Source organism: Pinus tabuliformis, chromosome 6 (assembly GCF_031772625.1).
Source record: "Pinus tabuliformis cultivar Carrire ecotype Pingquan chromosome 6, CPIR1, whole genome shotgun sequence".
Classification (NCBI taxonomy): Eukaryota; Viridiplantae; Streptophyta; class Pinopsida; order Pinales; family Pinaceae; genus Pinus; species Pinus tabuliformis.
This window is the reverse complement of record NC_142292.1, coordinates 1,187,855,781-1,187,999,959: the sequence shown is the minus strand read 5'-3', so window position 1 is coordinate 1,187,999,959 and position 144,179 is coordinate 1,187,855,781. Positions and strand designations below refer to the sequence as shown.

Sequence of the window (144,179 nt, the reverse complement as noted above, 5' to 3'; positions counted from 1 at the left end):
ATTTAATGACTTGAATTACTCACTTGACATGGTTAAAATGACAATGATTGAATCACTTTGACTTAATTAACCTTTATCAATTTGAGTTTTGATTCCAAACCATAAAATTTAAACCTTAAATGTCAATTCAACCAAGAATGCACCCAATCTTCATACAACCAATTATTCTACCCTCAATAGATTCTTGACTTGACTTTGGATCAAAATATTACCAAAAACTTTTATATTCTTAACCATTTCATAACTTTTGACTTTTCCCACAATATTGACATTACATAATTTCACCCCTTTCAATACTATCGACCTCTCAAAATTTTGGAAATTCTTAGATAGAATACACATCACTTACTAAGATATCCAATATCTTTTATCACTCCTCTCTCGATGACCATACAAAATCTCATTACATGACTATAAACCTTTTTTTCATTAATTCGAATTAATAAAGATCCTTTCCATTGTAAAACTTGACTTTTCATATATATATATCAGCCTTCTTCTTGCAATTTGTCAAATTTCAGAGGTGCTGAGTGAGCTTCACGGTGAAAGGGTTTCAACGTACCTCATTCCACACAGTCTACGCTAGTTTCTCTTCATGCTCCATGTTGGTTGCTTCTCAACGCAGCTTGTTCAACATATGAAAGTAGGAGGTATTGCAATAATATTGGTTGTGCTCTTTGCAAATGAGTGTAGCCAAAAATTATCAAGCCTTCATCTGAATTGCCAAATTCACCAGAGCAACCTGAAGACGTCGTATGCATCTCATAATTTGATCAATGGCATCTCGACACCATGCAAAGTCAATCAACGAAAGTTGCTACCATGTCTGCGCGCTATAGGCAAATCGGCCCCAATTCTATCCAAACTCAATGCATGGTCAGGTGCAATCTCCTAATCTGCAAAATATTGTTCTGGAACTTCCACATCAACCACATGAAACTCACGCAGGGCCCTGCTTTCTTCTTCTCGTAGAAAAATAAGCAATACAATAAACGAAGAATAGAGGAAGCATAAACGAAGTTTCCCTGCAAATAATTTGTCAACTCCTAGTACTATCTGAGGAGATGAGGATATGGCCTCTGTAGATTCAAACACACACCACGCAGCAGCTCTTCGGAAGGAAGCGACAGAGGATGATTTTAGGCAAATTTTCGAGAAAATGGGAGAGACCCTCAAACTGGGAAGAATAAGGGCTATGCTTTCGTTGCACAATAGTTTCGACACACTACGCACTTTTTTTTCACGCAAAACAACTACGGAGAAGCCTACGTAATGGCCTTATCATATATTTCATCGTTATTTAATCTCTAGCAAGAATGATCTTTCATTAATCCACCATTTAGTCAATTAAACGTCAAGATCGCATGGTACAAAAGCTGATCGCAGACATTAGAAAATAGTTGTAAAACACTCGCAAATTGCCATTTATATGTGTTTCCATTCAAAAAGAAAAAAGACAACAGGCAAGCAGTCTCACTACAAGTCAGAAGCGAACATACTCTTCATGTGCTCAACAACGCAGGAAGTAACCACGCACTTTGTTCAATTTCAGATCCGCTTGGGAACATTAATAAACAGCTAGTTCATCATTCCGTTCAAGAAGAGCTTGAACCAAGGATCGCTTCCTATAATCGATGACCACATCTGCCTTGAGGCTTTTCACTAACTCGAGCTTCCCAATGTTAGCAGTGGAAACGATTCTGGAAGCTCCATAGACATACCTCGCCAGTTGAATGGCCAGGGTGTCCACATCACCCACAATGAACACGCTCTGCCCCTTTTTAAAATTGTTTGTATCCAAGCCCTGCTACGCTGTCTGAAGCCAACATATATTAGGGCCATCAATAATGAGGTTCATTAAACAACTATTATGATGTATTGAGATATTAGGTTTACACGAGAACTTTCCACTTGTGGTTCATTTATGCAACTCTATTAGATGTATAAAGTGGCCACTCCTCTTATTAAACTAAAAATTGTATTGGAGGAACCCATGCCTGAAGGAGAAAAGGATCATGGTGATATGGTTTGATGATTACACATTCACTAAACATCAACCAAAGTATACATTTTCCCTTTACCATATAAGATGGAACAATTGATAGAACATACAAATGTATACTACATAAATCTACTCCAAATTCCGGAGACTTGACGGTTTTTTTTTATGCTGCTAGCATACAATGGATTTATAATCTTCCCACTCCCACTTAGAAATTAATATGAGAGTGGTTGGAAGCACATAGAGAAACCAATGACCCCTAAAACACTAGTGAAGTGATGGGATAACACAAAATCATTTGAGGAATTTAGCAAAAGGTGGTACTCCGCTTAGAGTTTCAAGTTCTTAGTTAGTTAGATTCCATGGTCCTAATGAGTATATCATATAGAGAGGAAGACATAACCCATTTCTAATTGTTCTCTAGGGCTTTATTAAAACAAAACCATCTTCAATGAGGTGGAGATCATCTCCAACAAATTGGTCCATGCAATAGATGCAATAGATAAGTTCAAGAATCCTTTCCTTGGTTAATGTTTAAAATTATTTATGGCCTCATAACCATTGGATTGTTAAGTATGTTCTTTTAACCCAATCCCTAATATGTCCTTTGGGTTGTATCTAGAACATATCTTGCAAGCATTGTATTTTACCAAAAATATTTAGAATATGAAGCATATTCGCTACTATCCTAGGATTTGTAATGAATTTATTGTCCCACTCTATAACCTATGTTTGAGAAGGAGTGCCAAATAGCCACATACATCCATAGGGAAGAGTTGATTTAACACCATCGTACCACCCCATGTGGTTCCAATGCATGAGCATAATGAAGAGGTAATGGAGGTCGTAGGTGGAGGTAGAGTGACATACGAGCCATTATTCCTCCCTTTGTTCATGAGATGACATCATACTCCTAATGAAATTTATGATTGATACAATCACACTTTTACTCCAATTTTCACATTTTGAGGAGGGGGAGTTATGAAGTGTCTTTTTTCCTAGTCTTCATTTGACTATTGCAATCTCTTAATTGATACAAGTGTATAAAGTGTTTTGTCTAGTCTTAGAGTTTATAGGCAATCATTTTAAGGGAGGTAAAATAGGACGAAAAGGAGAATCATTAACTTGGAAAGTGGAAGCAAGAAGGAAATTCCAAGCAAGAAAATCATAGTAGGGTAATACACAAAGCTATGGAAGCTGCTACTCCATACAAAAGGAATATCTCACCATTAATCAAGTGGGACATTAAAGAAATTGAAAACAAAATTCAATAACATAAATAAGGGATGCATGACTTCTATATTGATGATGAGACTTTAGCATGAGTTATAGATGGAGGAAGTATCCAAATACATGACACAATTTGAAGTTATTTTATAACATAAATAACTATTTACAAATTTATTTCACTCGTTTAAATTAAAAAATGGCCGAGGGGTGTGGTCCCTTCACCTACCATGATTTTCCATGGACAAAAAATAATTAATTGCAAAATATATATGTAAAAATTCATTATTATTTATTTTTTTAGATAAACATCACAACATAATTTGAATGTTATTTTATAATTTCAAGTTAAATATAGACTATGACCAATAATTATATTCATTTTTTAATCACTAAATATTTCAATAAATTTATTATTGTATTAATATAATAATAAAAAATATTATTTTCTACTTTGGAAAAACATAATACTTGAAATTAAGCAAAATTTGTAAGATCAATTTAAACCATAAATCATACAAAACTAATATACATTTTTCTTTTAAATTTTAATATGCTTATATTGCTATTAATATTATAATAATATTATTCATAAATTTGATTTATCTTAAAATTACAAGGTTACATTTTTATTTATTTTTATTTCATATGTATAATATATATGTATAGATATTAACTTATGATTAATTTGAAATTGTAATATTAAATAAAATTAGATGAAAATATAATTTAAAAATAAATATATGATCTAAAGTTGAGTGGATGACGAGGGTTTGGGCGCAGGGGCGTAAGCCTGAACCATGGCCGGCTAGGCCGAGGGCCTAGAACCCTGCAGGTTTAGGATCAGAGTATGCTGACGGTGGCAGCCCAGTACGAAGAAGGACAGCGCGGGGTGAAGTGAGGCAAGTGGCAGACAAAGGCCTTGACAGAGACAGCTGGGGGAAAAAAGAAAGGTAGTTTTGGAATGAGGGTTTTACTGCGCAAGAGAATGTTTGGGTAGAAAAGGGTTAATGCACTGGCACCTTCTCCTGAATACCCGAGTCTCTACATCGATTTCGTTGGAGGTTTCAAGGTTTGAGCGGTTTCCTTGCGAGTTGCCTTCAGAAAGCTTTAACCATGGTTAACCCAAGAGAAGTTGTCGACCTGGATCCAGCTCCGAAGGATATCTTATCGGTCTGGGGGAAGGATTTAACTGCCCAGAACTTAGAATGGTATTTTGGGTCAACTGGCAGTCAAGGAAACAATTCTCTTTCACCGGGAGGGTTAGGGAACAACAGGTCTTCAAAAGTTTTACTGGAAGGAAACCTGGATCTGGGCGGTTTAAACAGTCAAGGCATTAAGGGCTTTCAGGAGGTGCGCTTTCAGGAGGAGAGCGATCATCAAGCAAGGATATCCCTCCCTCTCCAAGTAGGTAAAGGGAAGCCTTTCTCGCCGGGTTCATTTCTATCAGGAGGTCTAGAAGACATAGTAAATTATGGGTCGTCTCTAGGGTTTAGGAACGAAGGTGAAATTGAAAGGGCGCTGGCAGTCACCAGGGCTATTCTTGCCAAAGGCCTGGTAAGCCCTAGCAGGAATGCAGGGTGGAATGATGCCGAATCAGGTGGGCCTTTGGATACTAGAAAGAGTCACCATGGATCTGGAAATGGAAAGCAGGTAGTGGATTTTAATTTTACAGGAGGGCTAGACAAAGATCCAGGCAGAAAAATAACATCAGACTCCACCGTCTTGAGGAACCCCATATCGGATAAGAATGAGCAGGAACAACAAGAGGAAGTGAACAAAAATGAGGCGAGCGTTCAAATAAGGGAGGAGGGTTTTGAGAAAAGGAAGACAGGGGAGAAAAGAAAAAAACATAAGCCTATAAAGAAGAAAGATCTCGAAGCAAATTTAGTGTTGGGAATGGATGTGCAGATAGAAGAGGTTTTGGAAGTGGCCGAATGTACCCTGGTAGGAAGAGCGAGGGGCAAGAAATACTCAACCCATTACATCAAATCCTGGGGAGAGCAGCAATGGTAGTCGGACCTAATCAATAGCTTCAAGGTCTTGATCTTAGCTAAAGGTTGGTTCATGGTGAGGTTCGAGAATAAGGAAGCGGCGGACTGGGTTGTAGGGAGGAATTGGGCCTTTGGAAACATCCCTGTGTTATTTAAAAGATGGAGTCCGATGTTTGATGCGATGCACGAAAAGACCGATGTGTTTCCGGTTTGGGTTCAGGCACTGGGACTGCCCTCCTTCCTCTGGGTGGAATCGGTGTTTAAGTCCATAGGAAATATGCTGGGCACTTACTTGGAAACGGATATGTCTTATATCCAAACCTAGAACAAAGCTATGGCGCAGATTTTGGTTAGTTTAAACCCTCGAGGAGGCCTAGCTGAGAAAATAAATATTCAGTATAAAGAATACGTCTTCGAGCAGCCACTGGACTATGAACATCTTCCCTTCAGATGTCATAGATGCCACGTCTATGGACATTTGGCTAGGGATTGCCGGTTGGGGAGGCGCCGAAGAAGGTATCAGAAGACGACTGAGTAGGTGGAGAAGGTAGCAGAACAGAATCAGTCTATTCAGAATTTAGAGACAGAAGGGATTCAGGACGAGGAGGCTATGGAGGTGGATAAAGCTCAGGAGGGGAAGTCAATGGAACAGGGCATTCAAGTCACTCCAGGCAGAGAGGAAGCGGCTGATGTCATGCGTGGAATTGGACGTTTGATCCAGGAGTCCATCAAAGAACCTACAACCATCACTAATACAAACTCCAGTAAGGACTTAAAGGGTATGCGACTAGACTCAAGTAATCCATATTTGTCTATTTCCGAAATAAAAGATGCTTGCTTGTTTTCTGGTACACATAGCAAAAATTGCATCCCCGATGAACAAACTCTTGTTGATAATTATGTTGAAAACATTACGGCAGCCATCCCTTCGTTAGACCTGAACCGTGAAGACGCTCCAAATGAGGAGGTAAAAATTGATCCCTCTCCTCCTGTTTGTCACTATAACCTCTGATCTCTTGATAAAAAACCTGAGACATTAGAAATGGTTGGCAGAATAGGTCTGACTCCTCCTCAGAGCCTGAAGAGGAAAGTGAGGGGAAGAAAGTCCAATTTATCAAAAGCACAGGTAAAAGCGAAGTATGATGTAGCTGATGGCAAACAAATGTCAATCCCTGGGGCGCTTAGAGCAGTGCATCCCCATGAGAATGTTATAAAATGATTATTACTTCTTGGAATTGCAGGGGTTTAGCCAGTAAGCCAAAAAAACTGGCTATTAAGGAGATGATTATGAATTCTAATACTGATATCCTTCTGCTACAAGAGACTCTAGGGAAGAGTGTAGAAGTAGAAACAGCTTTAAATTCTCTCCTCTCGGGCTGGCACTTTACAGCAGTGGACTCTGTTGGACATTCGGGAGGATTGGCTATTGGCTACAGGGATGGGAGAATGAAGATCGTAAACCAATGGGGTATGAATCATGCGATGGGAATGGAGATTCAATCACCAGAATTTGGCTTCCACTTAGTGATTTTAAACATCTATGGGCCATGCCAGGGGAGGGTGAATTTATGGAATGACCTCCTGTCGAAATCGATTGTGAAATGCCAAAATTTGGTTATGGGTGGAGATTTAAACTTTTCCATTGGAAGCGCTGAGGCTTGGGGACCTTCGGCCAGGGAGGACCCTCTATCAGATTTTTTCCTGAATTCAATCAACTCCCATAATCTGATAGATGTAAACTTAATAAAATTAAAACCGACCTGGAGGAATCGAAGAGTTGGAGAAGCAAGAATCGCTAAAAGATTGGATCGATTTCTTCTAAGCGAAGATCTGACCTCCAGAATCCCAATGTTTAGGCAGTGGGTAGGCGAGGGAGGAATTTCGGATCATTTTCCAATCTATCTAGAGCTTTCCAAACCTCCTCGAAAGCCGGCAGCTCCCTTCAAGTTTAACGCTCCTTGGCTGCAAGAGGATTCCTTCAATAATTTGTTTAGAGAGACTTGGAGACACCCAGGCAGAAGCTCATCAGAGGAAAGAGGGTTCTTGTTTATGGAAAACTTAAAAAGATTAAAGAAAGCAACTATTGAATGGGCAAAGTCCAGAAAGAAAAAACAGAACGAGGAATTACTCCAAATGAATGAAGAGCTCCAAAGGTTGGAAAGTACTGAGTCGGATGGCTATGCATCCCAGGAATCTAAGGAGAAAATTCTCTTGCTTGAAAAACACAAAAATCAAATTCTTTTGGCTAGAGAGGAGGAATGGAGGTTAAAGAGCAGAGCGATATGGTTAAAAGCCGGGGATGAAAACACGAGATTTTTCCATAATTATGCAAAAGGGAGGAAAAAATCGAACACCATATGGAAGTTAAAGAATGAGGAGGGCAGGGAGGAAAATACCTTTGAGTCTCTCTCGAACCTGGGGAGAAGTCATTTTCAGAACCTATACGCTGAACAAGGTGAGATTACTATAGCAGAAGTAATCAGGACTGCTCAAAGCTTCCCTCGGTATGTGGAGGAGGAAGAAGCAGAGAATTTAATGTGTGAAGTCACAAAGGAGGAAGTTGAAAGTGTTATTAAATCAATGGCAAGAGACAAGAGCCCAGGTCCGGACGGGTGGACCATAGAACTATTTCAACACTTCTTCGACCAGATAGGAGCAGAATTAACAGAAGTGGTTGAAGAGTCTAGGAGGAAAGGAGAGGTCTACCACCCGTTCAATGCAACCTTCATAGCGCTCATTCCTAAGACGGAAGTCCCTGAATCCTTTGAAGATTTCAGACCTATTTCCCTGTGTAACAGTATTTACAAAATCATTGCAAAAGTGATAGCTGTCCGAATAAAACCGATACTGTCAAGATGCATCTCCAACGAACAGTTTGGGTTCTTGGACGGCCGTCAGATTCACGAAGCTATAGGAGTGGCACAGGAAACATTGCATAGTGTCAAGCAGATGAACAGGAAAGGAGCTGTGATTAAAATTGACTTGTCAAAAGCCTATGATAGAATCAATTGGATTTATCTCAGGATGCTCCTAACCCACTTAGGCTTCAAACCGGACTTCATCAGCTGGATTATGGGATGCATTACTAGTGTCAGCTTTGCAGTTCTCATAAACGGTGCAGCCTCTCCTTTTTTCAAAGGGCAAAGGGGATTAAGACAAGGATGTCCTTTGTCACCCTTGCTTTTTCTCCTGGTTGCAGAGGGTCTGAGCCAACTGATCCAAAAGGCCAAAAGGGAAGGTAAGGTAAAAGGCCTAGAAGTGGCGGTCAACATGTTCATTTCTCATCTCCTTTTTGTAGACGATATTTTAGTGTTCTCAAATGGAAATATGAACGAAATCAAGGAATTAAAAAATATTCTTGACCTTTTTATGAAAGCGACAGGGATGCAAATAAACTACAGGAAATCTCAGCTAATTCTGGAAGGATTAAATAGGCAAGAGAAAGCCCAGATCTATTCAATTCTTCCCTTTGATGTGCTCAGCATGGGAAACCCTTTCAAGTATCTAGGCTTTTGGTTGAAGCCTAATGCCTATAAGAAACAAGACTGGAATTCGCTGATTGCAAAAATTGAAGCCAAAATTTCACATTGGAGTTATAAATGGCTGTCTAGAGTGGGGAGATTGACATTAATCAAATCAGTGCTTCTAGCCATGCCGGTATATTGGGCAGCGTTAACATGGGTTCCAAAAGGGATTCTGGATAAGATAAGAAGGATTTGTAGTAGATTTCTCTGGGCAGGTTCAAAGGAGGATTTTGTTCTTCCATGGGTCGCTTGGGAGAAAGTGGCAAGGCCTAAAGAGTGGGGAGGATGGGGGATAAAAAATCTCTCTGACTTCAGCCTCTCTTTGGCAGCCAAATCAGGTTGGAGAATTATTAATATGGAAAGCCTCTGGACGAGAGTGGTAAAGAGGAAATACATAGATCCGGTACCCTTAGAAGAATGGATCAGGAACCCAAGCAAGAAAGAGAAAAATGTTTCGGTGGTTTGGAAAGCCACTGTGGAGGCTTTCAAGGTGATTGAACAAGATCTGGCTTGGTAGATTGGTAATGGGGAAAACTTGAGGGTAGGAAAGGACCCTTGGATTGGATGTAATGAAAAATATGCCCTTTCCCCTGGACTAATCAGACACCTCGAATCCAAAGGCATTCTATTCTTAAGTCAGGTAGAGAAAGTTGACTTTTCTACAATATGGGGACAAGCATGGAAAACTGGAGAAGAATTAGATCTAAGGCCTATCTGGTGGAACGAGTGGAAGGATTATACTCAAGAACTATCCAGATCAAATGTAAGGTTGAAAGGCAGGCATGACCAACTGGTATGGGCTCATGCGGAATCTGGATCTTATTCCCCAAAATTTGGGTATAAATTCTTAATGTCCAAAAAAGGATGGGGAGAACCGGAATGGTGGGCCAAGAATTTGTGGAAACTTAAATGCCCGGCAAAATCCAGATTATTCCTTTGGTGCATTCTCAAAAGGAAAATTCCTACCTGGGACATCCTCCAATCGAGATATATGCAAGGACCGGGGAGATGTCCCTTATGCAAATCTGAAGCAGAAACCATCAATCATCTATTTTTAGCTTGTCCAACTGTTAAAAAGGTGTGGGCGGAGGTTGGAAAACTCATGAATAAACAGATAGACTGGGTAGGAGAAAATCTCCCTGATGTCTGGGACAAATGGTGGCGACAATATCCTGAGGGGAACATGCGGAATCTACCTCCCATCATCTGTTGGGGGGTCTGGATCGCAAGGAACAGGTGCACTTTTAAGGACAAGGAAACCACAGCAGAATCAATAGCAATTCAATGTACTTCTATCTACTCAAACATTCCGGAATCAGAGGAGGAAAGAACCCCCAGACAGATAAGGGATGAACAGATTAAAGAAGGCATCCCATGGGCATATTTTGATGGGGCTTTGCAGAACAATAAAGCTGGATTAGGGATGATTATTCTTTTAAATTCAAATTAGTCTTTAAAAGCTTCAGTGGGGCTAGGCACTGGAACAAATAACTTTGCAGAGATGTCTGCCTTGAAACTACTTCTTTGCTGGCTCATTCAAAGGAACATCTACACGGTTCAGATCTTCGGAGACTCTCTAAATGTCATAAACTGGGTTAATGGTCAAAGAAACTGCAAAAATTATATGTTGAGACCTTTATTAGAAGAAATACAGGCTTTAAAAATCTCTTTTAATGTGTTCTCACTGTGCCATATATACAGGGAGCGCAATGGTTCAGTAGACAAACTTTCTAAGGAAGGTTTGCAACAGGATCTGGGCAGCTGGAAAGTAGCAGAGGAGTTTCATGGATAGATCCGTGTGTCGGATCAGCCCCCACATATCTAGTTTTTCCAGGTTGCTGTTTTAGTTTTAACTTTCCATCAGTTTTGTTCACTATGCATGTCATCTTTTTTGGGACTGCTGTTATATACTGAAAAACTAGCATAAAATATTTTGCTTAGTACCTTTCTCTGCTGGGTTGTTTTCCTCCTTCGAGGAGACCCGGAATTTAGACATGGGAACGAGTCCTCTTGACGGATAATGGCTCTTTTGGAATGTATTTAATGCCTTGTTGCTGGAAACGTAAAATGATTATGATTTTTACGTCTTCAGAAGATACATTGACAGGTTTTTGTACAGAAAAGACAGTTTTTTTTTTTTTTGTAGCAGCTTTATGATATAAATCATAACAGCAAAAGGAATGCCCGGGCATATGCAATGTAACTTTTTATCTTGTTAATAAAAAGTTCACTTTTTTCTTTGGGATATATATATATATATATATATATATATATATATATATATATATATATATATATATATATATATATATATATATATATATATATATATATATATATGAAAATATTCGAATAAAAAATATATTGAAAAGTGTGTGAACACATGAAAATTGTATAGGGATATGCATTTCTTTCAAAAAATATGAAATGACAATAATAATATTTTATTCAAAAAATTGTGAAATGACCTTTATTATGAGTACTTTATTTTATGACTTTAAAAGTTCTTAAAGCACTGCCATGGTTAACCATAAGTTTTTAATCCACCATTGAAAATGTGGCAAGTAAGTACATTTAACTCAAGCAATGCCACCTCAACCATGAGGGATGATGCCATCCCCTAAAATGTGATTGGTTCTCATAAAGTGAATTTTGATTGTACATTTTCCTTAGAAGGCCCATTTTTCACCTCAAAATTCCTCTTGGAAATATAAACATATAATTTTCCCAATAGTAAGTAGGATCATTTACATCTGATTCTCACATATTTTGGTGCAAATACTTACTTAAATTATGATGGGTAGTAACCCTTAGTAATTATATGTTTAAAGTTGTCTTCTTTCTTGGAAATAAATCTGAATCTTCAACTATACAAGTTCTTATGTAATTAGTTATGTACATGAGAACATTTGTATGCATACATACTCAATTATATTAATTAATTTCTCATATACGAAGGAGAAGGGAATTTATAGATAATAATTTTACCCATTCTACCCATTCTTCGACTATTGGGGCCAGATGTAGAGAATGCTGTTAGTAAATTGGAAAAAAAATCTTCAATTGAGAAATAATCTTCAATGTCTAACACAATTTTTCTAAGGTTGATTTCAAATCTTGCAAAAATCTACTCCATTGGTGGTTTAGAGAATTCATGAGGCTTTTACAAATTAAAATTTGTATATTTTTCCAATGGCTAATGAGGCTTCAATGACATATTTAATAATGTTTACAAAAGGTGACACATTAAATTTAGCCAAGTTAATTGTGGTTTTGGTGGATTTAAAAAGGTGCTCAAGATGGCACTTTAAATTGAGTGGAGGGGCGAAAAGTCAATTGGGGTTTCAACAAAGTGGAAAAGGTGACACATTAATTTTAGCAGATAATTGAAAATTCATCTTGGTTGATGGATTTGGCAAGATTACTAAAAGTTAAATCTGAATATTACGAATAGACGATGACCTCATTCATGGTCAACGAATAGTTGGGATACTTGAACTTGTGCATGTGGGTGATTTTTCAATTTAATTATGGAAGTTAATTAAATATATCATAAATATTATTATTATTATTAATCAATATGATTATGTTAATGTAAATATATTAAGTTGTTTATTAAAGATAACTTATTCAAAATATTACTAACAAAGAAAATATGATATTTGTCAAAGATATGATCGGCCACCTACAACTCAAAAGTGTTTAAAGTGGAGTACTCATGTGGGAAGTGTTATATTGGAAAAACTGGTAGATCATTTAAACTCAGGCTAAAATAATACAAAGCTAAGATAAAGAATGGTTGAACTAGATCCTCTTCCCTAACACAACACTCATCTAAAACATGGCACCATATTTTCCTTGAGAGAACTAATATCCTTGCTAAAGAAGGCCATAAATACAAAATAAAACACAAAAAGGCACTAGAAATAACGCAACATCCCTTTAATATCAACAATGATGATGGACTTGAAGTCAGTAAGAATTGTCTCTCTTTTCTCTCACTACTGTCCTCATAACTTAACTTGATTTGTCCTTTTCTCCTCCTCTATTGTTTTCTTCTTTTCCTTTCATTCTCTATTTTGTCATCTCCTTACCCTTCTCCCTTCTCCCCCTTTAGATTTCTCTTCATTGCTCTTGTTTCACCCCACTTTTGGTTTTCTTACTTCCCTCTCCATATCTTCCTCCTTTCATCTTTCTTGGGATGTTCTATTACCCTCCTTTCCTTTTGGTTTGGTTTTTATGCTTGTTACTCCTTATGTCCTCCCTTCCCTGCCAAATCCCCCCCCTTCCCTTCACTCTATCTTCCTTCTCCTCTTCTCCTCTTCTCCTCTTTCTCTTCTTCTCTTATATGTTTCTAATGTTCTCTTTGGTCCCCTTACCCTTTGTCTTGACTGTATATATTTTCCTTTTCGCCATTACCATATTTTCTTCTATTTTCTTTATTCATGCTTCTCCATTCCCCTTCCCTTTTCTCTTTCCCTTTTTTCTCCGATTTCCTACATTTGTGAACTCAGGTAGGGTTATGTCTTTGGTAGGCTCGTGTCTTTTTTAAAACCTTAGATTTACATTATTAACCTACCTTGTTATTAACACCGCCCCTCGAACACCTTTTAGTAGTCATTATTATTATATTAATTCCCTTTCCCTAAAGACATATTTCATTACATTTGGAAAAAAATCTATCACAAAGCCTTCAACAACAATCATTCTTTTGTAAATCATCATATTAACTTAAGATAAAATGGTCTTAATAATGTCAAACCAACTAGAGACCATGAATAGATAAAAAATGTGAATGATACATGTACAATGACATCAATATAAAGTAGGAGTGTGAAAGAAAAACTTAGAAGGATTTGATTTAAAGGCTAAATCATATTAGTATGTCTAACATCTAAGTAAGATATTAAAATTATGGTAAATAGACTAGAGTCCTTGATTTTACGAGGAAAATTCTGGATGAGTATTCCAAATTTCTACTTTTAACAGTTCGTGATAAATCCATCCTAAAAGAAAAAAAGGAAAAAAAAGAAAGTTGTAACACTCTACAATCTTTAATAATAACATTAAGATCTGCAAAAAATATTAGAGAAAACCTATAAAATAGTTCACGAAACCTGAAAATATATGCCACAAATTATAGGAGAGAACCCAATGGAAATAACTTTATTTTTTATTAATATCAAAATTGTTAGTTGTGGAGCCTGATTACCTTCCTGATGGTTCATAATTTTTTTTGTTTCATCCACGTTGGATCCTTGTTCCTAATGGGGCACCAATGCCGCTCATATGATCGCTGTAAGGGGGGGGGGTGTGGTGGAGGGAGAGGTGACAATGATTTTATGAGCCCCCCTTGTGGTGGGGGTTTGGGAGTAGTCCCTCCGAAGCTAAAAATAGATAAAAATATTCCTTTTAAAATATTGTAATTTCATAGTCAATCTGGGTCGTTCATTAGGCAGATGATTTGATGGTAGAAGTTATGTTAATTTAGGGTTTTTTTCCGTAGAAGGAAACCCTCAGCTTATATGAGGGAATTATTGTAACAACCACAAGTTAAAAGTTCATGTAATAAAATTAATAAAGGAAAAATAAGGCCAAACTCATGGGACACACATTCCAAGATGAATGTTGGGAAAAGTATGCAAGAGGGCATCACTTGTTGTTTATTATGCTAAGGGGAAATTGGAAAAGGCATTGATGAAGGATTTGAAAAGGTATTATTGGCATTTTATTTATGAAAACAAAGGAAAATAGGAGAAAAGGGAGATGAAAGGTCACATGTTTGCATGAGGAGGAAATTGAAGGAAAATACAGGAAAAATGAAGAAATTAGAGGCCACAATGATAAAAAGGCTTATGAGGATCAGTTCACAACTTTTTGTCATTCCTTTTTTTTTTTTTTTTTTTTTTTTTTTTTTTTTTTTTTTTTTCAGTTTAGTTTTGGAATTGGTTTCAGATAGGAGAAGAGAACCGAGGAGAAATCAAGCAAGCAAGAAAATGAAGGACAATGAAAGAAAAGGAAGGACATGAAAGCAAAGGAAAGCAAGGCTCAAGCAAGGATCAAGCAAGGATCAAGCAAGGAAGAGTTGGATCAAGTGGCTTCGACGAGAATACTTGTAGGTAACAAGTTGCATGTATGATTTCCTAGCTAGTTTTGGAATGCATCATACATGCATGTGTGTAATTGGTTCATTTGTTGTCATTGGCATGGGTTTTAATGGGTTTAATAGTGGTTTTAGCCTTGCCTTGCCATTTATGGATAGCCATGGTGTGATGGGATTCATTCTTGGTTGAGTTTTAAATTACCAGAAGGTTTTGGATTTGGGTGAAGTGGTCTCAGGAAAATCCGAAGGGTTAGGGGTGGAGATGGTTTTATCTAGGAAGCCCTCAAAAGGTAGGTGGAGACAAGAAAATTCCTCAAGGGATGGTGAAGGAGTACTGAGGCATCCAATCTTGGTTTGGTTTTGTGATCTCAAGACTGGTTTAGGTGAGATCACGGTAGGGTGCGGGTGGATGTGGTTTAACCTCTAGATTCCCTTGGCTATTTATGGATTGGTTTATCCCATTAGATCCTACATTCATGCTTGGAATATGGCACGAGGGTGATTGGATGAAAGAAAGATTTGGTTCAACCCAATCTATGGTCGGGTGGTATGTGGAAGTCCCTAACTTGGTTGGCTTTTGCATATGTTAATAAGAGCTAAGTTCCTCTTGTATTTTATGAGTAAATTTACTTGTTATGATGTGGCTTTGATGGTTGTTCTATCATTGTTATTAATATGGTTATATGTTGGTTATAAGCATGGTTTTATGAAAAATTCTAGTCATGGCTCTTATCATGTTTGATTGGAAAATGAATGGTTATTGAATGCATAACCTAATAGATGTTATTGCAGCTATTGTGAGAGGGAATTATACCTTCTTGATGATTCTCAGATAAGTTTCAGATCTCTTTGTTCGGATATGCAGCCATGACTTGTAGATTTCATGTTCACTATGTGTTTGATGGAATGACTATCATTTTAGACCTGGTTAGGTCAAGTCCTTGTCTAAGTTTTGTGTTAAAGTATTTTTCCTTTCATAATTTATTATTTTTGAAAGTTCCATCAGGTTCTCAGCATAGGTCTAGATCCTAGCCTTGAAAAAGTGGCTCAGATCTCAGGGTCACATGCACAAAATTAGGTAATTTAGATTGCAGTCACTGGGAGGAAGGGTCGTCCATATGAATGGATAGTTACATTTACTAGCTTGCCTTATTATGCAAGCAATTGGGAGTCCAGATCACTCAAAATGAAAGTTGGCTAAGGGTTTGGGCACCTGAAGTGGTTGTTTAGCTCCTGTAGCTCCCAAGGAAGGTAAGTAAAGTTTTGGTTGGTTGATTCCACTTCCTTAACTATACTTAGGGATTTGAGTCATGTCATAGTAGCCCTCCACTCATGTTTAACCCAACAGGATGGTGAAAGTGGGTAAATGTGGGAGGTGGCATTATAGATTAATATCAAAGCATGGTTCAAACACATGGACTAGATGGGATAGATGCATGTGGTTATGCAAGCATTGTCATGGTTATGGTTGACATGAAAGAGGTCATGGTATGCAGTTGGTATTGTCACGCAAGATGTTGGCATATTGATATGACTATGATTATACATGTATCGTATTAATGTGGACTGATTTTTCAAATGAGATAAGCCTCCCCTAAATGTCATTGAGGTATGATTTTGGTTATGGTATCTATTTGGTTTATTTGATATGGTATACTTGCAAGAAGAAGAAAATCAAAGATGACGGGGAAAATGGTGGACTATAGATCACGTGACTCTCCCTACAGATCAGTTGGGTAGCAAGGAGATGATTACTCTCCTAATATAATAGACACATTGAGGAGTTTGAGGGCAGAGATCATAAATTGCAAGGAAAACAATGGTAGGTTGGTTGAGGCTCAAGAAAGACTTGCAAGGGCTTAGGAAAATTAAGTAGAGGTCAATGTAGTCATCCTTCAGATTTTTTCATACTTATAGAGATAGGGACAGTTGAGGATCATGTAATAGCAGGAAGAGAATACTAATGAGGCATATGGTAGCATATCTCGGTTAGGATACAGGTAGGATAGAGGGGAAACAGTCAGAGGTGGCAGATCATTGGGTACACCAGACATGAGGACCAAAATATATGGTTTTCATTCTAGTTCCTCGTCAAGGACACATCATCATCATCACTGCCATCAACATTATAGGAGGAGTGAGTACTTGTCAAAGGAGTTCAAGAAAGTTAAGCCTCCTACATTTGATGGAGAGATGAAGAAGTAAGAAGATGCAGAGGCATGGTTGCTTGGGATGAAGAAATTATTCAGATTGATTTCATAACTATCCAAAGAAAATGAAAGCCAAAATAGATACCTTCAATCTTAAAGGGAAAGCATATATCTTGTGGGAAGATGTGAAGAATTTTAAAGGAATTTGAGAAGAAGAGTTGATTTGGGATTTGTTCGAGAGACACTTCAAGAAGAAGTATCTATCTGAAAGATATTATGATGACAAATTTAAGGAGTTTTATGAGCTACAAATGGGTTCCATGATAGATGATGAGTATACTAGCAGGATTCTGGAGTTGTTTAGGTATATGCCTTACCTTAAGGATGAGAAAGAAAATATTCAAAGGTTCATTCGTGGGTTTCCAAAAACATATAGATACCAAATTGAGCTTGATGACCATTGGTCGCTAGGGGAAGCCATTAAGAAACTGAAGCATTGTTATGAGCAATCAAAGTGTAAAGCTGAGCCTCAATGTGAATTGAAGGGGAATAAGAAACCTAAAGGGAGGTGGCCTCTGAAGTGGGGAAGACCTCAAGATGCAAGTGAGAAAGAAAATGTTTCTCCTTATAAGAAGTTCAATCTAGCTGAGAAGGGACATGGGTCTCAGGCTAGAGAGTAGTAGAACATAGGTGAGGGTAGGGGACCGTTGCAGTGTTGGATTTGTGGCAAAGATCATCACAATAAGGATTGTCCATTGTAGTAGGGTGGAAAAACAAAGATCTACAGTGCTCAGGAGGCGTAGATAGTTGGGGATGTTGGCCATAACATTCTTGACATTTATGGAGCTGTGGAAAACAAGCAGGAAGATCACCATGCATCCATTATTGAGATGGAAGTTAAGCTCTTTGATTGAGTTTTGTCTATTTTGATTGACACTGGATCGAATTATAGTTATGTTAATCCTAACTTGGTGGATAAGTGTGATTTGAGAAAAGAAGTGCATGCATAGTCTTAGTTGGTGAAATTGGCTACATGTACTAAGAAGAGAGTTCATCTTTGGGTAAGAGCTTGTGCATTTCAGCTAAATGGTAGGCCTACAACATCACATATAAATGTGTTTCCATTGAGATCATATAGCATGCTTTTGGGTATGGATTGGTTGTACCTCCACAAGACCAAAGTAAATTGTTATGACAAGGCTATTGAGTGCCTGTATGATAATGGGGAAAGTAGAATATTGTAAGGAAAGAAGAAGCTTACATCAGTGATGATGGTTAACTCTATGTAGGCTAAGTGTAGTCACTAGATGGGCTGTGTACTATTTTTAGTTCACATTTCTAGTGACAAGGGTAAGGATGTTGAGGATGTGGAAGTCCTCAAGAGGTACCCTATCTTGCAACAATTGCAGGATGTATTTTTAGCAGAGATTTTAGAGTTTCCTCCCCATAGGGAAGTGCAATTTTCTATTGAGTTGGTACTAGGAGTAGCACCAACATCAAAGACACCTTACAGGATGAATATTCCAGAGTTAGTGGAATTGAAGTTGTAGTTGAAGAAAATGCTTGACAAGGGATACATTAGGCCAATTACATCGCCTTCGGGTGCATCAATATTGTTAGTGAAGAAGAAGGATGGTACTCTCAGGTTATGTATTCATTACAAGAAATTGGACAAGGTGACCATGAAGAACACTTATCCATTACCAAGGGTCAATGAATTATTTGACCAGTTGAAGGGAGCAGCAGTGTTCTCAAAGATTGATTTGAGATCATGATATCATCAGGTATGCATCAAAGAAGGGGACATCTACAAGACTGATTTTTGGAACAGGTGTGGGAATTATGAGTTTATTATGGTTCCTTTTGGTTTGACTAATTCTCTAGCCACTTTCATGTTCTTGATGAATAGTGTGTTGCCTCCTTATCTGGACAAGTTTGTGATTGTATTCATTGATGATATATTGATATACTCTAAGAATGAGGAAGATCATGCAAAACACTTAGCAACATTATTGAGATTTCTCATAGAGAATCAATTTCCTGCCAAGCTTAGTAAGTGCAAATTCTTTTAGACAAAGGTACATTACTTGGGAAATGTTGTCTCCAAGGAAGGCATAACAATGGATCTAGAAAAGATAAGAGATATTACGGAATGAGAAGCTCTTAGGAATGTGAATGAGGCCAAATCATTCATGGGGCTAACAGGTTACTACAGGCGCTTCATCAGGAATTTCTCATGGATTGCCTATCCTATTACATCATTATAGAGGAAGGGAAATAAATTTGAATGGAAAAAGGAATGTGCAACAAGTTTTGAGAAATTGAAGCAATTGCTGAAAAATTATCCAGTTCTAAAGATTGAAAAACTAGATAAAGAATTTGTGGTGTGTGTTATAGTCCATTTTTTCACATCTGGTCAATAGGCCTTCAAAATGGATCAATCGACATCCATGAACATGTTGTCATCATCCCCTCACAAATCCCTAAGCATGAAATTTCCAAAAAGCATGAGTTTCTAGGATTAATAGCTCAAAATCAATGTTTTTAGCCCCAACGCACCGTGTCCCTTTAGCCACCTATGCTCAGCGTTGGTTGTTCCCTTCTGCACCAACACTGATCAACACTTGTTGCTCCCTTCTGTAGGTGTGTTGATTCTAGAAATTAGGGTAAATTAAAAAAATATTTTGAAGCTTCCTCTTCCATAAGCTTCCAAGGGTTGTTTTATGTTATGCAACCAGCTCACAAAATAAAAGAAGAGATAGATCAAGGAATTCAAAATTATCCTCTTCGAGGGGGAAACCTCCTTTACATTACACAAATGAACAGTTCTCTATTACAACCTTTATCCATTCCAAGTCTACATTGGGAGGAGGTTTCAATGGATTTTATCACATGTTTACCCAAGTCCGAAGGAAAGAGTGTCATCATGGTGGTAGTTGATAGACTTACCAAGTATGCACACTTTTGTGCATTATCTCATCCATTTAAAGCTAGTACAGTTTCTACTGCATTTATGGAAACAATTCAAAAGCTACATGGAAACCCAAAGATTATTGTAAGCGACAGAGATCCCATTTTCAATGGAAATTTTTGGCCAAAATTATTTTCCTATCTGGGTACCCAAATAGCTCATAGCTCATCTTATCATCCTCAATATGATGAGAAAATTGAGATAGTGAACAAATGTTTGGAAGGATATCTTCGTTTCTTTGTATTTGACAAAAATACACAATGGGTCAAGTGGTTACCTCTAGTTGAATGGTGGTATAACACTTCCTTCCATACTCCAACAAAACTGACGCCATTTATGGCACTTTATGGATATCATCCACCATCCATCACATCATCTTGAACACAAAATTCTAAGGTTCAAGCAGTGGAAGATCACATCGAGCATAAAAAATGAGTTCTCCAACTCTTAAAGGATAACCTCACTTTTGCGCAAAATAGAATGAAACAACAAGAATATCAACATCACATCGAAACCATACAAACAAATGTTCCTCAAGCAAGATAAGAAGGATAATAAAGTATCACCAAAGTATTATGGTCCTTACAAGGTGTTGCAAAAGATTGGTACTATGGCATACAAATTGGAGCTTCCTGCATATTCCCAAGTGCACCCAGATTTCCATGTTTCATGCTTAAGGAAGGTTATAAGTGACACGCTCCCAGTTCAAACAGTATTGCTAGAACTTGATGAGGAAGGAAAAATCGTATTGGAACCTGAAGTAGTCATGGAAACAAGAACTCGATAGCTACGAAATCGATCAATTTCAGAACTCATCAAGTGGTAGAACTTACCCGCTGAAGATTCCACATGGGAGGATGAGAATTTTATATAGAAGCATCCAGAACTAATCAAGTGTTGAGGAAAACACTTTTTCGAAGAACACGAGCATGTTAAGTTTCTATAATACTAGTGTATTCCCTCATTTTTATTGTCAGTGTATCCCTCTTATTGTTATTGTTGTGCCCATGTAGTTCCCATATTGTTATTATTGTGCCCCATAGAAGCCCACTATTGCTATTATTGTGCCCTTACATTATTATTGTTATATCGACTCTGATTATGTTGTGACCCCTTAGACTTATATATATATCTATATATATATATATATATATATATATATATATATATATATATATATAGAAAGAAGGTTTTGTCATTTGTATCATCAAAGAATTGTTCAGTTGTGTAATGTAAAGGAGGTTTCCCCATTGAAGAGGCTAATTTTGAGGTCGTTGATCTATCTCTTCTTTTATTTTGTGCGCTAGTTGCATAACATTTTAACTATTTACCATGGATAACAGATGCAATCCTATCTGATCCTACCTTGGAGACTTCACCTCTTATACCTTGAGCTCATCCTTCCATCATAAGTGGATCTCAATCTCATTATGGTGAATGATAAACTACCACCCCTCTCCTATAAATATACTACCATCCATAGCATCAGGGTTGGTTTTTGGATATTGATTGTGCCCTTATGATGCCACCTTGAACCTAAAGGAGTTATCATCTTCATGCACTTGGGTTGATATTGAGGTGTGCTTTATGGCAAGGAAGGACAAGTCAACCTGGGGAGACTTCTACAAGATCAACTACTGTTTATTGTTGTAAAATATCTCTTATTTCTATTAAACAAAGAGTATCTTGTTTTCCTATATGTGTTGTATTATATTTACACTCATGTATTTCAATGCCTTTCTTATTCATTGAATATATATGTTAGATTACATTACTTGGTTTTCATAGATCCTTTGCTTGTTTTAGTCGTGTATGCAAGTTCTAATTATAACACTTGGAGCTTACAAACGAGGAGGAATGAGAAGCTTGCTACAGATTCGAGGTAGGGTTATTTCCCATTCTCTAACTTCTCTAAGGAAAATTATATATTCTTTGTATTCTGTTGTTTTATACCAGTCCACTAGGTCTAGGGAATTCACCTTTGTATGCAATCATAATTTTTTCATAACATAATTGGCGACTCCGCTAGGGACCAATTTCTTCCCTTAATGGTTTCCTTGACCTTAGCACCTTTTTTGCCTCTTAAACTGCTCTTGATTGATTCACTCAAACCTTGATTGACCCTAGGAAAACCCTTCTCTGAGCTTGATTTGATTTTTTTGTGTGTCATATTTTAGTCGGATCCACCTCGGTGCACCCCTGGTTTGGAGACAAAGTGCTTTAGTGCTCCATATCATTCTTTGTAACTATGTTGCAGAGCACTGGTGACTGTTATGCACTCACGCTTATCCCTGTAAAATGCAAAAAAAAAACTATTCTTACCTTTCTCTCTAATTTGTTTTGGTCCAACTTGTTTTCCTACTTTCACTTAATGCGTCCTTTTCTCTGAAAATCCTTTACTTAGTTTTCTTTCGGTTTTAGTAGCCTTTGATAAGAATTTGTTTGGATTTTTGCTTTGTTCTCGTAATTTAGGTCATTGGTGAACTTTTGGTTAATCATTGATTTTTTGAAGAAATTGATACTACAATCATCATTATGTGTGGATTCTATCATCAATGATTTAGCAAGCATCTTAATTTTCATTTTATTTGGAAATTAAGAGGATTGAAAAGAAAAATCTCGTCATTTTGTATTTTGCATTACATTTAGGGTTTTGTGCATGAAATTGGAAATTGGAACAATTGCATTAGGGAAGTTCATTTAACAAATTTTGTTTGCTGCACTTTGTATGTTGTATTACTCTTTGTTTCTTCCCTCCCATACATAGATTTTCATTGAAAAGAAAATATTTATTTTTATCATGCTAGATTGCATCTTTAAGATATTTATAGGAAACTCATTGATGAGCCTCATATTGGGTAGTTATATGGGCCTTAATTCACCTCCTAGATTAGTCAAACCAACTATTCTCACAACTTATTGCATACTTTTGATTATATTTTGTTTAGGAGATGAGTTAGAGTTAGATATTTTGCTTTATGGTCTTATGTGCAGTTAACACAGGATTAAAGGATAAAAGCAAGGAATTTTGGCAAACACTTTGGTCAAAACTCGAATGGGACAAGGGAGAGGAATTATAGGAGGTAAATCCTCCTCATTTACTACCCCTCCATTCGAATATTCCTCCATCAGCTCGGAGTGAAAACAACGAAATCATGAGGACTAGAAGGTAGCCAAGCAAGTGAAAGTCAAAGCACCAATTTATCTCGAGTTTGGGAGCCGAGCCTCCCTAATTTTAAGGAAGTCGTTGGAGACTTCAGTCGTATAAGTAGAGAGGCCTAGGACCTCAGTAGGATTTAGACTTTTGATTGTAAAACTTTACTCTATTTTCGAGCTACAATACTTGTGACAGTTTTTGATGTAATCCATTATTTTGATAATAAGAATGAGTTTTGTTTTGAGCCAGCACTGAGTTAACTCAGAGGGCTAAAGCTCTTGGGTTAGGGCCCAACCCTAGAAACTAAGGCTCCTCTTTATTGTACATGTATGCTAGCGTAGATTCATGGTTTAATCGTTCATTTGCTTAAGTAGCTGCATTTCCATTACAACAGTGTAGCGCATAGATTCATGGTTTAATCGTTCATTTGCTTAAGTAGTCACATTTCCATTACAACAGTGTAGAGTAGATTGGTTGTGTTTTAGTTTGCTTCCATTTGCGCCTTCTTTCAATTAGTAGGTTAGCAAGGAGAAAAAGATCCCCATAAGGTTGTCAGCAGGTGTCTCGGCCTCACCTCCTCCCTCTGGGACCATGAATTGAGGAAGAGACCCTTCAGCAACCCCAAAAACATAGATTTCTAGTTCTCGCATGAGCTTTGGAGTTTGTCATCTTGATTCAGTACTTGGTTCATTTCATCATTATCTTTCTGTAATAAGATCTCACTCATATTCTCATTTCCTTCAACACTTTCTTCATGCATAATATATGCAGAAGCCAATAAATCACGTCTTAATCAGATTATACCCATAGATCTCCTTACCGTTCGATCCATAACAAACCTGCCCAATCGCCGTTAACCACGTGTCGCATATTCATTTCAATGTTTGACTTTAGGCACTCCAAATCTCCATTGTCGATCTGTTTTTCTTGATCCAACAACTATTGCGTCACCTGCTCGCCAACTAGCTTGGCCGATCTCCATCGTTGATCAATCGCGCATGATCCAATGGCTATCGCACAATCTCGCGTGAATTATTGCATGACCGATACCTGACCAAGTGCATGTGAGAAAAGTGGTTTTCCCGTGCTATGTGTCACTCACTTAGGCTAATTGCGTGAAATTTAAAAATACAACTTACAGCTCTTAGGGCGCCCGAGATACTACTTACCACTTATATTCATTTCAATGTTTGACTTTAGGCACTCCACATCTCCACCGTCGATCTGTTTCGTTTGATCCAACGACCATCGCGTCACCCGATCACCAACTAGCTTGGCCGATCTCCACCGTTGATCAATCTCGCATGATCCAATGGATATTGCGCAATCTCGTGCGAATTATTGCATGGCCGATATCCAATCGAGAGCATACGAGGAAAGTGGTTTTCTCGTGCTACATGTCACTCACTTAGGCTAATTGCAAAAAATTTAGGAATTCCACTTACAACTTTGATGGCGCGCGAGAATCTACTTACCACCTACGAAGACCGCTCCATCATTCCGCACGTTTTCCCCCTTCTGCCGACACGTGACTTGATGTGGTCCATCCATTTATTCACTTAATCCCCTGCGATAAGATCTCTTCCATTCATCTCTCGTTAATACTGTTCCCAACTGATCCAACGGTTCCTGTGCACTGCTGCTTCATTACATCTTCCTTTCACTGATTTTGATCTTCGATTGCTCTTCTGCTTGACTCCTTCCTGAACTTTGTTCTGTGTATCATTTAAATGTTGCCACTCCATAAACCTTCTAGCCATCCTCAACCACCTTCCATCCGCTTGTCACGTCTAGAATAACACTTAAATTGCATGCTTGATTTTACCAAAAAAACCAAAAAAGAGTGAAAATAGATTTAGTTTAGTTTCCTTGCTTACACATTACTTTGGTTTGATGCTCTTTACTTTTGTAAGTTAGATAGCAGCCTTAGGATAGTGTTGATTTAGCAATTGTGCTTAACATAGTTATTTAAATGGTTAATTAGGATATGGTGTGATTTAGCATTACATGTTTTTTCTTCATTACTGCAGTAGAGTAGCTCTCCTAGAACATATTTTCTCTTCTTCCATGAAAGAATCAAGCTTCTTCTGACCCTATAGAAGTCTGGCTTGGAACCCCAGGGGTCTCTCGCTAGATGAACAGTGACAACAGGCAGGACCTTCACTTCTACTTGTGCATATAGCACTGTCGCCTCCAAGTTTGTAAGAACCCCAGGTTGATAAGTAAAGTTGGTAGCCTAGGAGTTGCAGCATCCTTGTTGTAATACTGGTGCTCATCACTTTTTGGCACCATTGCCTGGGAGGTGTCTGAGTAGAATGTGATTACTACTTTCTTTTCTTCTATTTCTAGTCTTCAATGTTTTTCCATTAGTTTATTTATGCAAAAGTAATCTAGAAGCTTCCTTTCTTTCAGTTGCCATTATCTGTTTTCCTTTCCATTCTACAAGTAGAATTTCAATTCAACAAGTAACTTTTCTTTCTGTCAGTAGTTTTCATTCAATCAACAATTTCATCTACATAACAACATTCATGTATGTAATTTTATGTTGGTCTTAGGGCTTTAGATCGGGCTGCTATCTTTGTTTACACAGGAAATTATACAACTAGCTGTTTGTGGTACATGCACTTGAAAAGGTGTCATTTATTTGTTGAAACCAAGGCATATTTTAATGTAATTGACTCACAACAACAAGGAAATTAATGACACAATTTAGACATGCATTATTTGTATATTTACTTGTCTATATTTTGAAAATTTAGTAGTGGGGTATACCGTATTCATGCTGCCTGGAAATATTACACCCAATTCGAATCCAAAATAACTATGTTTGGAATTCATACAAGTGGTCTGAGTTTTCCTTCATGACAGCCACAAGGACCAATGTTTTTCCATATTAAATCTTAAAGTGATTTTTCATTAAAAACTAATTATTTTGTGTATGTTTTCCAAATCCAATTCATTGATTTGGGTTTGATTTTGATTCCAGTTTGAAACCCAGTTAGATAGTTGGCCAGCTCAAAGCCCAATTCCAGTTTTTAAGACTATATTTCAATCCCATGCATTTTTAAGGTATTTTTCCATTAATATTTAATTGTTTTAACTGCATAGCTGGTTTTCAAATGGTGTTTTGGACAAGAGACTATTAATGGAAATATAGGAAACTCTGATAGAAGGTAATGACTAAACAATGTGCTAGGTGCATAAGTTCAGTGAAATACTGATATTAATGGGTTTGAAAATACAATAGGAATATAGAAATACATGGAGGACGATGAATTGAGTTAGGAGTGGTGTGTTAAATGTTGTTAACTAGTACTTTTGTTATTGACATGGATATTGCCATAATTTGGATGCTGTAATATTGAATGGAGAAGTCTACATTATTTCAGTGTTCCACGGGGTCGCGTCCCCCCACCTGGGTGTTGCGTTTCCTAGCTCTCTCACGCTCCAGGGACTTGGGGACTAGAGGGGGACATTTCCCCACGCTCCTAAAAAACAGGGTACACGAGGAAACTTGAAGGGGGTCGTTTCCTCCAATTGGGGTCGTTTCCTAAGTGAAAGGGGTCTTAAGGGGTCATTTCCCTAGAAAAAATCACAATTTTTTTATTTTTTATTTTTTTATGAAACAATAAAAAACCATAATTTTAAATATTTGTTGACCGACTGGGAAGGGTTTACATTATGTTCATTTCACATTTCATTTTTTATTTGCTCCTTCATTGAATTGAACACTGCCGTCATGGCCAAGTAGCCTTTTGTTACTCCTTCGTTGAACGGAACGCTGCCACTGATGTATCAGACTTGACTTTTATATTATTCAATATTCAATGTTCATAGTTGGAAGTGGAACATCAATATGGTTTAAAGTTTAAAGTTTGAAACCTTAAACATTTATAATTTTATAATTTATTTCCATTGTGCATTGTTAGTAAGTTAGTAGACTAGTAGTTACACTGTATAGTTACAAAATTACATGTATGATGTATGATTATAATTTATATGATAATTATATCAATGATCATGCTTTTCATTTTAAATTTGTTTCAGTTATATGATTCCTTGATTTATATTTTATATTTATAAGTTTTCAAGACCCTGATGTCCCCCCACATTTCCTCAAAATTGGTGGGGAGCTTTTGCATAGACCACTCTTGTGTATCCTCACTCCCTCGCCTCCTTGTCCATGAAACTTGGTGGAACATTGCATTATTTTACAAATTTCTGAGTTGGTTGGTAGAGAGATGATGATTAGATTAATGGAAAACCAAAACAATGTGTGAGGAAAAGTTAAGTGAAGCACTGACATTAATGGGTTTGAGAATACATTAGGAAAATTCAAATGCATGGAGGATGATGAACAAACTTGAACCGATGTTTAATATGTTGTTAACTGTAATTTTTGTCGTTGACCTTTGTATGCTATCTTTTTATATTTAAAATGTTGAATATTCCCTAGCAATAGAAGAGAATATGAAATTTCAATTCCTCCAAAGTGAGATTTTCCACATAAAATGGGAAATTTCAGTGCTTCAATTAATATGCCCTAGGTCACCATTCTAGAAAAGAGATGATTAATGTCAAAAGGTTATTAAGGAACAATGTAGGAAGATAAGTTTAATGAAGCACTGGTATTAATTTTTTTGAAAAAACAACAGTAAAATGAAAAGGCATGTAGGATGATGACCTAAGTTAGGAGCGACATGTAATATGTTATTCAACTGCTACTTTTGTTATTAATATTCCATGATTATGAAAGCTCTGTGTCAGGTAAGTAATAATTCCATGGAGTGCTCCACATACATGCTTAAAGTCCAATGCCCATTACAATTCTTGCCATCAAAATCACCCCATCTCAGAATAACAATTTCCCATGCCAATCTGATACACTTCCAAGTATTTCAAGTACCTAAGGGAGTCCATTTTCTGCCCATCAAATTCCCCCATGGTAGAAAACAAATCACAATGTGTAGGGAAGTTGAAAATGGCACAATTGATGCAAATGATAATAGTTAAGAGAGAAAGGAAGAGATTGACAATGTGGAGGATATCGTCGATTTGAAGATTAACAAATCTGGGAAAAATTCGAGGAGAAAAACTACAACAATCGACATGGAATCTCTCCTTGATGCAATTTGGAATGTGTTGACAGACTATGAGAGATTGGATGACTTCATACCAAGGCTTGCTGTCAGCGAGTTGCTGAAACAAAGAAAGAATGGTGCTAAGCTTCTGCAGATTGGTGAGAAAAACATCGAATTTGGTTTAAAATTCAAAGCCAAAGGCATAGTGGATGCCTATGAGAATGAGCTTTGAGATTCTTCCAATTGGGATTCGACGTGATATTGATTTCAAGATGGTCGAAGGTGATTTTCATGTCTTTGAAGGGAAATGGGGCATAGAGCAATTTGAGGGGAGTACAGGAAACCAAAAATTTTCAATCCAAAAGGACTTTCGAACCTAGCTTTCATACAGTGTGGATGTACAACCTAAGAAATGGTTACTTGTAGCACTTGTTGAAGGAAGACTTAATAGGGAAATAAAAATTAAAAAAGGTTTAATTTTAATCTTGTGAGACACCTTGCTTTAATTTCAACCTCCCTTCAGTAAAACCCTATAGCTCCTTTCTACAATTAGAGCCTCTGCTCAACAAAAGTTTTACCTCATTTTGGAGACCCTTTGTAGTTCTAAGTTTAGAATATGTTCATCAAGAAGACATTCATTTTGGGTTTTATTAGCTCAATACAACATTTAAGCTATCTTCACAAAATCCCTCGATTTAATTCTAATTTCGGCCTCAAATACATACAACCAACCCAGAAACGAAAATTAAACCAAAAACACCTTGGATTTTAAAGCAGTTAACTCGAACTATACAATTTAATTATATTTCTCAGCAAATTGTTTGAATTTTAATCCAGTTCCATCCTCACAACATGTTAAGCCTCTATTTACCTTGGTAGCTAACAAAAACCAATAGAAACTGCAAAATAAGGTCTTTACTTAGCTTTGAAGGAAGGAAATCAATTTGAGTTGAGTTGTGAATAAAGATTCTTTCAAAAATTAACAATAAAATGGAAAAGAACAACAAAAGCCACCGTTTTGAATAAAGTGCATAACATTATGCAAACTAAACCCCTGCAAACCTTGCATGTCATATTTCGAATGAAACCAATGACTTACATGTCAAAGTTACTGCAACTATAAAGATATTTCAATGAAACTAGAGAGCAAAACGCATAGACTTGTATATGCCAAATATTTAACGAGTTGAAAAATAAATCTTTTAAAGATTGGGAAATTATCGGTTCAACTCAAGATTAAATGATTCAAGAGTCTCTGGAGAGCATGAAAAAGTCTTTGTGTTGATAAAAAATGGATCACAATGCGTTCTGCAGCGAAAAATATCCATCCAGCTAGAGCTCCACTGGGTTTGAAATGGAGGATATGATTATTCTCTTCAATTTTTCATTTCAATGATTCCCGCCAAGTAGCGCCGTTAGAGTTTACAACCTATTTGATGGATAAATTTGTGGCCTGACGAACACAATTAATTACAATGCCATGCAATGTGTGACACAATTTTATCTCGAGTGGGAAAATCTATTGAAAAGCATTGCACGGATACTTCTATGGTCCAATCAATGAGGGATGTTGAGTGCTTCCTTGGGTGGGTTGGAATTTCAAAAGGAGGAAGTGGGTTAAATTTGAGGGTTTTGATATGTGTAGTATTCATTTTGAGATTTTTAACAAAGATTGATAATGGTTACGACAAAGTTGATTCTCCCTTAGCTTAAGAAATAATATTTCTTAAGGAAAAAAAATTAAATAATGATGGAAAGGGCAATTTTATAAGTAAGATGTAACGCGTTTTTCTAAGTCACAATACCTTATCGGATAATGAAATTTAAATAATGTTTTAATAATGATGTGTATTGTTAATAAGGGAATAAAATTTAATGCGGGTAACAACTCTGTGTAGGAAGAACTCTATCATTCTAACTAAATTAAAATAGTGTCTTGATAATTCCATCTTCCAAGGTGGAAATGTAAGAGGATTCATCATAGATTTTAAGAGAAATAAAAAATCAAAATATAGTTCAGATGTTGGGATCACTACACACAATGAAACTAAAATGCGAGTGTTTTTATTTTTATTTTTTATTTTTATTTATTTTTTATTTATTTTTATTTTTTATCCTCAAGTAATCATGTGGAACAAAGATGGGGGATTATGTGATCATTCTAAACATAATGATAAATGAATGCATCTATATAGGGCCTATTTTCGTTGGTCTAGTATGTCAAATCCTTCACGAAATGCATGACTTTGATAAGTTATAATTTTACCATGTCTTGAAGCATCAAAATGCCCCTACAAAAAAGCAAGCTAACTTGGTTTCAAAACTTCATTTGGGATATTGTAAAACAAGCTTTACAATCTCCCCCATGATATTATTTTAGATTTAATAAATCATTTAATATTTGACTACTTCAAGCAATTCAAGGATGAAGCAAATCATAGTTATGAAGTGATATGTAAAGTGCCATGGATATTACACTCAAACAATTCAACATGATAAGCCTTGAAAATATTATGAAATCTTTTAATGTAGTTTATTACATTGATCATATTATTACTATCTTGGTGCTCGAATTTATGAAAAAAACTACAATAGGAAAATGAAAGAGCAAACAAATGAACATAATATGTATCATAAGAAACCTAATAAGAGAGAAAACCCAATTGGAAGGTGAGGGCTATGCTGTGCTCTCTTTTCTCAGTTATAAAATGAAAATATAAAGAAAGGGACACTCACTATGGAGTTCACTTTGATATTGTGGCCTAAATGGCTACTACAAAATCTTATTCCTCGTCTATTCTATTTTAAAATTTCACTTCTATATGCATTGCTCAACAATGGAACAATTACATTGATAAAAGAATGGAGATCCTTCTCTTCCAAATAATTGAGTATTTAACATAGATTGATAGTTGTCTAGAGTTGGGTTTTCTGTATGCATCAAACCTCAATTGGTATTAAAGTTTTGAACCTTCTATAATCATATTGTTGTTTCCATCAAAAAATGGCCTCAATTTCCTCAAGTCATGAATGCCACCATGTCTAGGCACAACTTGAAAACATTGCACAAGTTTCCAGTCCTCTCGTGAAAGAGGTGGTGGCAGCATCCTCAAATTGAGATTAACATGGGAGTGATAGTAATCCAAATATGTTGGATTATATTTGAGCTTGTCCTCTAATAGAAAACCACTATTGACCCTCGTATCAACACTCGGTCGTAAAACATTACCGAAAAAACCACCAACAATAGTCAGAGAGCCTTGAACACTCGGAGGTTCACTTCCACTATAATAGAGATTCAATTCCCTCTCCCTCTCACTTGCCTTGATAAGATTCTTCTCTTGTAGCAACAATCCCAGCTCTTTTGGAAATCCCTCCCCATAAGTCTCTTACATTGAGATACTTGGGCCCTTAATTCCCCCCCCTAAGGTTCCTCCCATCCCTAAACAAGGCAACATCTTCAATGGACTTTCAGTCACCATTTATCATAGAACAAAATAGAAACCTTGACCCTCTGGTGCAACCTTTTAAAATAATTGCATACAAACAACCTCTCTTCCCACTTAAAATCTCCAACTTTTGTAAAGTATACTTTAAAGAGTTGAATTTGAAAGCCACATAATCATTGAATCAAAACTCCAACATCAAGGGTAAAATGCACAAAATATATTTCTCAAAGATTTTTCTTGAATAGTTAGTCCAGAGAGGTCTCATATACCATAGAAAATATTTCTTATTTCTCTCTTTCTTATATCTCCAAATTCATTTTCCTTCAGAAGTGAAAGGGAGAGAGAATCAAAGATTCAACATGAGAAATGGATTCAAAAGGTTCAAGTGAATGAACCTTATGCATTGAAGGAATTTCTCAAGCTTTGATATGCTTCCTTGTCCAAATGGATTTTCTAATTCATAACATTGCTACTTATCTCAAGTTTTTTCTTTATCCTTAGGTTAAATTTGAGTTGAGTCCACTTTTGGTGAATTTGGATTTGCATTCTTTTCAATAATCTCTTCCTTTTTTATGCCCTCGTTCATAGGGATATCTAAGAATATCATTCTACGAAACACTTTATCTTATCAGGGGATAATTGAAGCCTCTACTTGATTCTTGATAGTTACATCTTCACCTATACCCCATAAGATTTCATATTGATTAGAAGAAAACATATATTTTATGAGGAAAGAAATGTGGAGGATGGTACAATGGCCAAATGTTAGATATTCAATGACAATTCAATCCAACAAACATTCAATTATCGTCAGATATCCAACTAAAGTATCATTGAATATATGCCGATAATTGCGTTCTTCACATATCCAACAAAAGTTTGGATTTTTTTTTAAAAGTACAAAAAATGAAAGTAAAATATGGAAGTACGGTCAGATTGTCAGAGTACGACATTGGATTTTCTACCCATATGTACTAGTGTAGGCTTGATTGAGCCTCACACAACCCTGGTGAATAACATTCCATCATGGGTAAATTGATCTTCTTATATCCAATAAAAGGGTTAGCCCTAGCCTAGGATCAACCTACTCACGAAAAAATATATATATCATTATGATTTCCTTGAATTAAGGATGGTATTGTGTTATGTTATAAATGAAGAGTCACTAGCGAGAAACACCACATAACAAATTAAATTAGAACTTTTAGCCAAAGCATCAAGAGTTATAATATAGTTTTCAAGTAATCAAAATAAAAATAATACGCATTGGAGATATCATATACACATGGATCATACATATCAATCTAAATGTGTAACTAAAGCAACCCCTTCCTACACCTAGTGTCCTATATGGCCAAGGCAAGGTGTCATCAAACCAATGGTACATCCTCGAATTACATATAGATCCATATATCTCATTTTCAAAATGATCAATGTAACAAGAATCACAGGCATTGAGATGACAATCAAAATTTAAAAATATCCTCTAAAAACCCATATAGAAAGTCGGGTAACAAGTCCTATGAGATCAACCTGCGAACTATGATGGGAAATCCTCTAAAGTCTCTCTGAAGAAATATGCCCCAGTGAAGGCGTCAAGAAGAGGTATGAGGCCTCATCAATTTGATGTTTGAAGAAGTTTGAATCTTGGTTTTTCGATGTGGGTCCTAAGTAGGCAAGGAAACATACATGGAGGTGACCCCCTTGGAAGAATTCAAAAGGGGAAGGCCACATAAGGGCTTATATAAAGATCTAATTTTACTGGAACACTCCCTTATCCTTGTTGGAGACCTAAAGTGTTCCTTCTTTGTCCGAGAAATCTGGGGTGAGAATGATCTACCTGATCCTTTTGCGCAAGTGATCTATAGGATTATCTATGAGTCTCACCTTATCGACATATGTTTGTCTCCTCTTGGACTGACCTGGAAAAATGGAAGATCAAGGACTAAGGGGGTGGCAAAGTGTCTTGATAGATTCCTAGTAGTTGATCCTTTGATCACAAAAGTGGGAAAATATTGATCCTGGATCTTTCAGGAAGTCATTTCTTATCATTATCGTATTTTATTGCAGCTGGATTTTAATAAATCCTCTTCAAAGTATCCCTTCAAATTTAATAAACCTTGGCTCAATGAGAAGTCCTTTGTGTCCCTTGTGTATGAATGTTGGAATAATTATATGGTGGATGCTTCCTTATCTGTTATGGATTCATGGACCAATAAAATGAAAAATTTAAAATTCCATGTGAAAGACTGGTCTTGAAATCTTATCCATGAGCAACACCAAGATCTGGAATATATTGAATCTAAACTATACTTATGTCAAAATGATTTTATTCATACAGGGTTCCTAGATGATATGAAAAAAAGGGATGTACTTCTTAGTAAAAGGAAAGCAATTCTACTCAGATCGGAAGAGGAACTTTGGAGACTCAAAAGTAGGGAAATCTGGATAAAGGAGGGTGACCATAATACACTATTCTTCCATAAGTTTGCCTCCTACAAGAAGAATAAGAACGCCATAGGGGGCATCTTGGATGCTAAGGGTAATTCCTATGCCTCTCAATACGATCTGGAAAAATTATCAAGGAATCACTTTTATGATATTTTTAGGGATCTTGGTGATTTTTTAATCCATAATCAACTTCAATTCATTCAACATCTTCTTAGGTTATTTTGTTTTACGATGATATCCTTATTCTGGGTGATGGATCTGAAGATGGGTGGAAAATATTTAGAAGAATTTTCTTCGTCTATTGTAACCTTGGGAATGTTGATCAGTCAACATAAGCTTGCTTTATTTTATAATAATGTCCCTACGTAAACTATCCAGAATATTGAATCAATGCTACCATATAAGATGACTCCATGGGATCATCGTATTCTATACTTGGAATTCTTTCTTAAGGAAAACTACTCATATTTTGTTTTTCAATGATATCCTTATCTAGGGTGATGGCTCCAAAGACGAGTGGAAAATATTTAGAAGCATTTTCTTAGTCTATTATTCATCCTCAGGCATGTTGATCAGTCAACATAATCCCACCTTATTTTATAAGAATTTCCCTAAGTAGACTATCTAGAATATTGAATTAATGCTACCATATAAGATGACTCCTTGGGATCATGGTCTTCTATACTTGGACTTTTTTCTCAAGCTAAAATACTATCATGTGGAGGATTGGAACTGGTTAATAAAGAAGATTGAAGGAAAAGTTAACAACTGGTGCTGTAGATGGCTTTCAATTGGTGGCATAATGACTTGATTAAATCATCTTTGGAAAATCATCCCCCATGTATTGGTTTTCTATTGCAAATATTGCAAAGTCTACCGTTCACAAGATTCAACAATGTATGAGTAATTTCTTATGGAATGACCAAAGTAGTTGAACATATCATCATTTGGTTAAGTGGGAAATTCTTTCCCAACCAAAGCACCTGGGTCACTGGGGATTCAAGAATCTCCACTGGTTCAGTCTTGCATTGGCCATGAAAAGTGCATGTCGAGAAATCACAAGGGATGGTATTTGGAGCAACATAATTTTGGACAAATACTTGCACAACCAACCTGTTTAGGATTGGATTTGGTCCTTTAGACCACCAAAACACATTGCGGGATTGAACATTTGGAGGGGAATGATGACCACTATGCCTTGGATCAATAAATGGATGATGTCGAAAGTAGTTAATGGGAATCAGGTCAAACTAGGGTAATTTCATATTACAGGGGGGTCCTATTTCTTCCATTTATCTTATAAGCTCATCAATCATCTCAACTCTCAAAGTTTTTTTAGATTATGCCATGCTCTTATGTCTTCCTCATAGCAACCTCTTGCTAGAAGGTGGAAAAGTGCTCCAGATTTGGGTCTTCAGGGTCCTCTTGTTGAGGAATGGGATTTATTCACAAAAAATATTCTTCTTAGTGGTCTTACTCTAAATGAAGAGGATGATTCTATTTTTTGTGCTTGGAATTCCTCATTTGGAAAACTTAATGCTCGTCCTTACTATAATTCCAAATCTCATCGCTCTCCTTTGTAAATGGTAAAATGGTGGCACCAAAAATACGGGATTGACATATATCATCAAAATTGAAGTGTTTTATTTGGTTGGCATTAGAAAATCAAATTCAAACTTGGGACCTTCTACTGCAAAAAGGATTTTCGGGCCAAATGTTTGTGTCCTTTGCTCAAAGGGCTTTGAAATAGTTAATAATTTATTTTTTATGTGTGAATTTCCCAGGAATCTTTGGTTAGAAGCCCTTGGGTTATTAAACATCCCGGATAATGGCCCATTGGCATCTCTTGATCAATGCCTTATTTTGTGGGAGAAAAGCATGGACATTTATAAAGCTTTACGCATCTTCATTGCATGGGGTATCTGGAAAGTCATAAATAAATTCATGTTTGAGGGAAAACCTATAGAAATAAATGGAATCTTGGCCTAGATCATGGGTTTATTCTCATATTATGTCAAGCCTTGGAAGGAGCGATGAAATTGATCCTTTCACTTCCCTCCCAATCCACTACCTGCAAATGTTGGCTTCTTTGATGGAGCATATCAATTCGGGATTTGTGGAGGCGGTGCCATTTTTTTCCTTCCTAGAAATGTGTCTTACTATATTTGTTTGAATTCTAGTGTTGGGTCAAACATCAAAGTAGAGGTGTTTGTTGCATGGGTCCTTTTATATTTTGTAGCTTCATTGAATATTACCTCTCTTCATGTCTATTGGGACTCCAAGTGTGTGCTGGAATGGTTGTTGGGGAAGGATCATCTGAGGGTCCTTTCCCTAAAGTACTAGATGGATCATATTTTGTTCCTAAAAATGTATCTTTAAAAATATTCTCTTCCAACATATTTTGAGGGAGTGGAACCAATAGGGGGGCTATCTGTCCAAAAAAATCCTACAGTTGGAATCTTCTACAATGGTGCATTAAGTTCATATAGATTAATCCCTAAGGAGAAACTAGGGCCTTAGATGAATTAAAGGTGTGATTTATAGCTAAGTTCTAGACTCGATAAACATTGAACAATAAATTTTGACTAAGCTAAAGGAGACTAAGAAAATGGTTGGAGAAAGCTCTTGGGAGTATGATGAAAAATTACAAAACTTGATCAACAAACTTTCCTATGCTATGCATGAAACTCAACACAAAGAATGATTCATTCAAATAATGTTGTTCTTAATGTATTATTAATGCAATATTTTTTTTGTATCTTTTAGGTTTTTTCTCTAAGACGACCATTCTCTTCCTTCTTTTCTCACTTCCCCTCTCCATCTTGGATTAATATATTTTCTTTCCTTCCTTCTTCTCCTTGACTTTTTTGTCCAAATGATAAATCTATTTAATAGATAAATGATTTAATAAACTAATAAAACACTGAAAACATGAGAGGCTAGAGCGAGAGACGTGGCGGAAAAGGCCTGAAGCCTGGATGTATTATCACACACACTCACTCTCTATACAAAATAATGAGAATGATACAATATTAATACATCAAGAGTATGTCTCAAGATAGTGCATCTATCTTGGACACTCAATCACTTTGGTTGAGTAAATATCTCTACCACACACTAATCTAGGAGCCTAACTAGTTGGAGAGAATATCTCAACCAACTAGACCTAAACAAACTCCCAAGTTTGAGGAACAATCACATTCTAGAGTAGATAGGCAGGAATAAATCCAACTTTCATAATTTTAATATATATATTGTTAAGTTATGGTATGTTCTATGCTTATAACAGTTTACTTCTTTTTCTTATTATATTCCACAGATTAGCAATCACATATAAATAAAGTAAAGTGCAGATAGAACATTAAACGATCGACAGAAAACAAGCCAAGACAAGAGACACAAGATGTGGCGGCTAGCCAGGGACAAACCCCACAATGTGTGGGGAAACCCTTTGATCAAATCTTCTTTTATCTTCAATATTCAGCAGAGAGAAATAGTACAATAAATCTGATTCATATCAGCAGTAGCAAACCCTAGATCAGCAGCATCAACATTAGCGGCTTCATTTTCAAACTAGGGCAGACGATATCTCACAAACTGATCGTCGGATTGACTTCATTCCACCACCAAAAGTTTCGGCTTCCAGAGGAGGTTCAGATGAACCTACAACATAGTTTATATGAGGATATCTTCTAGGCCACACAAGTCAATCTTTACTTCTGCAGTTTCAGCTTTAGTTTTAGCAGTTTTCGGCTTCAAACTAGGGCAGTCGATATCTTGCAAACCGTTCGCCGGATTGACTTCATTCCACCACCAAAAGTTGCGGCTTTCAGAGGAGGTTCAGATGAACCTACAACATAGTTCCAAAGAGGATATCTTCTAGGCCACGCAAGTCAATCTTATCTTCTACAATTGTAGCTTCAAATTCAACAGCTTCCGGCTTCACATGTGTGAGAGAGAGACCCATTTCTGCGCAGTAGAGAGAGAGAGATGTGATGAGAAGAGTGAGTCCAAATGAGGAAAAGTCCTCTTATATTTATACACAACGTTGGTGGGTGAATAGATGCGATTGTTGGGCTTCTGAGCCTACATGAGTTGTAGGTCGGCTTGATAATAATTCCATAATCAAAATAAATTCATATCTCCATGAATACTTATCAGAATCGGATGATCTTTATATCAATCCTACACCTCTCAATGAGAGGAATCTAATAAAAATATTATCAGCCATGAATAAGATGACCCACATGAAGTTTTTCCCTGGTTTCCAATTTTAACACTCCCTCTCAACCAAGGAGAACTTCATCTGCAATCTGTCTATTGGTCGTTACTATTCATCAATCAAATGCACTGCCCTGTACAACCTGACCCTTGCCCTGCTCTGCTCTATTCTACCTATTCTTCTTTTTCTTGTTTTTCCATGTACTGATCGGTACTGTTTTTCTCTGTTCTGCTCTACTCTTGCATTGTTTTGTTCTGCTTTGCTTTTGTCCGAATTATGAAGAAGAAGAAATGATCGAGGATGTATCATACTGAATCAAAGTCAGTCTCAGAGTATGTACCACTGGTCCCAGACCAGTCTCAACCAACCCGAAGTCAGCGTCATAGTGAGTACAACTCCACTGGTCCTAAAACAATATCATCCTCCACTGACTCAAAGTCAGTCTCAGAGTGCGTACCACTGGTCCCAGACCAGTCTTAGCCGACCCGAAGTCAGCTTCATAGTAGGTACCACTCCTACCATTGGTCTCAGACCAGTATCACAGTCTCAGAGAGTGTACCACTGGTCCCAGACCAGTCTCAACCGACCCGAAGTCAGTGTCATAGTATGTACCACTCTCACTGGTCCCAGACCAGTACTGCACTAACACGAAGTCAGTCTCGGAGTATGTACCACTAGTCCCAGACTAGTCTCAACCGACCCGAAGTCAGTGTCATAGTATGATACAACTCCTACCACTGGTCCCAGACCAGTATCGCAGTCTCAGAGAGTGTACCACTGGTCCCAGACCAGTCTCAACTGACCCGAAGTCAGTGTCATAGTATGTACCACTCTCACTGGTCCCAGACCAGTACTGCATTGACACGAAGTCAGTCTCGGAGTATGTATCACTGGTCCTAGACCAGTCTCAACCGACCCGAAGTTAGCGTCATAGTATGGTACAACTCCTACCACTAGTCCCAGACCAGTATCACAGTCTCAAAGAGTGTACCACTGGTCCCAGGCCAGTCTCAACCGACCCGAAGTCAGCGTCATAGTATGTACCACTCTCACTAGTCGCAGACCAGTACTGCATTGACACGAAGTCAGTCTCGGAGTATGTACCACTGGTCCCAGACCAGTCTCAACCGACCCGAAGTTAGCATCATAGTATGGTACAACTCCTACCACTGGTCCTAGACCAGTATCATTGATCCCAGATCAATGGAGGTCATCCTAGCGTAGGGAGTATGGTAGATACAACGATGCATCCATCGGTACTACTATGGTCCCTAACTTCATTTCCCTGCTCATTGATCAGATGAGAGGTACTTCCCATGAGTCCCAGATTGCATGGGTAGGATGCCTCGACAGGAGAACTAATCAATCCTATCCTCACAGGAGAACACATCAATCCTGCTACAATCGCCATGGAGAACACATCAATCCAGGCCTCACAGGAGAACTAATCATCCTGCTACACAGGAGAGTGAATCATCCTGTTCCACAAGAGAGCAAATCATCTTGTCCCACAAGAGAGCGAATCATCTTGTTCCAGAGCGCACCACCAGGGGAGGGTGAGTCACCCTGTGGTTGTATGTTGCTCCAGTAATAACCGCAAGCCCTTAGAGCACCTAGAGCTCAATGTATGCAACATGCAGGACCCTTGTACAAGGGTTTCTTGCCGACTCCAAGTCGTTTGGGAAAATCACAGATTAGATCTTTCCTCGGGGCTTTGACAAGGTGTATCAACCTGTACATCATCTTAATGCGATGGAGCCTCCTTGCTCATCAACTTACCATATCCCAAATGATGTCTATTTGCTGGAGCAATCGACGAATACGGGATTCCTCAATAATCGAATCCCACCTCTGGTTGTTATAGAGAATCATAGTGGTATCCAATGTAAATCCAAACAACTCACTGAAGAGCTTTCGCAACCAGACTACCTCACATGAGGTCATGCTAGCAACAATATATCCTGCTTCGGCGGTGCTCAAAGCCACCGACTTCTGCTTCCTGCTCATCCAGGATATCGAAGCAGATCCCAAGGTGAAACAACACCTAGAAGTGCTCTTACAGTCCACCACACTGCCTGCCCAATCAACATCAGTATATCCAAGTAGTCTCACATCTCCGACAATGTATCTTAATCCATGAGAGATTGTGTCCTGAAGACATCTCAAAAGATTCCTGGCACTAATGCAGTGAGGCTCAACCAAATATGAGCTCACAATGCTAAATACAAAGCATATGTTTGGACAGAGGTTCACCAAGAACATCAATGCGAATGAGTTTTTGAAACTCAGAGTCATTTCCCAAGTCTAGTCCGACATCACTACCATATAACTTCTAAAAGTTAATATCCTCGAGGTAGTCATAGGCTTGCAGTCCATCATACCAAATCTTTCCAATATCTTTACCACATATTTTCCTTGAGATAGGAAAATTTCCCTTGGCTTCTGCCATACTTCAAGTCCTTGGTCCTTTATTTCAAATTCAGAAGCCAGCTCCCTCTTACATTTGTGAATGAGAGGGTCTGCACCTGTTAGAAAGAGGTCATCCACATACAACACCAGTATGAGAGGCTTGTCATCTTTAACCTTAAAGTAAAGGTTAGTGTTGTTGGGAAAAGTATCTACTCAGAACGCCCCTATCCCACTAAGGTGTGACAGTTTCTTAGCAACAAACAAGGAAAACTACTTTCGTATTCTTCTTTATGAAATGTAAACGAAGATGAATAGGATGAACTAACCTGTATCTTGCGCTAGTCCGTTGATCCAATCGCTCTCCTCTTTGATAGCTTCCAGCTATCTGCTCCCTTACTTGCCCAGCTTCACCAAGTTCCTGCAAGATCACAGAAGAGGAAAACTACACAAAGACATAGATTTACATTCATAACTAGCTTAGGATCAGATTTAAGCTAAACATGCAAATATAACAAAACATCATTGATACACAAGCATGTAGGAGAAACTCAAATAGTTTTATTGATATAACAAGAAGATCCAGGAGGAGATACAACCAAGTGAGTCCCGATCCAGCATCAACCTCCCAGCAAAGGAATCCCTTCTTCACCTCCAACAAAGCATAAATCACCCAATGCACTGATCTCTATCTCAAAACCAACAACAATTCTCTGCAAAGTACAAAATTCCAGCCTCTGGATCTCTGGGATGAGGGATCCATATATAGATGTATGCAGAGAGGATGAGTCAGCTTATGATTTGACTTGTGGCTTCTCTCTGTCAGTTCTTGCTTCCACTTGGAGACTGAGAGCCTCTTACTCATCCTTGGTCGAACTCAGTGAGGCAAGTGTCATTGGGGAAGATTCTGGAAGCTTCCATTGTCTGTCCACCTCGCGGAATGACACTGCCATTTGTCATTTCCCGCTTAGCGCACCCTGGTAGTGCATTTAGGTGCGTTGCAACGCACCTAGCTAGTGTACTGGGGTGCTATGCAACGCAGGTAGCTAGTGGAGCAGCTGAAATGATCCTGATTTGACTGGTTCTGAGTAGTTTCGGGTGGAGAACTTCTGGGAGAAGCTGTAATTGGTTGACCTTGTTCCTATAGGGGCAGGAACAACACTTTTAGGGACTTAGGATCCCTTGGTTTATGGACATTTCATGCTTAGAGCTGTAAGGCACAAAAATGTCTATAACAGTTGCCCCCTAAAGTATGAGGCCGTTTATCGGGTGAAATGCTTTATTAGGAGGATCCGAAGTTCTTTCAATGCTGGGAGGAGACCTGTAATAAGATACAATACAATACATTATCTTCATACTGTTTTCATGATCTAGCTGAGGCGGGCATTCCCATGCTCAGCTTTATAAATTCATTTTTATGTACACAGGACAGACAATCGTCTGATGGTAGACTGATGATTTTGATGAAGTCATCATCCTTTTGGTAGGATGATTATCTGTGCTGCAATGCTGTACATGTCAATGTTTTTATTTTTCCTGAATATATATCGCAGCCCGGATGGATGAAACTAGATCCGGGGTCTTCAATCTCGTCCGATCTTCACTTGAAGTACAAGTCGATCCATGTGAGAAATGTTTTGAAGTCGAACATGGAAAGACATCGCTTGATTACCAGTCGATGATGTAAACTGTTAACAAGCGCGAGAGGAATCACCGATAAGGATGATGACCCTCAAGGTACTGCAGTACAATTCACGTGGTGTGAATAAAGGACTTGGCGTCGAACACCACGCAAAATCTTTCGGTCGAAGGTCATTGATGTATACCTGTCGCCGGAAGTGAGAAACTTGCCATTGAGGCATGCAAGCTTCAAAGTACTGAATGGGGTGTTCCTAGATCAACTTCTTGGATAATGAGCTGATGTCGAAAAGAAGCGATCCGTCAAAGGAGGGCCTTGATGAATCCCACATCAATGACACGGAATGGAGCAAATGATTTTGATGGAGGTGAAAACGATCTGGTGATATATGGTTCAGGATGGCGGTCATGAAGGAATGAAGTATAATGTATGGTAGCGGATGGAACACGGGTGACTTCTCTGGATGACTTCTCTTGAACATGTCGGCGACACTTATGTGATGGATTGGTAGCATTTACCCCAAATGTGGATGGTATGGCGTGACCATGGTGATGTGACCGGTGAATGAAACAACCCAACCCGACTCAGGCACGGAGTGGAAGTGTCATGTTCAAGAGCGACTTGCTACCAATAAAGATTCTTTGAGTTTCTTCCCAATTTTTCTCCAGTCATTGCTGACCAGTACCTCTTTATTTTTGTCAAGCTTGAGGAGGATAACATATGCTTGTTCTATAATTTGCCCTTCGGGCAAACCCATCGCTATGTTTTAACGAGCCTAGCGATAGTGAAACTCGTTCTCGTCTAAAGACAAGTTTGTCGCTATTAATGTTTTTAACGAGTTTAACGACAAGGATAACTCGGCCCTTTTCATTTTTAGAGAGTCTGAAAAGGTACGTAAAGTTAACTCCGGAATTCCTTTTTCGTCATCTAATCCCTTAAGTCCTAAAAAGTATAAAACAATACAGAAGGGATGAATTTTCGATAGTGTTAACGAGCTGAACAACACAAGCACTCGATCTTTTTGTGCAATAATCCCTCAAGTCCAAAAAGATTAAAATCTAGAGGAGGGATAGCACTTCCGGTCGCTTTAACGAGCTGGAAGGCCAAAACTCGGCAATCTTTTCATGTTTTACGAGTCAGATGAAAAGAGATTAAAGAAGACTCGTCTTTTGAGGAACGAGTGATAAAATGGGTAGCAGCTGATTCCAGGTAAGGGTTGGAATTTTCCAAGCACGGCAGTGTCACAAGGATGGCTAGTGAAATCACTCTTCGCAGCTGTTCCTCAAAATGGGTAAACAATCAAATGGAGGTGAATGATCGGCCAATGGAAAAGTGGAGGTGACGGTGCAAACACGACCAAGGCTTTAATGGCTGATAATGCTACATTCACGGTGGTTATTTACCGGAGGATAGTTCATTTTTTGACGAGCTTAAACGCGGATTGAAACACTTGCTCGGTCTTATGTTTATTTTTTAACGAGCTTGAACTATGTGCTAAAACTGCTCGATAAGATGGTCTTGTTTTGATTTTTTACCATAAATAGCTTCATCTTTTCAAAGATAGTACTGCATTTTCAATTGCTTCATCAAACTAGTTAGAAATGAAGAACATTTGCTTGAAAATGAGATTAAAACGCTAATATTTTACTTTGAACTACGTAAAAAGCAATTAAAAAGTGTTTTTACCTCTCATTTTACCATTTCATTTGAACTTGGTTTGTTGGAGCTTTGGAGGTGCCTCTTCCCCCTTGATTTTCATCAGCTGATTTCGGGAGATTCTGTGGATGATTCTCGGCGCCGTCTGGACCAGGTAGGAGCTAAACCTGAGCTCTTTCATTTCATGGTTTCCTTTTTGCATTCTGTGCTTCATTCTTTGCTTTTCTGAGCCCCTGGGGTTTGATGGGTTCGTTCTGCCATCAACGCACCCTGGGTACATCGAAACCTGCGCTGAATGTTGGCCAGTATGAAGGCAGTTTGACATTCAACGCAGGTGGAACACTACTGCAGGTGCGTTGGGCGCAGAAAAGGAATTTGTTGCACAGTTTTTGATGAAAATTTTTGCCTGTTTCTCATCAAAATCAGGATCTAACTCCTCTCTTGTTTGTTTTTCAGAGATCTTGGAGCAAGATGACCCTTACATGGTGAGAACGAGAACATGAAGAAGAGGACGTGATTGCCCTACATGATCCGGTTACAGTGAACGCGCTGCGGAACTGTGGCTTGCTGAAGTTCTTCTGCATCTCTAGCATGAGACAACAGATCAACTTACTGCAGTATTTGCTCGATGCTTGGGATCCTATCAATCAAGTTTTCCAGATTAGGGGCAAATCTATCCCCTTGACTACAGTAGACATTTACTTCTTGACTGGCTTGTCGAGGCGGGGTGCCCCAATCTCTTTGTCAGGTTCGGCCCGAGGGAGCGAATCTGTGAGAGATTGTGTCCGCCAGTATTGCAGGGAAGGGTCTCAGCCGAGTAAAGACGACAAGATCATCATCCGTGATGTCACTGACAGGTCCCTTAGGTCTATCCTGTTTACTTTTGGTAGGATGGCCAGTAGTGCGTCTCTTCATGTAGCCAACAGATCCTATATGCAGCATGCCTTGGAATGCCTCCAACCGAAAATATTCAACTGGTGCGACGCAGTACTTCTTGTGATGAAAAATCAGTTGACCAAGATAAAGGACGGGAGGTTGAAGAACTTTGGGTTCGGTTCTATTTTGACCGCCTTTGCCTTGGAGAAGATACCACTAATGCAGCCACAGTACATTGCACTCGACTTACCTTCTCCTACTGAACCATGTATGCAGAGATGGGTTGACCATATGTCTAGGCATGCTGGCCAGTCTCAGATTTCATTTTTTGATACCTTCTTCAGGTGGTTTGATCGTCAGGAGATGGCTTATGCCGAGTATCCATACGCTGGCATGGACTTCCGGGGTGATCCAGATTTAGTATTGCCGGATGGCGAGCAGTGGGGCGCTATTGGTAAAATCTTTGACCATATCACTATTTACTGTTTTTTATTTATAATGTCCTTGTGCTTTATTCTATCAAGACTTTAATCAAACTCATGTGTACATGCAGATGTTGGTCCTGTTCGTCCAGTAGTTCGCCCGAGAGTGCCAGCCGTTGCCCCAGCAGGAGAGGCTGCCGGGAGGGTCATTCTTCATGACCTTGATGTGGCCAAGACTCTCATAGCTGTGCAGGAGCAGGTTGAGAGCCTTACTCTCGGTATTCCAGATGTGAGAATTGATGAGCTGCCTTTGCAGTTACAGCGGCATACTACTGGTGTGCCCAGACGATGGACTCGTCTCTTACGCATGATTGCACAGGCTGTGACTTGCTATCACGAGCATCATTAGACTAGGGTGCCCCCTATCATTTTGAGTTTTTGGGTCATGTGACCGATTTTGTCTTGGTTACAGAACATTATATGTAAACCATAAACAGCTATATATATATTTTGATTTTCGGGGTTTTATTTTGGTTGAGCTATATGATCCACATGCAAAACATTGATGATGTGTTTCTTTTTATAAATGTTGCAAATGACTATCTAACACATAGTTTGCTAATGAGTCGGTTAATGTGTTTAAGTTTCTGGAAATATGTTGGTATTGAATAAGATCAAATTGTCTTTCCAAAATCTTAACCCTTAGGAACATGCGATAAATAGCTGGGTTTCGGACGAAATATATACCATTGAGTTGTAGTATTACGAGTTGTGAGTCTAGCCTGACGATTAGTCGGCGTATACCATGGGTGATGGCATCAGAGAGAAGTTCTATCAACGCGCTATACTCAGCGATGTTATTCTTTGATTGACCAATACATACACCTCTGAAACTTACTAACTCACCGCTTGGATAAAAAATGGCCCAGGCTGCGGAGGACAGGTTCCGCGAACTACGACTCGCTCCGTCGGCATATCCAACACATGTCTCCAAAAGGTTTGACATCTGCAATAAATGAAAAAAGGTGGATTACTCGACCAAAACGAAAACTTTAGCGAAAACAAAATACAACAAAAGCATATTGGTTACTATTTAAGCATAGTAACGCTTGAGGTACAACCCATTACGAGGTTGCGCCAGTGGAATTCCGTCATAATCCATTAACTCGTAGGCTCCTTTTGCTAACACTCGTTTAACAATATAGGGGCCCATCCATAAAGACTTAAATTTACCTGCTCCTAATTTATCGGATTCTTGGTCGTAAAGCAAGACCAAGTCACCTTCTGAGAAGACACGGGGTTTGACATTTTTGTCGAACTGCGCCTTGACTCGTTTCTTATGGGCTTCGTTAGCCAAAGCGGCATCACGACGGGTTTCATCCAATTGGATTAATTCCAAGAAACGGGCCTCTTCTTTTGAAGTTCCAGGGAGGAGATCGATTGCGAGTTTAAGAGACGAGATTTCGCACTGGACTGGTAAGATTGCTTCCAGGCCATATACCAGTTGGAAGGGTGTGAACCCGGTTGCATTCCTTACCGATGTTCGGTAAGCCAACAAGGCTGAGTACAGGATTAGGTGCCACCTTCTTTTGTGAACTCCGATCATCCTTTGCAACATGCGCTTCAGGACCTTGTTGATTGCTTCAACTTGTCCGTTGGCTTGCAGATAATACGGAGTAGAGCTGTCGTGAGACAATTCTAGTTTGGCAGCTAATTCGAGCATCATGTGATTGCGAAAATGCGATCCATGATCTGTGACTATAGCCTGTGGTACGCCGAATCTGGCGACTACATGATTGAAAAAGAAAAGGGCAGTTGTTTCACCAGTATTATCTAATGTAGGCATCGCCTCGGCCCATTTGGTAAAATAGTCAACTGCGACTATGATATACCCATGCCCCCTGGTCGATGTGGGGTTACATGTCATGAAATCGATGCCCCATTTGGCGAACGGCCCAACAACAACTATCGGCTGTAGAGGTGCGGGTGGTCTTCTGGTTTTGCTACCAAAAATTTGACAAGCATGGCAACTTCTGACTGCGGTTTTGCAATCTTTGAACATTGTTGGCCAGAAGTATCCTGCTCGTAAGATTTTTTGTGCTGTAGCATATCCAGATTGATTCCCCCCACAAGCTCCTGAATGACACTCATTCAGGGCTTTCTCAGCCTCCTCATGGGTGAGGCACCTTCTCAGAACTGTATCGATACCACGACGGTAAAGTGTATCACCGACGATCATGTAGTCTTTTGCTTGGTATCGAATACATTTTTGTTCAGAGTGTGAGGTGTTAGGCCTAAAATTTTGGGTTTGGAGATAAATTATTATATCTCCATACCATTCATTGCTTGTAGATATCAGAAACAAATTCTCATCCACGATTGATTTTTCAGATGTTTCATCGTTGGACGACGATGGGAGATCGCATAATAATTCTACAAAAACTAGAGCTTTCTTTGATTTGGATTTTACGAATTCCAGATCAAACTCTTGAAGGATTGCTATCCATTTTGAATATTTGCCCCCCAGCAACTGTTGCGACAATATATAAGTCATGGGGTTGCAATCAGACAGAATGGTAGTTTTCCGAAAGAGGACATAGTGTCGAAATCTTTGTATCGCTTGAACAGCTGCAAGCGCTAGTTTTTCAACATAAGAATATTTGCTTTCTGTATCATTTAAGTTTTTACTTAAATAATATATAGGGTGTTCAATTCCATCGACTTCTTGAACTAAAACCATTGCAATGGTTGTATTTGTTGCAGCCAGATACAGGTTAAAATCCCTCTGATAATCGGGGGCGTACATTAATGATGCTTTCATTAAGGAATATTTTAAAGCATCAAAGGAAGCTTGCGCAACCTGATCCCAGACAAAGGGTACCTCCTTTTTCAAAAGACGTGTATAACCTTTAGCAAGTTCGGCGTAATTTGGAATGAACCTCCTCAGAAAGTTTGCTTTCCCTTGGAGTTTCTGAATCTGAAGCAAATTTGAAGGTGGAGGCAAATTTACGATTGCCTGAACCTTGCATGGGTCGAGACGAATCCAATCCTTGGAGACTACAAAGCCAAGTAAACGACTAGAACTGACGCAAAATACACATTTGTGTGGATTGAGTCGTATCTTGTAGTGTCGACAACGTAGAAATATCGCTCTTAAATGTTGCGGATGATCAGTCCGCTTTCGCGAATGAGCTGGAAGGTTGTCGAGGTATGGTTGAACGATGTTTTTGATGTCGTGGAAGGCATAATTCATTGCCCTCTGAAACGTCGCCCCTGCGTTCTTTAAACCAAAGGGTAATTTTCGATATGCGAATGTGCCCCACGGACAAATGAATGCAGTCTTTGACTGGTCCTGTGGGCGGATATTTATTTGATTATACCCGGAAAATCCATCCATGAATGAAAAGATTTCGCATCTGGCGCATTCATCAATTATCTGGTCGATGAAGGGTGTAGGGTAGTTGTCTTTTGGACAAGCTTGATTTACATCCCTATAATCGACACACACTCTAATTGTCCCTTGTTTTTTCATAACAGGGACAATATTCGATACCCAATCGGTTAGAGGAACTGGGTAGATGAAATCGGCATGGAGAAGTTTTTCAACTTCTGCCTTAATGGCAGCGGCTTTCTTGGGGTGCACCTGCCTGAGCCGTTGTCGTACCGGTTTGACATCTGGATACATCTTAATTTCATGTTCAACGATACTCGAGTCGATGCCTGGCATTTCACTGTATGACCAAGCAAAGACATCTCTGAATTCGCGAAAAAGAGCGTTATATATTTCCAGTTCTAAAGGAGAACAACATTTGTCGACATAAATATTCTCTACAACATCCGTTTTAGTCGAGATATTTATGGCTATAGTCTCTTCAATGTTGGATAAGTTTCACTCGGAATCCACCGTATTTACAGTATTTGATAGAAATTCAAAAACTGAAGGATGATAAAGGTCATCTTGAGTATCTTCTTCATAATCCGGAAGAAGGGAACGATGGTGGCAATCACTCCATGGTGCCCCTTCAATCACCATTGATTGTACAATTCCTTCGTCAGTTCCATGCACTCGCGACCAAGGATCTGAAGGGGTACCATATTCTCTAGACCTATCTACCCAAACGCTTGATGAGCGTTGATTCGGGTTTGCCTCCCATGCTAGAAACATTGATTTCTATAATATTTCTATTCGGCTTGGGGGCAAAACCATTGTATGATCCGTGTTGATATCGTTTTCTGAGATCTTTGTGGAAGATATCATATTGCAGGTTCCTATCGACGCTACTTCCGCTAGATTGATTGGAGGTGGAAGAGCGAAAGTTCCCATTAGTATAGGATCTTTTAGTAGGCCTACTCCGATATTCTGAAGCGAATGGGGGCTTCCATGGATCATGGGAATGCTTCCTGTAACTTGAGAACCATTGGGGAGGAAGTTTTGTTGATCGACGATTGTAATCCCTCCTTGAAAGGGAAATGCAATCTTTCTAAAATAGGTCGATACAAAAGCTACCATGGCATATATCCATGGTCTTCCTAGTAGGATGTTGTAATCAAGATTCCCATCGATGACTTCAACATCTATTTCTACTGTTTTTCCCCCTAGTTCAACTTTCAAGTTATTTAGGATACCATATGGGGTATATGTCCTTCCGTCGAATGCTTTTAATGTTGTCGAGGACCGCGACAAGGTTGGAGATCCTAAAGTTTTCCAGCAACTCATTGACATAATACATGTAGATGCCCCCTAATCAATAATTGTTCGATGAACAGTTTTGTTGAGGGCTTTCACTTGAACAAGGAAAGCTAGTTGAGCTGGTAACTGAGGATCGTATCCTTTGTGGTCGAAGGATACAAGATTGGAATCCTTAGGATCTATCCCACCAATGGATGATAACAAAGCCTGCCTTTGGGATGGGCAATTTTGTAGTACTTCAAGAGTCGACATAGCGGATGGCGATTGGGCCAAATCTTCCACTATGTTATAATGCTGCGCCGCTTTAGCGCGGGGATTAAATGTCGACTTGTGTACTACTCCCTTCGGTGGTTTTATTGTTAATTCAGGAATGATGGGTGGTACAACTTCTGTCGAAGTTGTTGTCAAACTACTTGGTTGATCTTTATCCTTGCCGTTCGACAGCTGCGGATTCCTGTAATCTTTGTTCCTTGTCGAAATCAAAGCATCATTTTGCTGTTTAGAAACCGACAACATTAGTACTTGAGATGGGGAAGCATTTCCACTATCAACCAGATTTGTTCCTGGATTTGGAAACGGATTAGTTAACACTGCTGAGGTTTTCGAACTTTTAAAGAATTTCTTAAGCTCAGCTTTGTATGGACATTCTTTCGTCCAATGGTCCTCATCACATATGTGACATCCTGTAGAGGGTTTCCTATTTCCAGGAGGGTTTGAAGAAGATTTTTCAGGCGATGACTCCTCCTGTTTCTTCTTCTTCCCTTTGCCTTGTTTCTTCTTGCTTCCTGGTTGCTTGGTTTCTTTGCCCTTTTCTGTCGATACGGCATTTACTTCCGAAGCAAGAAGTTCGTCTTTTGCATTTTGATCTGAAATCTTACGGGCCTTCTTAGATGTAGCCTTCGTCGATTTCGTGTTTATTTTGCCAATCACGCCATCGCCGGTGTGAGAGTCATTGTTCGATTTAGGAGGAGGAGGAATTGAGAATTCCGGTCTAGGGGCGTCAGGTATTTTGTCGTAGAGCGTGCCAGACTGAGTATAGATCAAGTCCAGATATTGCGCACGAGCTATAACTTGCTCTTCTGTTAAGACTCCCCCCTTTGCCACATCTTCTGTGATTGAAGGTAATAATGACTTGATAAACCATTCAGCTAATAGCTGATCGGGAACGTACGTTTTTACCATCCTACGACGACGTCGCCACTCATGTATATGATCAGATATGTGAGTGGCCGTTGTCTGTTTGAAGTTGGTAAGGAGTTCTGTTCCCGTTTCATACCTTATTGGTAATTGAAAATGGGTTAAAAAGGTTGTGGCTAAGGTACTGAAGTTGTCGAACGAAGCTCTAGGCAATTCAATATACCATTTTGCCGCTGGACCCGTTAACGTCCTCTGAAAGAGGCGAAGTCTTATCGAATCATCATTTAGGGTGTTTGATGAACACCATAGATGAAATGTCATCACGTGATTCGATGGATCTTCACCCAGATTTCCGTTAAATTTAGGAATATCTGATGGAAGTTTATGCGGAATCGCTGGCCACCATGGGGCGTAAGCAATTGGATCGTTTGTTAACCGGTGTAAATCAGGTAACTCTAAAGTTGCCACGAATGGTAACTGTTGATTCAGGTTTGGTGAAGCATACCCAAGATACGATGGAATCGCCTGAGCAGTTGGCCTTTGCATACTAGCATAATGCAGTTGATGCTGGTATGACTGATAAGGTTGGTGGACATGACCATTGTAAAATGGTTGATTTTGACCGTTTTGAATGTACAGCTGTCCACTGTTCGCAAAGATCTGCTGCTCAGAACCTTGGTATACTTGTTGGAATTGTGGTTGTTGGTATTGCACCAGCCACGGTTGTGAAGCCATGTGTTGTTGCGCTATACTAACCGTTGGACCAAGGTGTGGGGTAATTGTACCCGTCTGGACCTGTGTCGCCCCACTAGTTGGCGATTGTGGTTGAGTCACAGGGTCAAGGGGCTGTTGCATTACAACCTGAGAAATCTGAGGTTGGCATACAACAGGCAGCGTTTGAACTTGTGACACCGTCACAATAGCTGGTGTAGTCGGGATGTTCGACATAGGTACACATTGTTGCATTGAATACACAACTCTTGGTTGTTGAGGTAGCATAGGTACCCAACCACTTGAGGTGATTCCAGTGTAACCTGAATATTGTTGTGAATTCCCGTATGGATATCCTCCCGGAGGGGGTAATGAAAGGGCATACTGCCCCCTATACGGTGGTAATCCGGAACTCAAGAGGATTGTCTGCCCTTGGGGACTGGATTGCCCAAATTGACCTCCAAATGGATCAATTTGTTGAGACTCAACATAAGAGTTACCGGATATTATTCCGGTTGAACAAACAGGAATGGACCAGACTATTGAAATAGCCCCTGAGTGGGCTCCTTCTAGCGGTTGAGAGCTAGTTGGGACAGATGGTATGCCGACGAACATTGTCGGAGTGACGGCAGGGAGTTCTGCTGTCGCTGTGTCAGTCGACACAGTCCTAGATGTTGACGGTTGTTCAGACATTTGGAGTCTATCCAAAATATTACCTAGCGATTCTACAGGAACTTCCACTGGTGGTAGACTAACTTCTGATGAAGAAGGATATAGAGTGACCCCGACTCCAAAGTGCGTTGGAGTACTTGTTTGAGGATCTTCTATAATTTCTTCAATCGTAATCAAACCAGGTGGAAGGGGAAGACCGTCAGGTCCGTAAAATATTTCTGGTGCCGAAGAAGGGGTGGAATCGACAGCGACAGATGTTTGAAGAGCAAGACTCACCGAACCAGTTGTAGATGGAACTGGTTCAGTAACACAAGTGTTTACTCTCAGACTAGGATCAGTATCACTGTCCCTCTGTGGCTGTTGAACTTCTTCTGTAGAGGCAGGGATCCCAGAAATGTTTGGAGTAACCGGAATCTCTGATGTCGTTGGAACACTTGTTCTAACTTTAATAGGAGATTTGGAACCGGTTAAACGAGTTCGCTTTGTCCGTACTGGTTTCGATTCCGGAGACAAAGACGGTTGACTCGTAAGTCTCCGCGAACGACGGGGTTTCAAATGACTTTCTTCCACGATTGCAGATTACTCGATCAACTAAAATACAAAAGGGGAAGTATGTTTCCAAATTAAATGAATTTTAGACGCTTTAGACACCTTGTTTTTTCAGTTTTTAAGAGTCGAGAAAAAACAAAAGATGACTCTAGTCTCCTTCGATTTTTAATGAGCCTGAAGTGACAAGTGCTCAGATGGACCTTTTCTGTTAAGGAGTCTGAAAAGGAACGAAAGGGACTGCTATGGAGATCTAGGTAGAGGGTGTGCCAAACCAATCACAAAACTATAGAATACGTTTTACGGTACGACAATCAATCTTCCCGAATGCTGTGTTCGGTGCATTGCGATCAGTAGGGCGGTCGACACGACTTCCTATGGATAAAAGGTTTTAAGCCTATAGGGATCTCCCAATATATACTCGACGGTACGTGGGAGCACAATCCGTACTGGCACTTATCGTCTCACAGTGGAGGAATCACCCAACCATCAGTGAGGACAACAGTTACCAGGCTTTACGACGCCGGAACATGTCTCTAGCCTAGACCTCTATGTTGTGCGTTAAGTTCCAATGCGTTGTTAGATTCATTCAATTTATTTTAAGTTAATCTTTCTTAGAAGTTTGCCTTTTGGGATCACCACGAGATGTAGATGTAATTCCTAAATGCAATCTAAAGATGATAAGCAAGCTTTTATCTCTTTTCAGCAATGAAAATCCTAGCTACAAGGGGAAAAGAAAGACACAATCTTTTCTCAAAGAGCAAAGAGCACATTGTAGATGCACTTTTCCTAAATCAAGCCAAACAGACTATCAATATGAAAATGCACATATGCATGTATTTGTTTTCACTTTCTTAATATTGATGCCTAAAAAAGAAAGTTGATGTACAAATCTGAATTTGCTTTCAAGTGAAAAACACAAACAAGCTTCTTTTCGAAATAAAAAAGGTAGAGAAGATTACGACACTTTGTGATTTTGAAATAAACACTCGTTTCAACACTAGGAAGAGACAAATTCAAACCAAAGGTAAAAGTAAAAGTATAACCAACTGTCAACAACAAACAAACTTTCTCCTAAGATCAAAATCGACACTTACGACAGATCTAAATCTAAGGACGACAATAGGACTATTCTACTCTTTCAATGGAAAACTGTAAATGATGTAACAAACACACAAAGAACATCTACAGCCTTTTTGTACAAAAGAGGCAGAATTAAGGCAAAGAAAAGGGGTTTTAGATAGGTACACACACTGATCACAGGCTGCAAAAATCAGAGATAAAACTGGACAAAATGAAGCAAAGAACCTCAGCTGCACAGGGCAAAGGCTGATCAGCGCACCTGTTGCACAGAGAAACTGAATTGCAGCGCAGGTAGCCCTCTCGGGACCTACGTTGAAATGCAGAACCTCTTCATAGAGCCTGCGTTGGGGCAGAAACGAGACTTCTATCCGGGTTCTGGGTCACGGTTTGCAGTTTAATCTATGGATTTTGGCTGAGTAAAAGCAATTAGTAAGGTACAATCAGAGGGATGATTTAAAGGAGGACTAAGAGCTATCACAAAGGGAAATTAGAGCATTTGTGGATCAACTGTTCAAATCATAAACAAATCCAGTGAGTGGATTGAAATAGCAGCTACTTTGCATTTGATAATGGCAAATGCAGTTCGATTGCTACTTCTGTGTTTATGAAACAAACAACAAGAGAAACACAAACAAACTAACTAGACGCGTTCCCCAGTGGAGTCGCCATATTTTTGTTGGGAAAAGTATCTACTCAGAACGCCCCTATCCCACTAAGGTGTGACAGTGCCTTAGCAACAAACAAGGAAAACTACTTTCGTATTCTTCTTTATGAAATGTAAACGAAGAGGAATAGGATGAACTAACCTGTATCTTGCGCTAGTCCGTTGATCCAATCGCTCTCCTCTTTGACAGCTTCCAGCTATTTGCTCCCTTACTTGCCCAGCTTCACCAAGTTCCTGCAAGATCACAGAAGAGGAAAACTACACAAGAGACATAGATTTACATTCATAACTAGCTTAGGATCAGATTTAAGCTAAACATGCAAATATAACAAAACATCATTGATACACAAGCATGTAGGAGAAACTCAAATAGTTTTATTGATATAACAAGAAGATCCAGGAGGAGATACAACCAAGTGAGTCCCGATCTAGCATCAACCTCCTAGCAAAGGAATCCCTTCTTCACCTCCAACAAAGCATAAATCACCCAATGCACTGATCTCTATCTCAAAACCAACAGCAATTCTCTGCAAAGTACAAAATTCCAGCCTCTGGATCTCTGGGATGAGGGATCCATATATAGATGTATGCAGAGAGGATGAGTCAGCTTATGATTTGACTTGTGGCTTCTCTCTGTCAGTTCTTACTTCCAATTGGAGACTGAGAGCCTCTTACTCATCCTTGGTCGAACTCAATGAGGCAAGTGTCATTGGGGAAGATTCTGGAAGCTTCCATTGTCTGTCCACCTCGCGGAATGACACTGCCATTTGTCATTTCCCGCTCAGCACACCTTGGTAGTGCATTTAGGTGCGTTGCAATGCACCTAGCTATTGTACTGGGGTGCTATGCAACGCAGGTAGCTAGTGGAGCAGCTGAAAAGATCCTGATTTGACTGGTTCTGAGCAGTTTCTGGTGGAGAACTTCTGGGAGAAGCTGTAATTGGTTGACCTTATTCCTTTAGGGGCAGGAACAACACTTTTAGGGACTTAGGATCCCTTGGTTTATGGACATTTCATGCTTAGAGCTGTAAGGCACAAAAATGTCTATAATAGTTAGGATCGGCTTCACTCCTAGTGAATCCCAGCTTCATCAAGTAGCTATCGATCCTCTCATACCATGCTCGGGGTGCTTGCTTCAGCCCATAGAAATCCTTCTTCAACCTGCATACATGAGATTTTCAATCATAAATCTCAAATCCTTCACGTTGCTCCACATAGACCTCTTCTTTGATAGAACCATGTAAGAACGTGGTCTTGACATCCATCTGATGTAGGTTCCATCCTTGTGAAGCCACAAGGGCTATGATCAAGCGGATGGTCGTATATCTGGCAACAGGTGCAAATTTCATAGTCTATACCTTCCTTCTGGGAGAAACCACGAGCAACAAAACGAGCCTTATGCTTTTCCGTACTTCCATCTGCAGCATGCTTTATCTTGTAAAGCCATTTGGAAGTAACAACTATCTTGTATTGGGGTCTAGGAACTACTTCCCAGACATCATTCTTCATGATAGACTCATATTCTTCGGTCATAGCATCCTTCCATACTTAATGCTTGATGACATCTGAGAATGATGAAGGGTCATTTTGTATGATCGTGCTCATGATGGTCAGGTATCCCTGATACCTGTTAGGTTTCTTACTTTGACGGAAGGTTCCTCAGGGTGCAACATGTCCTTTAGCATCATCAAGTATCCCCCTAAGCCATGAAGGCCTCTTCCTAGAAGAGGAGGGCTCATGTGGATGAGAATCAATCAGATCCATGGGTTCATCTACATCAGGCATTGATTCATCATCCTTTTCTTTCGGTTCCCTGGTGTCGGCTTCTTGAGAGATCCTCAAAGTCAGAAGATTGTTCACCTTGTGGTGAACTTTTCTTTAGGAGTCTTGGAACCCAATGCTTGATGAGGGCATTGATTTTGTACATATATGACAATGTTTGTAGTTTCATCCCATAGAAACTTCAAAAGTCTTTGATCATGTAGCATGGCCCGGACAGCTTCCACAATCGTATGGTTCTTCCTTCCTGCCACACCATTCTGCTCAGGAGTATGTGGTTTAGTAGTCTCCCTCTTAATGCCAACCTCAGATATGCCTGAGTGAACCAACTGTAATATATCGGAGGTCTTGCTTTGGCTTGAGGGGAATGGTCCCCTTTTGAGCTTTCCTTCGGCACATCCCCGACATACACCTTCTTTCTCTACTTGGAATTCGGGCATCCCTGTCACCATTTGTTTTACACCAAGTAGAGCTTTGTAATGAAGGTGGGCAAACCTCCGATGCCAAAGTTCGGACTGAAGAGTTCTGTCACAAGACATGACACCTAGCGGACTTCCATCGACCTGATATGATGAATCAACACTAAACCCAAGAGTAAAGGCATCTTTAACATTATTTTTCCATATACATACCTTGCCATTGCTGAAGGTTACATTGTAGCCTTTGTCTTCCACTGCCGAGATGAACACTAGGTTCTTTTTGAGGTCAGGTGCATTTAATACATCCTGGACTTTCTAGCCTTCTTGAATGGTTGTCCTCTTCCTCGATCCCCAACTCTCCTCTTACCTTTGCTGTTGAATTTGTCATTCCTTTGATTGCCATCAGAGGGATTTCTAGTTGCACCACTGCATACTGTACCATGCTGCTCTAATCATGATTATCATCATGCTGCCCATGTCCATGATTTTATCCATCATAATGCTGCTCAAACTAGTGTGCATCATCATCATGTTGTCCTATATGTCCATGATCTCATGTTGCCCTTTATGTCCATGATCTCATTCATCATGATGCTCATGATCTCATACATAGTGACTTGCTTTATCGCAAATGTGACATCATCCTTTTCTTCCACCCTTAGGTCTAGCCTTTCCTTTTGATTGAGAAGAAAAGGCAGTAGGAGGACCTTTAGGCATGGGCATTTCTTGCTCTTCTTCCCTTGTTTCTTCTTGAATGCATCTATCCATTAATTCCTTGAAACCAGGAATTACATTATAGTTCAGAAGAGTAGTCCTGAACACGTACCATTCGGATGGCAATCCTCCAAGAGTCATGAGTGCCATTTCCCAGTCTATCGTAGATTTCCTTGGAGGTGTCCAGTTCAGAGATGTAGGCCACCAAGTGCTTGTCGATAGAGTCTAGGATGATCTTCTATTTTGACTTCTTTGGTTTTCCATTTGTTCCATGCAGCAACGGATGCATTTGGTGGAGGCTCAACAATATTGCCTCTTACATAGTCCAACACTCCTGGGTATTCTAGGGTTAGATCGAAAGACATCTTCCATGTGTGATGGTCATCTTTCTCATGGAGCTTGTCTTCAGCAGGAAAGAGTGTTGAGGACCCCATAGTTCTTTTAGGATAGCCTTGCCAATCTTCTCTTCGGTGATTACTCTTGCTCTTGCTCGGGCTTTGTCTTCACCTCAGCTCTGATACCATGTTGAGTTATGGTATGTTCTATGCTTATAACAGTTTACTTCTTTTTCTTATTATATTCCACAGATTAGCAATCACATATACATAAAGTAAAGTGCAGATAGAACATTAAACGATCGATAGAAAACAAGCCAAGACAAGAGACACAAGATGTGGTGGCTAGCCAGGGACAAACCCCACAATGTGTGGGGAAACCCTTTGATCAAATCTTCTTTTATCTTCAATAATTTAGCAGAGAGAAATAGTACAATAAATCTGATTCATATCAGCAGTAGCAAACCCTAGATCAGTAGCATCAACATTAGCGGCTTCATTTTCAAACTAGGGCAGACGATATCTCACAAACCGACCGTCGGATTGACTTCATTCCACCACCAAAAGTTTCGGTTACCAGAGGAGGTTCAGATGAACCTACAACGCAGTTCAGATGAGGAGATATTCTAGGCCACACAGGTCAATATTTACTTTTGCATTTGCAGCTTCAGTTTTAGCAGTTTTCGGCTTCAAACTAGGGCAGTCGATATCTTGCAAACCGTTCGTCAGATTGACTTCATTCCACCACCAAAAGTTGTGGCTTTCAGAGGAGGTTCAGATGAACCTACAACGCAGTTCCAAAGAGGAGATATTCTAGGCCACGCAAGTCAATATTTACTTCTGCAGTTGCAGCTTCAAATTCAACAGCTTCCGGCTTCACATGTGTGAGAGAGAGACCCATTTCTACGCAGTAGAGAAGAGACTCATTTCTGCGTAGTAGAGAGAGAGAGAGATGTGATGAAAAGAATGAGTCCAAATGAGGAAAAGTCCTCTTATATTTATACACAACGTTGGTGGGTGAATAGATGCGACTGTTGGGCTTTTGAGCCTATATGAGTTGTAGGTCGGCTTGATAATAATTCCATAATCAAAATAAATTCATATCTCCATGAATACTTATCGGAATCGGATGATCTTTATATCAATCCTACACCTCTCAATGAGAGGAATCTAATAAAAATATTATCAGCCATGAATAAGATGACCCACATGAAGTTTTGCCCTGGTTGCCAATTTTAACATCTCTCTCTCTCTCTCTCTCTCTCTCTCTCTCTCTCTCTATATATATATATATATATATATATATATATATATATAGATATTATGTGAGAGTGAGGCTAACATTACCCCCTCCATCATAAGTCCAAATTAAGTACCTGGTACCATCTCCAAGTCCTCATGCTTAAACTACTAAGCAATCCTCAATGAAAAACTACCTAAAAAACTGCCAAAATTGGATGCTGAAAAACTCCAAGATGAAGAGAGAAAACTAAGAAACATGAATTGGCTGCAAGTCTAATACATTCCTAAAATTTGCTTGACAACTCCATCAAATGCCAAGCTGAAATGAAAAAGGATCCATCTGTCCTTTGCTTGGTCCACTGACCATCAAAGTGAACAAAAGAATGTCCACAAATGCTTTCAATCAACATCCAATCGCTTGTCCACTGACAAATTTTTTTTTCCGCCCACTGGAATATTTGTTGAAGTTGAGATTCCCAATCACTTTCCCACTGGAAAATTTTGACGATGCCCACTGGCTGCTTTGATGATTCCCACTAGCTGATTTGTTGATGTTGTCAAAACTTTTAGTATGACAACCATCTTCAATTCCATTATCATTTCCCCCCTTTGTCAGTTGAAAGGAGAGACAATCATCTGCATTTGATTTTTGAACTTCCCCCCTTAAGGTGTAGGAGAGTTTCTCTTTTAGGAGACCTTATTTTTACCTATGTCTTGAGTAGATTGTAAGACTTATGCAATTTATTCATTTCTAGATTCCATCTCCAAGGGTTTATCCAGCCATAACTAGCTGTCACTTTAGTCTACATTTGACATTTATCAGATAGATGATTTTTCTTTCCATAGTGGTGACAAGGATGGAGGTCAAAACATTTACTCTCCATATGACCATTTTTTTTACAATGGTTACACTTAGCAAGATTATGGGCATTTTCAAGAAAACCTACTGTTGGAGAGGTAAATCCCCTCTACGGATAGAGGCGATCCCTACTAGCCCAGAATGGGACTAGCAACAATCAATCAATGCTACTGTGCAAGTTCCTAATTGCAATTAAAAGAGAGGCAAAGAACACCTACTTGGATTCCAACGATATTGTTTGATGAAGAGATGCCGCTCTCGCTCCTTCGCTCTGGCCGGTCACGATCTTCCACGATCTCCGTGAATAGATACCTGCACACACGAAGAGAAAGACAAACACAAGCGTGAAATCTAATAAAAGCAATTATACATCAGTCAGAAAGGATGTAATTCACATTAATCATATAAAGACAAATGAGAATGGAACCATAACAGTAGTCATCTATTATTAAATCAATAACAGAGAAAGGTACAACCAAAGTTCTGATGCTGAGTCCTTCTCTAGAGAGTCCAGCCAGCAAGTCTCTTAAGCATTCACCCTTGGAGGTAGATTCTCCCAACACAAAAGCTCTCTCTCACAAAAGCAATACTCACAACCTTCCTTAAGCTTCTTCTAGCAAAACCACACTTGTCACACCAACTACCTACTAGCAGCAGCAATCCAAGCACTATGAATTCCACACTATCCAAACTAGCTGCTCATGGTAATGGTGGAGGTTTAAATAGAGAAGGAGTCTCCATGAATGGTGGGAGGACAAGCTTATCTTCAAGGAAGGTGGTTCCAAATGACGAACAGACATGCCAGAGAAGGGAGGGCGATACTCACAAGGCCAACAACCAAGTCTGGAACCATCTGGAAGGCTGGCTGTTGGAACAAATTCGCCCAAACTGGATCAGCGCGGGTATAACCTGAACTGGCGCGCTGACAGCGCATCACAGTAACAGAGCAGGCTATGTCAGCGCGGCTTGATATTTTCATAGGATGCGCTGGCGCATAAAATTCGACCAGCGCGGGAAACCCGTGTGCTTCCGCGCTGGCAGCGCATCAGTTACACTATCAGCCGCCTGTCAGCGCGGTTATTTTAATAACAGACGCGCTGATGCAATAAACTTAGGCAAAGTGGGTCATTTGGCCAGTTTAGAGAGCATGAACATGGTGCACTTGATTTCATGACACAGTAGGGAGACTGACAAGGAGACAGTGACAATTTACTGCGTAACAGATGCCCCCTAAAGCATGAAGCCCGAGAGAGTGGGAGGGGTGAAATGCTTTACAAAACTGCTGAACTGGAACACCACCAGGAAGGACCTGCATAAATGTACAACTGATATCTCGATCACATGTAGTCTAGGCATGGGTGCAGCCATCCAAAAGACATATGAAGAAGGTCTGTGGTATGGACGCAGCCACCCAGCTGAAGAGACCATAAAGATAAGAGGGTATGGTCGCAGCCATCCCAAAGACTCAGGTATGGGCGCAGCCATCCATCAATGAGTCATGTAACAACAATCCACAAAATCGCAGCCTGGTTCCTAATAGACAAAAACCAGGGTCTTGTGCTCCATCCCAACCCGAACAAAGTACAAGTTCAAGCATGTGAATACATGAATTGAAGTCGAACATGCATGAACATTGTCTGATTACCAGTCAATGATGGAAACTGTTAACAGACGCGAGAGGTACCACCAATAATGACAATGGTCCTCAAGGTACTTATAGGTACAATCCGCGACGTGTGAATCAATGAGCTGGTGTCAAACACCCGCAGAATCATCCGATCGGAGGCCAATGATGAAAACCTCACGTCGAACACGAAGAACCTGCCATTGAGGCATGCAGGCTCTAAGGCACCTGAAGGGAGTCTCTAGGTCACTTTCCTGGATAATGAGCTGAAGTCGACAGGAAGTAACCTTGATCGAAGGTGGGCCATGACGTTTCCCACGTCATAGACACGAGACAGAGAAGGATAAAAGATTTTGTGTGAGACATCAGAGGGAGGTGGTAATCTTGCAGAGGTCAACTTCTCTTGAACATATCGGCGGCACAACAGCGGATTTGGCAGTATCTGACATCAAAGGAGCAGAGGTCATGGTGACAATGGTGATGAGCAGATGAGAGGTCAAATAGGATAACCCAAACCCACGGAGGCTAGTGTAAAACGAGATGAGAAAGGCCCACCCAGACACGAATGCAGATGAGTGCCATGTTCAAGAGCGACATACTGCCGACACGACCATTATTACAGTTTCATTTTCCCCACCATTTCTGGCAGGTACCCCGATTATTTTTGGATGACAAGCTTGACGGGGATAGCATATGCTTGGAAAGTGTCATTTCGACAATGTCCGATGTCATTGAGTTTTAACGAGCCTGAAAAAGGAGGAGCTCGACGTCTTTTCCTGTTTAGAGAGTCTGAAAAGACAGCGGAAAAGGAGACTCCAGGGGGGTCCTTTTTCGTAAAGTTGTGTCTCTCGAGCCCGAAAAAGTATAAAACAATACTCGAAAGAACCGCCCGACCAGTATGATCGAGGAGTAATTTTCGTAAATAGTGACTTCGACCCGAAAAAGTAAAAAGCGGTCGGAAGCACGTCGTTTTAGAGCCAATAATGAGTGCGAAACGACAAACACCCGGCAATCTTTTTAAGTTAAACGGTCGAAAAAGAGCTTTAAAATGACCGCCTCTCATTCCTTTTAACGAGCTAAAAGGAAGCTCGGCCATCTTTTCTTGGTTTATGTCGGAAAAGAGCTTAAAGACGACATTTTTGGGACCAAGTGTACATAGAATCGTTATGACCACGCCGGTTTCTAAAACCTGCACAAGAACACCACCCGCATAAACCTGTTCGATATGTGTAAAACATAGTAAAACATGCATAAAAACATAAATATAGTGACATTAGAGCTAAATCCATGGCAAAACTATGACAAAAACCCACATTGATAAGAAATTATAGCTAATTATGAATTTTTTACCATAAATAGGGGGGTAAAAGTCATTTTTTACCATTGTTACCATTTTGAGTTGTGAAGAACGTTGAGGAGCTGCAAGGTTGACGGAGCGATTTCCAGCCCGTGCGGACACCATTCATCCGGCAGCTTGTTCCAGGTAGGTTCTCCTCTCCCTGCGTTTCATTTTGAGCCTTTTTGAGAGCAATTCCACGGTGGGATTTGGCCGTTTGGGCAAATTTTGTGAGCGTTGGTGCGCTCTCGGTCAGCGCGGATTTCCCGCTCAGGTCCGCGCTGATCGATTTGCATTTATACGTACCACCTCATGGGTCAGCGCGGAAAACACGTGTGCTTCCGCGCTGACCCAAGGAAAAAACAACGGTGCGCGATTATCAGCGCGACTGTTTTAAAAACAGTCGCGCTGGTGCCGTAAAGATTTATTTTTAGGAAAATGAACGTACAAATCTCAACGGTTAGAATCCTAATATTTTTTCATGGTCTTGTAGGGCAAAATGTCTTTTGTTTGGCAAGAGAGGGCTCACGATGATGAGGATATAGCTGCTTATGCAATTGCCGAATGCCGAAATGCAATGCGGGCATGCGGGTTCTTGAAATTCTTCCTTACTCCGCGTCTGAGGGCACAACCTGACTTGCTTGAGCTCTTAATCAGAGCTTGGAACCCAGTGGATGGAAAATTCACGATCCGTGGCCAGGACATTGAGTTTGATTCCACGGATATTTATTTTTTGACTAGATTATCACGCCGGGGCCAGATGCCCATCCTGGAGGGGCAACGACCCAGCGGAGAGACTCTCGACCAGCTGATGGCTCGAGTGTGCCCAGGAGCTGTTAAAACACGGAGCGGGAAGGTTGGTATCCCAACGGTGAACGACATGCCTCTTCGCACCATACTCTTTCTGGTGACACGGGCAACAGGCTCTTTGGCCAATCATGAGGCCTCAAAGACCCAACTACTACTGGCTCTGGAGTGCTTACAACCCACCATTTTCAACTGGGCAACAGCTGTGACGACTAGCATGAAGAGGCAACTGAGCAACTGCCGATGCGGAGAGTCGAAGCAGTTTGCATATGGGTCGCTCTTACTTCCGCTCATGCTGGAGCGGGTGCCGGCCCTACAGCTACAGACCATGGCCGTGGATCCACCTAGAGGTCCCCAGGAGACGAGGGCCAGTCGATGGGCCCGCGTCATGCCACGTGGAGGTGGAGGCCGCCCAGTGGCTTGGGGAGTGTATTTCCGAGAGTGGCTAGATCGGCAGGTTGTTATCCTAGAGGACTGGCCATATGCCGGTATGGATTTCCGCAACAATCCCGACATGCCACTGCCTGCGGGAGAGCATTGGGACGATGGAGGTATGACACTTGATCTCTTTTTAATATTTTTTGATGTTTTTGATTTTTCATGTACATGTCTTGATAAATGTCACGGTGTGCAGATGTGGGACCCGTGAGACCCATTGGCCTGGCCCGAACGGCACGGAGAGAGGGGCAAGGAGCTGGAGCTCTGGCCCTAGTGCCTCCAGGAGTTGACACGTCGGAGACTGTAGCTCGCAACCTCAAGGGTTTGCTGGAGGGGGTGCCAGATTACCAGGGTGTCGAGGAGGTCCCTATAGCTCATCAGATTCACACAGTGGGGGTGGCACCCAGGATGCACCGCCTTTTGAGGCGGCTGGCACGGGCAGCATTATGCTATAGAGAGCATAACCCAGATCAGTAGTTATCTAGGTCTTTTCCACTGATGTTTTTTGAGAGACACCTATCTCGGATGTACTGAGAATACCGGCTTTATTTCAGACATATACACTTATTTTTGAGCGCCTTAGTGCGCCACACGATATATATATATATATATATATATATATATATATATATATATATATATATATATATATATATATATATATATATATCTATATATATATATATGCTATTTTTGGATGGATTGTTTCTCATGTGATGATGTTTTTTATATGCTATGCAAATGTCTAATACAAATGTGATCTAATGTATCAGTTGCACAACACACGACCCATGTATTTTAATTTTTATGCAAGCTTAAAAGCACATATGCAGGCACACATGCAAACTATGCTTGAAAAAGAAATTATTTACACATGCTTATTCTATGGTCTTATTATGCTTTCTATGTCTTCTTGTATGATGTTTATCTATTACGCAGATGTCTATCCAACACATGGTTTGCCAATGCATCAGTTAACGTATTTAATCGTCTCGGAATGTGTTGATATGTGATGTAATCAAAATTCCTTTCTAACAATCTCACACGTAAATACAACCTTAGAATGCGTTGGTCTCTGACGGAATATCGCCCGTTGAGTTGATGGACGACAAGTTGAGAGTCCAGGTTTACCACTAATGCACGGATGCCAAGATCAACTGCTTCGGCTAGTAATTCAATTACAGCACTGTATTCGGCAACGTTGTTGGTGGTATGGCCCAAGCACACGCCTTGAAGATCTAGCAACTCGCCGTGAGGATCGTAGATTGCCCACGCCGCAGAAGACAAATTGCAAGTACTACGGCAGGCGCCATCGGCGAAGCCAACATAAGGTGTACTAGACATCTGCACAAGAAGTAGAAAACAAAATAAGAGGCAAACACGCCTTCACACCAAAGCAAAACTAGAAATCATGCACACATAACACACTTGCTAAGAACACACGTATGTACAAACTAGGTGCACGAGATCATGCATAATATTTTTTCAAATAGAGCCCGTTGCGGGGCTTGTCGAGAGGATTTCCTTCGTAATCGATCAGCTCATAAGCCCCCTTTTGCAAAAATCTCTTCACAATATAGGGGCCTAGCCACATGGATTCAAGTTTACCTGCCCCCAGCTTATCCTTAGCTTGATCGTAGAGCAGTACTAGATCTCCCTCAACAAAGGAACGAGGTTGAATGGTATTATCGAAGTGAGCCTTAACCCTCTTCTTCTGCGCTTCAATAGCTAGAGAAGCTAAGCGACGGGTCTCGTCTAGCCTTTCTAAATAAAGAAGTCGTTCCTCCACCGGAGTGGTGTTGGGAAGCAACTCGACAACTAATTTTAACGAAGGAATCTCACACTCAACAGGAAGGGTGGCCTCCAGTCCATAAACAAGCTGAAAAGGAGTGAAACCAGTGGCGTCCTTCACAGAGGTCCGATAGGCCCACAAGGCGGGGAACAACATCAGATGCCAGTTAGACTTGTGCGTATTCACGGTACGTTGGAGCATCGTGATCAAAACTTTGTTCACAGCTTCAACTTGGCCATTGGATTGAGGGTAATACGGCATCGAGCTATCTTGACGCAAGCCTAGCTGGGTCGTTAGTTCCGTCATCATGTGATTATGGAAGTGTTTTCTGTGATCCGTGACGATAGCCTGGGGTACTCCGAACCGAGTAATGACATGATTAAACAAAAACTGCGCCGCCGTGTAACTGTCTTCGTTCAATGTAGGCATCACTTCGGCCCATTTGGTGAAATAATCGACGGCAACGATGATATACCCGTGCCCCCCGGCCGAACGAGGGTTACAGGACGTATAATCGATGCCCCATTTGGCAAATGGACCTACGGTAACAATGGGGTGCAGTGGTGCAGGAGGTGCACGCATTTTCCGGTGGTAAACCTGACATTCATGACATGCACGGACGGCAAGGATGCAATCCTTGAAGATAGAAGGCCAGAAATAACCAGCACGGAGGATTTTCTGGGCGGTGGCATATCCGGACATATGGCCGCCACAAGAACTGGAGTGGCAGTCATTTAATACCCGCTCAGCCTCCTCGAGAGTCAAACAGCGGCGGAGAATAGAATCAACGCCGAGGCGGTACAGGGTATCGCCAATAATGCGATAGGGTTGAGATTGGTGACGAATCCTTCGTCGAGCATCTTTCAATACATTAGGACGGAAGGAAGACGTCTGCAAATATACTATGATGTCCCCATACCAAGAGTCGAGGGTGCTGATCAGAAACAATGTTTCATCCGGGATATGCTCTTCCGAACGAGATGGTGCAGAAGGGGATGGCAAAGAACAGAGCAATTCTGCAAAGACCAGAGATTTCTTAGACTTGGCAGCAGTAAATTCCAAGTCAAACTCTTGTAGGATGACAATCCATTTCGAGTACTTGCCTCTTAGCAGCTGACGCGACAAGATGTAGGTCATGGGGTTGCAGTCGGAAATCACGGTCGTAGTGCGCAATAGGATATAGTGCCGGAATCGTTGGACGGCGCAGACAGCTGCCAATGCCAATTTCTCGACATATGCGTAACGAGTTTCCATATCCAAGAGATTGCGACTAAGGTAATAGATGACGTGCTCGTTGCCATCATCATCATCCTGCACCAGAACCATGCCGATGGTGGTGTTAGCGGCAGCTAGATAGAGAGAATAATCACGGTGGTAGTTCGGAGGTCTTAAGAGTGGAGCTGAGACAAGGAGATCCTTGAGTCGTTCGAAAGACTCCTGGGCAATGGCATCCCAACGAAAGGGTGTGTCTCACTTTAATAACCATGTGAAACCCTTAGCCACCTCGGCATAATTCGGAATGAATCGTCTAAGAAAATTCGCTTTGCCCTGCAAGCTCTGCAATTGCTGCAAAGAGGCAGGGGGAGGAAGATTCAAGATGGCCTCAACTTTGAGGGGATCCAGACGGATGCCTTCTCGGGAGACGATGAACCCGAGCAGTCGGCCAGATTCTACGCAGAAGACACACTTATGAGGATTAAGCCTTATTCGGTAGTGTCGACAGCGGAGAAAAATCTCGCGAAGATGAGAGGGATGGTCCTGACGCTTAGCCGAATGAGCCGGAAGGTCATCCAGGTAAGGTTGCACAATGTGACGAATATCATGAAAGGCATAAGACATTGCACGTTGAAATGTAGCGCCGACATTCTTTAGACCGAAAGGAAGCTTCTTATAGGCGAAGGTGCCCCAAGGACAAATAAAAGCTGTCTTATGCTGGTCCGTGGGTGCAATGTTGATCTGGTTATAGCCAGAGAAGCCGTCCATAAACGAGTAAATCTCACTTCCTGCGCACTCATTAATAAGCTGATCGATGAAGGGCGTAGGGAAGTTATCCTTCAGACAGGCACGGTTGATATCACGATAATCAACACAGACCCGGATAGTGCCCTGCTTTTTATTCACAGGGACTATATTAGACACCCAATCCGTAAGGGGAATGGGGTAAATGAAACCAGCTTTAAGAAGTTTTTCGACTTCGGCCTTGATGGTTGCAGCCTTTCGAGGGTGCACAGGGCGTAAGCGCTGACGGACAGGCTTAGCACCTGGATATGTAGGTATTTCGTGCACCACTATACTAGGATCGATGCCGGGCATTTCCTCATAGGACCATGCGAAGACATCACGAAATTCGCGAAATAAAGCAGTATAGAGTTGAACCTCCTCGGGAGTGCAAGTGACTCCGATATGAATGTGCTCGACGATCCCTAGTTTAACAGAGATGTCGATCGGTTGGGTTTGCGTGATATTTCCCATATTACCCTCTGAAGACACTTGATAAAGCTGAATGGGTGTTTGGAGGGGCGGGGATGGGACACATGAAGCAAACCGCTCGAGACATGCGGTCATTTCCGGATGGGGAGGGAGAAACGAAGAGCGATGGTGGTGATCTGACCAAGGGAGCTCTTCGAGAGACATGGTCTCTATAATGGCTTCGTTAGAAGGAAATATTTCCTTCAATGGATCTGATGTAGCCTCATCTCCGAGCCAAGGGAAATGATCATATGAATCGGGAACGCTGCTCGGGAGAGCAGGTTCATCAGGGGGAGCCGATGCAGCGACAATCTCGATGTAGTTGAGTTCGACAGGACTCAACGGTATCATATCACCCCAGGAGTCTTCCTGATTAGCAGGAGGAAGAACCCATGGATCTGAGCGTACAGAGATCATGTTGATAGGGGCGAGATTCGGAGGTGGGAGGGGAAAGGCTCCCATTAAAGTGGGATCTTTGAAAAGTCCGGCACCCACGCTCTCGAGTGACTTTGAGGTATGCTCCACGAATGGTACATTACCTTCAGAAGAAGAGGCGAAGAAGGAGAGCTGGTCTACCGTGACAATCTTCCCCTGGTGAGGGAAACGAATGACACGGAACAGGGAGGAAGCCACGGCCTGCATGGCGTATGTCCAGCTCCGTCCGAGTAGGAGGTTGTAAGTGAGATTGGCGTCAACAACTTCGACCTCCACTTCTACGGTCTTTCCTTCTAAAGAGATTGGTAAGCGTTGGAGGCTACCGTAAGGACGGGACTCTCTCCCGTCGAAAGCTTCTAACGTCGTCAGGGACTGACTCAAAGCAGGGGAACCAATCACCTTCCAGCAAGCAACGGACATGATGCAGGTTGAGGCACCTTCATCAATAACCGTACGATGAATCGTTCTGCTATTGATGATGACCTGTATAAGGAAAGCGACTTGGTGAGGCAGTCTCTGCGTAAAACCCTCGAGATCGAAAGAAATCAAATCTGAATCTGCTGGGTCGATGCCACCAATCGCTGATAGTAGGGACTTCCTCTGGGAGGGGCAGCTCTGGAGGACTTCTAGAGCGGACATAGCAGACGGTGCCTGAGCTAAGTCCTCAACAATGCTATAGTGCTGAGCAGCACGAGCATTAGGGTTGTAAGATGACTTCCTGAGTACACCTTTTGGAGGGGGTCGGGGGATCGTCTCAGTGCTGGGCCTTTCGATGTGGAGAGGACCAGAACTAGACGGAGGAGCGCTGGAGGGAACCTCCGGCTCTTTCCCGGCACGAGATGGATAATCTTTCGCTCGAGTTGAAACATGGATGGGAATCGTTCCAGCCATGAACACTTGAGAACCGAACGAGGAAGAGAGTTGAGATGGGTCTGCCACCATTTGAGTCTGCTGGGAAGGGAAAGGATCTTTGAGCACAGCAGGAGTTGCAGGAGCACCTTTCAATAACCGAGTAACTTCGGACCGCCTTGGGCAGTCCTTAGTGTAGTGATCCTCATCACAGATGAGACAAGGATACTTAGGTTTTCGTTTAGCTCCTTCCTCGGGTGGAGGTTTAGGGGCATCCTGCTTTGGCTGTCCAGATTTATCTTTAGCTTTCCCCTTCTTTTTCCCTTTTGAGGATTTATCCGCTGCGGTGGACTGGACGGCGTTTACCTCGGAGGTACTTCCGGGATTATATTGGCCCTAAGGAGCATTTTCATTTGAAGCGTTCTGTTTTTGCTTCCCAGGGTTCGCGGCCGATTTCTTCGATGACGAGTTCACAGAGCCAATGACTCCATCAACAGATGGTTTGGGCGGAGCCTTGGTCTGTCCAGGCCTCGGGGCGTCTGGAAAATAATCATATAGAGTACCCGACTGAGAGTATACTAAGTCTAGGTACTGAGCTCGCGCGATCGCTTGCTCTTCAGTTACACAAGCTCCCATGGCGATGTCCTTTGCAATTTTAGGGACAAAGGAAGTTGTGAACCAATCGGTCAGGAGTTGATCAGGAATCCAGAATTTGATCAAGCGACGACGCCTTCTCCATTCATGTATATGATCAGATATGTGCGTCGCCATGTCCTATTTTAGAGACGTGAGGAGATTTGTCCCTGTCTCGTACCGGATGGGTAACTGAAAATGAGTCAAAAACGCCATAGCCAGTGAGTTGAAATCTTGAAACATGCCGCGGTTCAGCTCAATATACCATTTAGCGGCTGAGCCGGTGAGAGTTCTCTGAAAGAGGCGAAGTCGGGTAGAGTCATCAAGCCATGAGTTCGATGAACACCAGAGGTGATAGGTCATAACGTGTGCTTGAGGATCCTCACCTGTTTTGCCATCAAATTTTGGACAATCACCGGGTATTTTAGTTGGAACTGGTGGCCAATACGCATTATGCAGAATGGGATCATTTGTTAACTTGGACACATCCGGAAGTTCCAACGTCGCTAAGAATGGCAACTGAGGGTTAAAGGACATTTGTGGCTGTGGATTCGAGGCAGTATTAGGGTTCCAACCAGGTGGTGGTTGCCCCCATGGACTCTGTCCAGATGGACCTGGCCCAAAAGGGCCTGGCGCATAGGGACCTTGTCCAGATGGACCTGGCCCAAAAGGGCCTGGCGCATAGGGACCTTGTCCGTAGGGGTTCTGCCCATATGTATTCTGTCCATATGCAGACAGTTGACCTTGGGTCTGCCCCCCAGCACCCCATGTATTAGCAACTTGACCCGCAGGTGCAACATACTGATAATTTTGGTAAGGAGTGACCTGCATCTATTGATAATTTTGGTAAGGGGTAAACTGAGTTTTCCCCTGGGGTTGCTGGTAGCCATGCATTTGCTGGGCTCCATACTGAGCCTGATAAGCAGGCTGCGCTTGGTAGGAAGGTTGGGGCTGTGGCCCGCCTTGCATTTGATAACCCATTTGAGTTTGAGGCCCAGAATAATGTCCTTGAATCGGCTGGGCTTGGATCATCTGGCCGGAAGGTTGGCCTGGTTGAATTTGGGATGGACCTGCTTGCCCATAAGGACGTACTTGCTGGGTGCCAAGTTGTCCTTGAGCAACCAAGGGTTGTCCTTGCGGAACATATGGCCGAGCTGGCTGGATGGCTGGTTGACCTTGCGGTTGGTTAGCCTGTCCAGCTGGATGAGTAGGACGGACAGTGGGTTGGCCTTATTGCACAGAGGGCTGGCCCGTTTGTCCGTAGGGTTGTACTGGCTGAGCAGTGGGTTGGCCCTGCTGTACGTAGGGTTGCCCCCCTTGACCAGAAGGTTGCACGGGCTGAGCAGTGGGTTGGCCCTGCTGTACGTAGGGTTGCCCCCCTTACCCAGAAAGATGACTAGACTGGACAGTGGGTTGGCCCTGCTGTACGTAGGGTTGCCCCCCCTGCCCAAAAGGATACCCTTGTTGGACTGCTGGTTGACCTTGAGGGGTGTAATTTTGCCCAGTTTGTCCAGTGGGATACCCTTGCTGGAAACCAGGTTGGCCTTGTTGGATGTAAGGCTGCCCTGGCTGACCAGACGGATGACTTTGCTGGGTACCAGGTTGCCCTGGGTAACCAGAAGGTTGACTCTGATAGGAAAATGATGGACCTCCCATGGCTGAAGGTTGTCTCGGGTAGGGTTGTCCTTGTGGGCCCCCAGATTGTCCTGGGTAAGACTGGCCATAAAGTGGTTGCCCTTGGGGGGCTTGCACGTAAGGTGGCTAGCCTAGATTAGGTGGTCCTTGAGGCTGTCCAGGAATTGCCTGGCCCCCACGAAAAGTATGAGTAACGGGATCATAAGTAATGTTTAATGGTGTCGAGACTTCAACGAAATGTTGAAGAGGCGCGGATTAAACATGCTCGAGGTACTGACCGTTAGAATCATAATAAAAGAGTGGACCTTGGTAATTCGGGTCCACAATGGGTTGCCCATGGGCATCATACGGCCCCCCTCCTAGAACAGGACTAGAAGAGGGCTGAGCACTTTGTGCAGGATCGATGACTCCAGACGAAACCCCTGGTTGGCCACTGCTCACTTGACTGTGAGAGGGACCAGCCCCAAGGTTTGTAGATGAAGATGCTGTCACAGCACTGACGACTGGAGTTGAGTACGCTACACAAACAGTTGGATTTGTGGGAACTGAGGTAACAGGCGTATTAGGGGGTTGCGAAAGAAAAGGTTCTGTGGTGGCAATGAGACTAGGATCCCATATAGTTGTAGAAGGCATTCTGGCAGCTATTCTATCCCTCATTGACTGATACCGTGGAGGGAGTGGAGAAGTAGCTGGGATGGGAGATTCAACATTTGACACCACGGGTGTCTCACCTGCGCTGGGTGATGTCTTATCCATTTGGGAAGTTGACATCGGAGACGACATACCGGGAGGGGTAACAGGAATATCGTCTTCGTCAGGCTCCCAGATAGGGTTCCAATCTTCTTCGTAATCCTCGTCGCCCGGGGCACGTACGTTGATAGGCTGGATACTCAGGACAATCGGAAGAGTACCGCTTACAACTGGTACCTCAGGAGCAACAGAAGATGGAGAACCTTGATCACTTGGACCGGGAGTTGACGGGTCAGCCAGGATGACAAACCCCACACAAAACCCTAAAGGAAACTAACGACAAAGACCCTACTCAAACTAACGCATACAAAATCTAACCAGGTAATGTTATCGTGGCCGAATAAATTTTTAAGACACAGGGACTGAACTTGACCTTTTCATGTTTCAAGAGTCGAGAAAAGGACGAAAAGATGACTCTAGTCTCCTTCGAATGTTTAATGAGCACGAAGTGACAAGAAGCTCACTGGCACCTTTTCATTTAGGGAGTCCGAAAAGGATCAAAAGTGACTGCTCTAGAGGTTCTAGGCAAAGGGTTTACCAAGCAATCCGTAAAACTGCTTATACACCTTGGCAATCGTATGAGAACCAAGGACTTTCCGTACTGCAGTCAATCTTCCCGAATGCTGTGTTCGGTGCGTTACGGCTCGCAGGGCGGTAGACTCGGCTTCCTATGGATCAAGGTCGATAACCTAGTGGGGTCTCCCCTATATACGCGACGGTACGTGGGAGCTCAAATCCGTGCTAGACCACTATCGAGTCACAAGAGGAGGAATCACCCAACCGTAATGTGAAACAACAGTGACTAGGTTTAACAACGCCGGAGCACGTCTCTAGCCTAGACCTCTACAATATGAGCGTTAAGTTCCAATGCGTTTTTAGATTTATTCAGTTTATTTTATGGTTGATCTTGAATTAAGTTTCGGTTTCAGGCCTTATCGTATGATCTCTCACAATTACCTAGATGCAAACTACATGCCAAAGAATACCATTTTGTCCGATGAATTCTAACTATGAGAAGGTTAAGAGCTTTCAATCAAACAAAATGAACTCAAACAATCAAACAATCTAATGCAGCTAATGACAAAGAAAAAATTTTCTTTTGAGAACACAAATCAGAGATGTTCTTCTTTTCATTAACTATTGAATGCAAAAGATGCTAGTTTGATTTCTTTTTCAATGGCACTGTGCACTTTAAAATGAATTTTGAGAGGCAGCAACACTGAGCAAAAAGAAGTAAAATCACTCAATGACAAACACAACAAGCGTGAAAAGAGTTGATTGAACCCTAGCAACCGTGATCTGTGACTTGGGTAGTGAAACAATCCGAGGATCGGTTCAATGACAATCACCTCAAACAAACAAGCAAAGAAAGCAAAGAGAGGAAGGTTTCCACAATAGCAAAGGCAAGCAGCAACGAACTTTTGCGAACAAGTGAACAAGTGAATAAAACAAGGTCAATCCAGTGAAGGCTGGATGATGGCACTAGGTCACGAGGCACAAAAATGAAATTCGTCCGACAAGACTTTGCAAGCAAGTGTGCAACAGTTTAAACAATAAATATCAAGTCATAAACCAAGTAGAAAAAGCTGGAGATAGTCAAACCAACAGGTTCAGGAGGCAAAATTGAAATAAATTCAATTTTACAGGATCAGCGCGGGTAGCGCTCAGCAACTGTGCGCTGACAAGAGGTCACGCGTAGCAACTTGGCACTGTCAGCGCGGAAGGACACGACTTAAGCGCGCTGGTTCGATTTCAGAACCGTCGCGACTGTTTTACGTACAAGAGCGATGACAACAGGTTTAAAGAAACAGCTATGCACTGTTAGTGCAACTGTTTTGATTTAAACCGCGCTGAGGCTAAAAAAGAGGCAGAATCAAGCCAAAAACTCCCAAACCAAGGCCAGAACTCTTTAAACAATTAAGACACTTCCCAGATTGAACCAGGAGGGCTAAAAACATAGAACTAATCCCCAATTTTGAAAAGAGAGAACAATCAAACTCAAACACCAAAAATGAACACAAAGAGACAAAAAAGCCAGCTCCCCAGCGGAGTCGCCAAATTGTTGGAGAGGTAAATCCCCTCTACAGATAGAGGCGATCCCTACTAGCCCAGAATGGGACTAGCAACAATCAATCAATGCTACTGTGCAAGTTCCTAATTGCAATTAAAAGAGAGGCAAAGAACACCTACTTGGATTCCAACGCTATTGTTTGATGAAGAGATGCTGCTCTCGCTCCTTCGCTCTGGCCGGTCACGATCTTCCACGATCTCCGTGAATAGATACCTGCACACACGAAGAGAAAGACAAACACAAGCGTGAAATCTAATAAAAGCAATTATACATCAGTCAGAAAGGATGTAATTCACATTAATCATATAAAGACAAATGAGAATGGAACCATAACAGTAGTCATCTATTATTAAATCAATAACAGAGAAAGGTACAACCAAAGTTCTGACGCTGAGTCCTTCTCTAAAGGGTCCAGCCAGCAAGTCTCTTAAGCATTCACCCTTGGAGGTAGATTCTCCCAACACAAAAGCTCTCTCTCACACAAGCAATACTCACAACCTTCCTTAAGCTTCTTCTAGCAAAACCACACTTGTCACACCAACTACCTACTAGCAGCAGCAATCCAAGCACTATGAATTCCACACTATCCAAACTAGCTGCTCATGGTAATGGTGGAGGTTTAAATAGAGAAGGAGTCTCCATGAATGGTGGGAGGACAAGCTTATCTTCAAGGAAGGTGGTTCCAAATGACGAACAGACATGCCAGAGAAGGGAGGGCGATACTCACAAGGCCAACAACCAAGTCCGGAACCATCTGGAAGGTTGGCTGTTGGAACAAATTCGCCCAAACTGGATCAGCGCGGGTATAACCTGAACTGGCGCGCTGACAGCCCATCACAGTAACAGAGCAGGCTGTGTCAGCGCGGCTTGATATTTTCATAGGATGCGCTGGCGCATAAAATTCGACCAGCGCGGGAAACCCGTGTGCTTCCGCGCTGGCAACGCATCAGTTACACTATCAGCCGCTTGTCAGCGCGGCTATTTTAATAACAGACGCGCTGATGCAATAAACTTAGGCAAAGTGGGTCATTTGGCCAGTTTAGAGAGCATGAACATGGTGCACTTGATTTCATGACACAGTAGGGAGACTGACAAGGAGACAGTGACAATTTACTGCGTAACACCTACACTTACAAATTGAATTGGTTTTGAGAAATCTAGAACCTACAAAGTGTTTTCTTTGTTGTATCCCAGACCAAGTCTATATTTGTTGAAATAAATTTCTTCCCAAGGTCTGATCACCTTCTTGGAAAGATCATTTTCATGTTGTTCTTCACACCTGCTCCTGCTACTGATATTCTTGCTTGATTCATTAAATCATCTGTATCACACTGAGCATCAATCATCTTTATTAACAAATCATTTGTATCACATGTTGCATCAAACGTTTCAATTAGATCTTTAGTACTACTAGTTGCATCATTTAGTAGCACAACTTCCTAGATGAGATCGTCTATGTTACAACTTACATCAACCTGTTGGTCACTACTTTCATCAATATGGTGTCACAACTTTCATCAACATGTTGAATGAGGTCATCTGTGTCACAACTTGCATTTGTTGTTGGGATGAGGTCTTCTGTGTCACAAACTGCATCTATATTTTCTATACATCGTGCATGAAGTAGATCTTGTTTTTCACTTAATTTAATCTGGAGCGCATTAATGAGTTGTTCTTTCATATATAGCTCAATTTGAATATCTTTTATTGCTTCTAATGTGCTAGTCATCTGATTGATTAAGTTTTTGATTTTGCTTTAACTTTCACTTAAGCACTTCAATTGTGTTGTGTAATTCACAATTTCACTCTTGCAATTCTTTGATTTGTAGTTATGCACTTTGAAGACGTTTTCTTCCTTTACCCATTTTGGTCTTTAACACGCTCGCTTGATTATCTCGCTCGCTTGATTTTTGCTTCAATAGGATCAAGGTGTTGGATACTACCAAAAATGCACTCAAAAAAGTTTTTACAATGATTTAATGACTTGAATTACTCACTTGACATGGTTAAAATGACAATGATTGAATCACTTTGACTTAATTGACCCTTATCAATTTGAGTTTTGATTCCAAACCATAAAATTTAAACCTTAGATGTCAGGTTCAACCGAGAATGCACCCAATCTTCATACAACCAATTATTCTACCCTCAATAGATTTTTGACTTAGATCAAAATATTACCAAAAACTTTTGTATTCTTAACCATTTCATAACTTTTGACTTTACCCACAATATTTACATTACATAATTTCACCCCTTTCAATACTATCGACCTCTCAAAATTTTGGAAATTCTTGATAGAATACACATCACTTACTAAGATATCCAATATCTTTTATCACTCCTCTCTCGATGACCATACCAAATCTCATTACATGACTATGAACCCTTTTTTTATTAATTCGAATTAATAAAGATCATTTCCATTGTAAAACTTGACTTTCCAATCTTTCAACTTCTTTGTGCATATATCTTGAATGTGAAATAGAGAGGGATATATATATATATATATATATATATATATATATCAGCCTTTTTCTTGCAATTTGTCAAATTTCAGAGGTGTTGAGTGAGCTTCACGGTGAAAGGGTTTCAACGTACCTTATTCCACACAGTCTACGCTAGTTTCTCTTCATGCTCCTTGTTGGTTGCTTCTCAATGCAGCTTGTTCAACCTATGAAAGTAGGAGGTATTGCAATAGTATTGGTTGTGCTCTTTGCAAATGAGTGTAGCCAAAAATTATCAAGCCTTCATCTGAATTGCCAAATTCACCAGAGCAACCTGAAGACGTCGTATGCATCTCATAATTTGATCAATGGCATCTCGACACCATGCAAAGTCAATCAACGAAAGTTGCTACCATGTCTGCGCACTATAGGCAAATCGGCCCCAATTCTATCCAAACTCAATGCATTTTCAGGTGCAATCTCCTAATCTGCAAAATATTGTTCTGGAACTTCCACATCAACCACATGAAACTCACGCAGGGCTTTCTTCTTCTCGTAGAAAAATAAGCAATGCAATAAACGAAGAATAGAGGAAGCATAAACGAAGTTTCCCTGCAAATAATTTGTCAACTCCTTGCACTATCTGAGGAGATGAGGAGATGGCCTCTGTAGATTCGAACACACAACACGCAGCAGCTCTTCGGAAGGAAGCGACAGAGTAGGCAAATTTTCGAGAAAATGGGAGAGATCCTCAAACTGGGAAGAATAAGGGCTATGCTTTCGTTGCACAATAGTTTCCACACGCTACCCACTTTTTTTTCACGCAAAACAACTACGGAGAAGTCTACGTAATGGCCTTACCATATATTTCATCGTTATTTAATCTCTAGCAAGAATGATCTTTCATTAATCCACCATTTAGTCAATTAAACGGCAAGATCACATGGTATAAAAGCTGATCGCAGACATTAGAAAATAGTTGTAAAACACTCGCAAATTGCCATTTATATGTGTTTCCATTCAAAAAGAAAAAAAACAACAGGCAAGCAGTTTCACTACAAGTCAGAAGCGAACATACTCTTCATGTGCTCAACAACGCAGGAAGTAACCACGCACTTTGTTCAATTTCAGCTCAGCTTGGGAACATTAATAAACACCTAGTTCATCATTCCGTTCAAGAAGAGCTTGAACCAAGGATCGCTTCCTATAATCATGACCACATCTGCCTTGAGGTTTTTCACTAACTCGAGCTTCCCAATGTTAGCAGTGGAAACGATTCTGGAAGCTCCATAGACATACCTCGCCAGTTGAATGGCCAGGGTGTCCACATCACCCACAATGAACACGCTCTGCCCCTTTTTAAAAGTGTTTGTATCCAAGCCCTGCTACGCAGTCTGAAGCCAACATATATTAGGGCCATCAATAACGAGGTTCATTAAACAGCTATTATAATGTATTGAGATATTAAGTTCACACGATAACTTTCCACTTGTGGTTCATTTGTGCAACTCCACTGGGTGTATAAAGTGGCCACTCCTCTTATTAAACTAAAAATTGTATTAGAGGAACCTATGCCGGAAGGAGAAAGGGATCATGGTGATATGGTTTGATGATTACACATTCACTAAACATCAACCAAAGTATACATTTTCCCTTTCCCATATAAGATGGAACAATTGATAGATCATACAAATGTATACTACATAAATCTACTCCAAATTACGGAGACTTGATGGTTTTTTTTATGCTGCTAGCATACAATGGATGTATAATCTTCCCACTCCCACTTAGAAATTAATATGAGAGTGGTTGGAAGCACATAGAGAAACCAATGACCCCTAAAACACTAGTGAAGTGATGGGATAACACCAAATCATTTGAGGAATTTAGCTAAGGGTGGTACTCCGCTTAGAGTTTCAAGTTGTTAGTTAGTCAGATTCCATGGTCCTAATGAGTATATCATATAGAGAGGAAGACATAACCCATTTCTAATTATTCTCTAGGGCTTTAATAAAACAAAACCATCTTCAATGAGGTGGAGATCATCTCCAACAAATTGGTCCATGCAATAGATGCAATAGATAAGTTCAAGAATCCTTTCCTTGGTTAATGTTTAAAATTATTTATGGCCTCATAACTATTGGATTGTTAAGTATGTTCTTTTAACCCAATCCCTAACATGTCCTTTGGGTTGTATCTAGAACGTATCTTGCAAGCAATGTATTCTACCAAAAATATTAGAATATGAAGCATATTCACTACTATCCTAGGATTTGTAATGAATTTATTGTCCCACTCTATAACCTATGTTTGAGAAGGAGTGCCAAATAGCCACATACATCCATAGGGAAGAGTTGATTTAACACCATCTTACCACCCCATGTGGTTCCAATGCATGAGCATAATGAAGAGGTAATGGAGGTTGTAGGTGGAGCTAGAGTGACATACGAGCCATTATTCCTCCATTTGTCCATGAGATGACATCGTGCTCCTAATGAAATTTATGATTGATACAATCACACTTTTACTCCAATTTTCATATTTTGAGGAGGGGGAGTTATGCAGTGTCTTTTTTCCTAATCTTCATTTGACTATTGCAAACTTTTAATTGATACAAGTGTATAAAGTGTTTTGTTTAGTCTTAGAGTTTATAGGCAATCATTTTAAGGGAGCTAAACTAGGACGAAAAGGAGAATCATTAACTTGGAAAGTGGAAGCAAGAAGGAAATTCCAAGCAAGAAAATCACAGTAGGGTAATACAGAAAGCTATCGAAGTTGCTACTCCATACAAAAGGAATATCTCACCATTAATCAAGTGGGACATTAAAGAAATTGAAAACAAAAATCAATAACATAAATAAGGGATGCATGACTTCTATATTGATTATGAGACTTTAACATGAGTCATAGATGGAGGAAGTATCCAAATGCATGACACATTTTGAAGTTACAGTTTTATTTATTTTGATTATCTATCTACCTATATATATATAAACTTATAATTAATTTGAAATTTTAATATTAAATAAAATGAGATGAATATATAATTCAAAAATAAATATATGAAAATATACGAATAAAAAATATATTGAAAAATGTGTAAAAACATGAAAACTGTATAGGGATATGCATTGTTTCTTTAAAAAATTATGAAATGACAATAATACTATTTTATTCAAAAAATGTGAAATGACTTTTATTATGAGTACTTTATTTTATGACTTTAACAGTACTTAGAGCACTACCATGGTTAACCATAAGTTTTTAATCCACCATTGAGAATGTGACAAGTAAGTACATTTAACTCAAGCAATGCCACTTCAACCATGGGGGATGATGCCATCCCCTAAAATGTGATTTGTTTTCATAAAGTGAATTTTGGTTGTACATTTTCCTTAGAAGACCCATTTTTTACCTCAAAATTCCTCTTGGAAATATAAACATATAATTTTCCAATAGTAAGTAGGATCATTTACATCTCATTCTCACACATTTTGGTGCAAATACTTACATAAATCATGGTGGCTAGTAAACCTTAGTAATTGTATGTTTAAAGTTGTCTTGTTTCTTGGAACTAAATCTGAATCTTCAACTATATAAGTTGTTATGTAATTAGTTATGTACATGAGAATATTTGTATGCATACATACTCAATTATATTCATTAATTTCTCATATACGAAGTAGAAGGGAATTTATAGATAATAATTTTACCCATTCTTCAACTATTGGGGTGATATGTAGAGAATGTTGTTAGTAAATTGGAAAAAAATTCTTCAATTGAGACAATAATCTTCAATGTCTAACACAATTTTTCCGAGGTTCATTGCAAATCTTGCAAAAATCTACTCCATTGGTGGTTTAGAGAACGCATGAGGCTTTTACAAACTAGATTTTTTATATTTTTCCAATGGCTAATGAGGCTTCAATGACATACTTAATAAGGTTTACAAAAGGTGACACATTAAATTTAGCCAAGTTAATTGTGGGTTTGGTGAATTTAAAAAGGTGCTCAAGATGGCACTTTAAATTGAGTCGAGGGACGAAAAGTCAATTGGGGTTTCAATAAAGTGGAAAAGGTGACACGTTAATCTAAGCAAATAATTGAATTTCATCTTGGTTTATGGATTTGGCAAGATTACTAAAAGTTACATCTGAATATTACAAATGGATGATGAGCTTATTCATGGTCAACGAATAGTTGGGAGACTTGAACTTGTGCATGTGGGTCATTTATCAATTTAATTATGGAAGTTAATTAAATATATTATTATTATTATTATTATTATGTCAATGTAAATATATTAAATTGTTTATTAAATATAACTTATTCAAAATATTACCAACAGAGAAAATACAAGATTTGCCAAAGATATGATCGGCCACCTACAACTCAAAAGTGTTTAAAGTGAAGTACTCATGTGGGAAGTGTTATATTGGAGAAACTAGTAGATCATTTAAACTCAGGCTAAAAGAATGCAAAGCTAAGATAAAGCATGGTTGAACTAGATCCTCTGCCCTAACACAACACTCATCTGAAACATGACACCATATTTTCCTTGAGAGCACTAATATCCTTGCTAAAGAAGGCCATAAATAGAAAACAAAACACAAAAAGGCACTAGAAATAATGCAACATCCCTTTAATATCAACAATGATGGTGGACTTGAAGTCAATAACAACTGTCTCTCTTTGCTCTCACTACTGCCCTCATAACTTAACTTGCTTTGTCCTTTTCTCCTCCTTTACTTTTTTCTTCTTTTCCTTTCATTCTCTATTTGGTCATCTCCTTACCCTTCTCCTTTCTTCCCCTTTAGATTTCTCTTCATTGCTCTTGTTTCACCCCACTCTTGGTTTTCTTACTTCCCTCTCCATATCTTCCTCCTTTCATCTTTCTTGGGATGTTCTATTACCCTCCTTTCCTTTTGGCTTGGTTTTTATGGCCTCCTTGCCCCTCAAAATCACCCCTTCCCTTCACTCTATCTTCCTTCTTCTCTTCTCCTCTTTCTCTTATATGTTTCTATTATTCTCTTTGGTCCCCTTACCCTTTGTCTTGATTGTATATATTTTCCTTTTGGCCCTTACCATATTTTCTTCTATTTTCTTTATTCATGCTTCTCCATTCCCCTTTCCTTTTCTCTCCCTCTTTTTTCTCTGATCTCCTACATTTGTGACCTCAAGTAGCGTTATGTCTTTGGTAGGCTCGTGTCTTTTTAAAACCCTAGATTTACATTATTAACCTACCTTGTTATTAACCCCCCCAACACCTTTTAGTAGTCATTATTATTATATTAATTCCCTTTCCCTAAAGACATATTTCATTACATTTGGAAAAATTCTATTACAAGGCCTTCAACAACATTCATTCTTTTGTAAATCATCATATTAACTTAAGATAAAATGGTCTTAATGATGTCAAACCAACTAGAGACCATGAATAGGTCAAACATGGGAATGATACATGTACAATGACATCAATATAAAGTAGGAGTGTGAAAGAAAATCTTAGAAGGATTTGATTTAAAGGCTAAATCATATTAGTATGTCTAGCATCCAAGTAAGATATTATAATTATGGTAAATGGAGTAAAGTCCTTGATTTACAAGGAAAATTTTGGATGAGTATTCCAAATTTCTACTTTTTTACAGTTGGTGATAAATCCACCCTAAAACAAAAAAAGAAAAAAAAAAGAAAGTTGTAACACTCTACAATCTTCAATAATAACATTAAGATCTGCAAAAAATATTAGAGAAAACCTGTAAAATAGTTCATGAAACCTGAAAATATATGCCACAAATTATAGGAGAGAACCTAATGGAAATAACTTTATTTTTTATTAATATCAATATTGTTAGGTGTGGAGCCTGATTACCTTCCTGATTGTTCAATTTTCTTTTTGTTTCATCCACATTGGATCCTTGTTCCTAACGGGGCACCAATGCCGCTCATATGATCGCTGTAAGGGGGTGGGGGGTCAGCTAGGGAGAGGTGACGACGATTTTATGAGCCCCCCCTGTGGTAAGGGTTTGGGAGCAGTGCCCCCGAAGCTAAAAATAGATGAAAATTTGCCTTTTAAAATATTGTAATTTCATAGTCAATCTGGGTCGTTCATTAGGAGGATGATCTGATGGTAGGAGTTATTTTAATTTAGGGTTTCTTTCCCTAGAAGGTAACCCTCAGTTTATATGAGGGAATTGTTGTAATAACCACAGGTTAAAAGTTCATGTAATAAAATTAATAAAAGAAAACTAAGACCAAAGTCATGGTACACGTATTCCAAGATGAATGCTGGTAAAAGTATGCTAGAGGGCATCAATTGTTGTTTATTATGGCTAAGGAGAAATTGGAAAAGGCATTGGCAAAGGATTTGAAAAGGAATTATTGTCATTTTATTTATGAAAATAAAGGAAAATATGAGAAAAGGGAGATGAAAGGTCACATGTTTGCATGAGGAGGAAATTGAAGGAAAATGGAGGAAAAATGAAGAAATTAGAGGCCTTAATGATAAAAAGGCTTATGAGGATTAGTTCACAACTTTTTGTTAGTCTTTTTTCAGTTCAATTTCGGAATTGTTTTCAGATAGGAGAAGAGAACCAAAGAGGAGAAAGCAAGCAAGCAAGCAAAGGAAGGACAAGGAAAGAAAAGGAAGGATAAGAAATCAAAGGAAAGCAAGGATCAAGCAAGGAAGAGTTAGATCAAGTGGCTTCGACGGGAATACTTGTAGGTAACAAGTTGCATGTATGATTTCCTAGCTAGTTTTGGTATGCATGATACATGCATGTGTGTAATTGGTTCATTTATTGTCATTGACATGGGTTTTACAGGGTTTGACAATGGTTTTAGCCTTGTATTTCCATTTCTGGATAGCAATGGTGTGATGGGATTCATTCTTGGTTGATATTTAGATTGCTAGAAGGTTTTGGATCTAGGTGAAGCGGTCTTAGGAAAATCCCAAGGGTTGGGGGTGGAGATGGTTTTCTCTAGGAAGCCCTCAACAGGTGGGTGGAGACAGGAAAATTCCTCAAGGGATGGTGAAGGAGTATTGAGGCATCCAAGCTTGGTTTAGTTTTGTGATCTCAAGACTGGTTTAGGTGAGATCATGATATGGTGAGGGTGGAGGTGGTTTAACCTCTAGATTCCCTTGGCTATTTATGGATTGGGTTATCCCATGAGATCCCACATTCATGCTTGGCATATGGCATGAGGGTGATTGGATGAAAGAATGATTTGGTTCAACCCAATCTATGGTCGGGTGGTATGTGGAAGTCCCTAACTTGGCTGGCTTTTGCATATGTTAATAAGAGTTAAGTTCCTTTTGTATTTTATGAGTAAATTTACTTGTTACGATGTGGCTTTGATGGTTGTTCTATCATTGTTATTAATATGGTTATATGTTGGTTATAAGCATGGTTTTATGAAAAATTCTAGTCATGGCTCTTATCATGTTTGATTGGAAAATGAATGGTTATCAAATGCATTGCAACTATTTTGAGAGGGAATTATACCTTCTTGACGATTCTTAGATAAGTTTCAGATCTCTTTGTTCGGATATGCATCCATGACTTGTAGATTTCATGTTCACCATGTGTTTGATGGAATGACTATCATGGTCAGACCTGGTTAGGTCAAGTCCTTGTCTAAGTTTTGTGTTAAAGTATTTTTCCTTGTGTCATTTATCATTTCTAAAATTTCTATCAGGTTTTGGGCATAGGCCTAGATCCTAGCCCTGAAAAAGTGGCTTAGATCTCAGGGTCGCATGCACAGAACTAGGTAATTTATATTGAAGTTGCTGGGAGGAAGGGTCGTTAATACGAATGGAGAGTTACATTTACTAGATTTACTTGTTATGAAAGCAATTCAGAGTCCAGATCACTCAAAAAGCAAGTTGGATAATGGTTTGGGCACCTGGAGTGGTTGTTTAGCTCCTGTAGCTCTCGAGGAAAGTAAGTAAAGTTTTGGTTGGTCAATTCCACTTCCTTAACTATACTTAGGGATCTGAGTCATGTCATAGTAGCCCTTTGCTCATATTTAACCCAACAAGATGGTGAAAGTGGATAAATGTGGGAGGTGGAGTTATAGATTAGTATCAAAGCATGGTTCAAACACTTGGACTAGATGGGAGAGATGCATGTTGTTATGCATGCATTGTCATGGTTATGGTTGTCATGAATGAGGTCATGGTATGCGGTTGGTATTGTCATGAAAGATGTTGGCATATTGATGTGATTATGATTATACATGTATTGTGCTAATGTGGACTGATTCTACAAATGAGATAAGCCTCCCCTGAACATCATTGAGGTATGATTTTGGTTATGGTATATATTTGGTTTATCTGATATGGTATACTTGCAAGAACAAGAAAATCAAATATGATGAGAAAAATGGTGGATTACAGTTCACGTGACTCTCCTTACAGATCAGTTGGGCAACAAGGAGATGATTAGTCTCCTGATATAATAGACACATTGAGGAGTTTGAGGGTAGAGATCAGAAGTTGTAAGGAAAACAATGACAGGTTGGACGAGGCTCAAGAAAGAATTTCAAGGGCCCGAGAAAAGTAGGTAGAGGTCATTGTAGTCATCCTTCAGATTTTTTCATACTTACAATGATAGGGACATATGGTAGCATATCTCAGTTAGGATACTGGTCAGATAGAGGGGACATAGTCAGAGGTGGTAGATCATTGGGTAGACTTGATAGGAGGACCATAATATATTGGTTTCATTCTAGTTCCTCATCTAGGATACATCATCATCATTATCACTGCCATCAATGTTATAGGAGGAGTGAGTACTTGTCAAAGGAGTTCAAGAACGTTAAGCCTCCTACATTTGATGGAGAGATGAAGAAGTAAGAAGATGCAGAGGCTTGGTTGCTTGGGATGAAGAAATTATTCATATTTCATAACTATCCAAAGAAAATGAAAGCCAAAATAACTACCTTCAGTCTTAAAGGGAAAGCATATATCTGATGGGAAGATGTGAAGAATTTTAGAGGCATTTGAGAAGAAGATTTGATTTGCGATTTGTTCGAGAGAATCTTCAAGAAGAAGTATCTATCTGAAAGATATTATGATGACAGATTTAAGGAGTTTTATGAGCTACAGATGGGTTCCATGATAGATGATGAGTATACTAGCAGGTTTCTGGAGTTGTTTAGGTATATTCCTTACCTTAAGGATGAGAAAGCAAAGATTCAAAGGTTCATCAGTGGGTTTCCAACAACATATAGAGACTAGATTTAGTTTGATGAGCATTGGTTGCCAGGGGAAGCCATTAAGAAGTTGAAGCATTGTTATGAGCAATCAAAGCATAAAGCTGAGCCTCAATGTGAATTGAAGGGGAATGAGAAAGCTAAAGGAAAGTGGCCACCGAAGCATGGGAGACCTCAGGATGCAAGTGAGAAAGAAACCGTTTCTCCTTATAAGAAGTTTTATCTAGTTGAGAAGGGACCTGGGTCTCAGGCTAGAGATTAGTAGAATAGAGGTGAGGGTAGGGGACCGTTGTAGTGTTGGATTTGTGGCAAAGATAATCACAAGAAGGATTGTCCATTGTATCAGGGTGGCAAAAATAAGATCTACAGTGCTCAAGAGGTGCAGACAGTTGGGGCTGTTGGCCATAACATTCCTTGGATTTATGTAGTCGTGGAGAACAAGTAGGAAGATCACCAGGCATCCATTATTGAGATGGAAGGTAAGATCTTTGATTGAGTTTTTTCTATTTTTATTGACCCTGGATCGAATTATAGTTATGTTAATCCTGACTTGGTGGATAAGTGTGGTTTGAGAAAATAAGTGCATGCAGAGTCTTGGTTGGTGGAATTGGGTACATGTACTAAGAAGAGAGTTCAACTTTGGGTAAGATCTTGTGTATTTGAGCTAAATGGTATGCCTACACCATCACATATAAATGTGTTTCCATTGGGATGATATAACATGTTTTTGGGTATGGATTGGTTGTATCTCCACAAGACCAAAGTAGATTGTTATGACAAGGCTATTGAGTGCCTATATGATAATGGGGAAAAGAGAATATTGCAGGGAAAGAAGAAGCTTACATCGGTGATGATGGTTAACTCTATGTAGGCTAAGCATAGTCACTAGATGGGTTGTGTACTATTTGCAATTCATATTTCCAGTGACAAGGGTAAGGATGTTGAGGATGTGGAAGTCCTCAAGAGGTACCCTATCTTGCAACAATTGCAGGATGTATTTCCAGTAGAGATTTCATAGATTCCTCCCCATAGGGAAGTGGGATTTTCTATTGAGTTGGTACCAGGAGAAGCACCAACATCAAAGAAACATTACATGATGAGTATTCCAGAGTTAGTGGAATTGAAGTTGTAGTTGAAGAAAATTCTTGACAAGGGATGCATTATGCCAAGTATATCACCTTTGGGTGCACTAATATTGCTTGTGAAGAAGAAGGATGGTACTCTCAGGTTATGTATTCATTACAAGAAATTGGACAAGGTGACCATGAAGAACAACTATTCATTGCCAAGGATCGATGACTTATTTGACCAGTTGAAGGGAGCAACAATGTTCTCAAAGATTTATTTGAGATCATGATATCATCAGGTATGCATCAAAGAAGGGGACATCTACAAGGCTTATTTTCAGAACAGGTATGGTAATTATGAGTTTATTATGGTTCCTTTCGGTTTGACTAATGCTCTAGCCACTTTCATGTGCTTGATGAATAGTGTGTTGCGTCCTTATCTGGACAAGTTTGTGATTGTATTCATTGATGATATATTGATATATTCTAATAATGAGGAAGAGCATGCAGAACACTTAGCAACATTATTGATATTTCTAATAGATAATCAATTGTATTGCAAGCTTAGTAAGTGCAACTTCTTTCAGACAAAGTACATTACTTGGGACATGTTGTCTCCAAGGAAGGCATAACAATGGATCCGGAAAAGATAAGAGATATTATGGAATGGGAAGCTCCTAGGAATGTGGATGAGGCCAAATCATTCATGGGGCTAGTAGGTTACTACAAGCGGTTCATCATGAACTTCTCACGGATTGCCTATCCTATTACATCATTACAGAGGAAGGGAAATAAATTTGAATGGAAAGAGGAATGTGCAACAATTTTTGAGAAATTGAAGCAGTTGTTGACAAATTCTCCAGTTCTAAAGATTGAAAATATGGATAAAGAGTTCGTGGTGTGTGTTATAGTCCATTTTTTCACCTCTGGTCAATAGGCCTTCAAACCAGATTAATCGACCATGTTGTCATCATCCCCTCACAAAGCCCTAAGCATGAACTTTCCAAAAAGCATGGGTTTCTAGGATTAATAGCTCAAAATCAATGTTTTTAGCCCCAACGCACCTTGTCCATTTATCCACCTGTGTTCAACACTGGTTGTTCCCTTCTGCACCAACACTGATCAACACTTGTTGCTCCCTTATGTATGTGTGTTGATTCTAGAAATTAGGGTAAATTAAAAAAATATTTTGAAGCTTCCTCTTCCAGAAGCTTCAAAGGGTTGTTTTATGTTATGCAACCAACTCTCAAAATAGAAGAAGAGATAGATCAACGACTTCAAAATTATCCTCTTCGAGGGGGAAACCTCCTTTACATTACACAAATGAACAATTCTCTATTACAACCTTTATCCATTCCAAGTCAATGTTGGGAGGACGTTTCAATGGATTTTATAACAGGTTTACCCAAGTCCGAAGGAAAGAGTGTCATCATGGTGGTAGTTGATAGACTTACCAAGTATGCACACTTTTGTGCATTATCTCATCCATTTAAAGCTAGTATAATTTCTACTGCATTTATGGAAACAATTCAAAAGCTACATGGAAACCCAATGATTATTGTAAGCGACAGAGATCCCATTTTCAATGGAAATTTTTGGCCAGAATTGTTTTCTTGTCTGGGTACCCAATTAGCTCATAGCTCACATTATCATCCTCAATCTGATGAGAAAATTGAGATAGTGTACAAATGTTTGGAAGGATATCTTTGTTTCTTTGTATTTGATAAACATACACAATGGGTCAAGTGGTTACCTCTGGTTGAATGGTGGTATAACACTTCCTTCCATACTGCAACAAAAATGACCCCATTTATGGAACTTTATGGATATCATCCACCGTCCATCACATCATCTTGAAGAGAAAATTCTAAGGTTCAAGTTGTGGAAGATCACATCGAGCGTAAAAAATGATTTCTCCAACTCTCAAAGGATAACCTTGCTTTGGCACAAAATAGAATGAAACAACAAAAAGATCAACATCGCAGCAAAACCATACAAACAAATGTCCCTCAAGCAAGCTAAGAAGGATAATAAATTATCACCAAAGTATTATGGTCCTTACAAGGTGTTGCAAAAGATTGGTACTATGACATACAAATTGGAGCTTCCTGCATCTTCCGAAGTGCACCCAGTTTTCGATGTTTCATGCTTAGATAAGGCTATAAGTGACAAGCTCCCAATTCAAACAATATTGCTAGAAAATGATGAGTAAGGAAAAAACATATTGGAACCTGAAGCAGTCATGGAAACAAGAACTCAATAGCTACGAAATCAATCAATTTTAGAGTATCTCATCAAGTGGTAGAACTTACTCACTGAAGATTCCACATGGGAGGATGAGAATTTTATACAGAAGAATCCGGAACTAATCAAGCATAGAGGAAAACACTTTTTTGAAGAATAATGGCATGTTAGGTCCCCATAATACTAGTGTATTCCCTCATTTTTATTATCAATGTATCCCCTTTATTGTTATTGTTGTGCCCATGTAGTCCCCATATTGTTATTATTGTGCCCCATAGAAGCCCACTATTGTTATTGTTGCGCCCTTACATTATTATTGTTATATCGACTCTGATTACATTGTGACCCCTTAGACTTATATATATATATATATATATATATATATATATATATATATATATATATATATATATATATATAGATATAGATACAGAAAGGAGGTTTTGTCATTTGAATCATCGAAGAATTGTTCCTTTGTGTAATGTAAAGGAGGTTTCCCCTCTAAGAGGCTAATTTTGAAGCCACTGATCTATCTCTTATTCTATTTTGTGAGTTGGTTGCATAACATTTTAATATTTACCATGGATAAGATATTGAATCCTATTTGATCCTACCTTGGAGACGTCGCCTTTTATCCCTTGAGATCATCCTTCCATCATAATTGGATCTCAAGCTCATTATGGTGTATCCTAAACTACCATCCCTCTCCTATAAATATACTACCATCCATAGAATCAAGGTTGGATTTTGGAGATTGATTGTGCCCTTATGATGCCACCTTGAACCTAAAGGAGTTATCATCTTCATGCATTTGGGTTGATATTGAGGTGTGCTTTATGGAAAGGAAGGACAATTAAACTTGGGGAGACTTCTACAAGATCAACTACTATTTATTGTTGTAAAATATCTCCTATTTCTATTAATACAAAGAGTATCTTGTTTTCCTATATGTGTTGTATTATATTTACACTCATGTATTTCATTTCCTTTCTTATTCATTGAATATAGATGTTAGATTACATTACTTGGTTTTCATAGATCCTTCGCTTGTTTTAGTTGTGTGTGCAAGTTCTAATTATAACACTTGGAGCTACTATTGGAGCTTACAAATGAGGAGGAATGAGAAGCTTGCTACAGATTTGAGGTAGGCCTGTTTCCCATTCTCTAACTTCTCTAAGGAAAATTATATATTCTTTTTATTCTGTTATTTTAGACCAGTCTACTAGGTCTATGGAATTCACCTTTGTATGCAATCCTAAATTCTACATAACATAATTGGTGACTCCATTAGGGACAAATTTCTTCCCTTAGTGGTTTCCTTGACCTTAGCACCTTTTTCGCCTCTTAAACTGCTCTTGATTGACCCTAGGAAAACCCTTCTCTGAGCTTGATTTGATTTTTTGTGTCATATTTTGGTCGGATCTACCTCAGTTCACCCCTTGGTTTGGAGACAAAGTGCTTCAGTGCACCCTATCATTCTTTGTACCTGTCTTGCAGAGCAATGGTGCCTATTCTACACCTGCACTGATCCCTGTAAAATGCAAAAAGAATATATTCTTACCTTTCTCTCTTATTTTCTTTGGTCCAACTTGTTTTCCTACTGTCACTTAATGCATCCTTTTCTATGAAAATCCTTTACTTAGTTTGCTTTTAGTTTTGGTAGCCTTTGATAAGAATTTGTTTGGATTTTGCTTTGTTCTTGTAATTTGGGTCATTGGCAAAATTTTGATTAATCATTGATTTTTTGAAGAAATTGATACTACAATCATCATTCTATGTGGTTTCTATCATCATTGATTTAGCAAGCATCTTAGTTTTCATTTCATTTGGAAATTAAGAGGATTGAAAAGAAAAATCTCGTTATTTTGCATTTTGCATTGCATTTATGGTTTTGTGTGTGAAATTGGAAATTAGAACAATTGCATTAGGGAAGTTCATTTAACAAATTTTGTTTGCTGCAATTTCTATGTTGTATTACTCTTTGTTTCTTCCTTCCCGTACATAGATTTTCATTGAAAAGAAAATATTTCATTTTATCATGTTAGATTGCATCTTTAGGATATTTAATGGAAACTCATAGTGAGTCTTGAAAACTGATAATTAATCCAAGATAAACTTTAAAATTTATTGAATCACAATTAAGGAGCATTTAAAACATTAATGCAAACATATAGAGGTCTAGGCTAGAGATGTGTTCCGACGTCTATAAACATAGGAGTTATTGTTTTTTACCAAAGTTGCATTCCATGGGTGATATCCCATTCCACGTATGTAAGTGTATCAGACTGTTCTCCATGTACCAATGTGTATATCGGATGGCGCTCCACATATGAAATGTATATGAGAACACTCTCATCGTAAAATTATGCATTAGACAACACTAACATGGAATGAACTTCCACGTACCTTTGGGTATATTTTGTAAGTCCATACTAGGTTGCTATCCTCGCCTTAGGTAACCGAGTCAGCCACCGTGTACACTGTGATACGATGAACACAACATTCGGGGATATTTCCTACTTGTACATAAATACTTGGTTCTCCAAGGTTGTATATTACAGTTCACAGTTGCTTGGTAAACCATTTTTCTTAAATTCCCCTTTTTCGATTTATTTTTTGTTGTTAATTTCTAAAATTTATTAAACCAACATAGAAGAACAACTCTCTCAACCTCGTTGTTTGCATAGGATGCAAAGGTTGCCTCCTTTTCCATTTGAAGCAACTACTGGACGTCGTTAGAAGAATAAAAAGACGCAAAATATCAAATTTGGTACTTCAGGAGTTACTCCTTCTGGTCCTCCATTTGAAATTGATCTGCCAGAATCCTCTTTTCCTGTGAGTATTGAACCCGAGATTACTTCTTCGTTCGTGGGTGAGTCTGACACAATTGAAACAGTAGCACCTAAGATTTCATTACTTGAGGTTATTGAAACTGAATATATTAAATCAAGAACATTACAAACTAAGGTTATACAACATGAGGCACCTCAGTTAACTACACCTATTAGTTCAGGCATTTCCTCTTCTCTTCCTCTATCTCAGACATAACCTCAAGCTATCTATCTCAGACTTGACGGTGAACCACTTCCACCTAGTCCTATGAGAATTGAGGAGATTCCTCGAGAAGAGCCTCGGCCCTCCTCTCCTATCCATTTTATAGGGACTCATCTTTACCAGGCCCATCCTTTTCCTTCTCCTCATACTCCATCCAAGCTCCTTTGTCTGGTTCATCTCCTTTAAATTCACCCTTGACTTTCCCTCAAAAATCCTCTTTGGGAAATTTAACCATGATTGAGTCTACCGTGGTTTCTCAGCCCATATCTATTACTATGACTGATACAACCCATGTTGCAACTTCTTCTATGTTTGAAACATCACTAGAGACACATTTATATGGTGGCCCGTCAATCTCTCCTGGTTACCAATTGTTATCTGGCACCTTTTCTGGTGTAACATTAGTCCATGGACTTCTCCCATGTCATCTTCTTTTGTAATACCATATGACACTTCTTTGATGAGTTCTACCCAATATTATCCTCCTTCTCCCTCTCAATCTTCAGCAAAGAAACAATCTGATCCTTATGTTAGTGGGTATGGACACCTACAACAACCCAATCCATTCCATATTGGGACTTGGGGGGCAGTTTCCTTCGTATTCCACTCCTCTTCCTACGGGGGGAAACCTATTGTCAGAATGTTCCCATATCCTAATTAAATACCGCAAGCAAGTGCTCAACCTCATTCAAGTCCTCCATATCCAGGAATGACTATCAATTCTTGGCAACCTATGTTACCCATACAACTTGGCTCAGTTGTGAATCAAATTCAAACCTCTCAACCTCTTCTGTTGACATATCCAATTCCTATTTGTCAACCCGTGTCTCAACTTGTTCAAGCTCAAGTTCAAGTAAGTCAACCTTTGTAGGTTGCATCTACAACTCAACCTTTTCCACCAGTATCTGGGATTTCCCAAGTCCCACTTACCCATCCTTTTCAAGGTGCCTATAACCTCCACTGCATGGTCAGTCTATTCCTTAAATACATATAGGTCAACCGGTATATGACATGGAACAAAAATAACCTATACCACCTTACGTAGGGATGATGCGAAATCCCACAAGGTAACCATATCAAGGTATTCCTCAAATGCCTTACTAAGGTTAGTGAATGAAAACCCAACCATTTCAACCTTTGCAAGGTTATCCTGGAACTAAACAACAAGGTTATTCCTTAATTTGGTAGTAGAGTTATGTTTATCTAGGTTATCATAATCCTCTCTATATAGGAGCACAAATACCTATTTCTCAAGCCATCCCATCTTACCCAGGATATGCTCCATTGGATTTTAATCTACAATTGCCATTTTTGGCAACTCTTGAATTTCCAAATTTGACCCAACTTACAAATGATCCCATTTGTCACTCTCCCTAGTGGCCAGTTATTCCTACAAAATTTCCCAGTGATATCCCAAATTTCAATGGAAATCTTGGAGAAGACCCATCTACACACGTCATGACGTATCATTTATGGTGTTCTTCAAACTCTTTAAATGATGACTCTATTCATTTGCATCTTTTCTAGTGGACACTTACCTATATGACAACAATGTGGTATATTGAATTAACATGAGATTTTTTCGACAATTTCAGTGCCTTAGCAACCATGTTCTTAACTCATTTTTAGTTTCCCATTCACTATGAGACTGGAACTAAACTTTTTAACAATTTCAAAAAATCTGATTCCACTCATATTTCTAATCACATTCATGATTGTCGTCATCTAGTCAAAACCTTCATTCCTAACCAGTTATTAGTTGAATGGTTTATTAATTATATGTTACCATCTATAATAGAAGACGTTACTAAAGGTAGAGTTGTGACCAAAGAGAAAGTAATTACTCATACCCAATATCTGGATCTTATTTATACTCAATCTAGAATGCTCTATGATAAATACCAAATGCTCTGTGACCTTCGAATACTGTTCCATAACATCCTGGTAAAGAATCACATGCCACTGATGACATGATTGGTTATGCAAGCCATTAGCCAGTGAGTAAACCATCTGGTTCAACTCCTGTTGTGGATGCCCAAAACTTGTCCTCTACCACTTCTGCACCTTGTACTTCTGGGATCAATGTCGTCCAATCCACGAAAGGAAAATTTCAACAACCAAGAAGTAAGAAGAAAGTAAAAGGTAAAAAGAAGAAAGATAGTCCTATGCAAGATAAAAAAATAACCAGTCTTCTAAAGAAAAGAGGAAACCTCATTATCATTTCTTAATTGTAATGAGGAGTATTTCACTCGCGACTATCCACATTGAGTGGAAGTAAATCAATTTCTTAAATATTCTATCACACATGTTGTGTTGACAGACCCCGTTCCTAATCAAGAGAATAACATGGTTGCTCGAGATCCCACTTCCTCTTCTTCAGTTATGATGTTTTCCTCCACCAAACCAAAGAATGAAGTTATGGTGGAAACGAGAAGTAAGAACTGTGATAATTCGAATCCCTCGATTGGCCAAGATACTGATCAACCTGCCAGTTCTACCTCATCTGCTTCAGATCCTACTCTAAATCCAGTTCTTATTGAATTAACAATTAAACCTCCTAAGGGTGTTATTCATAAATCCTCATTCAACCCTCGTGTGAGAGTTGCAAAAAATTATAACATAATTGAGGATCTAGTTCAAGCTCCTTTAACTATGTCGACTCTTGAGGTGTTGCAAAAAAGTCCCTCCCAGAAGAAGGCTTTACTTGCCGCGATTGGAGCTGTTGATTCTTTGGATTCTAACCTCATAGTTTTAACCATGAGACTCATACGCCTAGAATTCCATATCAATTAGGTTTCATGATTTAGGTTACTATGCGAAGTAAGACTATCCATCGAACCATTGTGGACGAAGGAGCTTCCACTTGCATCATGTCACTTTCTTGCTATAAAGCCATTAGATCTCTTCAACTTGATCATTCACCGACTACTTTAAAGGCATTTGATGGCAGGGGCTTCAATAATTATGGAATTTTGAGTTCATTTTAAATTGAATTAGGTGGCAAGATGTTGTTAGTAGAAGTCGAAGTGATTGATGGGAAGTTAGATTATAACCTTCTACTGGGTTGTACATGGGTTTATGCTTTGGTTTCCGTCGTTTTGAATTATTTCAGAATGATAGATTTCCCTCACCATTGGGGCATAGTGACCATTGATCAACTCGCCTTCTTTTCCAATAATTCTCAAGTTACTGGAAGCATCCCTCTTGTGGGAGAAACCCACATCCATATCAGCATGTTGGGGTGGGATTGCTTAAGGATTCTTCTCTTATGGGAACCTTTTATTTTCCCCCTCCTCTTCCTTCTCCCCTTCTTGATAACTCAAAACTAGTTGCCTACGTCAACATGATATCTTCTTGTACTACTCCATCTAATCATTAGATAGTATCATATGCATCTAATATTGATACCTTTGGTGACCGCAAGCTACTCAGTCTTATTGAGCTTGAATACAAAGCCATCTATTTGGCCTGTTTGCACACTCTGATTTTTTTCTCATCGATCAATTGGGTTGATGATTCCTTAGATTATGGTATGTTTTCTAATCCTTTCTTCAGTACATTCTCTACTGATGAAATCACCATGGAGGTCATTATGTCAGATGATGTGCCATGGGACGAGAATCATCATCATTCCTTCTTGTTAGTTTTGTTAGAGGATAATCTTAGTAATATCTATACACCCAATGTCGTTGAGATATTTGCGAATTCTGTATCCATCCACGATATTGATTCTAAGATGAATTTATCAAATATTGAAGAGACTATCCCTCTTGATATTTTGATTAAGCCCATAATTATCGAGAATGTACATATTAGTGCGTCTTTCCCTCCCGATGAGATCAAGACCTATAAATCCCTTTTTGAGGAATTTCAAGACATTTTCGCCTGGTCATATGAAGAGATGCTAGGTATAGATCCAACCATTGGTGTACATGAAATGAAAAAATATCCCGATGCTAAGCCCATATGACAACGCATATGTCTCGTCCATCCTATTAGAAATACTGAGAGGGGGGGGGGGGGGGGGGGGGCGAATTAGTATTCCTTTCCATTAGTATTATTATTAATATTTTAGAGCATTAGTTAATCTTCAATTATTATTAGTCTTTGTACAATGATAGAAGTAAACAAAAGGAACACAAATGCACACAGTTTTTAAGGTGGAAACCCCCTCTGGGATAAAAACCACATGAACACTTTTCTAATAATTCTTTAATCTTCAACTCCAATTGAAAATAAATCTCCAAATTCCCAGAATCTAGAAAAGCATTCTTCTCCAGCTCCCACTGGATGGATGCTCCAATGCCCGAGATTCTTCAATAGTCAAATGAACGGATGCCCCAACACCCAATGAGCTACAACTGACCCTAAAACCACCCTACCACCCTGAATTTTTCACAGGATTGAACCTATTGGTGACTTCATGCACCAGCCTAGCACCACCCTACCACCCTATAGAAGAATAAAAGAAGAATGGACTCCCATACCCGGGAAAATGGCCCACTTTACAATGATATAGAATGATGTAGAAGAGGAACACACATTAGAACATAACCCCAACTATGACACAACCACCTGATGATGATCCTAGACCTCCCGACATTGCCTCTTCAACTCTTGGCAGTTAGACACTTGTATAAATTTTACAATGACTCTGTACAAGGATATTTTTACAATGACTGTATGCAGAGCTGCCCACTTGAAGACTTCATGTGGTGAACTTCTTGCTTTTGTTTTGCACCTTAATTGCTGCTCTTGTCATGCTACCCTTTCTCACTCTTTATAACATTAGATTATGCACTAAGTCTTCTCTTGGTGAATATATAATACTTGCAAAAAGTCTTCAAGGAAATACCCATGACATGATAATAGCAAAACTTACCTCATCCTGCAGAGCATATGTTAGTGTTAAACAAAAAAAAAATTATAATACAAAGAACCTAATGCAATTAAGAGATAGACATGCATATACAGAAGATATTTACATGCATATTACCTCTGCTGCATCATTTTTCTGCACCTTTCTCTTTGATGCCCTAGAAAGTCTAGTCCTTTGCACCCCTTGACAACGCTTGATCTAGTTTTTTTTTTCTTTCCTTCTAGGTGAAAAATATTGAATATAATGTATCTATGTGATTTCAGATCCCCAAAATGTGATATTCAGTCCTATAGTATCCTTCTGAGTCTTCTTTCCAATACCATAGGTCTGACCTGATTTGGGTTCTTTAAGGCAAAGTTATGCCCAATCTCTCACAATGACCTAATTATGGACTAGTTTAGTAGAGCGTATTTGTACGGAGTGCCATGTGACACTATTTCCTCCTTTGGCTCTGAAATTGATACAAAAAACACTAAATTCCATGCACTATCCGTCACTATTTATAGAATTCCAATTTGCTTCTCAAAGAGAGAGTTATGACGATTTTCCCAAGGTCACCTCTTTGAGATGAAATTCGGGGGCCTAGACAAACCCTAACTTCCATAGATCATATCTCCAAAAATATAGCGAACCAAGATCTGAGATTCGGTCACAACGTTCATCAAGATTTCGGCTCAAATGGGTTTTAGTTTAACATCTAAGACTTCATAGAAATAAAGTTATAGCGAAAATTTCACGATCACTTCTTTTGGAGGATATATGAGATTTATTTTTATAGAGTTGAGAGGGGCTTCTATAGAGAATGTTGGAGGGATTTTAGAAGCTTAAAAAATTATTAATTATTGACTATTCAATGACCAAAATCAATGATAAATTCCATGCCACAACCCCATGGGGTTTTATCACACTAATTGAGGTTACTAAATTCAATCTTGAATAACTTACAAACTGTGAGGAATTACGAGGAGAGATACATATTGATAGAAAGATATTTTTGAGTAGAGTATTACTATAATGGTTATGAGATGAGAAACCATGAATCATGATGCCCAATGTGCCATAGAAGTTCAGGGTAATCCTTGGTGCTGCTTAGGTTGATATCAATGACAACCTCATATCATCTTTAGATTAACACATCCTAAGAAGGTTGTTTCTATTAAGGATGTTGTTGAAAAAGGTTTCCGTGCTGGTTTCATCTACTTAGTACATCTCACTAATTGGGTGTCAAACATTGTTCCTGTCATGAAAAAACAAGGAAAAATGTGTGTGTGTTTGTCAATTACCGGGACATAAACCGTGCTTGTCCTAAGGAAAATTATCCTACTCTGTTTATCAACCAGATTGTTGATGATTATGCTCACAATGAAATATTTTTGTTTATGGATGGTTTCTCTAGCTATAATGAGATCAACATTCTCCTGCTGGACCAGCATAAAACTATGTTTATTTGTCCATGGGGCACATTTTCATTTCAAAATCTCCCTTTTAGATTGAAAAATATTGGGGCAACTTTTTAGAGGCCAATGAATTATGCCTTCCATGAAATTAAACACATTGTACAACCATATTTGGATGACCTACCTTCCCACTCAAAACATCGTTTGGATCATCCCATGCATCTTAGGGCTATATTTCTACATTGTCGACATTATAACATCAGGCTAAATTTTCACAAGTGTGTGTTTTGTGTGTCACGACTTTGTTGTGTCGAAGCAACGTATTTGAATTGATCCATTTAAAGTCTAGGTGATCCTATATCTGCTTGCTCCTTCCTCTCTTGTTCAACTACAACGACTCCAAGGGAAGGCTAACTTTCTACGAACATTTGTTCCCAATTATGTTGAATCAATCAAAGGATTTACTTGATTGTTGAAGAAAGGGGTTCCCTTTCATTGGGACAACACTTCCCAAAAGGAGTTTGATGTTTTGAAAGATGTTCTGGTTCAAGCATCATTGTTGTATCCCCCAAATTATCAACGTGATTATTTCCTGTACCTCGCTACTATAGTTACTACCAATATTATGGTATTGGTCCAAGAGGATGACGTAGGGGACAAACATCCCATTTATTATTTGAGACAAAACTTAAATGATATTGAGATCAAATATACTCATGTCGAAAATTTAGCTTTGGTGACTGTCCAAGCTATCCAAAGGTTTCACCACTATATCCCGATTCACAAGACTATGGTTGTTTCTGACTACAACCCCATGACATCCATTTTGTCAGGAAAATTGATGGGGGGAAAGTATTCCAAATGGATTTTCATCCTCCAGGAGTTCGATTTGCAGTTCATGAAATCCAAATCCAAGAAATCTTTAGTATTTTTTGAACTGATCTGTGACCTTCCCACTTCTGAAACTGGAGTGACATCTAACAATTCTACTCTAGACAAGTGTTTGTTCCTAATAAATTCATCTGACTTGTGGTATGGAGACATCATCATATATCTATAGACCTAGAATCACTAGACCGGGGGGCATGACTACATCATTGTGGCAGTATAATATTTTACCAAGTGGGCCGAGGCGATGCCTACATATAATAACACTGCAAAAATAACTGCTTTCTTTCACTTCAATCATGCCATTGCAAGGTTTGGTATACCATAGGCTATAGTTACAGACCATGTGAAGCATTTCTGTAATCATATGATGTTTGAGCTAATTGCCAAGTTGGGCCTTCACCATGAGAGCTCAATTCCCTACTACCCATAAGAAAATGGGCAAGTCGAAGTGATCAAAAGAGTTTTGAAAATAATTCTTCAACGCACGATAAGGATCCACAAATCGGATTGGCATCTTATCCTTCATGCAACCTTGTGGGCATGTCAAACCTCTATTCAGACTGCTAATAGATTCATGCCATTTCAATTGGTGTATGGACTGGAAGCAATCCTTCCTATCGAGTGCGAAATTCCATCTCTAAAACTTGATGTTGAACTCCTCCTTGCCACTTCCACAGAAGAAGAGCGTCTCTTACATCTGACACATCTAGATGAAACACATCGCGATGGTGTGATGGCCAATGAGGCCCATAAGAAATGTATTAAGGCACAATATGATAAGAATGTTAAGCCTCATACCTTCTCAGAAGGTGACTTTGTCCAATTGCATGATTAATAGTTTGATAAGTTAGGGTCTGAGAAGTTTGAGCCAATGTGGATAGGCTCGTACATTGTTAAACGTGTTCTTGCTAAAGGAGCCTACAAGTTTATTGATTTTGATGGAGTTCTATTGGCACAACCCAGAAATGGGTTGTACCTCAAAAAATACTATGCTTAAGTCATTTTTGCATAGTTCACTATGTACATACTATCTATAGGTGTGTTGAGTGTGTTTGCAGTGTGTTCCCTTTAGAGTTTCCTACCGTTTATGTTAATATTGCTTTACATTTGGTTTGTAGATGTTAGTGTCCCTTCAACCATATGTTGGTTATGTTGATGGTGCTAGTCATAGTACTCAGAACCTTTCCTCTGCAACATGGGCTATATATGCTCCAAGTGGTGAGTTAGTGAGTTTACAAGGGATTTGTATCGGTCACTCTACCAATAATATCATTGAGTATAGCGCAATGATCGAGCTATTGTCTGATGTTATCTCTCATGGTATCTGTCGTATAATTGTCAAAATTGACTCACAACTTCTAATGCTACTCTTGACTAATGTCTATTCAGTTAGAAGTCCAACTATGCTTCATATGTTTTTAAGGGTCTACCTTTTGGAAATACATTTTGATTATATACAATATCAATACATTCCTAGAAGTCTAAACACATTAATAGATGCATTGGAAAATCATGTTTTAGACATACATTTGCAACATATGTAAATTAAATTCAATTCGCATCACATACATTGAACAAGATAATAGAACACATGAGAAACGCCGATAGGACGATAGTTGTATATATATATAATTTTTGTTTTACAAAAAGATGTGCCCGAGACACATATGGACACACAACCTATCATGTCAAAAAATACACGTAGTCAAAATATGGCTCTATAGCTTCCTAGTAGACTAATCCTGAAGGTGCTCATGATAACAAATAACTGCACAATAGCTGACTAATACGCTCAGGCACCTCGATAGTATGCGGCTACAGTATCATAGGGATCTGATTGACCCTAGTCTATGGAATGCCCTGGTTCAATCCCTCGACATGTCGCTCAAACTCTATAAGGTTCTCACCACATTAATATCTTGTAACACCTCTTGTGGCCCTACAAGAACCTATACTCCAACCTGTGCCTGTTGTGGATCTTTAGGACGCTGAAGATAGGATGAACCCACTAGTCGAATAGGTCCAATTTCTACATGTAAAAATCAATATTTAGTGTTGTATATGTAAAAATACCAAAAAAATTGTAAAACTCAAAAATAAAAAGAAATGATCAAAACGATATTGTTTTACCTATGCCACTCCATTGCTTGCCTTTAGGTAGCATTAGCTCTGGATCTCCACGGTAATCCATCTTGACATATGGACAGTCTTTAATCATAATGAGCTGCATACACAAACATCAAAAGAATACAGGTGAAACTCATGGATGATGGGCCAACATTCTAGACATGAGGTCTACCCATCGTCTTATCCGCGGTGCTCTAGGATCTGGAATCTCGATTGAGATATGCTATGGACGGAGTAATGGAATCCTCTCCAAAGAAAATGAGATCAAAATGGAACCATACCCAAAGTTTTTCAATTGTCCATCCTTTTCTTTGGTGATTTGTTCCTTCATGTTTGCTAATACCCACTTGCTCCAGTTGAATACTGTTGGCTCTATGCATTCTAATGCGTATTGCATTTGGAACCTATTAGCCAAATGCAAGGTAGTGTTGTCAGCCAATCTAGCAATAATGAATAGGATTGTCCTAAGAGGCAAATAGACCACATCCTTTATCTTGATTTTCCCATCTTTTATTGGTTGGGATCAAGGTCTATAGTGTGCAACAATATAATCCTTGACAGTTTCTCCACCCCTTCTTGAACTATATACCGAGGTAGGAGGACCTCTCCTCGATAAACCTATCAAGAAATAGATGTCTTCCACCTGTATGCTGAGCATATGTGCTCCAAGCCCGAAGGACTGTGCGTGCACATCCCATGCCCTGATAATATACTCCAATAGTTCCATCTGTTGTCTCATTCCAGGAAGCCAATAGAACTTGAGAATCCCACAATTTCTCAATGCTTGGATGGTTGCTGGATCATTGATGACATCCATGTTTTGGATTTCATGTTCTCTTTATCCCCAAATCAAAGCCATTTCATTCTAGTAGCTACTTGAAACATGACAATAAATATCATTAGAATAAATCCCATGAAAAATTTTGAGAGAAATTTGACTAAAAGGAGTAAAACAAATTTTCAAATGTGCCTAGCGCACCCTAATAAAGGAAGAAAATGCATTGCAACGCTCTCCACAGTTAAATTTTTGCTAGCCCGAAACATTTTTCGACATTGTCTGGGTGCGCTAGAGATAGGGTACAAAATTAAATCCCTAAGTCACTCAGAAATGAAAAACCAAAACTGTAAAAAGAAAGAGGAAAGTAATATCTCCTACCTAGAAGTGACAACAATGAAAATGATCCACTAGATTAGCCAGAATCATCTGCTGAAGATTGGGGGAAAAATGCACTCAAAGCTCACTCACCAAGAGGTAAAATATGAAATGGTAAAAAAGAAATTACTTTTCACCTATTTATGGTCATTTTTGTGAATATTTAATTATATTTAATTATTTTTGATCTAAATTTGACCTAATTTTACCATGTATCAAATATTTTTAATCTTTTGATGACATTCTAAGTAGGTTAACAATTGTTTGAAGGAAATAATGACATTTTTTAGTCAAAACAAATCATTTTGACTATGGAGCGTACTTTTATCACTTTTTCGGGCTCTGTAATCTCACGAAAAAGGAACCCCCAGAGTCCTCTTTCAACTCTTTTAAGACTCCCTAAACATGAAAAGATTGCCAAGTACTTGTCTTTTCAAACTCGTTAAAGTAAATGAAAAGAATTTTTGCCTAGTATAAGTTTAACCCTTTTCTGAACTGGGATAAACTATTTACGAAAAATAAATACCTTAGTAGAATATGGCTAAGAGGTTCTCCTGAGTATCATTTTCTACCTTTTCAGACTCAAGAGACTATTTACAAAAATGAATCTTTGGATTTTTCTTTTTTGATTCTTTTTCAAACTCTCTAAACATGACAAAGGAGTCAAGTTACAACTCCACTGGACTCGTAAAAGCATCAAACAATGTTGGACTCGTCAAACATGACGGGACTGAACAACTCCTTCTCAAGGTTCATTAAATATACTTAGAGGATTCATTCAAAGGATGCACTTACAAAAAAAGGAGCCGAGTTACAACTCTAAAAGCATTAAACAATGTTGGACTCGTCAAACATGACGGGACTGAACCACTGCTTCTCAAGGTTCATTAAATATACTTAGAGGGATTCATTCAAAGGATGCACTTACAAATCAAGCATATGCTATCCTCGTCAAGCTTGTAAAAAATAAATAGGTACCGACCAGAAATGGTTGGGGAAATTGGGAAAACAAGGTACTTAACCTATTAATGGCAGTGAGTTGCTCTTAAACATGAAACTCTCTCACTTCATCTCCGTGACTATTGGGTTGGGAAATATACTTGTCTTTTGGTTCATCACACCATATCAAAGCCTTTGCTTCAGTTTTGGGTCAATGCAGGCAACTCCGTAAAGTGTCGATGATATGTTCCATATATACTCCTAAGCCTTCATTCATGTTTATCGTCCTGAACCAGTTCCACATCAACATCATTCTGTCTGAAATCTTGATACCTATTTCATGTCATTGATGGGGATACATCAAGGCCCTCTTGTGACTGGTCACTTCTTGTCGACATCAACTCATTATCCAGGAAGTTGACTTAGAAACTCCTTTCAGTACCTTGGGGCTTGCATACATCAATGGCATGTTTCCTCACGCATGGTGAAAGGTTTTCATCATTGGCCTTCGATCAAAATATTCTGTGTGGTAATCAACTTCAACTCATTCATTCACACCATATGGATTCTTCTATGGTACCTTGAGAGCCATTAACATCATCAATGGTTTCTCTCACATCAATTAATTGCTTACATCATTGACTAGTAATGAGATGGTGTCTACCATGTTCGAATCCAACTCATTTATTCACATGGTTATACTTGTACATTGGATGATCAAGTGAACGAGATAAAAGACCCCGATCTAGTTCCATCCATCCAGGCTTCGAAGGATTAATGAAATATTGCAAAGCATGATAGCCATGATCATAAGGACAATCATCCAAGCATGGTTCCACTCCCTGTCATCAATGGACACAAATTTTTGATTAATGGACATGAATTTTAGAATTTGTACTTTAGGAGGAAATATGTTATAGGCCATTTTGTCACATATGGTCAATAGGCCTGCAAACCAGATCAATCAACATCAATGAACACGTTGTCATCATCCCCTCCCAAAGACTTAAGCATGACCTTTCCAAAAAGTTTGAGTTTCTGGGATTGATAGCTCAAAATCAATTTTTGTAGCCCTAGCACACATTGTCCCTTTAGCCAGCTACATTCACCATTGGTTTCTACCTTCTGCACCAACACTGATCAACACTTTTTTCTCCCTTCTACAGGTGTGCTGATTCAAGAAATTCAGGAAAATTAAAAAATATTCTGAAGCTTCCTCTTCCAGAAGCTTCCAAGGGTTGTTTTAACTATTTACTGTTGATTTGGGGTAGCATTGAATGTGCTCTAGCCACGAAATTTGGTGGAGAGGTTGGGGCACATGATATCTCCAATACCCATAAAGGGTTTGGGCAGATTCTAAACAGATTAGGAGATATTAAAATAATTAATATTTTTAATGGAGTCCCTAAGTCTAAACTTAGGGAAAATAAAATATTAATGTACATTAATATGAATCTGTGTTAGAGTGGTCCAAAAGACATGGATCAAGCTAGATCTAATCTTAGCCGTTGATTAGGGACTTAACCTCGGCTGTTCAGATGTCAACAGGAAAAGTATAAGAGGAAGCTTGAGGGTCACTTAGAGAATACACCAAAGTGATCATTCATTCTATTCTCTAGAGCGGGGTTTGCTAAGAGAGATAGAATCAGTGATCGGGAGAGCAGCTGAGGGGCATTGAGTATAGAGAAATAGAGAAGGTAGATACTGTGCTAGGAGAGCAGCGCAAAAACCAAGGAGAGTGACGTAGAGCCAGCAAGGGCTCAGGTAGAGCCACGCAGAGGTAGCCAAGTGTTGTGCAAAGCACTAGAGAGGCCAACATGTTTGACGCAGAGGCCTAGAAAGATGACGCAGGGCCTCCTAGGGCTGGCACAAGCCAGGAAAGGCTGACGCAAGGCCAGCGTGAGACAGAGAGGGGTTGACGTAGTCCAGATTGGGTAGACGGTGGGGTTGCAGAGCAGTTTTGTGCTGAGAAGCTGTCGAAAGGATTTTCCAGGGTTTCAGCGAGGAGATTTTTCTCAAACTATGAGGTATAAATGTTAAGGAAATTCTTTGTTGGGTAGGCTAGTTTCAACACCTAGGTTGTACTCTGATATTGCTTAATAAGAAAACCCTCAGATAGTTGCACCGGTTTTCTCGCATTGGGTTTTTCCGGGGACATTGGTCCAAAAATAATGGTGTCATGTGGTGTGCTTGTTCTTGTTTTTTTAGTTGCTGATCTGTAATATGTTGAGCATGCACTCATGTTTATTTTCAGTATTTACTTTGTAAATAACTTGTTAAAGAAAAATAACAAGTAGGTAGGAATAAATCAGAAAAAGTGCATGAAGGGTTTCTAAACCAAGTAAACTTAGAAACTTCAACATGGTATCAAAGCGTGATTGCAGATCATAGGAGCACTAAAAGAAATCATCCGAGTGGAGAAATAACAGCAGAAAAAAACTGTCCCGAGGTGACAGAAGCTGTTTCTAGCAGCGCAAAAGCCAAGAACTGTGACGCAGAGCCAACCAAAGCCACGTAGAAGAAGTCGGGAGATGCACAGAGCGTCAGAGAGGCCAGCATTGCTAACGCAAAAGGCCAGAGGGTTGACGTAGACCCATATGGGGTGACGCAGATCCAAAGTGAGGCAGAGAGGGACTAACGCAGTTCATAGAGAGGCAGTTACTGGAGTCTAGAAGGCTGTAGAAATATTGCAGAGTGGAGCTGGTGAGGTACTGTAGTCAGAAAAATACCTAACAGAGCAGGGCCAGAGGAGTTGTTACCAAGGGTTTCTAGCTGAGGAACCTGGATCAGCAGTGCAGTTGCACAAGACGATCAGAGTAGGGGGCATCTCGACAAGCGGCAGAAAGATTTCCAGGAGGGAAATTAGGACTTAGAGGGGGTCCAGAAGAGAAATTCTAGAAGGGAAGTAGAGACTCAGAGGAGTCGAATAGAGAAATTTCAGGAGGGAAGTAGAGGAGCTTCATGGCACTACACAAAGTAAGAGACCAGGATAGACTGGATGGAGCATCGAACTTCGTAGTATGAAAGGCCAAAATCTTATCAGTGCTTGATAGGAATCATGTCAAGAACTTCGCATTGAAGGTTATAGCTATCCCAGTCGACCCCAATGATAACGAAAAAGTACGAAGAGGTGATGGCGAGGGCCAAGTCAATGATCCTTGACGGGGTCAAGGATCATGTGGTAGCACATATAGTCGAGAAGGAAACGATAGTTGAGATGTGGGAGGCTCTCAAGAACCTATACCAGCACACTTCTGTTCAGAGAAGAATGCTGCTCGAGGACCAGATGAGGTCATATCAGATGAAGAAGGGTCAATCGATTAAAACCTTCCTCGGAGGACTGAATGAGATCCGAGACTAGTTGACTGCTATAGGAGCGACACCAGATCATGAGCTTATGGTGAGGACAACCCTGAATTCTGTCTCAGAAGATTGGGAAGTGTTTTTCCAGAGTATCCTGGGCAGAGGGACTCTACCACCTTGGGACGAGATGTGGGCAACTCTTCACCAAGAAGAGATCAGACGAAAGTTGAAGACATGTAGCAATAGCAAAGGGATCAAGGTTAAGCAGGAGGAGGAGGATGTGGCCCTAGCATCTGAGGGAAAGGAGGAGAAGTGAAAGAATAAAGATCTCTCCAAGATCAAGTGCTTCCATTGTGGGGAGATGGGTCATTATGCGACCCAGTGCCCAAGGAATAAGAGTAAGGGAGAGTCTTCTGAGACTAAGGTAGTGCCAACATGGGCAGAGAAGGAAGTTTTGACAAACGATGACTGTGCCATGAGTGCACATTCACTAGTTGAGCGGAAGTGGGGAGACATCGAGCTGTAGTCAGGCGGACTACAGGTGATGAGGGGCAAGACCCTCGAGGTACCCAACCTCTTGGATTAGACCTTGCTACGGGAGCCCTGATGAGCAGTAGCAAGACTGGCTAAGTGGGTAGAGATGGATGTGGATGGAGCGACATAGAGAGCTACAGTGCAGGAGTCCCAAGATAGTGTAGAGCTAGTAGGCTATAGTAGTGCAAGAGAAACAAGAGTATTGCACCAGTGTAGGAAGGCACAAAGAGGTGTGCAATGGTGTGAGATGTAGGGAGTTGTTGCAGCAGTGCAGAGGTCAGAGTGAGTGAGCACTTGTCAGCGGCAGAGGGAACTTCAACATCAGTGGGTGTTTATAGCCCAACAGGGAGGTCAGTTACTTACTTCTCAGTAACTGAGTTGTAGTCTAGTAGTGGGAAGAACGATGCAACATGATGAAAGGAGGTATAGTGCAAATGAAGTGTTGGGAGAAAGGACCAGCACCAACACAGATGCAGAGGGAGTTGCAGTGCAGATGCAGTGCTGGGAGGAAGGACCAACATCAACACGGATGCAGAGGGAGCTGTCGTACAGATGAAGCAGTGGCAGTGGCAGAACCATGGGGAGCAGTGCAGGATGCAATAGTGCAAAGGATGTTGGGCAGGAAGGCCTAACACCAGCACAAGTACCGATGCCGGATGATCAAAGTAATAATCAGTGAGGAGTATTGGTAAAACACACTCCTCGCTAAGAGGGAGTATTGATTTGGTGTAGCATCAGAAGTGATCTAGCCACAAAATTTGGTGGATAGGTTGGGGTATATGAGATCTACAATACTTAGAAAGGGTTTGGGTAGATTCTAAACAGATCATGAGATATTAAAATAATTAATATTTTTAATGGAGTCCCTAAGTCTAAACTTAGGGAAAATAAAAATATTAATGTGTATTAATATGAATTTGTGTTAGAGTGGTCCAAAAGACATGGATCAAGTGAGATCTAATCTTAGCCATTGTTTATGGACTTAATCTCGGCCATTGAGATGTCAACAGGGAAAGTATAAGAGGAGGCTTGAGGGTCACTTGGAGAATACACCAGAGTGATAAGTCATTCTATTCTCTAGAGAGGGGTTTGCTAAGAGAGATAAAATTAGTGATCGGGAGAGAAGCTGAGGGGCATTGAGTACAGAGAAATAGAGAAGGCAGAGATTGTGCTGATAGAGCAGCGCAACAGCCAAGGAGAGTGACACAGAGCTAGAAAGGGCTCACGTACGGCCACACAGAGGTAGACAAGTGTTGCACAGAGCACCAGAGAGGCCTAGAAAGCTGACACAGGGCCTCTTGGGGCTGAAACAGGCCAAGAAAGGTTGATGCAGGGCCAACATGAGATAGAGAGGGGTTGACGCAGTCCATATTGGGTAGACGCTAGGGATGCAAAGTAGTTTTGTGGTGAGGAGCTACCGAAAGGATTTTCCGGGGTTTCAGCCAGGAGATTTCTCTCAAATTGTGAGGTATAGTTGCTAAGGAAATTATCTGTTGGGTAGGCCAGTTTTGGCACCCAGATTGTACTTTGATATTGCTTAATAAGAAAACCCTCAGATAGTTGCACCAGTTTTCCTGCATTGGATTTTTCCGGGGACATTGATCCAAAAATAATGGTGTCATGTGGTGTGTTTATTCTTGTTTCTTTTAGTTGCTAATTTGTAATATGTTGATCATGCATTGGTGTTTATTTTCAATATTTATTTTGTAAATAACTTGTTAAATAAAAATAACAAGTAGGTAGGAATAAATCAGAAAAAGTGCATGAAGGGTTTCTAAACTAAGTAAACTTAGAAACTTCAACATTTATCATGGATAAGAGCTCAAATCCTATCTAATCCTACCTTGGATACTTCACCTCTTATCCCTTGATCTTATCCTCCCATCATAAGTGGATCTCAAGCTCATTATGATGAATCCTAAACTAACATCCCTCTCCTATAAATTTACTGCCATCCATAGCATCAAGGTTGGGTTTTGGAGATTAATTATGCCCTTACGATGATGCCTTCAACCTAAAGGAGTTATCATTTTCATGCTTTAAGGTTGGTATTGAGGTGTGATTTGTGGTAAGGAAGGACAAGTCAACTTGGGGAGACTTCTACAAGATCGGCTACTGTTTATGGTTGTAAACTCTCTCCTATTTATATTAATACAACGAGTATCTTGTTTTCCTTTATGTGTTGTATTATGTTTACACTAATGTATTTCAATGCCTTGCTGATTCATTGAATATAGATGTTCAATTATGCTACATGGCTCTCATAAATCCTTTGCTTGTTTCAGTGGTGTGAGAAAGTTCTAATTATAGCACTTGGAGCTACAATTGGAGCTTACAAGCAAGGAGGAATGATAAGCTTTCTATAGATTCGAGGTATTTCCAATTCTAAAGATTGAAATCCAAATAAAGAGTTTGTGGTTTTGATAGATGCTTGCAAGAGAGGACTTGGTGGAGTCTCGATGCAGGAGGGACAGGTGGTGTGCTATGAGTCAAGGAAGTTGAATGAGCATGAGCATAAATATTTGACTTATCATCTTGAGTTGGAAACAATCATTCATGCCTTGAAGATGTGGAGGCATTATCTTCTTGGTAGGAGGTTTATTTTTATGAGTGACCATAGTGATATGAAATATCTATTTGACCAAGCTAATTTGAATGCCAAGAAATTTAGATGGTTGGCTACCCTTAGTGAGTTTCACTTTGAGATCAAATACATTAAAGGAAAGGAGAATAGGGTTGCAAATTCTCTTAGTAGAAGAGTGTAAGTGAATCACATAGCAACTATGAGTTCATATGGGACAAATTTATAGGATCAGAGCTTACAGGCAGTACAATAGGATGACAACTATAGGGAACTTAAGCACATGTTACAAAAACAAGGTATAGGTGAACATGATGTGGATTATAATCTCACAACAGATGACTTGGTGATATTTGGGGTCATGATCTATGTGCCATATGACAGTGAGATCAAGAAGCTTATCTTGAGGAATTTTCATTTCAAGCCATATTTAGGTCACCCGAGATATCATAAGACGTTGACAACTGTGAAGAAGTTCTACTACTAGCCAAATTTGAAGAAGGAAGTGGCTAAGTTTGTTGCTAGATTCCTTGAATGTTAGCAGGTGAAAGATGAGTGTAAGTAGCCAGATGTTTTGTTACAAAATATTTCGATTCTAGAATGGAAATGGGAGGTCATTTCCTTGGATTTCATTACAAGTTGTCTGAGGACATCAAATAAGCATGATTCCATCATGGTTGTGGTTGAAAGGTTGAGAAAGGTAGTTCTCTTCATTCTAGTGAAGACTACTTATTCAACTAGTGAGGTAACATAGGTCTTCGTCATGGATATAGTGAGATTTCATGGTGTTCTAAAGAAGGTTGTGTTAGATAGAGATGCCAAGTTCACTTATAGGTTTTGGAACGAATGATTTGTATGTTTTGGTACAAAGTTGGCCTTAAGTAAATTTATCATCTGCAGATATATGGATAGACAGAGAGGGTCAACAAGATTTTGGAGGACATGTTTAGGATGCATGTTATGCACTAGCGGAGGAGGTGGGAGGAGTATCTTCCACTGGTTGAGTTCTCTTACAACAATGGTTATCAGGAGTCACTGAGGATGAGTTCGTTTGAGGCACTCTGTGAGAAAAGTTGTAATGCTCCCATCAGCTGGAGTGATCCAGTGAATAGGATACTTATAGGACTGGACATGTTGGCAGAGATGGAACATGAAATGTAGGTTACAAAGAAGAATCTGATGGTGGCATAGGATAAGAAAAAAATTTATGCAGATCAACGCAGGGCATTTAAGGAGTTTTAGGTGGGGAACATGTGTATTTGTGCATCAAGCCCAAGAAGAGCTCCTTGAGGATTGGATCATGTGCCAAGCTGGAACCTCAATATTGCGGGCCTTTCAAGATCCTTGAGAGGATTGGACCAGTGGCCTATAGACTTGCACTACCTTCGACAATGAAAGTCCCTGGTGTTTTGCATGTTTCATTACTTAAAATATATGTGAAATATGTTGATCATGTTATTGATTAGTCTGTATTGCAAGTGGAGCTAGAAGGAGAATTACAGCTAGAACCTCAATGCATATTGCAATGGAAACAACTCATGCTCCGAAACAGAGCAATCAAGCAAGTTAAAGTGCAGTGGAAGCACTTTGGGCCTGAGGAACCTACATGGGAGATGGATGATCAGATGTAGGCTATGTATCCTTCATTATTTGTCGATGGAGGCAAATTATTTTTTGGTATATATACATATTTATGTATGGTTGCTATTGTAAATACCACAATGAGATATGTTATAAAGCTCCAATAAGAAATATGGTTGTCATGTTTCCATTTTTGTCATGATGGATTTTCTTTTGAGTAGGTTGTTCATTGTAAATATTGCAACGAGTTGGGTTATAAAGCTCCATGTCCAGTATGTTTTGGTTTTCAATAGTCTTGCTAGTCATAGGTGTCATTGAACACCAATCATGGTGTTTCCCTAAGGGGGAGGGGTCCATAACAACCCTGTTAAAAGTCAATTTTTTGCCATGACACTTAATCAGTTTATGGATAATTTTACCATCCGTGAACATGTTTGAACCAACTCCCTCAGAAGTCAAACAACCCAAAATATGTTGAAGTACATGAAAAATTTGAGTCAAATAGCTATCACACCTTGTTAAGTTCCACCTCCACCGTTTTCTCTAGAGTTTCCTGCACATGCACTGAAACTGACTCTGAGAATAGCACAGAGCCGCGCTCTTTCTGCCATTATAAACCTGCGTAGGCAAATTCTAGAAAGTAAAAATAAAAAGTGCATTCTAGAAACATAATTGGTCAAATATTTCCCAACTGAAAGCTTCCAGGTGATGACTACTTTAACTATAACCCTCAGAAGATGCATCTCCATCCCTTTTCTCATGGTAAGCTAATCCCTCAATACAGGAGTCTCATCCTCCTCTCATGGATCTAAAACTTCCTCCTCTTAGCCTATAAAATGACTATAGGGTAGAGGGATTGAAGAGGTCAGAATAGAGAGAAGACAAACTTATGTTGTTGGTTTGAGATTGGAAAGCGTGCCATCTAAGGAGGAGGTTGAAGGCATTTGGGAGGGACCTCATGACATCAAAGAAAAGGTTGAAAGGTTCTTCTTATTTTCTGATTAAAACAAATGAACACTTTCTCCAATTGATTTTGTCTTATGTGAATGATGAGTGGTTTACAATTGCTTATAATGTTTATTAAGGAAAATTCAATCCCTAATTTCCTTGATCATTAGGCTAAGTTGTTTGGATTATTATATCACATGTGATTTTGATCCTTTTATGGTCTATGTTTGCAGGTCTTATCAAGCATTGAAGAACTGCATCAAGTCACAACAAGGGATCTTCATCAAGAATTTCGTGAAATAGGTAAGAGGCTCATCCATTAGCTATACTGCTTATAATTCGAACAAGTTCAACTTAGGGAAAGAGTCAGTTCAATTGTTTGATTGTTTCTAGTTTCTATTCAGGATCTAGGGAGATCGCTCTTGTCTGCAACAAGGATTGTCTGGTGTAACAAACTGGTGACCATACTGGGGAACGTCTCTGTGCTAGTCTTTTTCCTTAGCCTGGCTTTCTAATTTCTCCAATTTATTTAGACTCGAGTCTTCATAAAATTATGGCCTTTTAGATCGAGTGGTTGATTCTTTGAATTTTTTTATTTTTTTCTAAGGTTTTTGTCCCTGCGCTGTTTCTATTTGTTAACAAAGCGGAGTTCTACACCCTTTTTCATTAGCACTGGAGCACATGCCCTCTATTCTCTACTGAATACCTGCGCAAGCCTTGGAAATTTTTGAAAAAAATGTTTTTTCTTGAACCCAGACTTGCATTTGTTTTTCTGAAAGTGTCATTATCTTTGTTTGGATTGTGTTTTGTCTAATTTGAACTCAGTTATTGTTTTGTTGATGTTTTTTGAGAATTAGATCTTTTTGAAAAAATTTCTTATGGTTTTGCCTGGTTGATTTGCTGATTGATCAAAACAACATAGAGTGTCCTTCTGATTATGATATTCTTATTTTGTTCTGTGAAATACACTGGTTAAGCCTTAATTATTTCTCATTTGTGGTCAAAATCATTTTTAATTGAAAATTAGGGTTCTTGAGGCCTTGTGCTTTTGTGAAAGAATTGTACTTGTTTTCACTTGATAAAAGAAATTGTCGCTTTCATCTTGGAAAAATTTTCACAATTGCACTGTTATTATCATTAGATGAAAGCATTCGTAGGAGAATATGTTTTTTTTCTCTAACTCTCTTGATTGATTTCTGTGTGCTTGAAAGTTTTGAGTGTTTAGAGACAAAGAGTATTTTAGCTTATTTGATGATTAGGGAAATCTGGAAATTAGTTTGTTGACTGCATTTTCATTACATAATAGCGAAATTGGTTTCTTTAAGAAATTGGAAAAGTTGTGAGTTATTGCATTTCATTTCTAAAAAAATCAAAGAAACTCTTTCTTTTTTCTAAATAGAATTTCATTGAATTCCAAAGCTACAAATGAACAATAGAATCTTGAGCTAGGGAGAGAAAATCCAATTATTTCCATTTTTCCATGGGAAGCTTTTCTTATACATGAGTTAAGCACGAGGTCGTGTTGAATTTGGTGAAGTGATCATACCCACTTAATTGGCCTAGATACAATGATTTTCACGTATTGCAACGGTTCCGAAAGGTACTTGGGGTCACTTGAAAGTAAACCTCGAATTGATCATGTGGAAGAGCCTTCAAGGGGATTGAGCTTGTTACTCTGCCCTTGTGTGTACACCCGATCTACGACTGTCCCCTACGTAAAATTGTTGTACATGGTAAAATTAGTGACAATAATCCTAGGGCTCTATCTAAGGTGACGACAGAGGGAAGGTCTTGCTTTACTAGGAACAGACGTTGGCTAGACTCACTTGGAAATTTTGGAGGGAAATCTTTGCTCGAGATGGTTTATAGCAGAGTTAATTTCACCAGACTGTTTCATTACGCAAGTTGTTAGGGTAACTAGTTCCAAATACTCATTTCTATAAAACATTTCACCTTGATCTCTGTGATGTTGGATTTCGTCACCAACTACTAATTATTGATCTCTGTGAAGAGTAAGTTTGTATGGTTTGAACTCCTAGATTTTTAGTGTGCGTTACTTTCTATGTTGTTTTTACTTTTTAGACACTTTAGGTGTAATTTAGATATTGTGTAATTGATCATTTGGAATTTTTTCATTGTGGTGGAACTACCAAGACAATCATGTAGGATACTTAGGGATCCCCTTGAGTATACACCAAGTTAGTTAGAAAAGACTAAAGCAGAAAAATCTAAATCATCTGAAATTGGAACTGCAGCAGAAATTGAGACTTCTACTATTATAGATTCTGATGTAAGAGGAACTGAAGTTAATCAACCTATAACATCTACTATTTTAGGCCTTGAAGTAACAAAAACTGAATTTGATCAGACTTAAAATTTAACATCATACTCAATAGCAACTAATTTACAAATTACTGAACTCGTTCAAAATGAATCAGATGCTAGAGAACTTTCGGATAGAAAACCGTTTCTGAAACAGATATTGATGAACTTGAGTATGATATTTCTGAGCCTGAAATTCATACATCTGCTATAGCACATATTCTGTATCCTCCACTTTCACTGTGTGTGAAACTTATTATTACTGATAGTCTCCCTCATGGTCTCATTTACATTGAGGAACTTGTTTCAGACGAAGAGGAAGAACCTATAATTTCTGCCAGTGAACCTGTAGATATCTCCGAACTTTTGTTTCGATCTCTTCTCCCTGACTCTTGGTATTTTACACCTTTGAACTTTTTAGGACAAGGGATTCCATGATACACAACTCCTTACGCTATCATACCAGGTTTTGACTGGTCCACAATGATTCCTAGAAATACCACATCAGATACATCCATGTTTTATACTTCAATAGAGTCAACATTGTATGGTGGTTTTTTAGCACCTGGATATCACTCCCTTGTAGGAACTTATTCAAGAGCTTTTTCCTTGAAATCATGTTCTAGCATGTCAATTGGTGTAATTAAACCTACCAATGAAGGTTTGACGTTTGAACAATATATTAATATGATTTCTGGTAATGTTGGTAACCCACAAGCTAACCGAACAGGTGGTTATCATCCACCTAGGGGGAAACTGTCATATCCTTCGTCGGGAGGACAACCTTTTTGTGGGCCTCACCCTGCATCTGGGGGGAAACCCCCTGCCAAAAGTTACTTTAATTATGCTCAAATGCCACAAACTAGTTTTGGTCAACCTGTTATGCCTCAACTTGCCATTGGAATGCCTTACCCTGGATTGAATACAATCTGGAACCCTTCTCAATAATCAATTCTCGTTGCTTCTCAAGTGCCTTTGTATCAACCTGGCCAACCTCTTGGAAAACCTATGTAGCAAATTCCTTTTCAAGGTATGCCTTTTCAAGTCCAATCAACAGTCTAGGCTAACCCATCGACACCTAACCAACAACCACTTCAGTGGCCTGTCTCGAGTACTCATCAAACCTCGGTGCAGTCTGCCATGCCAACAAATTTTCAGAACCTGGATTCGGGTTCACCTCAAACTCCCATTCCAAGAGTATCGCACGTAATTGTCCCACTTACGTCACAGGTTACTATGCAACCCCTTGTTTAGTCTTTACCTCAAGCATCAATGTTCAATCTATTCCTACAATTCCACCAACACCTCAAATACCTGTTGTACAACCTAGCATCCCATATATGTAAGTACCATTTCAAGGACTACCTTCCCAAGGTTGACCCCAGAGTTAGTTTGTTCAGGGTCCACCTTTTCAAACTCAATTTCTCGAAGGTCAACCCTTGCAAATGATGAGCTTCATAAATGGGTAATTATATGGGCTCATTTTACCTCCAAACCTAGTCATATCAACCATTCTCTTAGCTTATTGTATGATTTTCTAATTATATTTATGCTTATAGAGTGAGTTGAGTTAGTTATGATGCCATGTGGTCTAATATGTGTTTAATGCAGATTATTGATGAATTTTGTGGTCAAAGTCAAGGATCCAATGGACAAATGGCAGCAATAACTCGAAGTGGACAAAGGAGAGGACTTATAGGAGGGAGTCTCCCTCATTTATTACTCCTCACTTCGAATTCTCCTTCATTCAGCTTGGAGCACAAGCAGCCAAGTCATGTATTAGCAGGTAGCCGAGCAAGTGGAGGATGACTGATGACTATCTCGAGTTTTGGGAGCCAAGCCTCCCTGATTTTAAGGAAGTTGTTGGTAGCTTCATTTGTATAAGTAGAGAGGCCTAGGGCCTCACTAGGGTCAGATTTTTGTTGGAGTTTTGTTGTACTTTTGCTTATGTAAACTCTGCTCAACTTCGAGCTTATTATTTTGGCAGTTTCATGTAATCTTGTTATTATTTTGGAAATAAAGATGGAATCCTTTTTGAGTTAGCATTGAGTTACCTCAGAGGGCTGAAGCTCTTGGGTTAGGGCCCAATCCAAGTAGCCAAGCTCCTCTTTACTTGTATTTGTATGTTTTATTTCAGTTGTAGATTAGATTGCTGTTAGAAGTATTTCTTTCATGGTTAAGAATAGGTTGCTTTTGATGATTCAGTAGTTTGCTTCCATTTGTGCTTTCTATAACAGGTGAAGCAGTGGTAAAGAAAATATCCAAAAGGCTAGAAATAGTGCCTTGGCCTCTCTTCCTCCCTCTAGGACCATGATTTGAGGCAAAGACCCTCTTGTTGCCCCAAAAACACAGAGTTTCCTCATTCATAGGACTTCTAGTGTTTACAACTTTCTAGTTTGTTAATAGTTTAGTGTGCTTTGCTTCAGAACTTCTCCATCATGTTCACTTATTTATTTACCATATTCTTCTTCGATGCCTTCCTTTCTTGCAGCAGTTATTAGCATTTCCTTTCATAGATCATAGTTTAAATTAGTTTGATGCAAAACTCTGTTTTTCTAGATGCACTTATTTCATCGCTTGCTTCATCTCATTGGTTGACTGTCAGTTGTCTATGTAGTAGATATCTTCCCCTAGTAGATTAGCTCATCAACCATCCCATCCTCCATCTAATCCATGCTCTACAGGTCGCCCAAGTCTCCCCTCAATTCTGCCTTAGTTTCCTGCATTTTCCATAGAATTCCTTCCTCTCTCCTTGAGCAAATCCAATCATCTTTCTCTCTCCTAATGATTCTTGGTAGACCCTAGGTTCCCTAACACTTCATTCCAACCTTCATCCACCTTTCCCACCCACTCCCACACCTTCAAAACAACCAAAACTACTCTCGGCCTCCTCTTGTAGGCCTCTTGTAGAATGCTATTTTTCCTCCTGTAGATTTTCCTGTAGGCTTCCTTTTGGAGGTCGAGTGTGGGAAAAGCCTCCAGAAGGCCACCTGAGACCTCCTAGGACCCAAACACACCATCCTACATTCTCTCAAGTCCCAAAACCACCTTTCAACACCACCTATTCGCTGCCACATGCACAAACAATAAATCACATACATGTCAAATTCACATAAAAATACATAAAAATCCAAGAAAATGTTTTTTGCTCATTTACTTCCAGAAATAGCTTAGTTAGATGTTGTTTACTTCTTTGAATAGATAAATGGAATTGTTTTCATGGTTTTCATAGTTCTTTTTGCAAAAGTAGGATTTGCTTGGTTTGCTTTACATTTCAGTCTTTCTCCTTTCTGCAATTAGAATAACATCTATCTTCCTTTCCTTTCATCACATTTAGAGCTTCTTCTGGAATCCATAGAAGTTGGCTTGAGCTCCTAGTGATCTTGCACCGACTAACCAAGTGACAACCTATAGTAAGAACTAGTACTCATGCATACAACATCGTCGCTTCCAAGTTTGTTATGAACTACTGGGTTGATAAGAGTAAAGAAGGCAGCCCAAGAGTTGCAACATTATTGCTGCAATATTGGCACTCACCATTCTTTTTGGCACCGTTTCCGGGGAAGCGTCAAAATATTCTGTGATTACTGCTTTCTTCTATTTTCTTCTTACAACATTCTGCTAATAGTTTATTTCAGCAAGAGTAGACTAGTCCTTTCCTTGCTTTCCTTTTTCAATTCTGCAAATTTCATTTCAGCAAGAGTAGAATAGTCATTTCATTTCCTTTCAAGTTCTACATTTCCTTTCTTTCCTTTTCAATTCTGCAAATTTCATTTCAGCAAGTTCATTTCAGTTAGTTTCTATTTGTTTTGTTCAATCAATTTTAGTTTTGCAGGTACTATCAGTGTGGGGAAAAAAGAAACAAAAGCCAACCAAAAATATTTCCTTTCATGCCTCATAGGAATAGAGATAATTTAGGAAATTCTTGCCCAACACCCCCACTGCTTCACACAACCAACCTTCTCTCTTCTTCGGTGGCTGCGATCAAGAAAAACCCTTAGGTGAACAACCTGAGATATTTGAAGAACCTATAGGGGAAGAAGAAGAAGAAAACATTCATTTGGAGCCAATGGCTGAACACCAAAATGCTAGGGGGGATGGAGAAAGAATAGAGGGTACATTTCCCATTCAGGAGACCAATGGGGACACCAAAATGAAGAATATAAGTGCTTCCACCCTACCTCATTTCCATGGTCTGACTACAGAAGATCCTGACACCTTTTTGTTTGAGTTTGCTATTATCTGTCGAACCTATGACTATGCAGAAGATGAGAAAAAGTTGAAACTGTTCCCTTCTACTCTCAAGGATGCAGCCTTGCGCTGGTTCATGGGATTACCTGGCAATAGCATCACAACTTGGGCTCAGATGCAGCAAGCCTTTAACAACAAGTATCGAGACTATTGTAGGTCAAAAGATACTAAAGAAGAAATCTTTCGAATGACCATAGGAAGTGATGAGTCCTTGGAGGACTATGAAGAGAGGTTCCAACTCAGTTACAAAAGGGCTGGGTGTACACTCGACCCTGAGTCTCTGAAGTTGGTCCTGCTCAGGGGAATTTAGGAAGACCTTTTAGACACCCTCCATCTACTAGCTGGGGGAGACATCTACCAACTATCCTATGAGGACATAAAGACTGTTTTTAGAAACCATTCTAGAGCAGCCAAAAAGAAAGGTAGGGGGAGTCAACCCATAGCTAGTACCTCTTCCTCTAGCTCATCCATTAAAGGAGAAATTGGAAACATGTTGGAAGACTTCAAGAGTGAGATGCTGTAGACTCTTGCCATGCAAATGGATACCTTACATATCAAAAGGAAACAAGAGGAAACAGAGAGGGCTTTGGCCATTTTTTGTCCTAGATGCACAAGGAGGCATCCTTGGAATGAATTCCCATTGAACGCTATAGAAGTTGTTTAGTTTGTGAAGAAAATCATTCTACAGACAAGTTTCCCTCCTTATCTGGACTTAAAGCTATATATCAAGAGGCTGAGGGAGTCACTGAACAACTCTATTACATAAACCAAAGGAGGCCGCATGGACCTAGACCACATCAGCAAGGGATGCAAGGGAAATCTTAGGCATACTACAACCCCAACCAAGTCACTTCCATACCTTCTTGGGGCCCCCCTGCTCATCCTTCCTGGTCCACACCTCCTCCTTGGTCCTTCACATCTCCATATCATGCTCAACCAGCCACCCATTCATTTCAATCCTATGCTCCACAGCAGCCTCAGTGGAATGCATCTCATCAAGGGTGGAGGCCCCAATACAACTCTCCTCCCACTCTTTTTCCTCCACCACCTGTCCAACCACAACTGTTACCTCCTGCTCCACCAAATCAACTCAAGATGCCTGCCCAGCCAAATCCGAACCCGAACAACAAACAAGCTCAACAAGTATATAGTGGGGAACCATCATGCCCAACTTATGCTGTGGAGATTCAGGAAATTAACTTGTGATCTGGGAAAGTTCTCCCAGATAGCCAGCCTCCACCCATGGAGGTTGAGGAAGATAAAGAGGAAAGTGAACCTAAAGAAATTCCACCCTTTCCTGAGAGACTATCTGCAATAGTCCAACCTACCCCAGAAGAAATTGAACTCTTGGGAGAATTGAACATGTGTGAAGATACCACTTCTCCAAGCCATAAAAGATGTGCCTAACTACAATAGGTTGATCAAAGAGAAGTGCTTTAGGCATCCAAGAAGGCACAAGAGAGATGCCCCAGCCATCAATGTCATAGGACATCTGTCCGACCTGATGTTTAGGCAGGTAATCTGTCTAAAATATCTGGACCTTGGAAGCCCAGTAGTTGATGTCCACATCAATGGAACCATGATCCCACACACCTTGATTGATCTGGGAGCTGCCATTAATGTGATGAGAAAGGGCACAATGCTCAAACTCAACCTCCAGGGCTCCTTGAGGAAGACCGCAACTGTGCTACAGCTTGCAGACCGCTCCACCATGACCCCTGAGGGGATTTTGGAAGATGTGATGGTCTCCATTGATTCTTGGGTGTACCCTGCTGATTTCTTAGTTCTCCAGCCAAAGGCAAAGCTCACTGGGTATCCTCTCATTCTGGGAAGACCCTGGTTGGCTACCACCGATGCCTACATCAGCTGTCAAGCTGGGAACATGACCATAAAGAACGGGCATATGTCCAAGTAATTAATCCTATATCCTCTTGCCCAACCCTTGCTAGAACATGATTTAACTCTCTGGTTAGAGGAGGAAGGTGAGGATGAAGTATATTTGCACTGCTTTGTGCATTAGGAATCGCCATGGGGAGAAAACTATAAGATGAGGATGATATGATTGAAAATATGATTCAGAATCCACCTCCCAGTGTATCACCATTAGAGGACATAGTAAGAGAAACCCAAAGCAACCCCTCAACTGATCTCTGTGTGGCCAAATCCACCTCTCTCCGTGTTAAGAATATAGAGTTTTTCCCAGAAAGAACCTTGAAGATCAATCCATCCTTATCCACTTCCCAGGAGAAGGAACTGTGTAGCTTACTGAGAAAACACCTAGATGCCTTTGCCTCGAGTTATAAGGAGATGAAGGGAGTGCACCCTTCAGTATGTACTCATCATATATACATCAAGGAGGATTGCAAGCCAGTCAGGTAGCCTCAAAGGAGGATGAATACAACACTTAAAGATATTGTTAAGGAAGAACTACATAAATTGCTTGATGTAGGATTCATCTATCCCATCTCTGACAGTGAATGGGTCTCTCGTTTGGTGCTAGTACCAAAGAAAAATGGTAACTGGAGAATCTGTGTCGACTATCAGGAATTGAACAAAGCCACTAAAAAGGACCCTTTTCCTTTACCTTTCATAGATCAAGTGTTAGACGGTCTGGCAGGGAAATTTTTTTCTCTTTCCTAGATGGGTTTAGCGGGTACAATCAGATTAAGATCAGCTTGGAAGACCAGGATAAGACCACTTTCACTTGCCCTTGGGGTACCTTCGCATACCGGGTCCTTCCTTTTAGTTTGTGTAACGCTCCTGCCACTTTCCAAAGAGTGGTATTGAGTATATTCTCTGAATTAGTTCATAATGCAGTAGAGATATACATGGATGACTTTACTCCTTATGGCTTTGACTTTCAGGAAGCCTTATCTAATCTAGGAAAATTTCTAGACAAATGTATCAAGATGAACTTGTCCCTCAGTCCATAAAAATGTGAATTTTTGATGACTGAAGGGACTGTGCTAGGTCATGCAATATCTCAACAAGGACTGTAGGTGGACCCCAACAAAATTGCGATCATCCAAAGGGTCTCACCTCCTCAAAAGGTGAGAGATGTCAGAATTTTCCTAGGCTTAGCGGGGTATTATCGAAATTCATTAAAGATTTCAGCAAGCTAGCCTCTCCTTTGTTTGTTATTTTAGGTAAAGATGTCGGGTTTATATGGTTGGAAAACTGTCAAGAAGCGCTAGATACCTTGAAAAGCATGCTCGTGACTGCCCCAATTCTGAGAGGCCCAAACTGGGTCCTCCCTTTCCACATTTACAAAGATGCCTCAAACAAAGCAGTAGGAGCAGCCTTGGGACAAATTGATGAAAAGTTACCTTATGCCATATACTTTATATCAAAAACTTGTCAAAGGCAGGTTAACTATACAGTGATCGAGAAGGAGCTCCTAGCTGTCGTGCATTCTTTAAACAAATTTAGACATTATATCACATGCTATCAAAATTTTGTGCACACTGATCATGCTGCAATTAGATATTTAATGAACAAACCGGATGTGAATGCTCGCATTATTGGATGGTTGCTTTTACTGTAGCAGTTTGATTTGACCATTGTTGATAAGCCTGGGAAAGAAAATGTTGTTGCTGACTTTTTGTCTAGAGTAAATTTTCCTGCAGGTGAAGAAGGAATGGTGGATGACCAAATGCTAGATCAACACCTGTTTGCTATCTCAATACTCTCTCCATGGTTTGCTGATATAGCAAACTACTTGGTTTCAGCACAGTTCCACCACATCTATCCTCAAAACAGAAGAGCAAGATAGTGAGGAAAAATGCCCCTTTCACCTGGATTGGTGGCAATCTCTTCAAACTTGGCCCAGATCAGATCTTGAGAAGATGTACCAGGGAGGAGGAAGTCTTTGACATCCTCCTGACTTGTCATGATGGGCCTTGTGGAGGTCATTTTGCAGCAAAAAGAACCGCCTTCAAGATACTGCAAGCAGGTTACTACTGGCCCACTCTTCATCAGGATGTGAGGAGATATACCAGCCAGTGTGATCAGTGCCAGAGGATGGGGAAACCTACTCCAAAGGATGAGATGCCCATGCAACCTCAAGTGACCTTTGAGCCATTCGAGAAGTGGGGCATGGACTTTGTGGGTCCTATCAGCCCTCCTTCAAAGCAGAAGCAATACATCATTGTGTGCACCGATTACCTGACAAAGTGGGCAGAGACAAAAGCAATCAAAGTAGCGATAGAGGAAAAAGTAGCTGAATTTTTGAGAGAGAACATATTCTACAAGTTTGGGTATCCAAGAGAATTGGTCACAGATCAAGGTAGTGAGTTTATTTCCAATTTGATTGAAGACCTGCTCACACATCATAGAATCAAGCACAACACTTCAACCCCTTACCATCCACAAGCCAATGGGCAAGTGGAGGTCACTAACAGAGCATTGGGAGGGATCCTAACAAAGGTAGTGAGCAGCAGTAGAAAAGGCTGGGCAGACAGATTAGTTGAGGCCACTTGGGCCTACAATATAACATGGAAGACCACTACAGGGTTCACACCCTATGAGCTAGTCTATGGGAAGAAGGCTTTGATGTCAATAGAATTTGAATTCAATACCCTGAGGATGGCAGCTCAATTGGACCTAGACCTCACCCATGCACAGAAAGAAAGATTACTTCAGCTCAATGGATTGGATGAACACATAATGCAGGCCCTTCTCCATACAGAGGTAGTTTAGCTTCAGAGAAAGATATGGCATGACAAAAAAATCAAGGAGAAGCAATTCCAAGAGGGAGATTGGGCACTACTCTATGATTCAAGATACAAAGATTTCAAGGGCAAGCTAAGGACAAGATGGCTAGGACCCTACAATGTGGAGAAATGCAATGACAATGGTTCAGTTCTGATCATAACCATTGATGATGAAGCCATCCCCATGCTTGTCAATGGACATCGGTTGAAAGTCTACAAGAAACCCCTCTCCAAGCGAGAGTTCATTGAAAATTTGAATAAAAAAGTGATGGTAGTGGAGCATATCTTGGCCTCCACTTCATCCACCCACTGAAGAAAAAATAAAAAATAAAAAATAAGGACCCAAGTGAAAACCTCCATGAGGCACTTGAGTCCCATCATTGGGTTGAAAACCTCTTCTGAGGCGGTCCAGTGATGTCAAAAAAGAAAAGAGAAAAATAAGATCCCTGGGTGAAAACCTCCCTTGGAGGCACCCAATGCAGGCAATTAGGGTGAAAACCTCCCTAAGCTGCCCTAGTTGTTTTCAAAAAAAAAGAAAAAAAAAAAGAGAAAAAATACGAAAAGAAAAATGAATTTCCAGTTGCATTGCAGGTTTGCAGGAGGACTACAGGAAGCAACAGAAGGTGCCAAGGGAGCCCTGGAACCAATACCAGCACCTATCCTACCTTCCCACACCTTTCTCCATCATTCTTGGCATTCTTATCACCTCACTGTGCTTCTTTTTCAAAAACTGTGTTTTCTATAGGAGGCTCCTATAGGAATTACAGAGAGCCAGAAATGGATATAAAAGGTAGTTAAGGGACAAGGAAGCTTCATAAAAGATCTATAAACCCTCCTGCAGTCTTCAAACCCCCTTGCCATCATCTCCAAGCCTGCATCACATCCCAAGCATTATTCTTCTTCCTGCCTAAGAAAAACACAGAAAAAAATAGTTTTTTAGGAAAAAGAAAAAAAACAAAAATAAGAAAGAAAACAGCACCAGCCACCTCACCTGAAGCCTACCTATTACCTCTCTATCTCTATCTACATCCCTGGCATCATCCTCACAGCTCCAAGCATAGAAAAAAGCTGAAGTTTCAAAGGGAGAAGCAGCTATAGGAGCTCCTATAGGAATTCCTGTAGCAACTGATCCCATTAAAATTCAGCATCAGGAGCAAGAGGGTGAAAATATGAAGGTTGAAGAAGACACCTATAGATCAAATCCAACCAGAGAGGAACCCACACAAAGCTCAACCACACATCAGCAAGCAAATAGCATGCATCAAAGGAAACAAAGGCATGCAGTAGAGAGAAAGAGCCACAACCTTCACAACAAATACATTCGAATCTCAGGTAAGTAACTAACCCACTCCTCTGTTTTCATTTGTGTAATTAGAAAGCATGTAACAACAATGAGATGGTTGAGGTTGAATGAGGGAAAGGTGGCCAGTTAACTTGGCCACCTTCAGCTAGTTGACTCCACTCATCTGAAGATGTCACCCACAAGTAGTGGAGGAAATGTGAACTCCAATGCAATCATGAGGGATGGCTATGAGGAAAGGGCCATGATGACAAGGTAGGTGGGGACTAATGGTCCAAATATGGCCAACGTACACTTGGCCAGCTCACCCTCCATCACCGGAAATATCCATAAACAACAATAAGTAGTCCTCCCCGAGCACTTTCCTTCATTCTCTCCTCGAAACTCTGCTCTTGCAATCTCCTTGTGCCCCCACAACCTTGTAACCATCATTCTCCATTGATCTCTCCCATATTCCTGCTCTTGGCATTTTCTATAGGAGCACTTATAGGTTCTATGGGAGAACCTACAGGAATTCTACAGGAGGGACAACAGTCTTCTACAGGAGGGCCAGTGAGTGGTTTTGAAGGGAGAAAACACAGGTTTTAGCACAATTCTCGGGTTGAGAAGGTAGGTTATATGCATACCCCCATTGAATATCAAAATAAGCAAGCAGTGGTTAAATTTTGAAGAGGAAATAAAGCCTTTAGCTGGAGGAAATACATGACATAATTTCTGCTTATTTCTTGAAAAAACATAGTCTCTCTGTTTCTTTGTTTTTCTTCAAAAATTGTTGTCTCCTTCTCCTCATTTGGTTTCCCAAAGAAGAATAAACAAAATGATAAGAGGTTTTATGAGGAAGGAGCCCACTAACTCCCCCAGGCTCTATGCACATCCCCAAGTAGTGGACATATTCACAAGAGCAAATTAGATGAAATTTTTTGAGAAATTCCGGGGGTTTGATGAGGAAATTGTTCAAGACCTACTCCTTGGTCCCTCACACTAGAACACATGCCATTGTCACCTTTAGAGGCCTTTCCATGGAGGTAACCCCTGAATTTATAAGTAGGGTCACTACCTTTCCTCTTGGATTGCCTTGGAGCAAGGATGAGAAGCCAATTGGCCAAGTTGCTAAGAAAAACTTCTTCCAAAACAATGAAACCCCTATAGAAGATAAAAATAGCCTAAGAAGGGCTAGCATACCATATCCTTGGGATGAGGTTAGCTACCAAATAATCAAGTATATTTCCTGTCACGGGAGGTACAACATTGTCTATGGTTACTACTTTAGGATCCTTCATGAATTAAGGTATGGCATGGACACTCCAGCCCCTCAGAAGCTCAACATCCCCTACTTCCTCTTGCAGTCCCTCATTGACTCCAGTACTAAAGTAAAAACAAGAAATCTAGAGCAGATAACTCACCATGGGTTAATCAAAATTTTAGTGGAAGAAGCCCTCCATACATTTACACTCCCTATAGCATGGGAAATCTTCAGAAACATGATAGTTGAAGATGACATAAAGACCCTGACCTATGATATTAGTCCTACTGGTAGTGAGGAGGAAGAGCAGCAAGGGGGAGAAGGTGAAGCAACTGGTGAGTTAGAAGAGCAAGAAGGGAAGAAGGAAGAAACCAAGATAGAGGAGGAAAAAACGGAAGAAACAGAGCAAACAAAGACAGAAAAAGAGGCAGAAAAGACAGAAGTGTCCCCTGAGACTCTAGAAAGAGAGGTAGAAGCTTCCCTCACTGCCCTCAACACACAAATTAAGCCAAAAGAGAAGAGGAAGAGGCAGACCTCAATGTATTTCAAGGCTAGGAAGAGCACAAGAATAAAATCAGGGAAACCCCGACCTTCTTCAAAGTGCCAATTATTATTTGAATATTCACCCTCTATCCAAGGAAAAGAATCCCCTTCCAAGGCACCTATCACATATGAAAGGGGAACTCCTAGATCCCCCACATGGAGAGAAAAGGTAGAACTACAGGACCAAAAAACAATCGTATAGGAGGCACAAATAGTTCTACAGGAGACCCAAGAGCTTGAGAAAAGGGTAGAATGACAGCCACAGGGAAAGGAGGAAGAAATAGAGCTACAAGAACCTGATCCCTAGCCAAGTCTTGGCTCCTACTACAGTCTTCTTGAGGGGGAAAGAATAATTCCACAAAAATTTGCAATCCCTCTATTCTTTGAATTAGAGAAGGAAAGGATAAGGACCCATAGATGGATGAAAATAGCCAAATCCAAAGGGGTTGAGGATATTGGCCATATGGAGAACAAACTTAGAGAAATGGGCAGAGAGTTAAGTGATGCTAGACACAGAGAAGAAATCACAAGGAGCCACCTTGAAACTGAAAATAAATTGCTAAGAAGACAACTGCAAGAGAAAGAGACCCAATTGGCATGCATGGCCAGCTGGTCCATGGAGTCATTGCAATGTAGGTAACCCACAAAATCCTATGGCCTGTATCTCAAGGAGTAATGGTTACAATTTCAAATAAATACTTTGGCACAAAGAGGCACCATGCTTTTCTAAGATTACAGGAAGCTTATGGACCTGTGTGACCAAATCACATCAGAAGATAAGGCAAAGATGGCAAAATTCTACCTGCATAACATGGCCCTCACAGACATGAATGTGTGGGACCCCAATGCTAGGCTAGGGGACCTGCAACTAATGGCCATGGCCTCATGGATGAACCATGAAGAGTTAAGGGCAGCAGAAATAAGAAGGTTGATGATAAAGGAGCAGAATGAGCCATTAATGATCAGAGTTGAGCCATCAGACCCCATGGCACTCATCAGCACACATAACCTGCTTGCCCATAATCCTCAGATTGCCCCTAGATATATAAGTGATCAAGCACAAGCCATTGCACATTTTGAGGATATGGAAAGGTTACTTGGGGATGACTGTGTACATGCATGTATGAGGAGATGGAATACCTTACCACATAGTCTACAGATCAGGGAATATCATTCCCCAATGAGGATGAGGGAGGCATTAAGGAGAGTGCCCATGTATAAGCGCTCCATGCAGAGGTTGAAGGTCAATTGGATTGGCCTCAAATTGAGTCCCCCATTGCTGCTAGGCATGCTGGAAGGTAGAAGAGAGGAAGAAGAGTAGGAGCAGTGGGAAGAAATAGACAGGAAGGTAGGATTCTATGACAAGGAAGAGGAGACCACATCAGAAGCATGGGATGCTAGGGAGGCCACCAGGGCCATAAAAGATGAGGAGATGGACTAGGTTACTCAAAGGATGAGCAACACTTTCAGTAGGGGGGTGATGACGAGCCTCATACATGGGTAATTATATGGGCTCATTTTACCTCCAAACATAGTCAAATCAACCATTCTCTTAGCTTATTGTATGATTTTCTAATTATATTTATGCTTATAGAGTGAGTTGAGTTAGTTATGATGCCATGTGGTCTAATATGTGTTTAATGTAGATTATTGATGAATTTTGTGGTCAAAGTCAAGGATCCAGTGGAAAAATGGCAGCAATAACTCGAAGTGGATAAAGGAGAGGACTTATAGGAGGGAGTCTCCCTCATTTATTACTTCTCACTTCGAATTCTCCTTCATTCAACTTAGAGCACAAGCAACCAAGTCATGTATTAGCAGGCAGTCGACCAAGTGGAGGATGACTGATGACTATCTCGAGTTTTGGGAGCCAAGCCTCTATGATTTTAAGGAAGCTATTGGTAGCTTCATTTGTATAAGTAGAGAGGTGTAGGGCCTCACTAGGGTTAGACTTTTGTTGGAGTTTTGTTGTACTTTTGCTTATGTAAACTCTGCTCAACTTCGAGCTTATTATTTTGGTAGTTTCATGTAATCTTGTTATTATTCTGGAAATAAAGATGGAATCCTTTTTGAGTTAGCACTGAGTTACCTCAGAGGGCTGAAACTCTTGGGTTAGGGCCCAATCAAAGTAGCCAAGCTCCTCTTTACTTGTATTTGTATGTTTTATTTCAGTTGTAGATTAGATTGCTATTAGAAGTATTTCTTTCATGGTTAAGAATAGGTTGTTTTTGATGATTCAGTCGTTTGCTTCCATTTGTGCTTTCTATAGTAGGTTAAGCATTGGTAAAGAAAAGATCCAAAAGGCTAGCAATAGTGCCTTGGCCTCTCTTACTCCCTCTTGGACCATGATTTGAGGCAAAGACCCTCTTGCTGCCCCAAAAACACAAATTTTCCTCATTCATAGGACTTCTAGTGTTTACGGCTTTCTAGTTGGTTAATAGTCTAGTTTGCTTTTCTTTAGAACTTCTACATCATGTTCACTTATTTATTTACCATAATCTTCTTCCATGCTTTCCTTTCTTGTAGTAATTATCAGCATTTCCTTTCATAGATCACAATTTAAATTAGTTTGATGCAAAACTCTGTTTTTCTAGATGCACTTATTTCATCGCTTGCTTCATCTCAATGGTTGAATGTCAGTTGTCTATGCAACAGATATCTTCCCCTAGCATATCAGCTCATCAGCCATCCCATCCTCCATATGATCCATGCCCTATAGGTCACCCAAGTCTCCCCTCAATTCTGCCTTAGTTTCCTGTGTTTTCCATAGAATTCCTTCTTCTCTCCTTGAGAAAATCCAATCATATTTCTCTCTCCTAGTGATTCTTGGTAGACCCTAGGTGCCCTAACACTTCAATGCAACCTTCATCCACCTTTTCCACCCACTTTCACACCTTCAAAATAGCCAAAACTTCTCTCGGCCTCCTCTTGTAGGCCTCCTGTAGAATGTTGTTTTTCCACCTGTAGATTTCCTGTGTCCTCCTGTAGATTTTCCTGTAGGCTTCCTTTTGGAGGCTGAGTGTGGGAAAAGCCTCCAGAAGGCCAACTGAGACCTCCTAGGACCCAAACACACCATCCTACATCCTCTCAAGTTCCAAAACCACCTTTCAACACCACCTATTCGCTGCCACATTCACAAACAATAAATCACATACATGTCAAGTTCACATAAAAATGCATAAAAATCCAAAAAGATGTTTTTTGCTCATTTACTTCTAGAAATAGCTTAGTTAGATGTTGTTTACTTCTTTGAATAGATAAATGGCATTCTTTTCATGGTTTTCATATTTCTTTATGCAAAAGTAGGATTTGCTTGGTTTGCTTTACATTTCAGTCTTTCTCCTTTCTGCAATTAGAATAGCATCTATCTTCCTTTCCTTTCATCACATTTAGAGCTTCTTATGGAATCCATAGAAGTTGGCTTGAGCTCCTAGTGATCTTTCTCCGACTGACTATGTGACAACCTGCAGTAAGAACTAGTACTTGTGCATACAACACCATCGCTTCCAAGTTTGTTACGAACTACCGGGTTGATAAGAGTAAAGAAGGCAGCCCAGGAGTTGCAGCATTATTGCTGCAATATTGGTGCTCACTAGCAAAGCCAACCCTTTCAAGCACAGTTTGTTGAAGGTCAAATGGGTCAAAGTCACCCCTTTCAGAATCAACCATACCTAGGTCATACGTTTCAACTACCTATTCAACCGTGATACAATATGGCTCATCCTGGATACCTAGGAGGTATGCAGATTCCAATTGCTCAGGCTATTCTAGGATATCCTAGATATCCTCCTCCTGGTACTAGACTCATCCTTCAGGGTTATCAATATCCATCACAGGACCCTAATTGCTAGTTTCCCTTCATTGCAACTTTGGATTTTTCTGAGCTTTCTCGGTTAACTAATGATCCACTTCTTTATTTACCATTTTGGCCGACTATTCCTAATAATCTACCCAGTGATATTCCTAAGTTCGAAGGTAAGTTGGGTGAAGATCCATCCAACCATGTTATGACCTATCATATTTGGTGTGCATCCAAATCATTAAACGATGATTCTATTAGATTACAACTTTTTTAACAAACCTTAACTGGTTTGGCAAGCAAATGGTATGTAGAATTTCTATGCGCTTCTTTCAACATGTTTAGTGCCCTTTCTACATCCTTTTTTCCCATTTTTAGTTGCTGATTCGGTATGATAATGGAACTGGACTCTTAACTTCTTTAAAGCAGTCAACATTAACTCATATCTCAGATCACATTCACAAATGGAGATGAAGGCATCACTTAGTTAAATTTTACATTTCAGACCAGATTTTGGCTGAATGGTTCATAAAATCTCTTTTATGCATAGTAACTGAAGTTGTGGCCAAAGGAGGTGTTGTAACTGAAGAGCAGGTAATTTCCCGTGCTTAGTACCTTGATCTTTTTTATACTCAGTTTGGTACTTTGTATGAAAAGATCCCAGATTTACCCCGATCTACCCCAAATAATCCACCTCTTCTAGGATCACATGCTACTGATAGCACGATTGGTTCTATGAGCCAGAAATCTAAGAACAAATAGAAAAATTCTAAGAAATTTCAGGTTGCGGCTCTATCTGATTCACCTGAAGAAGATCCTTCTACCGAAATTACTTTAGAAATTAACGTCATAGAGTCATCTACTGGAAAGGGTAAGTAATTTGGAAATAAGAAAAAGGGAAAAGGAAAAACTAAACAAGACAGCCGTTCTAAGGAGAAATCAAACAAGAATGAACTGTCTGATGAAAAGAGGAAACCTCAATATCCTTTCTTAATTTGTGAGGAAGATCATTACACTAAGGAGTGTCCTCATCGGGCCGAAGTTTCCAAATTCGTCAAAAGTTCACCCACACTTGCTGTTTTGAAGGATCATTTTCCTCCACAAGACATCAAAATGGTTTCTCATGACCAATCCTTCTCATCTGTATCGACGGATGTCATGATGATGTATTCCATAGTTATGGTAGCAACGTGATCCAAAGATTACACATCAAAGAGTCTTGTTGAAGATGGAGATGACTCCAGTTCATCTAGTCAAACTTCCACACCTACTCCTCCTTCTTTTGAACCGTTACATATTAAAAAACCTAACCCTGATATGATAGTTCATCCAGCTCCTAAGGGTATGCTTCGTAAGTTAGTTTTTCATCCTCATGCGAGGGATGCCCAAAACTATAACATCGTTGAAGATCTGGCTATGTCACCTTCGACCAAGTATACCCTTAAAGTGATGACAAATTTTCCAGCACAAAGGAAATTATTATTGTTAGCTATAGGAGTGGTAGATCCTCAAGACTCCCATTTGATTGTTTTCAATCTCGAAAATCATGTCCCACGTCTCCCACACCAACTGGATTTTTAGATACGAGTTCACATCAAAACTTGACGAGTTTTTATAATAGTGATTGATGAAGGAACGTTGACATGCATTATGTCCATTTACTGTTGGAAAGCCTTGGGTTCTCCAACAATCAATCAATCTCCCATGACTTTGAAGGCCTTCGATGGAAGAGGTTTCTGTCCATATGGACTTTTAAATGATTTACCAGTCGAATTAGAGGGAAAAAAAATTGCAATAGATGTTGATGCTCAACTTTACTATAACCTTTTGCTTGGTTGGAGCTAGACTTATGCCATGGCAGCAGTAGTTGCATCATATTTTATGATGATTATGTTTCTTCACAAAGGAAGAATTGTGAAAGTAGATCAATTATCCTACTATACCTCATACCCTAATTCCAGCGGTAGTATCCCATTTGTTGGAAAATCAACCACTCCATATGAGGAAGTTGGTTTTTGCCTACTCAAAGACTCATCTTTGATGGGAACCTTCGCATTCTCTCCACTCATTTTTATTCAGAATGAAGCACAAATTAACATGATTACATCAAGTACTTTCTTCAGAATGAAGCACAAATTAACGTGATTACATCAAGTACTTTCGAATCGGGAGATTCATGGAAAGTACCTTCAGAATTAGAAATGATCTTATATGGTGATGAAATGCCTTGCAACCCTTTTGAGTTATCCTATGAGGAAATTTAGTCTTTTTCCAACTCATCAACATCTGATAATGATTGAATGAATATGATTATTGACGAATATTCTCATTTGTCACACTTGGAACCAATCTATATGTCTAATCCTTTTAACACATATTTTTTAACTAATTAAGGGGTTATGGAAGTTATGACCTTGGACAAAATGCCATGTGATGATACTCATCATCATTCAACTTTCCTGCCATCCTTTGACAAAATTGAGAATAATTTCTCATCTATGTTTTCATATGAGACCCTTAGTAATCCTCAATGTCTAATATCTATCCTTTCTTCCAGTTCTGAACAAAATTTATGGAACACATTGACTATGATACCTATAGATATCTCAGTGAAACCTGGAATAACTGAAAATATTCATATAGAAGCTACTTGTTTGTTAGAAGGGATTTCAACTTACAAAGCCCTATTTCAGGAATTTTGTGACATTTTTGCCTAATCCTATGAAGAAATGCCAGGAATTGACCCTAGCATTGTTGTACATGAAATAAAAACTTATTCGGATGTTAAGCCAGTTAGACAACCATTACATCCTATACATCCGCGAAAGGCTGCTGCCATCAAAAATGAAGTTGAAAAATTGTTGAAAGCAGGTTTTATTTACCCTATTCCTTTAATCGATTGGGTATCAAATATTGTACCCGTTAATTAAAAGCAAGGAACGATTCGAGTATGTGTTTATTATCGAGATATCATTAAAACTTGTCCCAAGGACAATTATCCAACTCCGTATATTGACCAAATTGTCGATGACTATGCCGGAAATGAAATTTTTTCATCTATGGATGGGTTTTTTAGCTACAATAAGATAAACATACTCCCTGCCGATCAATATAAAATTGTGTTTATATGCCCATGGGGAAATTTTTCTTATCATAAGCTCCCATTTGGCCTAAAAAATGCTGGCGCAAATTTTCAACGAGCAATGTCTTATGCATTCCACGATATCAAGCATATTGTTCAACCTTATTTAGATGACCTACCGGCTCATTCTATGAAATGACAGGATCACCTATTGCACTTAAAAGAAATTTTCATTAGGTGTAGGCATTACAATATTCGCTTGAATCTACACAAGTGTGTTTTTTGTGTACAATCAGGTTGACTTATAGGTTTCATCGTTTCAAAGGAAGGCATTCGTGTCGATCCCCTCAAGGTAGAGGCAATCTTGAATTTTCCTGCTCCTTCTAGCCTTACGCAACTCCAAAGTTTGTAAGGGAAGGAAATTTTTTTCATAGATTCATCCACAATTATGTTGAACTAACCTAGGGTTTTACTTGACTGTTGAAAAAGGGTATTCCATTTTTCTGGGATGAACTTGCTGATAAAGCTTTCAATGCATTAAAGTATGCACTGACTAATGCACCATTACTGCATCCACCTAATTATCATCTAGACTACTTTTTGTACTTAGCTGCATACGATGCCACCAATGGCATGGTGTTAGTCCAAGAGGATGATTTTAGCAGTGAACATGTGATTTATTATTTCAGTAGGAGTCTCACTAAAATTGAGATTAAATACGCACATGTGGAGAATCTAGCCTTGGCAGCTGTGCAAGTTGTTCAATGATTTCGTCACTATATACTTCTCCGAAAAACAACTAATGTTTCAGATTGCAACCCTATGATTTACATTCTCACAAAACAATTGCTATGGGGCAAATACTTTAAGTGGATAGTTATTTTACAAGAGTTGATTTGGAATTTGAAAAATCTAAATCAAAGAAATCCTTGATTTTTGCTGAACTATTGTGTGACTTTCCCCATACTGATATAGAAACTGTAGGAGAAGATTCTTTTGCTGACAGATATCTCTTTCTTATTAGTATGTTAGATCCGTGGTATGGAGACATCATTGTATATCTCCAAACACAAAATTTTAGGCCCGAGTTATCCAAAACTGATCGTCGGCAAATTTGATACCAATCCCAACAATACAATATTGTTGGCGACACTCTTTACCATTGTGATGCCGATTTTGTATTCCGACGTTGTTTAACTTTTCAAGAAGCCGAAAAAACTTTAAATGATTGCCACTCTGGAGCGTGTGGCAGTCACATGTCTGGGTATGCTACTACCTAAAAGATATTATGCGCTGGTTATTTTTGGCCATCAATGTTTAAACACTACATCACTACATTCCGAAAATGCCATAATTACCAAATCTATGATTGTAAAATGTGAGCACCTCTAGCTCCTATTCACCCTATCATTGTTGTCGGTCCTTTTTCCAAATGGGGCATCGACTTTGTCACATGTAACCCTCACTCAGATAGGGGGCATGGATGCATTATCCTTGCAGTTGATTACTTTACAAAATGGGCCGAGGCGATGCATACATATAGAGACGATGGTGAAACTGCATCTATTTTCATTTTCAATCATGTAATTTCTCAGTTCAGTGTCCCACAAGCTATTGTTATGGACCATGGTAGTCATTTTCGTAACTTTATGATGGTTGAACTATTTGCACAACTCAACCTTCGGCATGATAGCTCTACTCTGTATTATCCACAACCTAATGGTTAGGTCAAAGCCGTTAATAAAATTTTAACCAATATGATTAAACATATAGTTGGTATGCATAAAGGAAACTGGCATTCTATGCTCTTTTTAGCACTGTGGGCTTACCGTACTACTATAAAAACATCGACCTATTTTACTCCTTTCCAACATGTTTATGGTTTGGAAGCCATATTACCTATTGAATGTGAAATCTCATCCCTCAAGATATCTATCGAATTATTACCTGCTACCTCTGCAGATGAAGAGTGCTTTGTACATTTAGCTCATTTAGATGAAAATCACCATAATGCCATCTTGGCTAGTGAAGCTCACCAGAAACGTGTTAAAGCCCAATATGATCAAAACGTTAACCCTCGTACATATTCAGAAGGTGACCTAGTCTTGGTTTATGATCAAGCTCATGCCAAGTTAGGTGCAGGGAAATTCAAGCCCGTGTGGCATGACCCTTACATCATAAAATGCATATTAGCTAAAGGTGCCTATGAGCTGGTTGATTACGATGGTGTTCCTTTGGGAAAGACCAGAAATGGTCTTTACCTAAAGAAATATTTTTCATAATTTTTTTTTGAAGATTTGTACATTATTTAACGTTTTTGGGTATGTGTGCGAGTTAATGTTTTTTACATTTTCTACTACTCCTTCTTATCTTGTTTTTACACTTGATTTGCAGATGTCGATGTTCTCTCAGACTTACATTGAAATTGCTGATGGCGCTAGCCGTAGTACTCAAAATTTATCTTCTGCAGCCTAGGTTATCTATTCACATAATGATGAGCTAGTCTCTATTCATGGAATATGTGCTAGTCAAACAATGAACAATATAGCAGAATATAGTGCAACCATTGAGCTATTAGATGATGCCATCGCATTTGGTATTCAGCGTTTGATCATTAGGTTAGATTCGCAGCTTGTGGTATTACATTTAAATGGTGTCTATACAGTAAGGAGTCCAACCATGTTAAGAGTATTTTTACGAGTTCGCCTCTTAGAAAGGCAATTTTATTACATCAAATATCAACACATTCTGAGATATTTAAACACATTAACAAATGCATTGGTGAATCATGTGTTAAATAGACATTTGCAACATATGTAAATTAAAAACAATATTCATTCATACATTGATCAAGATAAACATAGGTAAAAAGTAGTAGGTTTTTCATTAAAATAGAGTTTGGGTGTGTCTACAAAATATGTCATCCGAGGACACAAGGCCTCGTGGCCTTTTATTTTTCGAATATGCTGACACCAAAAAGTAAAAAATGGTCCTAGAAACTAGAACAACTAGGCATGATGATGCTCATGATAACACACGATAGCATGAGCAACTCGACACATCAAACATTTGAGAGGCCTTGGAACCCCAACTACAAGCCTTTGATAGGCACGTGGAATGTTATCAACCCTAGTCTCTAGGATGTTGGAAGTCAACCTCTCAAGGTTGTGCTCCAACTCTATCAGTGTGTCCTTTGCCTCTGGGTTCGCTACCGCAACTACTATAGGCTACTCACCTCGTCTAGTGTATCATCTCAGCTTGGATGGTCGGGTTGGATCCACATCTGCACATGAATTTCAGATAATTAGCCTTTGAAGACAAAAAACACATACAAAATTAAAAATTTGAAAATATGTCAGAACGAGAAATTCTTACCTAGATCACCCCATTGAGTTTCGGCAGGAAGTGAGATATCAAGATCACCTTTGTAATCCATCCCGACATACGGAAAGTCCTTGATCGGGACAATCTGCTAGCCTAACCAGTGAAAAAACTCTATCATATACCTCACTACGGGCCCATCACCTCCACGACGTTCCATCAGTGAAACCCACCTCATCATCTGTGGATCCCTTGAACTCCCCTCAGCTGCCAGAATCTACTATGGCCAAAGAATAGGAACACGCTTTAGGGAAAAACTAATAAGAATGGAACCATAATTGAAATTCTCTATTTTTCCATTCTTGTACCTAGTCAGCTGACCCTTCATATTCACTATCATCGCTTTGCACTAGCTGTATACCATGGACTCGCAACATTCCATGGTCATTTGCATCTGTGCCCGTGTGGCTAGATGAAGGGCAGCACTACCACACAGTTTGCAAATAGTAAAAGAAATGGTCCTTAAGGGTAAAAGTTCAATGGAATGAATGTCCATTCATCCATCCTTGGGTGGTGCACCCCTGCAAAAGAACGGTAGGTATCCATCAGTAGTGTCTCTCCTACTCTCGATCCGAATAGTGAAAGATCGCCCCCCCAATGAGACAACCTAGTTAGGAAATAAATATCATCAGCTTCAATGGTAAGGCGATAGTCAGTGATTAAAAAACACTGTTCCTGGACATTCCAAGTCCTTACCAACCACGCCATTAGATCTACCTGAGATTTCATCCCAGGGATAAGCTAATATTTCAGGAGGCCATAGGTCCTGAGAGCCTATAAGGTGATCAGATCTACCAAAGTTGCCAAATCATTGGCTTCATGCTCTCTTTCCCTCCACTCCATTTTTGAGCAATCAAATGACCTAAAATGAACATTTTAAAGCGTTAGAAACATTTTTAAAACTCATTTCACATTTTTATGGCTAAAAACTTGTTTAAAAATTAGCCCCTGGTGCCTGCGTCACTGCCCTTTTATGGAAAAAGCAAAACTGCGTAGATTTTTCCTGCAGAATTCTTTGCAGGCCGTGATTTTCCATTTGGAAAATTTTATCAACCTGCATGGGTCTGATTGAAAAAAACCCGCACAGGGCTGAGGGCACATTCTTGAACAAGGTTTCGCTCCAAAAAATAAAATGAAATCCTAAATTGAAAAACTAAATAGATAAAAAGCTAAGTTATGGAGAGATATTCTACCTGGAAGGAACGATGCATGATTTCGTCCACCAGTTGGCTCAGAATTAGTCCTGGAAGTTTGATGGTAAAAACTCCTCTCTCTGCTCTAAACTTGTGAAAATGCAAATGCTAAAAATAAATTACTTTTTCCCACTTTTATAAGTTTTTGGGGCTTAAAAAAATTTATTTTTTATGTTTTGAACCTTTTTTGGAGGGAAAATGCCCCTTTTGAGAAGTTATGACGAGTTATTGAGTTTAAATATGCATGATCATTTACAGAGTCAAGATGAACCATTTTTGACATTTTAGCATACTTTTATCACTTTTCATGCTCTTAAAAAAATACGAAAAGCGAAAATCATGGAGTCCTTTTTAAGCCATTTTCAGACTCTTTCAAAACGAAAAGATTGTCGTGTACTTGCTTGTTCGAACTCGTAAAGTAAATGAACAACCGTCCACACAGTATAATTTTACCCCCTTTACGGATTGAGTCCGGACTGTTTACGAAAAAAGTATATGTTGACCAGACATGGTCAATAGAGTTCTCTCGTATTATTTTATCCTGTTTTCAGACCTGAGAAACTAAACTGAAGAAAAATAACCTCATGGAGTCTACTTATGTTTTTCTTTCGACTCTCTAAAAATGAAAAATGATGAGCTTTACTTTTTTTTGGCTTGTTAAAATTTTATGGTAAAAGAACTGAATGAGTTTCATTTTTGTGTTTTTTTAAAAACTCTTAAAAGAAAACAACATCGAGTTAACCCTTTACTGGACTCATAAAAATTAAACAATATAGGACTCCTTAAACATGATGAGACCGAACCACTCCTTCTTAGGTTTCGTTAAAAATACTTCAATGGACTCATCCGAAGGAAGAGCTTACATTCCAAGCTTATGTTATCCTCCTCAAGCTTGTAAAAAATAAAGAGGTACTTGCTAGTAATGGTGGGGGAAAATTGGGGAATGAGTCCATTTTAAATTTTCAGATTTAAAAGGTAGCATGTCACTCTTGAACATGACACTCCATCACATTCATGTCCGGGTTGGGAAATCCATTTGCCTTACAGTTAACCAAACCTCATTGAGAGTCTTCATGGTTTTGGGTACTATCATTAAGTCAAATGATGCCAATTCATTGTCGTGTCGTTATGTGTTCAAGAGAAATTCAAATTTAGTTCAAAACCCTTTGAAAACTATATGCCTTCATTTGTGTTGGCCATCCTTGAGTCAATCCTTGCAAACTATTTTCAAAACTTGATATCGTGTTTTGTGTCAGAGGCTTTCCTACAATGGATCGTTTCCTATTGACTTCGACTCATTATTTAGGAAGTTGATTTAGAAACCTTCAGCACCTTGAAGCTTGCATGCCTTAATGGCAGGTTTCTTGCTTTCGATGACAGGTTCTCATCATTGGCCTTCGATCAAATGATTCTATAAGTGTTTGACTTTAGATCACTTATTCACACTCCATAGATTGTACTGGGAGTACCTTGAGATCAATTGTCATTATTGGTGGTTTCTCTCGCGCTTGTTAATGATTCACATTATTGGTCGGTAATCAAGTGGTTTCTGCCATGTTCGACTTTGAGACATTCACTCGCATGGTTAGAATCATACTGTGGATCAAGAGATGGAGATCAAGACCTTGGATCTAGTTTCATCGATCCAGGTTGTGAAGAAATTTTATATTCATGATTATGTAGACAGGTGGCTGCGTCTATGCTGTGTCTACCATATATATAATATTAGTTTTTCCATGTTTTTTCATTGACTTCAGTTTACTCTCAGTATGGAAATGCCTACCTCAAATATGATTTCTTGATATATATATTTGCATTATGTTCCTTGAATGTTCCTTGCAGGTTTTCGACCATTGCCTCTGATCCGATCCTTGGAATGATAAAGCGCTTCAATCTTCAAACTTGTTTTTACAGGCTTTGCACTTTAGGGAACAATCTGTTACATGTCAATTTGTCACCATGATACTTGATTAGTTTATGGATAATTTTAACATCCATGAACATGTTTGAACTAGCTACCTTAGAAGTCACACAACCCAAAATATGTTGAAGTACTTTAGAAATTTGAGTCAAATAGCCGTCACACCTTGTTAAGTTCCACATGTGCCATTTTCTCTAGAGTTTCCCACACATGGGCTGAAATTGACTCTAAGAACAGCGCAAATTTGCACTCTATCTGCCAGTATAAACTCGCGCAGGTGAATTCTAGAAAGTAAAAATAAAAAGTACATTCTAGAAACATAGTTGGTCGAATATTTCCCAACTGAAAGCTTCTAGGTGATGACTATTCGAGCTGTAACCCTCAAAAGATGCATCTCCATCCCTTTTCTCATGGTAACCTAATCCCTCAAAAAATGAGTCTCATCCCTCTCTCATGGATCTGAAACTTCCTCCTCTTAGCCTATAAAATGACTAGAGGGTAGAGGGATTAAGGAGGTCAAAATAGAGAGTAGACAAACTTATGTTGTTGGTTTGAGATTGGAAAACTTGTCATCTAAGGAGGAGTTTGAAGGCATTTGGAGGGGCCTCATGACATCAAGGAAGAGGTTGTAAGGCTCCTCTTATTTTTTGAATAATACAAATGAACACTTTCTCCCATTGATTTTGTCTTATGTGAATGATGAGTGGTTTACAATTATTTATAATGTTTATTCAGGCAAATTCAATCCCTAATTTCCTTGATCATTAGGCTATGTTGTTTGGATTATTATATCACATGTGCTTTTGATCCTTTTATGGTCTATGTTTGCAGGTATTATCAAGCATTGAAGAACTGCATCAAGTCACAACAAGGGATCTTCATCAGGATTTTCGTGAAATAGGTAAGAGGCTCATCCATTAGCTATATTGCCTATAATTCGAACAAGTTCAACTTGGGGAAAGAGTCAATTCAATTCTCATGATTGTTTCTAGTTTCCATTTAGGATCTAGGGAGATCACTCTTGTCCACAAGAGGGATTGTTTAGTGTAACAAACCCCGTGTTCAAATTTCATGTAATAAACTTAATAAAGGAAAAATAAGACCAAGGTCATGGGACACATATTACAAGCTGAATGTTGGGAAAAGTATCCTAATGGGCATCACTTGTTGTCTATTATGTCTAAGGGTAAAGTGGAAAAGACATTAGTGAAGGGCTTGGAAAGGAAAAAAGGCATTATTGGCATTGTATTTATGAAAATAAAGGAAAATAGGAGAAAAGGGAGATGAAAGGTCACAAGTTTACATGAGGAGGAAATTGAAGGAAAATGGAGGAAAAATGAAGAAATTAGAGGCTTCAATGATAAAAAGGCTTATGAGGATTAGTTCACAACTTTTTGTCAGCCTTTTTTCAGTTCATTTTTGGAATTGGTTTTAGAGAAGAGAAGAGCACCAAAGAGGAGAAAGAAAGTAAGCAAGCAAAATAGGGACAAGGAAAGCAAAGGAAGGACAAGGAAAGAAAAGGAAGGATAAGAAAGCAAAGGAAAGAAAGAATAAAGTAAGGAAGAGTTGGATCAAGCGACTTCGACATGAATACTTGCAGGTAACAGGTTGCATGTATGATTTCCTATTTGGTTTTGGAATTCATGGTACATGCACGTGCATAATTGGTCAACTGCTATAATTGGTATGGGTTTTTCTGGGTTTGGCAATGGTTTTAACCTTTCCATGCCATTTCTAGATAACCATGGTGTGGTGGGATTCATTCTTGGTTGAGCTTTGGATTTCCATAAGGTTTTGGATCCAAGTGATGCCATCTTAGGAAAATCCCAAGGGTTGGGGGTGGAGATGGTTTTCTACGGGAAGCCCTCAACAAGTGTGTGAAGATAGGAAAATTCCTCAAAGGATGGTGAAGGAATACTGAGGCATACAAGATTGGTTTGGTTTTTTGATCTCGGGATTGGTTTAGGTGAGATCACTGTAGGGTGAGGGTGGAGGTATGGATCCTAGCCCTGAAAAAGTGTCTCATATCTTGAGGTTTCATGCAAAAAAATGGGTAATTTAGGCTGCAGTCACTGGGAGGAAGGGTCATCCATGCAACTAGAGATTTAAGTTTGCTAGCTTGCCTTGTTATGCAAGCAACTGGGAGTCCATATCACTCAAAAAGCAAGTTGGCTCAGGGTTTGGGCACTTAGAGTGGTTGTTTAGCTCCTGTGGGTCTTGTAGCTCTTGAGGAAGGTCAGTGAAGTTTTGGTTGGTCGAATCCACTTCCTTAACTTTACTTAGGGAGTTGAGTCATGTCGTGTTAGGTATCCACTCATGTTTACCCCAGAAGGCTGATGAAAGTGGGTAAATGTGTGAGGTTGAGTTACAGAGTGGTATCAAGGCATGGTTCAAACACTTAGACCAGATGGGATAGATGCATGTGGTTATGCATGCATTTTGATGCACGAGGTTATGGTATGAAGTTCGAATTTTCATGCCTGATGTTGGCATGTTGATGTGATTATGATTATGCATGTATCGTTCTAATGTGGAAATTTTTTGCAGATGAGATAAGCCTCCCTTGAACGACTTTGAGGTATGGTTTTGGTTATCGTATCTATTTGGTTTATCTGACATGGTATACTTGCAGGAAGAAGATAATCAAATATTACGAGAAAAACGGTGGACTATGGTTCACATGACTCTCCCTACATATCAATTGGGCAACAAAGAGATGAGTACTCTCCTGATATAGCAGACACGTTGAGGAGTTTGAGAGTAGAGCTTAGAAGACACAAGGTAGACACTGACAAGTTGGTTGAGGCTCAGGAAAGAATTGCAAGGGCTTAGAAGAAGTTGGTAGAGGTCAATGCATTCATCCTTTCAAGTTTTTCAGACTTATAGAGACATGGACAATTGAGGATTAGTCAAGATCAAGAAGAGAAGACTAAAGTGGCATATGGTAGCAGGTCTTGATTAGGATACATGTCGGATAGAGGGGACACATTCAAAGGTGGTAAATCATTGGGTACACCTGATAGGAGGACCATTTTGTATGGGTTATTTTCTA

General features: G+C 39.6%; 1 pseudogene; it reads left to right on the top strand.

Annotated features, from left to right (window-relative positions):
* Positions 1-27,910: 27,910 nt before the first annotated feature.
* On the top strand, positions 27,911-95,840 carry LOC149262998 (uncharacterized; annotated as a pseudogene).
* The last annotated feature ends 48,339 nt before the right edge of the window (positions 95,841-144,179 follow it).